Raw genomic sequence first — 144,179 nt, forward strand, 5'->3', positions numbered from 1 at the left:
TCTTTTTATTGTTTGCTCACATACTTTTTTGTAATTATGTTGGTTATAATACGCTTTGTGGTAAAAAAGTATGTAGATGTCTGAGAAAAGTATGTAAGTACTGTAATATTCCAGCCAAATGCTATAATTGAACAAGTGATTCTGAAATGTTTATTAGTCTGCTGCTATAACAGAGTTCACTCCTTTAGGGAGGCCAGCCTCAGTATTTTGGAATCTGCCCACAGTGCCTTGCTCCCTACTCAAGTACTGTACTTACATACAGTTTTAAGGTACTTGCTAATACTTGTACTCCTCCACCACATTTCAGAGCCTCAAAACTGTCCCTAAATTCAGTTCTTACTGTCCACTGTGCAGCATGAAATCAAATTGTGGTTAAAAGGTGAATCACTGAGTGAATCTTTATTAAACATTGAAACAATATGAGTGTTTTTGACACAACAGTTATACCAGTTGCTATTTTGTTGTATTTCTGACATAACAGCTAGTTACCCCCAGAATTCTGGGAAGTGACGTATCCTGCTTGCTGATACTATAAATAACCAAAGGTGACACCAGATTAACTAAGACTGAAACCTGAATTATAACTTTAAAGTCCACCTCCAGTCATGTTACAATACAAAATGCTCTGCTCTTGTGTCTGATGTTTCTTTTTGCAAAATGAATTCAAATACCTTGTTAAATGGCTTACATATAGCTCTACACCTTACCTTCATTTAGTATTCAAGGATTCATGAATATACAAGTAGTCCCTCTTCACACACCCTATACTTCCCAACCCTCACCTTTACCCCTAAATAGCAGCACCTGGCTTCTCCTCTGTTTTGCTAGCTAATCACAGTAACTAGCTACATCCTGCTTCTCCTGTGGGCTTGGCATTGCTGTTAATGATATGTGTAGCACTACCCGCTCAATTAAAAGGATTGGTTCCTTAGGCTTTTGAGGTCATATACCCAACCTGAGTGAATCTGCTTTTTTGAGACTGCCCTTGCTCACTGCCGTTTCAAAGGAAGCAATGCTCAGACAGGCACTTATTTTGCTTTTGATATGTCTTGTAACACATAAGCAATACCGCATGGACATATGATCAAGATAAAACACATGATTTTCACTGGAGGGGGTGTTTAAAGGAGATGTCCACCACAGAGTCTTACAAGAGTACACAACCTTACAGTCTAATTACGCTCTCCAATTTATAATGTAATCTACAGTAAATGAACACATCCCTGCAGCCTCTCAAACCTAATAAGCCTGTAATTGTTCGTGGTCAACAACAAACCTGTAACCTGCCTGTAGCTGACATTATTAATTAACATGGTCTGCCTTTCAGTTTATGTTAGCTAGCAGATGGTGGCAGCGGAACATGGATGATTAACTCACCCAACTATTTTTAAAGTAAAAGCAAAGCATGCTAATCTAAACAAGATGGCATCCCTTAGCTACAAAGTTAGTAGAAAGCTAAAACAAAAAAGTAAAGATTGCTCACACTGTGTGTGCAACTTAAGTACAACTCGAGTCCAAGATGCAAACTCAAGTCCCTATCTGTTGGTTGAGATCAGGTCATTGTCCTGTTTCCAAAACTGATGGAAGCACATTGTTGTAACTGTACGTTGACGCAATAAGAGTTGTTTAAGGCCACAACTGTTACGGTGGGGGCAAGGGTTCAGTGTGACTTTCTGTTTTACTCGCCGCTATGAACTGCTGGTAAACAGGGCTGTGTAAGTGTGATGCAGAGTCACAGCATGCAAACATGGATAGAAACGACGATATAAACTTTATTTGATCATGAAACCTTGTGTTACTCTTCAATTCAAGCTTTATTGCCAACTTGCCAGAAATTAAAAACAAAATTGCTGTGACTACGTTCACTTTGATTTATTCAAAATCACAACATGATGTTTATATTGCAGGAAAACACTGCAGTGTGTGTGTGTGTTCATTTAGGTATGAACAGTGTGTGTGATTTGGTGGTTGTGCTGGGAATGTTTAGGGTTTTGACCTAAAATACCAAATCCTCTACACCTTCAAAAAAAGCAACATAGCCTGTGTTTAGCCATCACCATGGTGAAGGTGGCTCATTTAGATTGTATTAACGATACTGAAACAATTTGAATTAAATTGCAATAAAATTACAGACAATCAGAATCAAAATGATATGTGCATAGGCTCAGAAACGGGCACAGTAGCTCAGCCACTGACTGAAGACAGAGAAAGATGAGTCAGTAGGCCCAGTAATCAAGTAATTACTGTATGAATACCAGAATGACACCATTACACCAGTCCCTCCAGGATTTCACAGGCTTGTTTGGAGATTGTTGTGGCCTAAAATTCCTGATTTCATGGCAGCTTTTCTAAAAAAAAAAATTGTGACGCATGTTGAGATGTTTTTAGGCAATGAAATAGCAGGAGGCAGAGAAAAAAGTTGTGATTTCCTTTCTTTTTTCAAATAATTGATTTAAAATCAAAGGCAACTTGTTATGGTGAGAATAAATCCAAACATCCTGAGTACTCTATGTGACCTTGTCAAAAAGGATTACCGGATTCGGAAATTATTAATACAAAATTTCTAACAAAATTTGCTTCATTTGTAAATGAGGAAGTGCACCTTGTGGGTGTTCCACACATAGAACATTGGTAAAATATCAACATTTACGATGTTGCGTTCTTCAGTACCCACAATGAAATGTGCATGTATGACATTTGTGTGGGGAACTGATTGGTGGAACTCATGGTAAACTACAATGATTGGTCAAATTTTCAACAAAGTTGCAGTGATTGGATAAAATTGCAAGGTTGTACAGAATTCTCGGGGATTGGTTGAATTTGAGTTAATTGTTTGATCCCTGTAAGATTTTGTGGGCCTTTTATAGGATTGTTGCAGTCTAAAATATCTGATTTCATGGCAGCTTTTCTAAAAAAACTGCATTGCATGTTGCAATGTTTTTAGACATTTTTAGAAATGAAATTGCAGGAAAAATTGAAAATAGCAAAATGAAATTGTGATTTTTGGTATAATTAATTAAAAATCATAAGAAACTTGTTCCAGGGAGAAAAAAAACTGCACTACACTGTTCTGAGCGCTCCAACTAACCTTACCACTAAAATACGCATGTATGATGTTTGGATGGGGGACTGCTCTGTTTGGTGAAACTCATGGGAAGCTACAATGATTGGTCAGATTTGAAGAAAATTTGTGGAGTTTGGACAAAATTGCAAGGTTGCATGGAATTCACAGGGATTGGCTGACTTTGCATGGATCGTTGCGATAGCAACATCGCAACTTCCTGGAGGGACTGATTGTGGTGATCGCAACATTGCTACTTCTTGGAGGGACTGATTACACTGCCATTACATTTTTCCTCGTGCTGATCCCCTGAAGCAGCTGGCACACCCCACTTTGGGAAACCCTGACCTACACCAAAGCAGGAGTAGCAGCTCCAGGTCATTACATAGGGCTGTCCACATACTTTTGGTCATATATTGCGGTTTTCACATATTCCTTTGATTTCCATTGGCTGATTGTACATTTAAGTGAAAGTTTGTGCGTGTATGTGGTGTAGGTAGGAGGCCTATTGCTGTCTGTATTTTCTAAAAGAGCACCTCTGTTTATCGCTGATACACACAGTTCTCGTCAGATCCCCCATCTGCCCTGTTTGATTACACTCATTCTTCAGAGAGAGGGGAGGAGAGAGAGGGAGTAGTGCCTCTGAGTTTCCTCCGCCATTTCACACAACAAAATAAGATGTTTCATCACACAACGCTTCTCCACCAAACGAGCTGGGTGGGTTGGAAACTGAGAGAAAATTGCCTTTTGAATAATCCGCTTCTTGATTTTTTTTTTCTTTTTTCCTCCTGAAAGGTTTTCTGAAGGTTATTGTTGAGAATAATGCAGCTCCTGCCCCCCTGCAGATGACAATCATCTTTCCAATTTGTTTGAGATTAGGTCATATGGAAACAGCGCATCGTAAACACACAGGGTCGGCACGCCGGCGGTGGAGGATGGGGAGGGTGGCACCGTTTCCCCCTGTTCTGGGTGCATCCAGCCTTGATTGCCATGACACTGGCAGTGGAAGAAACCAGGGCAACAGACAAACAGAAATCCACAGATCTCTGTTACTAACTGGGAGAAAGAGAGAAGCCGACCCCCCACCCTCCTCCCGGAGCAGCATGACCAGATTGGATGTTTGATTTGCGGCTGGATCAGTAAACACACTTCGGCTTCAGCTGTTTCATTTGATTCAACGTAAATCATATCTGAACAAAAAAGGGAGTTCTTAGTGTTTGAAATACGACAGTATTGACATCAGCCCCACCATCTGAGAAGAACATTAATATTTCTCTTAGCACTACTACAGGCCCACTTTTATCAGTAAAACACTTCAAATAACACCGCAGTGCATGTTGGTCAGCTGTGGTGGTGTGCATGTCTGTGTGTGTGAGGTAGATTGCAGTAATTTTTCTTGCATGGTTGAACTGTTGGACTGAGGCCTGAATGGCATCTGGTAGAGGTTACCCTGCGACATCAAAAGAGAGATTCGTGAGACCCGGGAAGCTAACTGGCTGCAGAATCCTGCATCTCCGTGACCATCAGTCTCCTGCTCTGCATCCTGACTGCACCGAGGTTAATGACACACACATTCCTCAGCAACGATAACTTGCCTAATGCGTTCTCTGAATAGAAGATCAGTTGACTGGGTCAGATTAGTGCTGGAACACGTGTTTGAGATGCAACTACACAATCAATAGGGTGCTAATTGTGTGTCTCAGGGACACTGAAATCTTTTGCTATCTGGAATGTCAATAATCAACTGGGTTAGCTCGTGACTCTGCATCAAATGCCTTTTCCTTACGGAAGAGACATAATACATCAAGTTTAAAAATATAGATTAGCCTGCTTAGACAAACTAATACATTTAATCTGCTGTGGAGTATATTAAATATTAGAAAGTATGGTGTATGGTACCATATGCCAGCAGTTTGAACAAAACCTAAATTCTAAGGGCCCTCTGCCAACCAAACTAAATTATATCACTGTATCCTGATTGAACTGAAGTAGCATAACATTTTTTGAAAATATCTAAAATCTTAAAGGAGAAATCTATAATATATTTACTGTAATATAATACTGTAAAATGACAATGATGTGTCATCAGAGATCAAGGTAACATGTTTAGTTGAAATATATGCATCACTTGACATGAACACTACAGCCACAGTGTCTTGCTTTGAAATTTTAATTCCAGACTGGAATAAATGTTTTGTATGTCCATTTCATATTAATTAGAATTCAAATTAGTGCCAGTTTTTTGCTGAATGAGTAAGTGTCTGTTCATGAGTCATGACAATTCATTAATAATCTTGTAAAAGGTGTAGATGCTTATAATTGTTAAATTTAACAAACTTTTATTGGAGTTTGGAAGGCAACCACTTAACTCACTGTCCACTCAGTGTATTTTCAGAGCAGTGGGCTTTTGCTTTCAGGATAACAGGTTTAACATTGATAGACAACTTGTAATTATAAACAGCTGATCAATATACAGTGGAGGACTTGTCATTGGTTGTTATTGTCAGTTTAGAAGGTTGCAGAGCTCCTGCAGAGATCCTGCAGCCTGCCCATCTCTGCCAGGTCTGGGGAGGAGGGGGCAGGGTGGGACAACTTGCTTCAGCTAAATAATTGTTTATTAAACAGGATTACAACCTATTTAATATACCATCTATGGCTTCAATTCCATATTTGGACTTCAGTACTCACTGTCTCATGCACAGTGCCTACATATTGTTCCTTTGATTTCATAGGTTGAAAATGGCTCAGAACACCAGACACTACACTACATTTTAAATCACCCTGAACTTTGCAGGGCCAATGCTTAGGTGGAGTTGACCATTTGGGACTGATATATATCATGAAATTTACATAAAAAAGCAGGTTAACGCCCTCTAATCAGACTCCCTGCTCTTGAGAGGGAATTTGTGAAACAATGATCATTTTCAAATAGATTCTGATTAAGACTCATCAGTCACAGGAGTTTGCACTATTTTTTGCAAAGCCTCGATATTGTATTTTTCAGTTTTGGTACAATGGTTTGGACTGTGCCGTTGATGGCTCTAGAAGCTCAACTGAACTTCTTTCCCTTGATGATGATGCCAACAAAAGGGCTACAGCTATATACAGATGCTCACCTGCAGACAAGCATACACATGGGCCTCTCAGCCTCTCTGAGCTGCTAATGTTAGCTCACATAGCTAAAATACATATTCTATGCAGACACATTTAAAAGAGAGTCTTCACATGGCTGGTGAGCCTTAACTACCAGTTCTGTATGGCTGTTTCTGCTACACTAACTGGTGGTCAGAGTCTCCTTAACACCTGTGTCACACAGTACAAGGTAACGCCCCCTTAAATGATTGTTCTGTGCATCCAATGCCCTCTTAGCCCTTGTGCACTTTAAAGTATTTTTTTTTTTTAAATATTCCATAAGTAAAGTTAGGCTCAGATCTGGAGTTGTAGTTACCATTCAAGTGTTTCCATCATACTGAGCATTAATCTACTTCAAGTTGCACATTTGATGTGAAACATGGAAGAGGCCATGGAAGATGAGTCGCTCCCTCTGTAGATATTAAAAGGCTCATTCTAAGGAAAATGAAAACACAATGACTCTTAATTTTCTTACACACTGGACTTTTAATATTAGTCATGTAGAAATACTGGTCTACTGTGAGTGGCTGAACTTTTAATCATTGCAATAAAGTAACTAAAAAAAAGTTCAGGTATTGGAAAGTAAAAGAACATCTTTTCATCCTCAAGGGACCATGAATGTCCTCAGCAAATTTCACATAAATTTAGCAATTAGTTTTGAAAATGACTTTTCATGGACAAGTGTTGGTGGAACAGAGGGGTCAAGGCATCACCAGATTTAGAAGGACACACTCTGTCATCTATATTAAATGATATATTAATATATTATAGTTGGCATTGAATCTCTTTGCACCTCAGTCGGGGATGTCACAGCAGCTGTGTTGACTTTGACAGTTGATGGAGAGCAGCTGCTTTGACAGCCATGACTGAGGTGTAGCAGCAGCTGCATTCCCAATACCACATCTGTTATCTTTGATTATGTTTATAAAGTTAAAGAACACAGTATGTGATTAGTTTAGTACCCTGTCTGTTGTAGATGGGGTTTGGGAAGGCTCAAAATCTGATCAAGGCCCCTTTGACTGTCCCTGAGTAGTGTCAAAGTGGCTCTAGTTTTAATGGAGGACAGATTATCAGCACAGATGGAACATCTAGATAATTATTGGTAAGATCATTCTTTAACATCAACCTCAGAGATCCTCGACTTTGGTACAAACAGTCATTATCCAAATAATTATACTGTAATTTGATGTTTGTCTTTTCTTTTTATAGATCAAATGTCATCATGTGTTTTGGCTACCAGCGTGTGATTGGTGAATCAGTAATGGTGACCTGAGTGTTTTTGATTTGTTGCTGAGGGCTGACTAATCATTTGCAGGGTTGTACTCACTTGGGTAGTACATTCAAATCAGACCAAAAATACAAAAGTCCATTATCCCTGCAATAAAGAGCTAATGACCCAACAACGGGAATATATTTGCCAGGGCACCCATCTCCTTGAAAGGGCCAAAGGATAAGGAGTCATTAAAGCAGTGTTATCTGGTCCAGATAGCATTGGCATGTCTGTAAAGATCATTATTTTTGCCCCTGGAGCCGTTTGGCAAAGGAGAGCAGGGCTAACTGCACACCCAGTGCTAACTCCAGGGTCAGCTGTAACACAGGGATGAAGACGCTAACGATACGCAGCCTGGCAGCTAATGCTTTTTCTAAATGCTCTTAATGACTGCAGACTCTATTGTGGGAGACTCTGGATCGCTGTTTTTCTTTGTGCTTCGTCAGCTCACTGTAGCTGAAAGGGACATGGCAGAGTTGTTGCTTTTTCATTTTCTTTAGTTTTATCAGGGTTTCTTCTGCTTTGATGTATTTTTTTAACCCTCTTTTTGGGTACAGGGATGGAGTGCACATCATGCTGAAGGCCCCTGTGAGCTGTGAGCGGCTGATATTGTAATAAAGACCCTTAAATAAAACACAGTCTTGCAGTGTGTGCCTCCCAGTTCAGCCTCCCCTTTGGTAAAACTGAGTGTTTATGTGAAGGACTACTCACCATTTCAGACAGATCCAGGGAGCCAGAGGAGGCTCACTTCAGCTCACACGCAACTAACTTTCTCAAGTCTGCTGCTTGTAGACAGAGGAAATGTTCAAGTGCTTCACTCCATCCATTCACATAGTATTGTGCATTTGTATTTATTTATTTATTTTGTTTACAGAAAACAATATTTTTAGTGGTCTAAGTCCCTCTTTTCCCTGAAGACTTATTGATTTAGCATCCATAGCTAGCTTATGGAGTCTCAAGAAGACAACCCACTGTCAAAATTTAGAGGCAAAAAGACACCAAGCCATATATGTAGGCTATTATCCACATTTTAGTTGATGAAACATTAATACTTTCTTTTTTAATTTGGTGTATGGACTACATATTTTTACAGCTGGCAAATGTAAGAATCACTTTACACTGTAAAAAAGCTGAGACAACTCAAAATTTCAAGGCAACGTACTGCAAGAGATTTTATGTTTTGATATGAACTCTAAAAAGTTTGTCTTTAGTTGAGATAATTTACTATTCTTCTTTAGATAATCTTGAATCTTTAGGTTTTAGACACTGACACTTGATCACTGTCAGCTTTGAACATGATTTGTCATTATTTTGGAAATTTGAAAATTAAATGGTTGTAATTGAAAATGTTACAATTTTAACCATTATTCACTTTCACTTGAATGAATTTCCTCTGTAAATTTTGTAATACAATATTTGGGGGTTTCTGAAACTCTAAGATTTAAGTTTATCTAAAGTAGAAAATATCACAGAGGTTACAATAAATAATACAATCTATTTCTACAACAATAAGTCTGCTCAGTTTCTCACTTACACCAGTGAAAATGCCCAAAGTCATGGTCAGGATTTCACTTGATAGAGGTGATGTGATGGCTTTTAAGTCAGTCGCTCTTCCTCTTTTTTCAGACTCCAGAGCTGCGCTGCAGAGTAAAACGCAGCAGCATCTGTCTTGTCTTTTCACTGCAAGTCTACATTGATATTCAGGGAATTATTACTTCAAAATGTAACAGCAGTATGATTGTTACATTTAGTTCCTGGATCACATGCAGGCTGAACCATGAGGGTTGATCCGTACGGACCACTGACCAACAACAATCTGTTCCACCCCTAATTAGTTTATAATCGTTTTTCTCGTGAAAATACTACAACTTGCATTTCATTGTGCAGTCCTGTGTTGTAGAATGAACCCTGAACCTATATCTGGGTAAATGGTTGTGTATTCTTCTCCTAGTCTGACAACAGACACTCATGTTTGCTTAGGCTTGTTAAAAAATCATCACCTTCATTCATTTGCATATATTGTAGTGGTGCACACAGCCATCACATTGTGTTGCATTATCCCTGTGACACCAGACAACATGGCAGTAATTATGCCACATTATCAGCATCAGGATTCAGGGGTTAACATCTGACTCCATAATAACACATGACACATGCTTGCCATTAGTGAGAATTCTCCCTATGGTTGCCACACTTTCTTTTAATTTGCCTCGGCTGTAATCTCCATCTACTCACAGTGTTTTCATCTACTAAAGGACTTTCAACAGCTTGAACCTAATCAAAGAGTTTCTCCCTCTCTACTTTGTGTCTCTGGATAAGGAAATTCAATTAGCTTAATTGGCCTGGATATTATGCTCTGTAATGTGATGTAAGCATTGGTGTCGACAAACTTCACAGGGCACTTTGGAAGCACCTCACTAATTAGAGCAATAACTTTAATCCAAATGTTTTACCTCGACATTCCAGATGATTCTAAATTGAAATCCAGGTAATTAGAAGAAACAATCCACAAGGAGGAAGCTGGCACCCCCTCCTGAAAGCTGCTCATGGCAACGTATAAATGAAGCGTTCGTTTTTCTCTTGTTCCATGTTTGACACATGACAGTACCAAAATAGTAAATTCACTTTTTTTCCTCTGACAAGATGAAAGCCTATTGTGTTTTCAGAGCTGAACAAAAGATGGATTTGAAAAATGCGTGAAGATCTCATTTGAATAGAAATTTCAACCCTGCAACCAGGGCTGCTCACTCTGAGGTTTTTCTAAGCTCACTTTCATCGGAACAAAACTGAAAAGGGCATTTTACAAGCACCAGAGACAACAAACTGAGGAAATGATTGCACTTTAGATCAATCATATATCATAGGCTGCAACATGCTCTGCTGGTTAGGGTAATGGACAGGGAACAGGCTCTTTCTGGTGGCTGGTTTGCATCTAATGCTGTGCCCTTGAGCTAGATACTTAACCTTAGTTGCTTGAGCAAACACAGAGACTTATAAATGGATATGTAAAGTATGAAGGTGTAAACTTTCCTCAGATATTAATCTGAGTCTGACAGCTGTTGACATTAGAGTGGAGAGAAAAGACAGCACACTCACTGGTAACACAATAAAACTGTATTACATTTGTGCTTAAAATTATTACAATTACAGTATTTACAAGCGTTGTCCTAAAAATAAACATCTCATGCTGGATGACACATAAAAAGAAATCATTGTACAATAGCAAGCAAAAATGAATATTTCTTTTATGTACACCCACAATTTACAAATTAAAGAAGTTTTTTTTTTCTTTTCCAGCTAAGAAATGTTGCTGAGCGTTGTTGCACACGCTCAGATGCTGATATTTAATACTGAAAGATTCAAAGGTTTGTCTTCTCAGCAGAAAAGGACGTAACTCCTCTGCAGCATGGAGACGCTGTGACCGAGATGATCGGGTCCTCAGGTGCCCGATTTGCTGCCGAGTGCAGTTTACTGAACCAAAAGCTGTGTTGAAAAATTGCACAGCCATCCTCAACATATAAGCCAAACGGTGATCGACAAATCATCGCTTGGTTTCAAGTATCAGCATGTCAAACTATGCCAAATCTTGGACAACAGGTGATGCACTGAATGCTTATCAAATAAATAGTGTACAAAAAAGTAACCAACCCCCACCATCCCAACTGATCCCCACACCCCCAAAACCACTACAACAACCTGCCTCCACGAGCATTTCCCCACATGTCAGTTTGTGAAAGAGAGCTTCTAATAAATAGAAAGACCATCTCCAGCAAAAAAGCCACCTTTCACAAGAACGAGGCTGGAATCACAGTCCAAACTTGGGCTGCCCAACCACCAACGGAATGCATTTCAGGAATGGAACTGACTCATCACCTCATGAAACCAGTCTCGCAGTTTGTCTACAGGCAAAAAGTCTGGTCCATAATGATTAGGAGCTGCTTGGACTGATTTTTTTGGCCACTTGGGGTCAGTAGTACAAGCTGAAAACATAACAGCTGACATATCAAAGCTGCTGCCCAATGTGCTAGGAAACAACTGTAACTTTGGGCGGATGCAGAGCAACATTAGCATGTATTTAGAGTTGTGTTTGTGATAAATGGACTCTCTCTTTAGCTCTGGCATATTGCTGCCATGCAGAAAAAGAAAAATGGATCAGTACATTATTTAAATTTTGAAGTCATGGGAAACATTTCATTTCATAATAGTAAGTTATCATGTCATAACAATATAAGTTATCACATTATAACGTGAAATGTTTTGTGTTATAACAATAAGTTAACATGTTTTAAAATATATAGGTTACGCTTGTATAATGTCAAACATTTTATATTATAACAATAATGTAACAATAAGTTACACACTGTAAAAATATAAATAATGGTGTTATGATGTAAACGGTTTTATGTTATAACTAAGTTTTTATGTCATTGCATTATAAGTTACATGTTATAATGTGAAACGTTTAACATTACAACAATAAGTTATCACAGTATAACAATTTCAGTCATGGACTTAAAGTTATAACAATAAAGTTATAACAATTAGTCATCATGTTATAACAATAAAATGATCATGTTTGAACAATATAAGTTATGATGTGAAATATTTAATGTTATAAAAATAAGTATACAATATAAGTTATAGAGTTAGAATGTCAAATGTTTAATCTTAAAACAGCAAGTTATCATGTAATAACAATAGGTATGGTGTTATAATGAGAAATGTTTACTGTTATAACAACAATGTTTTAACAATAAGTTATCACATTTTAACAATATAAGTTATCAAGTCAAAACATCAAATGTTTTATGTCAAAACAATAACTTATCATGTTATAACATAAAATGTTTCACATTATATAACAAGTTTGTTTTATTATTCATGTTGCAATGTGATACTGATTCATTTTTCTTCTTCTGGTGTGGCAGCAATACAGTGCTGTAGGTTTGCTCCTGAGAATAATGTGCAGCTCTTTGGCTGCTAAATATTTTCTTCAGCAACTAGGTGCTAACTGTGACTGTTTTTAGATGTTGACCAGGCAGGTGATGAAAAGGCTCCGAGCTGAAAGTCAGGTGATGATTCCTCATCACTATCAGAAATGACATTGAAGCATTTTATCCATTGTTCATTTAAAGACAAATAATGATTAGTGCAGCTTTAATGTGTTCGACAGGTGCTGACTTTGTCCAGAGAAAGTTCATTGACATTCAAAACAGCCAATCAGCCTTTACTTGTCAGTTCTGAAATGGTGCTACCAGACCATTTCAGACCTGTGACACTGGTCTTCAAGGGTCAACAGCACAGTGGCTCAATGACCTTCTAGCGACAGAGTCCAGCATCAAATATATTTATTTGATGACTGTGTGAGAGGGTTCATCCAGCCAGAGAAAAGCACTGATTATTTTAAACTCTGCTTCTTTGCCCTTCAGAAAATGTAGCTGAATGCTGATTAAGATAGGATGGACCAGACCAAGCTTAGAGAGTCTGCAAGACTGAGGTCCTCAACCTGAAGAGGGACCCATATACACACACATACACACACACACGCTCACACACAGCGACAAATCAGTCAGCGTGATTTTTGCTGCTCTTCAGTTTACATTCACTGTGTTTTGAATCTGATATTATACAATAAAAAGGTCTTTATCTCAAAATGACATTGATTGACAATACCTCAGTGTGTTTTAGATTCAAGTAGAAGCTGTTAGACTGTGCAGTCAGGTGGGAAACACTGTCGGTCCTCGTCAGATAACATGAGACAAGATTGCTTTTGGGCGTGTTAATTTTTTTGTGTTCCAACGGTCAGGATGAGCTGTTGGTGAGAGATTGCTCTGAGGCAGGCGTTTGTTGGCCGGGAGGAACGAGGCAGCATCTGTAAGTCACAAACAAAGAAATGGACAAACTTTTTTTTTTTTTTTTTGGAGTCTGTTGTAGGCTTCCGGGGGCCTTTTCCCTGCCACACTGGCGTCTCTATGGCTATTCTGTACAGCAGTGTGTCCCCTCCCCTCCCAGGGAGGCTTGCTTAGTTATGTACATGTGGGGGTCAAGAGCTGGACAGGAGGCAATAGTGCTTTTTGTTGTGTGATTACAAGCTCTCCCTCAGTCTGTCTCTTTCTCCCACTCCTCCTCTTCTTCTTCCTCCTCCTCCTCCTCCTTGTTGGGCTACGAGGGTCAGCGGACCTGGGGAGCGTAGCCCTCCTTCATCAGCCCCTCCTCGTAGTCTGTCTGGCACAGGATCATGTTATTCTTCAGGAAAAACTTGTCTCCCACACAAAACCTGCAGCGCAAAAAGAGACAGAGGAGGGGAGGGGTTTACATAAAGCATCAAAGCAACAATCTCATCATTAGTACTGAGCTGTAGGCTAGCCAGCCTAGCCAGCTGCAGTGCTAGCTTCTTGACTACAGTGCAAAATCTCTACTTTAGCCCCCGCCCCCTCCTGCAGACGAGAAGTTCTCCTCTAGGAAACAGTCAACTCAATTACAAGAGGGGATGAGGGATATGCAGGGGGGAAGGGGGGATATGTAGGGGTTGGGGGTTAGTTTGAGTAGAGGGGGGCTCTGATAGATATGAATGGAATTATCTCTCTTTCAGGCAGGGGTTCCTTTCCACCTGCAGCTGTTACAGAAACCCCCACCGACCTCAGCAGCCCCGCCCTGCTCCAGCCAAGGGGGGCCACAGTTACGCTTGACCTTTTAGCGCAGCGCCAAGTGGAGATTATGTTGAACGCGTAAGGGCAGTAACTCTCGCTGTATTGTCCTGAGGGCCGCTTATCTCCCTCAATGTGCAGGTTGGACAAGGTCGGCAAGCAGCAGTGCCAGTGTTTACTAGGGGGAGGTGGAGCTGGGGTGGGGGGGATGGGGACAGTGAGCCTTGCCTCCTTTGACTTCCCTGGATGTTAAGACTGCTGAGTTGAGTGCTGGGAGCTGCACACAGCGGATGGAGCTCAGGAGGCACCTGACGAGCTCGGGCTGTTTGCAGCATTTATTCAGGGCTGCAGGGCAGATCCACAGCATGATTTGTTCCGTCCATTTGGGACCAATTAGCAGGATTCAAATACACCGTAGGTATTGGCACAAAATACCAAAAAATGTGAGATTGGTGTGTTTGTGGAAATAAAGCCAAATGTTCTGAGGAGGAGCTGTAGATGAGATGGGCATTCTAGTCTGTCAGTCACCCATACAGTACAATCAGCAGGTGACTCCAGGCTGATCTCAGGTATGCCATCCTGCAACCTTCCTACTCCTAACAGGGAATGAATGAACTGCACTTGATGACTCTTCCTAAGCTTCGTCCAAGGAAACGTAAAGGGATAGTTCACCCGAAAATGACTGTTCAGTCACTATCTACTCACCCTCATGCTGACTGACGGTTAACTGAAAAAAAAAAACACAAAATGCCTCCATACTGCTTGTCTGGCATAATCCAAGTCTCTTAAAGTCCCAACATGCCATTTGCACACTATCACACCACACACACCCAGTTCAGACAGTGTGCATGTGCACGTGAACATGGCTCCAAGCTAAGGATCAACAGTGAAGATTCAGGATAAAAACATGGTGTAAATAACATTTATTTAGTCAGCTTGGCATGTTGGGTCTTTAGGAGACGTTATTTTTTTACATTTGAAAACTGGTCATCATTCACTTCCATTGTTTGGGAGATTCTGTGACAATATTTTCCTGTGAAACACCAGCAGTGTTTTGTGAACTACAAAAAAAAAAACAAAAAAACATTTTTAGGTGAACTAGAGCATCATATCAGGAAAAAATAATCCCCAGGCCACATTAGAGACAGTAAAGGATTTATTATAATTACAAACAAACACAGACATGGACAGCTTTGGACACCACAGACACTCACTAGTTTTGTATATACTACTTTCTGGAGTCTGCTTCAAGGCCATGTTCCTCACATGTGCAGTAGATTGATGTCTGTAGTGGCACATCTGCACAGTTGCAACAAATTGGGAGGTATGCAGACGTCCACAAAGAGCCTGTACGTACACCATCTGATGATGAAATTCACATCACACGGACCCTTGAGCACCCATGACCGTGGAAAGTATAATACCATCTTAAGGCAGACTTTGTACATAAAATCAGCTTCATGTAGCTAGTGATTTTTAAAAGCTGAATATTATCACAGTCACAGCTGACAAATAGGAACTTATGTGATTTCTCCCAAAATCCTCTTTACACCCCCCACCAGCCTCTCACCTTAGAATTATGCCATGATCAAAATTTAATCTATAGATTCATGTACATGGATACAAATTTTCCATGGTTTTCAAGCTAATGTGTATCTGTCATCCTTGTAATAATAACATTCAATTAAAGTTTGTTTGTACAGTGCTAAATCATAAAAATGATGCATTCCTCAAATAGAGCTGTTTTTTTGGATACCCAGTTGTTGCCACCAAGAGCAAGCACTGAGGAAAAACTTCAAGCAGATCCAGGCTCTTTACTGAGGGTGGTGGCCATCTTTTGGAACCAGAGAGATATCTGGATTAGACCTTCAAAATAAAGCTTGAACTTTTCAGTTGTCAAAATTTGGTTAGAACAGCGGTTCCCAAACATTTTCTCACATACCTCCCACTTCAGAAGCTGAAAGAAATGTTCATTCATTCATTTAACCTTTATTTTACTTTGGAAATACATGGAGGTAGGGTCCTCATTTACAATGTAGCCGAGTAAAAAAATAAAATAAAAGCTCCTAGACACAGAAAACACCAAAGAGAAACTACATAAAAGTGACAGCAGGAAGTAAAAAGCAATGAAATCCACAAAAAAAATTTAAAAATAAATAAAAATGTCAAAAATAAGCAGTCAAAAAGTTCCTCATTATGAAAAGTTCCTCACTATGTGTTCATAATGAACTTGCATTGTCCACTAAAACACTAGAGGGCTTTTAATTTGAAATGCATTCAGGAAGTGTTGAATTTGTATGAACAACATAAAGCAGTAAGTTTACCAGGGCAAACTGGAGTGGATCATACTAAAGTCATCAATACTAAATATTGTAGTAATGGCCCACATTTCCCATCATGCCTGGACTGAGTAGTCTGGTAAGTTTGTTGTTTTATGTTCCAAAACACAAATGTTACATTTCGTTGGTCACTAATCATATGCAGCTAATCTCCATTCACGTGATCGGCTCAGTGATTAAGCAGAGCTGTGTTTCATGTCCTGGTGTCTCCTGCTCTCATAAAAATGTCCCAGAATCTATTAGTGTCTGTCTTTACTGACACCAAGCCCACTCCCACTTTAACATAATCTGCATTTGTTTTTCACACCCTCTTCCTACCCACTGTCATGTGTCTCTTTCTCTTCCTCCTCCTCCTCCTCTCACAGCTCTTATCCCTGCCCTCCACTTATTTCACACAGCCAAATTGTTTCTGCTCGGTTAAATGTCAACAGCATATGTGACATCTGTGCACCAATTATGATGAGGATATTGCACCAGACCCATCACAGGCGTGTCCAATAAAGGACCTTGTGCTGCCCTAGTATTTGCACTTTCTTAAAAATAATTGCAGCGTATATCTTCTGTATAGCTCTCCCAATTAGATAATACTGATATATTGGTACACTGCTGCTGGACCTTCAATAAGAATTTGAATATCAGCTGTTTGTGTTGGTCACTGCTGAGACAATAAATAAAAACACAATTTTATTTGCTTCAGTCTATAAAACCTGCAGTGACGCCTGATTCATCCTGATTGGATGAGCTGATCATCAACTTTAAACTTAAAGGCATAGTTCATCCAAAAATGAAAATTCAGTCATTATCTACTCACCCTCATGCTGACTGAAGGTTGGGTTTATTTTGTAAATCTACAAAACACTGCTGGAGTTTCACAGGAAAACAGTCATGTCTCTCTCTCTCTATTCCAACTCCAGTGTTGCAGAATTTTCCAGACAATGGAAGCAAATGGTGACCATTTTTCAAATTTAACAGCCAGACAAAAAAAAAACAAAAAAAAAAACAAAAACAAAAACAAAAAAATGCCTCCATGCTGTCCATCTGGTGTAATCCAAGTCTCCTAAAGTACTGACATGCCGTTTGCACCAGACAAGCAGTATGGAGGTATTTTATGTATTTATTATGTTGTTTTTTTATGTATGAAAACTGGTCACAGTTTACTTCCACTGTTTGGGAGATTAAAATACAGTTGATTTGAGCTTCTAGGTGTTGTTGCACCATGAGCCTCAACATATATAAATTATGTGCAGCCTAATAATCCAGACTACCATTTTATTCCATTTCATGTAGTTATACGTTAGATTTTTTCTTTGGAAGGAAAACTTATTTTGTTTTGATGTTCCCTAAAGACTCATTAGCAGCTAACATTTTTGTCCAACGTCATCTTCACTTAAATGGTAACTCTAGTATTTTTCAACCTGGACCCTATTTTTTCCATGTTTCTGTGTCTGAGTGACTAATGGGGACAACAATTTTTGAAACTGGTCCAGCATTGAGGGAGAGCGCTGCAGCCGGCACTGAGCTGCAATGTAATCCTTATGGGCCACTACAAACCGTCAAAGTGCATCCACTAAAAATGCTTGTTTTGTCACTGACAGGCTCAGATTGTTATTATAAGTGTCTGACAGCATTATGGAAAGGATCCCTGCAGAGAAAGAGCGTTTTTAAGGAGCAAGATCCTTTTGGTTTAAGCAGAAACAGCTGTTTTATTGCTTTCGCCAAACTCACTAGACTCCCTCTACAGAAAAAGCTATTTTATTATCATCATCTTCATTCAAACTCAACAGAAACTAAATAAAACTCACCACAAAGTAGGTTGGTAGAACAGTAGAAAGATGAGGCAAGATGTTTTTGGTGACTTTCTGAGTGAGGGAATCTGGTTAGTTTGGTAAGAGCAATAAAACAGCTGTTTACAGTTAGCCAACTAGGATCTTACTCTGTAGTCACACAATTACAATAACTACCTAAGCCTGTCAGTGGCCAAACCCAGCACTGTGCACAGCAGCATGTAAGGAATATCTTGCAGTTCAATTTTACATCTGATTGCTGCAGCACTCTCTCTCAGTACTGGACACATTTCTCCACATTTTCCTTGCTCTGGCAACATTTTTACTCCCAACTTCTTAAAGAATCTAAGATACAGGCAGTAATACAGAGGTCTGGAACCAGGCTGGCAAGCTAAAATGCTCCTTCACTTCTTAACAGACACTGTTCCAAATTGTAATACATCTTGATTCTGAAGCATGATGGCAGTACCAGTAGTGCACCAGTAGTGCATTTTTGCCCTGTGACCCTTTTGACCAGTCATTCCCAAAGACTGGGTTGGGACCCCCAGGTCAGTCACAGGGTCTTCTTTTTTCAGGCTATGGACCCATTAGTTGATAGAGACGTGGAGCAGGGACGCTCTACTACATATAATTCATTGAATATTTTCAGGTCTCCTCTCATTTGTGCTGTCAGTCAGCAGCAGTTGTAGCATGGCTAACATTACCTGCATTAGCCTCACCCTCTGCATTTTTGTTGGTGGTTTCTGAGGTGGAGGGAATGTATGACACATGGAGGAAAGTATCCAGATGGTCTTCTCTCAGCCATACCATGCTGCTCCAAATCTGAGATTGGTGTTCAGTTAGGTTGCATTTGCTTTCATTATTCTCTACCTATTTACTCCTGCTTTGTTTTGTCAACCGTCTCTACCTATAACTTGCGTGAGCTCATCTCAGGAGGTAGCTACAGCTCAACCTTCATTAAAGGTCTCTGTTAACATCTCATCTGTTATTACAAGTATAGTATCTTTATAGTTGTATTCATGTTATGGTGTGGTTTCTAAACTTACATTCAGTTGGTGCTGCTGCTGTTGTCTTCCTTTCCTGCTGCACTGCCTTCACTTTCTTCCCTCCATCTTCCTTCCTTTACTTAGAGGTGACTGTGACTAATGAGTCTTCAGAGACCTCTTGTTGTAGGAGGAAGAGAAAGAATGGCTTCTACAGGCACACACTTAAAAGATGTATTGCGATGCCAGCAATTTGCCTCGGAGGCCCGTGTTAACTAGAGTATTCACTTTCCACTCAAATGAAGAAACAGCGAGATTGTCAAAGAGAGAAAATAGTCTCAACTGCACCAAATCTAATTACTGTTAGGATGCATACAGGTTCACAAACACTTGGCCCTATGACACTGATGCTTAATTGTAACAGCGTGTTGTAAATCTTCTCTGGCAGATTGCTGCTGGGCAATCAGACAGCAGCAGCACAAGGACACGCTGAAAATGAGTTTTTCTTTGGGGAACACAATGTAGAGAATATAATTTCACATCTGGATAGGAGGAGATTGACATTTTTTATTTATTTTGTCTTCATCTTTAGTGTGAAATGTCCACTGAGGCTGTGTTTTAAAACGCTCCTGTCCTTTATATTTTTACTTTCTCTATCTATGATGCTCAGAGCTCACAGATGTAGGATTCTGTACTGAAAAATCAATTGTTAATCAAACAACGTGGCCTCACATGGAGCAAACCATCATATTAGTTGTGCTGGACTATCCAAATTTAATATGACCCTGCTGTGGCAGAATATGAACCTCACAAGTGGAATGTATCATTGACCTGAAATGATGGTACAAATTAGGGATGATAACAATTAATCGATTATCAGTTAATCAGTCGTAAAAATTTGATTAGCCATGTAAATATGATCTAGCTGAAATATGTTTTGTAGGCTACGCTCTTGAAAATAAGGTTCTCCTAAGGGTTTTTCCTGAAGGACTGTGGTTCTACCAGAACAATTTGCTTCTGAAGAAGCCTTTTTGGAAGAAAGAGTTCCATTAAGAACTCTTTTCGTCCAAAGAAAGAAGAGTTCTTCAAGGATTGTTGAAATCCTTAAAGAACTCTTTCATCAAGGGTTCTTTGTAGCATAATATAAAATGATTCTTGGTAGAACCCCTTGAGTGTGTTCTAGTTAAAACCCTTAGAAAGGCTGAGAGGCTCTGGAAAGAATCTTTAGACAGAGTTCTAGTTGGAACCATTGCACCATGAAAGGGTTCTGTGCAGAACTCACAGGGGGTTCTAGGTGAAACCTTTTACAGACGGTTCTAGGTATAAGCCTTAATGTCGGGTTCTATGTAGCACCTTTATTTCTAAGGGTGTATGTAATGCTTTTTAAAGATTTTCTAAGTATGATTTATCGATTATTTGATCATTAATTTTTACCAATGATCAAATTATTATTTAATTATTGTAAAAATAGGCAATCATGACTTATCTTAAGTACATTAGAAACAGAATTTTTTTCAGAATTTGTTTTCTTAAAACTATACAAAATTCAAAATCAAAGCTAATTTTCAGTAATTTAGTGACTTTAATGAGTTGATTTAACTCTCTATAGTACAGTCATTCAACTCCTCATTTCAAGTCAAAAGACTTCAAGTTAGAAGAACACGTTTATACATGTTTATACACAGATCACACAATTCACGCTCAGAAAACACTAAACACTAAACATTTTTCAGTTTAATTAACTTGAATAAAGAACTTCTCTCTTTACGTTCCTTCTTGATTTACAGTAACAAGAACTTTACACTGTTGAAAATGTATGAAGTGGCTATTGTTTGAAACACTATTCTATCATCTCCATCACTGGAGAAAAACTGACATTTATGTGTATAAAATGTGTCATTTTACTTTAAATTGTGATGTTTTTTCCTCCTCCAACAGTGCAGGATTAGGTAGTTAAATTGTGTTCTCTCGTAGGCTGGCTGCACAGGCTCTGAGTTCTCAACACCAATCATACACAAAGTGACAACTGTGTCCCTTATTGGCTATTAGGCCCCTGTCTAACAAGCCTAACTCATGACATACAAGGCACCAGTGGCTGAGCTAAGCTGCGCTGAACCCAAGTGGTGTCAGTCTCTCCTTCCAAAGCTCCAGTGTGGAGCATCCTCCCTTATCAGCACTGACCTTCCCCTGCACTGTCACCCATCCTGCTCCCCTCTACTCTAACCTTCCTCCAGCCTCCCTAGACTGTGGCCTCCAGCTCATCAGGGGGAAATTGGGCCAGCACTGGCTAGATGATGAGGCTGGACGACAGCCCCATCGATTAGCTGTCCCCCAGGGCTGATCTGTGGCTAACTGCTTGCTGGATGGAGTCTCATATCTTCGTTCTTATTCCCCAACACCCCCACCCTTCACCATCGCCCCCTCTCTTCTCAGAAGCAGCCCCACATCCCTTTGGCACTAAGACCACGGTGGTACTTCTTTTCCCCAGCTCAGCCCAGGTAGGGAAAATAACAGGTCTGGCTGGTGGGAAGGTCACGATGGTAGATTTATGTCCAGTTTAACAGAGTAAGGCCACATTGGGTGCAGACATGAGCAATCAGACCCAATGTAGGATCCTATATTTTCACTGATAGACCAGGGACAGGAGCTATTCACTCCCCTCAGCTTGATACCATTTCAAAGTCATGCACAGAGCAGAGAAAGAAAGGAAAAAAGGCTTTTGCTCTCTGGCAGTTACACAAGTAAGATAACTGCTCAGGCTTTCCCATTTATATTATTCCTTCAGCTTTCAATGCTTTCAAAGATTGCCGCCAATTTGATGGTGATGATGACAAAGAAGAAGAAAGCGGCCGCAGGTCATGATCGCAGTGACATGTCCACTCTCAGCTAACCGGCTCGTCTCTGTCTCTGCCCTGTAGTAACTGGCCTATAACTTAAGGAAGGTCCTTAGTAGCTGAGCATGGCAATGACCATTAGAGTCCTGCAGTGAGTCCCTGATGAAATCAGAATAATCACTGGCCGTCCTTGCTCTGTGAGATACAGTAGCTACAAAACAACTGATGGTGTGGACTGATGCATGAGTGAGTACATGTGTTTGTGATGGGGGTGGCTGTATGTTCATACTTGATTGTAGCAATTCAACCTTCAAACGCCAACATGGGCTGTGGCTGACCTGCAGGAGCGACGGATAATTACACTGCATGACCCCTGCTGACCTCACCATCGCCTGCTCTGTTTATCAGATTTCACATTTGACGATGTTCCACAGAGAAATCTCCGGGCCATTTGTGAGATGGATTAGATTGCTTTATTGAAGTACCCGTGGGGGGGAGGGGGTCAATGGGGGCTTTCATGTTTGTTTGAGGTTGGGAAACGAGAGGGGACAGAGCCGGTGTAGATGAACAAGGCGGCAGATCAGTATGCCAGACAAAGACCAGGAGCCCATTTCCAGGCAAGACGCTGAGAAACTATTCAGGGAATCTTAAGTGAGATCTCCTGATAGATCTCAGGCTGCCGCTGAGAAAATTTGTAAAAGGTCATTCTATTAATCTGGATATAAATGTTGAGAAACCCACTTAGACGAGACTTATTCAGTAATGTTGTGGTCATCCCTGAGAATGTGTTAAACCTGCTCCGCATCCCAAATCTTCTAAAACAGACATCCATTCATTCAGGCACAAATCAGGTTAAAGGCTCATTTATGTCCTTCCTTCTGATGTAACCAACCATAACCAACCACTCTGCACATACGTCCATATGTTCTTTATGTTTCTATGAATGATATGCAATACATCCACTAGAGTGGTGTTTTCAAAATTTTTGTGTCCAAGGCACGTAGACAAGCCAAAACCTGAAGGCACACCCGTATTCATATCCATGCAAGGTAGCCTCTATAACCAACCTAACCATCAGAGGCAACAAGTAGCCTACTTGCCAATCAGAGGTAGAGCTTCTTGAGTGCAAGTGTAAAAAAATAATAATAATAATAATAAAAAAAATAAATAAATAAATAATAATAACAACTGGGAACAGGAGTGGTAAAACTGGGGTTCGCTTTTATGGAAAGCTTTATAAGAAATTTTTTACAAAGTAGTAAATTTGAATCATTCATAACTTTTTGAATAGCTGTGTATTGCAATAATAACAATGTATATAGTTGCCACTACGGGTGCAACGGATCACACAATTCACGGTTTGGATCATATCACAGTTTTGGTCACGGATCAGATCATTTTTCAAATCAGCAAAAAAAAAAAAAAAGAGGTGGGATTAGGCTTAAATTATCCTAAAACTACACTTGGCTTTGATCTCTTTCTCTTTCTGTAGTCATCATCATAGTACTGTATATACTAAAGCACATATAATAGAAAATTACACACTATACAACATACACTACTATACTCTGTAGTCTGGCTCAATGTCCCACCCACAGCACTATCTGATTGGATAGAAGCCATGAGAAACAACAAACCAACACAGACACACTGTGTGACAGACCAGCAGATACAGAGCTGCTCTGGTGAGCAGAGAGGAGCTGTGTGTGTAGAAGTTCAGACAGCAGATATCACCAAAGCTTCCATAAACATCACAATCTTGTCATCTGTTTCTTTAATGATAGCAGGTCGAGATTAGTGACTGCTTCAGTTGTTCTTCACAGAGATGAGCTGCAGAGTTAAACACAGCAGCATCTGTTCTGTCTTTCACTGCAACTATGCATTGGGATTTTGAGTATCATTACTTATGTAAAAGTAACAGTGACAGTAAAACTGTATTTCACACTATGATGGTTACATGTAGTCCGCACACCACATGTGTACCAAACTGTGGGGAGTGATCCGTGCAGTACATGGAACAACTCCGATCCATTGCACCCCTATTGTGACAAAATCTAGGCCTGTGCGGCATACCGGTTCGTACCGAAAACAAGTCTTTATTTTCGTTATGATATTAATTTTTCATATACCGCCATACCATTGAATTGCCCAAACAACGTCCGGAATGTGCGCGACAGGAAAGTGTTTCAGCGGGGACCCATTTCACTGCTGCACACCAACACCACAGATGTGTTTCCTTGAGTGTGTGCACTAGGGATGTTCCTGGCGACTAATTTCCCTGCTGATTAAACGCAAAATGTAATTTGGACTAGTCTAACACTAAGAAAACGATGATAATATTAAACACTGTCCGAAAAAAATAGTGTGTTTATTAAGAGATGAGATGCACGCTACTTTGCGCTGTGCAATACAAGCTTTACACATTAATGTACAAAACATGACAACAACTCAATAAATGATTCACCTTTTCAGACAGAAGAGGGTCACAGTGTCTGCAGGGACAAGGACACAGAGCTAACGTTAGCTGCCAGCCTGACACACAGTGTGGCTAACGTTAGCTGCCAGCCTGACACACAGTGTGGCTAACGTTAGCAGTGCTAGCAGCAGCAGCAGCTCCGCTTGCAGGTTTTTGTCTGTGTATGTGCTTAATGTGGGCACATTTCTCCAGTTGAGTGAATATATATCTGCTTATTCTGTCACAGTCTACATTCTCTGAGTGGCGCACTAAAGGGCGCCACTCAGAGGCAAAAGTTACCCAGAAGAAGAAGAAGGGCCAATTTTTCTGACAACAACAAACATGGTGAGGCTGGAGGAACTTGTAATAATGAACCTCTTGAGAAAGGGGCAAAAGCAGAGGCAGTGTTGTAGATGGGTGGTGGTGCGTGCAGTCCTTAAATACATCGCAACATGTTGACAGAGATTTCTTTTCAATAACTAATTGATGACAAATGTCTTTTCCAATACTTTTGGATTTTTAAAACTTCTTCATCATGTTCTGTGGTCATGTCTTACTTTAACTATTGGCTACACTGCTACACTGCCCACCATGACCTCTGGATGTACTGCTTCATTTTATCTGTATCTGTAAGTTTTCAGAAAATGTGCACAAATACAGGTGACTACAGAGAACTGACACAAGGCAAGATTAAGCATAAATTAGCCATTCACGTCCACAATATTAATATTTTCACTGCTTTGCTTTAATGTCACATGGCCATTTCTGATGGGAAACCCCTGTTATATAAGCAAAATATTGCTCTCTTAAAAGCCACCAGATTCTAGTCAGTAATCAGTAACTCCAGCACACAGGAATTGCCGGTCTCCTGCTGCCTCAATCTTTTAGTTGGTGTTATTGTGTGACTTTGGTGTTCAGATGTTTGGATTCACCAAAGTCACACAGTAACACAAACAATCTAACAGGCCAAGGCAGTGACTTCTGTGCTCTGCAAGGTAAAATTGTTGATTTTGGTTAGGGTGTCCCATTGGTTTAGAAAGAGTGTTGGTTTCCCATTGGAGAAGGCTGGCAGCAAGGTAAAGTGGTGAAAACATTCTAAATATAGCACACACTTAAGCTGATATTGATTTTTTCAGGTTTACGTTTTGTTGCTGACCCTGCCCACAGCAGCACATCACTTAGCTTCAGCGCTGGTACTCCTCTCTGCATCTCTAAACTGGGGGCATGTCGACCACCAACACACTGACTATGGATAAGTGCCTCATACAACCTCACTTCAAAAAATATGAACTGTCCCTTTAACAGCCTGCTAGTGAGCTGACTTAATGTAGACTCATGTCTGCAGACACAATGAATGACAATAAAAATAATTTGTGCATCAGAGTTTTACTTCAAAACTGAACTATGTTGTAATAGTTTTTGGGGGGTAATGATTTCGGGTGACAATGATCCTTTAAAATTATACTCCTGCACAGGTAAAGTCATCTCTCCCCTAACAGTTCGCCCAATGCAAAGAAACAAAATGGAAAACAAAAGTCCAGGCTGAGGAACAGCTTCAATTAAAGCCAGTGCCACACCATAAATCTTGGCCAGGCCCCAGTGAAATTGTGATGGGCATCTGAATGTTGCTTGCAAGGCCACAGCGGACCGTGTGAAACACACTGACGTCGATTTTATTCAACAGTTCATCAACTGGCCTAATATAAAAAGAAAGATTTGCTCGCGCTTAAATGGGTTTTAATGTGGGAGAGCAGAGTTGGCCTGCCTGGGCCTGGCTGATGAAGATTAGCTGACTTCTTCCATTAGGAGAGGCTGTCTGGTGCAGCCAGCTGAAGTGGCAAGACAATAACCGAGTGCTAATTGTGTGTAACCAGGTCCTTTGCCTTTAGCATGCACAATGTGTCTGCCTTGTGTGTGTGTGTGTGAGAGAGAGAGAGAGAGAGAGAGAGAGAGAGAGAGAGATTGTGTGTATGTGTGTGTGGTTGCATGCGGGTGCTTGTGTCTATGTGTCAGCAACAAAGCTGAGTTTGGGAACAGAGATGAGAGAACTGCAGGAACCCAGCCAACACGTAACCTTCCTGACGTTCCCCTAAGGTTTTCTATTTGATAGTGTTGTAACCTTCAAAAAACCTTTGATAGCATTCTGGTTTGTTCATTAGCTCCAAGAATGTTCCCAAAAGTCTCCACACTATTCCATCATAGTAACATGATGACTGTCTGGGCACAGGAATCCTTTGAGGCTCTCCAGAATGTTCTTGTTACGCTCACGTAACATGACTGTACAGGAACATCTTACATATGTCAGGGCAGTCCGTTTCTCTCATCCAAAATATCAAATATGGCAGCTTGGTCATCTCTAATGTTACGTTCTGATGTGCCATTCACTCCGTCACTGACCAAGTTTCTATATTTGATGAGTCGCTGGTGAGAACATGTTGCCCTGGGTGTGCGTGGCCAAAAGCTTGAGTATTTTTTCAATAAAGAGTTGGTGTGAGTTCAGGTATCTCAGGGTCTTCTTCACAAGTGAGGGGACAGTGGAGTGTGAGATAGGCCAGAGAATCAGAGCAGTGGGAGTGGTATCAGTGGTGGCTCTTGCTTTACCGCCACCACTGTGATGGAAAATAGCTAAGCCCTTCATGTCACATGTACTTTTTCATTGAAACTGAGAGTGAGACTAAGGCCTTAAAAGTACTTACATTACTGGTTGTTGTATTAGCAACTTGGGCCACTTTCACAATTGTCTTTCAGTCTCAGAATCAGATTGTCAAATGTAAATTTTTAGGGTACTGGTCACATCAGACAATTATGGACAGGGGGATAAAATGTTCTAAATTATCCACACCCACTCCAACCCAAGCCTCATAAGGTGGTTCTAAACGCCTTATAGGGGCAATTCAGTATCGTTTTTTTAAATGTTCAACTTAAGTAGATGTGCTAATGTAACTTTAAGGTTAATCTAACTAAAGTATAAATTGTGCTATCAGTGATATAAGTCAGTAAATAAATTGTACTTGATCCCATTTAAGGGTCACTTTGCAAAGGCCCCTCCAGGCCATGGGGTGGGGTTATTCCCCCTGATATTGATCAGTCCAAGCAGGAAGTTTCAGAGAAAAATAAAATTATGCCATAATATCCCCCCTAACCCCAAATAATGTAAAGACTCAACATAATCTCTTTCAATCATTGCTTATAACCCACTTGAAATAGTCTGTATCTCCTTATTTTCTCATTATTTCTAATCATTTGATGCTTGGGACACTTTACTAGACTGACACCTTCGATGTTTGATGTCCCAGGAATGAAAGTCAACAGTCAACTATCTCTCTGGTATGTTTACGAACTGCTTGGACAAATCCTGCTAACTGTATCCTTACAGAAAGAAAAAAGAAAACTTATTATGAAACGGTCTTTATTGTTTCTAATTCTTCCTTTGTGTGTGTGTGGACAAAACATGAGAAAAACTTTTACAAACCACCATCACTAACTGGTGCGTTACTCTTGCAGGGCTGTTGTATTGAATTGCATTAAATTCTTCCGCTGGACATAATGGACCATAGAGGTTCAGTGAATGTGCTTCTGGAGTTTATTAAAGAAAGGTTTTTCTATCAAGTTCAATGCCTCCATTGCTCCCTGTCCTCTGTTGCTGTGGTGAGAACGATGCCCCCAGTCTCTGTCCACCTCCTGTCTGCAGGATACAGGTGGAGGCCCAATAATGAAGACTGATTGGAGGCATATGTATGGTCATGTGACTGCACCTGTAGCTCGAGGCTGACGCTGTACAATAGCAGTGCAGGATTATAATCACAGTGCTGGGTTCAGCAGGTGTCCCTGTAGCCCCAGATGTGTCTACTTAGTCACTGGTTAGAGTGATAAATCTCTGATCTGGGATCTTTCTTCAACTATCAGCCACACTTGGGATTCACTACACTCTGCACTTGCCTCCCTGACCAGCCATCTGCCTACATGCAGGTACGGGAGTGGAGCAGAAACGGGTCCAATCACTCACCTCTGATTGCAGAGCTGGCATGCGAAGCAGTCCAGGTGGTAGACATTCTCCTTGGCCCTCATGACCATCTCAAAGGCTGGAATTAGTTTGCTGCAAGCTGCGCAGTTCCCTGTTACACCAAACAACCTGAGCCACCCACCAACACAAACACAGACACACACAAGGAAGACACATGATGTTAGTCATTTCCCAAGCTTTAGTTCACAGAAGCGACTCTCTAGCTTTAGCCTCGCTTAGCTTTGCTTAGTTTAGCTTAACACACAGACTGGAAACAGAGAAACTGTTATCCTTGTCAGACTTGCAGGAGTCTCTTAATTTACATGACATAAAGTGACAACTTTATGTGACAACACTGCATAACAGTAAAATATTATTTATTATTTGTCTTTGTTATTTTTTATATGCATATCTAAGTCTTTATTATTCCATTTTTATTTACCTTTTTTTGTGTTTCAGATCTTTAGGTGTACAGGTGTAATTTCCCACCACTTTTTGCTGGGTGCTCCAATAACAATTGAACAAGCTTGGTACCCAGTGAAATCTTGGTCAACTCTCTATGTGACTTTCTATGTTGAAAAGGCAGCGGAATTTTGAAGATGGTTAAAATATGTTGCCGGGAACCTTTATAAAATACAGCATATGGTCATGTATTAAGTTAGGCAATGTTAGCAAAAAGCTGCAGATGTAACTAGCTAGCTATTGTTTAGATTAGCTTGCTAGTTAGCTAGCATTTTAAGATTGGCTTATTTAAGATGTCACTATATGTGGCTTTTACAGATTGCCCAGAAACATCTTTAACCATCCTCAAAATTATTTTTTCTTTCCTCAAAGTAGTAAATGGAAATAAGAAGTTGACCAGGGTGCAGCCAGGGCCAAACTTGCTCTACTGTTATTGGAGCACAGAGCAGAGAGGGGCGGGACATGTTATTTTGCTGTTATACATGCTCCCGTTAGCAGTGGGAAGCACCAGAGGCCCCACAAGATGATATTATCATGATACTTGAGCAACAATGCGCTATCATTGTGATTTTAAACAGTTTACAATATGATGAGTGTTGAAATAACAATAATTCCGATATATTGCAATTCATTTAATTTTTAAGTAAAAATGATGTGCCTGAAGGAAAACTTTGTCCACATCTTTTTTTTATCTAACAACATAAAGTTTGTTCATCTCATTTCAATCATTGACTGTGAGCTCTGCTGACCTCACCAGAAAAAAAAATCTAATGGACCGAAAAAGCAACAGATTTCATTATTCTAGTACCAAAAAGCTGAATTTGTATTTGCAATATTAATAATTTATACAATAAAAGCCAATCACACACAAGGCATTAGCTCATCAATACAGAATTGCATACTGGTGGGTGCTTACTATTATACAAAGGTTGGTAATTGCCTACCAAGGGTCCCATTAAATGGGTCATGAACTTATGGTTAGGAACATAATTTTTTTTGTTTGTTTTTTGTTTTTGTTTTTTTGTTTTACTTTTCACTAATTAATTATGTCTTTTAAAAAAAAAAAAAAAAAAAATCACTGCATTAAAATGGCATCAGACTACTTAATTCATAAGTGTCTCAGGGCCTTCCAACTAATTTGGACTATTCCATGATCTTACTGTGAATGATTCAGCAGACATGTATCATGTAATGTAAACAACCAACTTGGTGTGGTGTACAGACTGTTGAAAATGACTTAGACAATATCCTCCACAGCCACAGACTACAGAGAAGTTTCTTTCCTCATGCTGTTAGGTTCCTCAATTCATCTTCCACACTTCACCATAAGTAAAAGTTTATTTTTATGATTTATTATTTATTTAAGGATCAAAAATGGGGGAAAACAAGAGATATGGAGGGCCCCATGCCTGTGTTTGCCTTAGGGCCCCAATAAGACTAAAACCGCCCCTGATGCCTCACAAAATATTATGATAGTTTATTATGATAGTACACCGTATCAACTTTTTCCCCAATCCCATTTGTCCTTTGTCACCATTAGTTTTAAATAAAAACAATAAAAATACCTTTTATCCTGCCTTTTATCTTATATGCTTTGGAGGCACAAAAGTTTTCTTTTGGCAGGGACACTATGCCCCAATGGATGGGACATGGCTATTTTACATTATTTTGAGACCAGACTATGAAGGACATGAGCACAGTGCATTTGGTCTTTTAAACATTTCTGACTCCGCCCACCTCCTTGCATACCACTATATATTCTGGAAATGTACCAAATCAAAGTACAAGAGTACGCTTGCTTCTGTTGCTTCTTGGTGACTCTGAGATGAGAGTGACAGCTGTCAAACAGATTGTGGTAAACACACTAACATGAGCTGCTCAGACAGATAGGCTCTCTGAATCAGTCACTAAAATAGGTTGGACCAAGGCGGGCTCCAGGAGCACAGTAAAAAATAGCAGGGCCACAGCTTGTGCCATGGAAATAGATGGGACATGGGTAGCACTACTGCCCAGGGAGGACCCTATTATTTCTTGGCCTGCTCCGGGGACATTAATGTGAGTATTCATTAGGGATTCAGGGCTGCTACTACACAGCAACCTAGACCAGACTACCAAGGGAAAAAAATATCTGATAACGAAATCATATAACAAAATAACCTATTAGGCAGACTTCTTGAGGCACTTTTAGCCGTCGTTGTTAAAATGATAAAACGGCATGCCACTCTCAGAGTCTGTAAGAGATCGCAATCTGATAAATGATCTCAGGGCTTGGGATATGCAGGGTTGTTTATTAACCTTCAGAAAGTATGTTTCCCAGAGGCAAAGGAAGCAGATAGATTGTGCCCTCATGAATACCTACAGAATTAAGAGCCACTGTCAACACACCTTGAGACAATGAAGGATATCTCTTGTAACATGGGAGGTGGGTGAAAACAAAGAGGGCCAATTCCGCGGATTAGTGCTGACTTAATTAAAAGAATTATGCCTTCTCCTTTGAGCAATCTAAATTTAGATACATTTGTGGTATCTCTTGTCCTTTCTCTTTCCTGCACAAATGTGCATTGCCGGAAGGCCTTCACATGAAATAGATGAAATGATGATTTCTCTTCTTACAAAGCCAAGTAATTCATCTAAAAAAAACTTTCAAAAAAGGAAAAGGAATGATATATTTAGTGTGAGATAATGAACAGTGAGTGTTTGAGCATAGCAGCAGCACTTGTATGGCATCTTAAGAGTCACAATGTAGCCGCCTCTCACTGTGCAGGGGCGAGTGTCCTTGTCTTCCAGTAACCTGAATCATTTTCACATAGCATGCACTCAGGTCTCTGGATTATAAATGATGGAAGGTATTTGTGTCAAAAAGCAATGTTTTAAGCTTTCTGCCTGTCAGCTTGAATCAAAACGGTGTTCTGTTTCACTGTTTGCCATGTCTGTCCATGCTTTGCTCTCATCTCTGACAAATTTAAGGTGGCCTGCGCTGCTGAAAAGGACTGTCACACTATTTTGCTCAGAGAAATTCTGGGTGAAAGTCCTTGTATCTGTGAACATCTAGTGTTTGTGTCCGTCTCCTGTCTGGTAGGTGCTTGAATCCATAAATACCCCACCTCAATCTCTTCTGGTAGTTGTTCAGCCTTGGAGGTTTTCAGTTTTGTTCCTTCACTCTGTCTTTTCATTTACACACCTGCAGAACTCATTTCTGGTATCATTCAAGAATTCTCTTAATCTCCATCTGTCATCATGCCCCAGTGATAGAGTTCTTATTGCTGGTGATCTTAGCATTTATATGTCCTTCGTCTTTTACTATTGGTTTTATAAAGCACCTTGAGTCTTTTAATCTCACACAGTCAGTTACTGGTCCCACCCATATACAGTGTCACACCCGTGACCTCGTTCTCACATACGGTTTCTCTCTAGCCAACCTGAACCTACAAGATCTTCCTGTCTCTGATGACAAGGCTGTCATTTTTCAGTCCATCCACTTCCAAGCCCACTGCTTGCTTCCAATCCTGTTCTTTTAACCCAAATTCAGCTCAGCAATTCCACCAGGCCTTTTTAACCACCTTTAATCAGTCTGATTTACGGAGGAAGACCTAGTCTCTTGCTTTAATAACTGATGCAGAAATATTCTCTATATAACTCTATTAGACCAAATATATTGCCATTGATTGATGAGCAAATAAACGATCTTAAAAGACAATGTGGCTGATCTCCACGTCTCCTTGAAAAGCCTGATGACCATCTACCGGCTTACAATTTAGAACACTCAGAGGTTATACTTCTCTAATCTCATTCCCAGCCAGAGAATCAAATGGTTGGCACACTTCAAATCTACCAGTCTTAGACTTGTTTTAGAATTTTAAAACAATTTCAAAACCACCAGAAAAGGCTGTCTACTCTCAATTTGTTTTATGATTAGCAATAACATTTTTGAAGAATTTCAGTTTGGTTTCCGGACTCTTCACAGCACAGGTATTAAATGATTTGCTGCTCACTGCGGAACCCGTACACTGCTCAATTTTAATCCTCCTTGATCTTAGCTTGGCCTTTGATACAGCTGACCACTCAATTTTAATCAATCATCAAGAAGACTGGGCTGGCATTAGGGACTCAGCATGAGATTGGTTCCGCTCCGACCTCACTGACAGAAGTTTCTCACTGTTAATATTAGCTAAACCTGTTCTTCCGTGGCTGCTCTGTCCTGTGCCATCCCCCAAGGGTTAATGCTGGGGCCCTTACTTTTCTCATTTACGTTCTTTCCTTGGGTCATATTATTATTATCAACCCCGATGAGGGTGTTGAGTGTGTAACCAGAGATCTTTAACTGGGACCGTCCTGTCAGTTCCCAAGTCCCACTTTGTCACAAAAGGTGACCTGCCTTTTGCAATAAAAGCCCCTCTAATAGCTTCGCCTGTTAACAGTGATACTGTGTGTAGTTTTTCATCAGGACTATCTCAGTCTCCTGAGCCGAAAGTTACAGTAAGTAAGCACATCCATTAAACTGAATTTCTTACAGAGATAGTTGTATTAGTCAATGTTATTGCCCTGAGAAATATAGGCCTTTAGTAGATACCAACATTCTACCATCTCAAGCTGAGTTATTGAAAAAGAGAAATTCTGATTTTGAGAATATTTTCCAGCCATTGATTTTCCTTACTAAGGAAATGGAAACTATGTGAAAACCCACTCAATAAGATCGAATTGAATTTTAAAGAAAAGTCCAAAGACCCTCAGGATTCCCAAACACAACATCCAAACTTCTGGCTGCTTCTCATCCACTTGTTTGCTGCATAATTCATCCTGTACCTTCCTGTGCTGTTTTAACCACTGCTTTAAAACATTTAACACCTCCTCCAAACCAGTCCTGCCTGTTGGGAACAATGCATACATCGCCTCCTCAAATCAAACAATCTTTTGATCGTCTCTGACAAGCTGAGCTAAAGAAGTGGAGTGGCTGATAACAGCCTTCAGAGATTTTACCCACACTGCATCTGTGGCAGCACCAGCATCCAGCCGGCCGGCCTCGCTTCGGCTCTTGTGTGGCAAACACTCTTCAAACAGGCAGTGCACAGGAAGCCCCAGCTCACCCTGCGGGGAGGGAAGATGGATGGAGCGTACCTGCCACTCGTCTTTCGCCGCTCCGCCAGTTTGATGCCACAGACGCTAATGGCTCTCAGGGGAGGAGGCAAATTAAGCGTGGTTTGGTTATAATGAATTCAACGGCACAGGCTCCAACACAATCAGAGGATGGCGGTTTAGAGCCTTGTGTGCGAGACACAGGGCCTGGGACTCAGCGCTTTCACTCTGTATTATAATGTGTAATAAATACATACATTTCTAATGCTTCTCTCTCAGGCTGACAACGGTAGAGCTGTCTGCAATATCCAGAAAGCTGCTAACTGTTGGTCTACTGACAAAAAGAAAACAGACTAACATATGTAGAATAGCGGGCCTGACATACACTTCATATCCATGGCTGACAAGATAGCATGTATATTTAAAGAGGTTGAAGATACAACATGAAATTAAAATTCATGCTTTGCTCAAATCTGAATTTGAAAGAGAATGGAGGCAGTCAGTGGCCAATACCTTGTTTCAGTCAAAAGGCATTCACTGTGCATTACAGCTGGGTACGGCTCAGTGGTACCTATTTGATGAGAGAAAAACAGACACCAATTAAATTATTCCACAAGGCTTTAGCCCAGTGGACCCCAAAACCCAATCTGAGTGTGCAGGCCCCCGCCCCCTTCAGAGAATGGAGGAGTGGTGTCATGCCAATGCTTTTCCTCAGCTTTGTCAAGCTAAATCCAAAATAACCCCCCCCCCCCTTTACTGGGGTGTAGAAGCATTATCCTGCAATATATACACTGAGACACAGATAGTGCTCAGATGCAAACATGTCTGATGGTGCAGTTACTTGAATATCTTTGCAATTTGATGTTATAATATCAATATTTCATATTTCAGACATCATACTGTTACAGCTTTAAAGAGTCAGTCAGTAGTCGATCACACTGGACAGAAAGCTGCTGCTGCAGCGCTCCAAAACGTTCCAATCATGACTCAATCAGTGACAGAAAAACTGATATCTTCCCATTCACAGCTGACAGAAGACATGCACGCCATGATTAGCCAGGACAAAGTGCTGCTAAATGATTTTAATTTAACTTTTTTATTATTCAAATAAAACACTGTTGCGTGGTGTACAGCTTTTTTCATTGTGGTTGCCACATACTAACTTTGAGTTGGGTCGTAACACACCAAATATGTATTCATGGTTTTGCCACACACCAAAAGGAGGTAAGACACTGTGAAAATAACTTTTTTTTTTTTTTTTACTTTTAGCAATAACTGCCTTAAACTTGACTGAATTTGAAAAGACAAGTTGAGGTGATTTTGTAATAATTGGAAAAAAAACAACCTTTTACAGACAAATACATTTTATATTAATTCAGTTGTACTTGAGAAAACATGATCAATAAGTTTAAGATATTAAGTTGAACCAAAAACTGATGGACATTACAAACAAATTTGATCTACTTTTACGTTTTCTGAGTCAGTCAGTCAGTTCTTCATTTTACACAAAGAACTGCTGCATCTGTTCCTGTTGGAGACACTTTGTTCCTGCATCAGCACAAAGACAATAATGTAAAGCTGCTCCTAATGTATTTTTTGTCATTTTAAGTGTAAGGTGGTTGGAACTGAATTTAAAACTAACCTTCATCATTTACAATTGGTTCACTCGTGTTTATAGTTCTGAAGTGTTCTGAAAGTAAATACTTGAAATTTTTAAGTTTAATTAACTTTAAATAAATAAAATGTGTAAAGTTAATGATAAAAGATTAATTGATTCCACTTGTGCTGTTACATTATGGAGCCTAAAAGCAATATCCAAAACCTGAAGCAGAGAGGACTGTCTGTATGAACTGACGTTGCTAAAAAAAAACAGGCTTCTTGGCACAACACAACATATTCTCAGCATTATAGACACAGCTACAAAAAATGGTACTACTCAGATTTTAATTTTGACCTTCTTGACCTTCTTGCAGAACTTCTTGCAGTTTTAATGGGAACTATTTCGTACCGAACAATTCTTCCAATCAGAATTGTTCAGTGTGTTGTGTGGATGATGATGTGCAGAGTGACAGGGACAGCACAGGGTGTCTGGAGAGAGATGTTGTGGGTGAAGGTTTGAAATGTTATTTTTAATGATATGTTATGTTCATTGTATTGAGGTCAGAGGCGGGGACTCAAGTCTTAAGGCACAAATTTGAGGGCTTGGGATTTGCACTGATAAGACTTGACTTTGACTCGATACTCATAATTTAAGATTTGAATTAGACTTGAGACACGTGACTCAAGATGTTTGTTCTGCACCAGGGTTCTTCTGACATCTTCAACACCAGCCCAAACAAACTGCATTAACAGGGCAAATGCACCAAGGTTCATTTTAACAGGTTAGGTGTGAAGACATCCTTAGAGAAAGATTAACCAAAGCCCAAACAGACAAAACCAAAACCATCTGCATGGACAGGTAATGATAGGGAGAAAATATGTTTTTTTTTAAAATGAAGGAAAAATGGGGAGTGCTGCACAGGGTCAAAAAAGTAGTATTGGCAATGCAAAAGATGAAAACATCAGGTGCTCCTCAGGGATAGGTCCAAAAATGAGATGAAAATAGAACAAACTCTGACTGTCCACCTTATTGACAATAAAAATGTATATTAATTTATGGATATGCCAATGTGTTTTAATGGATTGATTGGGTGGGTAAAAAGTATAATCCAATGCAATCCTTTAGCCTAAACTATGATATAAATTTCTAAGCTATGCTTTGCACAACATGCAAAGTGTATCCAATAACAGCTATGTATACATTAAAGGTGTTATTAACAGCTTACTTGTTTAAGATAGAGAAAAATGACTGAGGGTTGGGTTTATGTTGTTAGTCTGCAAAACACTGTTAATTTATCTACAGAGTTAAATAGGAAAACAATGCTGCAGAATCTTCTAAACAATGGAAGTGAATGGTGACCAGTTTTCAAACATAAACATAAAAATAACAGAATAAAAACATAAAATGCCACCATACTGTTTATCTGGTGTAATCCAAACTAAATCCAACCTTCAATCATATGAGTAGATAATGACTGAATTTTCATTTTTGAGTGAACTATCCCTTTAAAACAAGTTGTTGAATACTGCCTACTGTGCAAACTTTGGTCAAGAGGATCAATCAACTTGTCCATCATTCACCTGACTGGGTATCCAGCTCCATCAAGGGCAACAAATTAAGCTTTTTTGGGGTTAATCCATTTTGGGGGGGGGGGGGGCAGGACTGATAGGACCAGTGCCTCTGGTCTCTTGAAATTCCAGTAGCGGCTTTGCTCTCCTCTTCCCTCCCCCCAGCCCCCATCTCTTCTATCCCTCCCACCACCTCAATTGCTCCAGCCTCGGCATGCATTCATCAGCTGCCGGATTAGAATTTGTTTCCTCACAAACCATTGATCATCGGCCTATTACTAGGCAAATGACAGTTAATTACCCACTACATTAACCACCGGGACCCGGGGACCGACTCCCTGTGCCATCAGTCAACATGATGAATGTGGCAAGTTCAGTAATGCACGGCCGTTCCCTCGTCCGCCTGCCACGCTGAGAACAACCTCTGGATCTCACTTCCAGGCACCCAGAGAAAATCTATGGCAATCTGCATAATTACAGGCTCAGGGTTAATAACAGACAAATGATTTGTTGCATCTCAACATAGGCTTTTTAATGGGACTGCGCTTTGTCCATTTGATGATCCACCCTGAATGGAGCCACGCTGGTGTCCCGCTCTGAATTTAATCACACTGAGGAGAAGCAAAGTTTGGCTGTGCAACCAAGAGTCTGTCATAAAAGTCTGTCATAATTGATACGGTTTACCCATCGATGAAGAAAATCTTGCAGCAGAACAGAAACAGGAAGGTGGGGCTGCAGAAAGCCGAGGTGTTGATGTGAAGTGTGTGAGTCGGGAGAGGCGAGGCGGTTAGAGGTGGCAGATGTAATCAGACCCGTAGATTCCTCAATTTTGTCCCCCCCTGCGTGTGTGATTGTCAGTGATTAAACAACTCTAGGGGCAAAATTATTTCAATTACCACAGGCATGACCTGGGAATTGTCCCTGGGATAAGATTTTCCTCCTTGAGTGCCCCGACTTGCCTGGCTGCCGGCTCTATCAGTTCTCATCTGCACCTGGACTCTGATATCCTAATGATGAATTATGGCCTGCTTTCTGAGAGACTGCCGACCATAGAGAGGAACATTCCCCTGAACTGTCAGCCTGAAGAGCAGCCGCAGAGTGCTACCTAATTAGCTTCTATAGAAACTCCTCGAAAAGGTTGAAAAACACTCAGCATTCAACATCACACATCTCTGAAACTGTGAAGAAGAGATAAATTACTGCTGACAGACACGTCCTACGTTATTGCCATCAAATATTAGCTTTATCCAAAGTGAGTGGATCCACATATCTTTTGAAATTTTTCAAAAGCAAATCCTACCCTAACCCATTAAGACATTATCTTTAAATTTAGCCCCTTGTCCCAAATGGACTCACACCTAAAATCACATCGTTCCTCTGTCCTTAAACAACTCTTTAAAAAAAAAACTCCAAACAAAGTAAGCAGGAAATGGCTTTGAGCACAGTTTTTTGGCCGTGCTGTGTTTGGGTGCATTTTGAAGAGGGTGTAATGAAAGATTTTGAGCCCTGCAGGAGCCAGATGTGCAGTTCGATAGGCAGATCCCCACGCCAACCCACCTGCAATCCCAAGCTGGGTGCCAGGCTGTGGCACACTAGCCCTGCAATTATCTGCACCAAACATGCACAGTCCCACGAGTCATTGCTCTTCACAGCTAATTTAGCTAATCTCAACTGGAGGGGATGGTCCAAAAAATAATGTGTCCAGACGACTGAACTGAAGCATTTTAGTTTAAATCAAAATACCAGTTTTGTGTCCCGAGTGGAGACAAAATGGTGGCCCTGTTGTTCCAGCAAAGTGAGACAAAAGGAAAATGTATGAATGTATTTTAAAAAGGAAAGAATTTTGCAGGTTGCCACACTGGAATCAAGAAATATGCTTTTATAAAATACCGAAAGCGAATATAACCAGTGCACAATCTGCCTGTTTAAAGAGTATGACACAGAGAGAATTTAACACTTTTCATGTGGATGTCCAGTCTGTGTTGATGGTAAATGTAGTCAGTTAGTGCAGTAAATTCCTCAGTGCTGCTGTATTGACCAAGAAAGCTGAGTGGTTCTGCTGCTGGAGCCAAGCTGGCAGTGCCTACATGTACCAGCATGCAATGCTTGTGAGCCTCAGATGACCATGTCCATGTTGATGTGTATCACCACCAGCTTAAAAAAACAAATTCAATGGGCAGCAAACAAATGATGAATTCTTTTTTCAAATGAATTGTGTTAATCTAACCACCAGTATAAGTGATTTTAAAAAAAAAAGTTAATTTTTTTCAGTGTAGGGTTATAAACTGAAAAAAAGAATTTTATTTTTTTCAAATCCAGTTAACAAATGAATTTAACACAGTTGCTCTGAAATTTACGTTTGTGTTACTTCTGTGTGTTAAATGAAATATTTTTAACCTGGTCCAATAATTCTCTTTTACTGTATAGATTTTACTTTGTTGGCCAGAACAAAGCATTAGGTGACAAAATTACTCACCTAGCATGTCCCATGGCTAAACAGAGGAGGAGTCCAGAAATCCAAGCTGAATTAGCCTGTAGTTCTTCCTTAACAACAACATCACTGTGACATCACTGTGACATAACTGGATGCAGGACAAACAACAGATTTAGCAGCAGAAGAAATCACCTTTCTGTCAATAAATGTCAGTAAATGTCATTTACCATCAAAATCGACTGGAAATCCACTTGGAAAGTAGTGAATTTTCCCTTTAAATGGAGGCGTTCTATATCCAGTACTCAACAAATTCTATGAAAGAACTACAGACCAACAACAGTTTGCCTTCACAAAGTGAAGTTCAATTTCTTAGAACAGCTGAACAAGTTTTTAGTGACCAAATCCTCTCTGTTCACTCTGTTGAAGATTTAACTTCTGCTTCACTTGAGCGACAAACTAACCTCCCTGTAAAACAGTCAGAAAACAGCTTTACCACAACTTTTCCATCTGTGCTGGTGAATCCAAGATTGTGTCCTTACGTGACCTCTCCGATGGTTAGATTTCAGATTGTCACTTTTTTTGGCAATTTTTTAGAGAAGCTGCCATGAAACCAGGCATTTTAGGGCACAACAATCACAAAAAAGGCTGTGAAATCCTGGAGGGACTGAATTACTTTAGCTGGTAACAAATGACTGAAGTTTTTTCAAATCAAGTTAGAATTATTGATTTGAAAAACTGAATCCACTCACTGAATTAATTTTTTAAATTTGTCTTTTCCTGTTTTTTTCCCCTTCTGTTTTTCTGTAATTCATTAAAAATTCATCAGCGTAGTTTTTGGGATTAGTTAGCCATGTTCATTAATGGTAGAGCTGTTTTGGTTATTAGAAATGACAAGATTACTAAGAGCTTTGCTTAATAGTTTTCTCCCCAAATCATACAGGCTATACTTCAAATGCAGGCTAAATGATATTGGCCTCTCTTTTTTCCATCAAATGACATCCCCCTGTGCTTTTGGGAAACAAAACAAAGGCGGCCCACTTTTGACCTCTCCTTAAGGAAATGTGACCCCTCTCATCAGGACAATTAAGCGCTGGATGGAAACAGACCCTCCAGTATGTGTGACCCTCCTTCAGACTCAATCACTCGTGATTACCGGCGCCCAGTTTGACCTCTTAGCATTTTCAGATTACATGTGAAAAGCCCAATTTAATTACAGGAACTTCAGAACACACGCATTTGCAAGCTCGGGCATTATTGGCGAGGTAATTGCTAGACGTGTGAAGTGAATTGTGGTGTTGGGAGGTTAATGGCAGCCAAGCTTTCCTAAACACAACATAACAATTATAGGGTGCTTTCAGAGCTTTTAACATCTATGTGCCATCTCATTAAACTGCACACTGAGGTGGAGGCTGCACACACATCTCTTTCTATCATATTTTCTGCCATTTGAACCTTGAAGAGACACAGAAAAATACAACAAATGATTTAGAATTTGTAAAAACAAGTGATGCATTCACAACGTTTCGCTGACTACACTATAGTGGAAGAACATAACGGTCAAATCAAAGGTTCAGTCCGGTTCACTTTCAACAATTAAAATGTTTTTTCTCAGAAACATCTTTGAAATACAGTGTAGCTGAACAATTCCTCTGCTGAACAAGCAAAGCTGAAGCATGTCACTGCACCTCCCAATCAGCATCTGGAAGATGTGGGCATGACACACGGCCCATCAGGTGAAATACAGCTGATTGACACTTTGTTGAAACACTGACATAGATAGGAATATTATAAATATTCCCACCGCTTCCTCCAAGCCAACTATCACAAGCTGTCAGCAGCAATATCTTTTCATATTCATTGCATTTTCTAATTGTATTACCTGCTACATATCAGAGGAAATCTCTGAACAATCTGCCGTCAAAAAAGGTCAACATTTTCTCCTCACACTCATTCTTTGATAAATACTGTGGATTATTCTCTCCTTCAAGGAAACTGGTGGAAATTGTATTAATTATTATTTCAGTTGTTACATAACTACTAATAAGTGTGTTAAAAGGCATTTCATGTAGGATTTTAAAAAAGGAGAGTTTTCAATAGAATTTACTGACTGGGTTCATGATATTTTCTGCATTTATATTGACACAGAGATGAACACGTAGACCCAAATTAATGACTATTATAATTGTTGATTATGTCTCAGTTTTTCATGCAATGAGAATTGTTCAGCTGCCAGAAGCCGAGGTGATTTCTTTAAAAGGGTAGTTCACCCAAAAATGAAAATTCAGTCATTATCTACTCATGCCGACTGAAGGTCAGTGTTGCAGAATCTCCCAAACAATGGAAGTGAATGGTGACCGGTTTTCAAACGTAAAAAAAACCCCAACAGAATAAAAACATAAAATGCCTCCACATTGCTTGTCCGGTGTAATCCAAGTTTCCTAAACATGCCAAGTTGACTAAAAAATGTTATTAACACCATGAAGATTTTTAGCCTGAATCTTCACTGTAGATCCTTAGCTTGGAGCCACATTCACATGCACACTGTCTGAACTGGGTGTGTGTGGTGGCACGGTGTGCAAATGGCATGTTGGGGTTTAGGAGACTTGGATTATACCAGACAAGCAGAATGGAGGTATTTTATTTATTTATTTATTTATTTTTCAGTTGTTTTTAACATTTGAAAACTGGTCACTATTCACTTTAATTGTTTGGGAGATTCTGCAACACTGATTTCCTGTGAAACTCCAGCTCTTTAGTGTTTTTGGGTAAACTATCCCTTTAAATAGCTTTCTTGTACAGACATTTCAAACTGTTTTAAAACTTCAAACTTGTTGTTAAAATAAAAGGTGATGTATCACAGTGGTAAACATACTCCTGTCCCAACATGCTGCAGATCAAAGTATATTTAGAAATAAACTATGAATTTTATAAGTTTGAACATTAAATATCTTGTCCTTGTGCTGTATTCAATTGAACATAGGTTAAAAAGGATTTGCAAATCATTGCATTATGTTGTTAATTATGTTTCACGCACTGCGTCCCAACTTTTTTGGAATTGGGGTTGTACGTTGTAGGTATTACTAAGAATTCCTCTACTAACTTGATTCACTTGCATCTTTTTATAATAATTATTTTATATTATCTGTCGTACATGATGAAAAAATGAAATAAAATGCAGCAGTAGTTGTTTTCCAGCACTGAGTAGCATCTACAGGAGGGCTGCAACTACTGATTATATTCATTTTCATCATTCAGTCTAAACAACAAACCAAAAAACATCTAAATCATCTTTTCTCTCATCTAGATTAGAGAGACTGAACAGTGAGAGGACGATTTTGAGACAAAGTTTATGGATAAATCAAGTCTGTTTGAGTGGAAATGATGTCCTTGATTGAAATACATTTAGACACTGATACAGCCACATCATATATATGCTAAATATTCATATTACTAAGTATCAAAAGCATCTGTGCTTTATGATTGGTTACATCTGGGTATCACAGTGAGGCATTATGTACAGGAACATCTACATTTCCGCAGGTACAATGGCTCTTTTTTTGTTCAAAAAACATGGCAATAAGGCAAAAAACGTGTGAAAATGAAGCCAAGCAAGCTGTGGAACAAAGAAGACCTTGATAATGAATGGCCCGAGTGCAGCCAATTAAATTAATGAGAGCCTACAAAAGCCTCAGGTCTGGCCAAACCCAAATATGAAAAAGCATTTAAGTGTGAGCAGCTTTCTATAGCGCTGATGGAGTGCAACTTTTAACTGTTTGTGTTAGCAGCAGCTGGAGCAAGAAAGCATGACTAAACTGTCATTAAGACCACTTGTCCTGTCACACCACAAGGACAAATGTGCTGAGTGTCAATGAAGGTACTAACATGAGTTTTTAAAGGCTGATACCAGTGTCAGTATTTCTTCATTCACTGGTCTTTTTTAAATAATTGAGTCTGCCATCAAATTCCCACACAAATCTGAGTGACAAAAAATATAAAATATAACTATTAGAAAACCTTGTTCAAAATACAACTCACATCGCTGTTTAGACCACTTGTTCCTTAAGTCTGGGTGAGGACCCACAGGTGGGTCACAGGAGATTTTATTTGGCCCATTTTATTTGGGAAGAAATTCAGCAAATTTCAGATTTCAAATGTGTATACTGTTTTACTGATGAGAGCCTGTTAATTGTGCTTATTTTGTCTCATTTATGAAGCAGGCTAAAATGTCCTGTATTTTTTCCCGAACAGCTGAAATAAAAATAATAAGATGGCCTGTTGATTTACCGTAAATACATTTATTTGTCATTTATGAAGTATTTAAAATGTGTATCACTTCAATAATGCACCGCTGCTATTAGAGATGTCTGCTTTCTATCCATTATAGAAAGTAGACATCTCTACAGTGATATCTCAAAAACTCTGCAACTCACACCAAAATAATCTAGAATAGATGGATGAAAAACACTACAGATAAGAAGAAAAACAGATATTTTTGATTTTTGGGTGAACTGTCTCTTTAACTCAACATTCACTTCAAAGTCTTCAATAGCAATAGTACTCTCTCTGAATTTATCTGAGTGCATTTTGACTCTAAAGTGGCTTTACAACTGTAAAATATGTTTACTACATCATTATTGTCTATCTGATTTTAGGTGATCACTTACCTTTGCTATTTGTTCATTTGTTATTTTCTTTCTCCTTCCTTGACATTCAGTGGTTGTACTTTTTAAAAAGTGTCTTCATTTTTGATGCTAAGTGATTAATGCAGTTTATAATTTTGTCTGTATTCACATATTCTGTAATGTCCAACACTCACGTCAGTGCTGTTTATTTTATTTTTAATCCTCTGAGGAGCTTCTTCAAAATGTGAAAATCTGAAAAATCCAAGAAATGTAACAATACGTCTGCAACATCTAATCAAATGATGAAATGATGAGAGAATGAAGCCGGGTTGTTATTTTGTGTTGTGATGCCAGCTGGTAGGATGATTTCTGTGTGTGTGTGTGTGTGTGTGTGTGTGTGTGTGTGTGTGTGTGTGTGTGCACGCACTGGAAAGGCCTGCCTCTCCCACCCATTGATCAGGCCTTCTTAATGCAGTGGAGGTGGCTGAGAAATCACCAGACTGACACATGGACGCCGCTCTGACAGCACGGCTGCAGATCGCTTTGATTGCCTCTTTAGCATTTCACAGATTAAAAGCGTATGGAAAACTGGTGGAAGGTGCAATCAATGCAGCAGCGGTGGCAGCGGCGGCCCCTCTGCAGTCACTACTGTGTCCTCCAGCCGCTCAGCACCATGTACACAGACACACATCACATATACAAGAGGCAGACGTGACCTCAGCAGCACATTGATTCTTTTATAACCCTAAAACCAATTATAGATCAGATGCCTTCTCAATAATGAGTCTTTGTATGGATTCTTTCAGTTTTAGGCTCTCCTGATATGATGCCTTAAAAACAATTTAAGCTAATACTGTTTTCAGGTTTTACACCAAAATTGGTATATGTATATATATATGCAGGTTTAAATGCAGCAAAACTCACTAAAAATAGGCAATCGACCCTTTTTGACCCGTTTGCTTTTCTGTTTTTTGACTGATGTGCACAGGAAAGTCGATAATCACTTCATGTCTGTGCAGGAGAGCAGAGAGAAAGAGGTTTTAGTGTGTTTAGTGTGTGTTCAGCTCTCAGTACTTCTGTAGCTCTGCTATTTAATGTTCACTTTCAGCTGATGGGAATCATTCCAAGTTACTTCTGATGAAAACCTGACATTTCCTGATTTTGCTGTTTCATAATAAAAGCTTTTAGGCATTAAAAAAACAGGGGACTTTTATTGTGAAAAATTCATAGGAAATTAGAACTGTTTCACAGCCGCTCGACTCGTGTCATATTTCCATCCCCACTGATCAGAGTTGGAGCTGATAAATACTTCTGACTACTGCAGAGTCATGTGTCCCGGGACTGAATGCCACTGCCCTGAAAATACACCGTCTAGAGTTCAGTGACTGCCTGCCTTGCTGTCTGCCAAAAATCCATTAACATATTGCTCAATTTAACCATTATAAACTTCTCCGTCTTCTAAAGATTATTGATTATTTCTTAAGACTTGTTTACAGACACTAACTCATTCAGCAAACATTCAGCATTAATTAATTAATATGAAACAGGCAGACAAAAACTTTTTTTCAGAGGAGAACATGCTGGCTGAAGCATTCTTGACAGAAAAGATAGTATTTGAACTTGGCATGTTTCTTTCATCTCTCATGATATATCATGGCCATTCTATGATTTGGTAAACATAGTAAATATATTACATGTTTCTCCTTTAAGTGTTAGAATGTACAGTTGGCAGTATATAGCTCTTGCATCCTCCAGCACAGACAGCGAGATGCAGGGCTGGATGTGCCAACACTGTCAGGTAACTTAATGAAGGTGTTAATTCCGTTGCTGAGTGACTTGTTTGTCGATGTGCCCTGGCCAAGGGCAAAGCAGTGTGTAGCATTAGCATTCTTCTCTTTCTTTTGGTTTCCTCATGAATAAATCAGGCTGTTAAAATTGCCGCATTTACATCTCATTTTACAGAAGCGTAGCACAGCGACTACAACTGGCTCGGCTTGGTTACGCAAGCCAGCCTCTCCCCTTCCTCATTGTGGCGTGTGTTATCACAGAGATTCAGGTCTGAGGCGTCACAAAGCATCACACTCCTCCATTCTGAGCACTGTGGTTATCATGAAGAAGAGCACAACATCAAAAACATCATGTTATGTTGGCAGAGCTTCTGTACTATAAAAACAACAAGAGCCCGATAAGACTTCTGACAAAAGCATTCTATCATCGCATGTTCTCACCAAGTCTTGACCAGCGGTGATCACTGAAGAGATCTGGCTGCCGTGCGACCTGTGAGGCAGCGGCTGGATCAGGGCTGGGAGGACGGCGGGAGGGGGGCACAACAGTGTCTGGCAGTTCCGCTAGGCCGCCCACTAATTGAGAAGTCGCTCAGGGGTTCAGCGCAGGCCTCACAGCTCTGCCTATACCATCCAAATAACGCCTGTAAGTGGGGCTGACACCAACCAATCAGCATTTTGAAATCCTGTTTTCCACAGTGCTGCCCCTGCCCCCCCGCCCCTCCACCCCTCACTGTTCTAACAGCTGCAGCCAGCTCCCTTCTCCATGTCCTCCTCTCCTGCACCCCCACTTCATCTCCATAAAGGCCTCATTAACCAGGGGTGGCACAGAAGGCCTGGCTGAAGCCCACCACGTCCACACACACCGTCACATCCACACACACTGTCACAATAATTGGTGGTGATCTGAGCTGACTGACTGTAACACATGCAGACGTGCTGTTTGACTCCTCTCATACTTCCATTAACAACATGAGGTGACCTCTTTAAGGTGGGACACCACCTCCGCCACCCGCGGCTGCAACACCACTGCTGAGATGGACAATGTCCACGCTGTTTCAGCCAAATATGGATGAGCACATTTTTCTGTCAAAGGCTGGGTTCGCTGGTGAAAGTATCCAGGTGAGTTTTAGGTAAGAGTAGCAACATCACAATATAAAAACAAAATTTACAAAGTTTTATTCAAAGGATAAATCTTGGTTTTCTTACTTTTCATTTCTTTCAGCAGTAGTAAGACTGTACACACACTCCAATACACAAGTTGACAGCTGTCAGAGAACACATATAAACATGAGCAGTCAGGAGATCAGTGGGATGAATCAGACAGTTTTTTCAAACAGGTTCCCACATAAGACTGCTCATGTTCTTGTCCCATCAGCTGTGGTGGAAAGAGTACTGAAATTCTGTACTCAAGTACAAGTACTATTACCTACCTAAAATATTATAGTCAGTTACAAGTAAAAGCACTCGTGTTAGAAAAATATTTAGTTAAAAGTACAAAGTATCCATCTGAAAAACTACTCAGGGTATTAGTTATGATTTAAGTGTTTAGTGCATTATCAATATCAGCTATTCAATGAAGGGGGTATTTTATTTGTCTTTGATATAAAATGTTGTGCATTTTCCTTAAACAATAGTTGGAAATGTTAACAATTAATTAAACATTAATCATTTATAAGATACAAAACACATTCTTGTTATTTTTCTCATTTTCTTTTTTTCTGTTTCTGTTTTTTTTCTCATTAAAGTTTAAGTTTAAATGTCAAATGAAGTGCAACTTCTAGACTATTGATTAAATATCCATGAAGTTCCATCAAGTTATCTCAGGTCACTTTTCATATAAAGCAGGTCTAGAATGTACTCTTTATAATAACATCTACAGAGACCCACAGTTCCCACCAAGAGCAAGCACTGAGGTGACAGCGGCAAGGAAAAACAGAGCCAGACTCTGTGGTGTACAGCCATCTGCTTTTTAAACAGAAATCCTGCAGTGCTGCTATACAGAATGACACTAGCTCTGCTTGCCAGTGTCCCACACATTATATGAAGTTGTGCAATGTATTGTTGTGAAGTTTGTTGACTGCAGTGCTCTTAATAATTGTTGCAATTATTATTACTGTATCGTTTGTACTGTTAGTACTGGCTAAAGCTAACTCACAATTGCGCTGTGCATGACAGTGTGGTTGAACTAGGAAGTGAGACGAAAAAAGAAAGTGAGAGGACTAGTAATATACTGTTGATTAAAAGTTGTCTTTTGAGTCTCATTAGACCAGTTGTACATACAGTGCTGCCCTATACTGTCCTGTACTGTCCTGTACTGTCCTGTAAAATCCTGCATGTTGCTTTGGTGTCTATGTGTAAAATACCACATAATGTGTTGTCATCAAGCATGGAGACATTCATCTTTGTTTTCTGTCTTTTTGTACTGGAACACAATCTACTGGTGTGGCATCAGTCCCACCTCCAACTTCTCATGTTTGAGATTAATGGAATGCAGCGTATACTAGTCTTGTTGAAAATATTTATATTTCAATATATTTCAATACTGAATATCTGAAATGCTTCCAATACTCTTTTTTGTAGTATCAGTACTCCACTACCAGGTGCACATTCCTACTCTCTTTTTCGTGAGTTTTACGAGTTGAAACACACCGCTGCAGTGCCCACACAGTCACTTCTCCTCTCACTTACTGAAAGCTATCTTTAAATTAAAATTGAAAATGTCCTCAATGCAGAGTTTTTTTCATTTTTTCCCAGGGGTATCAAATATCACTTTTTTAAAGCTCACATATCAAAATGAGAATTTCCTGTATTGTGACAACACTACCGTAAACTAATAAACAAAAACATCTGTCCTGCTGGCTCTCCCATTTTACACAAATGTCAGCTTGGCTCAGTCAGTACTTTCGCTGCCAGCTTAATGGCAGAAAAACAATGCACCCCCCACTTCATGTTCATGTGATTTATACAGAACACTGACGTGGAATAACGACACAACAGGGACTATTTGGACAGACAACCACTGACTCACCTTCACACCTACATGTGAATGTAACCTGCATGTTTTTGGACTTGCAGAAAACTGGAACACCTACAGAAAATCCACGCAGACACAGGGAGAATCCAGAAAAATACACTGAAGTGACAGTGCTGACCACACATCATATTTTATTATATTAAAAGGGCTCATGTGAATTTTCTGTGGTCTTCACTGCTATAAATTGACATGCACTCTCTTTTCTGTCTCTGGACATGTTCAGAGTTCAGACTGATCCAAGTCCTGTTGAGACTTGAGCGCACAGCGATTGCTGGAACATCTGGGTGAGATAGGGGGAGAGACGGAGCTCGCAGGCCACAATCACTGCACTCTCTGAACCTGAAGCCCCGAGCCTCACTGTCCTCAGCCCATCCCACACCAGTGCCCACCCTGCTATCTGAGCTGCTCTCTGAGCTGCTGTCAGCCCTGCAGCTACACTGAGCTCTGCAAACACATGCACAGGTTAAAGATCACACTGGAGGGGGAGTGTTTGACTAACAGGTGCTCTGTCTCTGTATTTGTCCTCAACCTCTGTATCTCTGCCTCCTCTGCACCATCTTCTCACTCCATCCTCTCATCATCAGGCAGAAATCCAAACACTGGTCGGTCTTCATCGTCTCCAGCAAACCACATTAATCGTGCATGGCCACATTTGATCCTGTTTGCCACAAAACATCTGCTCTTCTCACTTGGAGCAGTTCAGCATCAATAGTTAAAACAAGAGAGGAGTGCAAGTTCACGGGGGAGACGTTCATCTTCCCCCTCGTGCATCAGACAGGTTCCACCTCCACCTCGCTCAACTTTCCAGAGGTGAGGGGAGTTTTTTTTTTTTTTCGACTGATTGTATACAGGCTAAGAACTGTGGATGATTCCCAAATACACACCCTGAAACAAAACAAAACCAGTGTGTGCCAAAGCCTGTGGGTCTGCGGAGGGGAGGGGGGGGTCTGCATATCACTGTGTGTCAAACAGCAGGGCTGTTATCATGCTCTCACATGCCTGCAGAAGAGAAGTGGCAGCCAAATATGTGGTGGCGCTGCAGCCAGCGGTGTGTTCCAGGCGAGGCATGGGGCCCGTGCTGCAGAACTGAGGCACTGATCACAAAGGGCCCTTCACAAACTTGCATGCACGCGCACACACACGCAAACACACACACACACACACACACACACACACACACACACACACACACACACTAAACATCACAACAAATCACAACACACAGGGACTGATGCTACAAGCTGCAGAGATCAACAGTGATCCAACTAAACAATAATTCCTTCATTTTCTTTCACAGGATCAGATTATGATGAACCGCATGAATGACTGATACTGATTGATGTGCTCTTTCTTTCTTTTTTTTTTTTAAATAATTCATTAATCTTTGCAAAACCAAAACTATTGTGAAGTCAAGATCAGGCCTGCATCACTGAAACTATGATTATGATAGTGTTAATGGGAATGATCATCTCTGTATTACAGTTTACATTTGTTTGCATCTATTACAAAGAAACATGTTGTTTTACACTAGAGAACAAAATTTTTAACCAGAACACACACACACACACACACACACACACACACACACACACACACACACACACACACACACACACACACACACACGTGTCATAATAAACTGAATGTTTGGATTTTAGACTGATAAACTGAGACATAAAGACATCACATGGACATTGACATTGACATTTTTCAGTATTTTCTGACATTTTATATATGTTGCAGCCCTGAATTAAACATGACAATAATAGTCTTTGTTGATATTTGGTAACTGCTCATAAATAAAATAATTTGTACAGGGGCAGGTAAAAATTAAAGGGAAATTTTTGACCCATCTCCCAAGAGAAAAAAAGCATTAATGTTGAACCCTGTATTATCATGTGTATATTATCATGATATAAATATTTCCATATTTATTTTAAATATATATTATAATATGTAACATATTGGCAATACATGTATATCACAGAATATACCTAACCCAAATACAAATACTTCTACACATTACAAATATTTGCTCTCTGTACATTTTATACAAACCACTGATTGAACTCAACTAATCTCTCCACATTCCTGATATGTTTGCACACCATGTACATCACATTATCTCTATCTTGTATGTAATAAACTGATTAAAATGTGATTCTCATTCTGCTGAATAAATAAATGAATAAATAAATAAACAAATAAATAAATACAATTTAAAAAGTTAATTAATTAGAGTGTTGTTGGCTAGAAAAAAAATCTTCAAGGGATGTGGAGATATGGGGTGCCTCATTTTTTGTAAAATCCTGGCTACAGTGAAAGCGTTTCCAAATGCTTAAAGGGATAGTTCAGATTATTTGAAGCGAGGTTGTAATAGGGAATGTTACCTTAGATGTGAAAAGTGTCTCTACAGGCTGTTTACCTCTCACTACTCACCAAGCTCAGTGCACTCGGCTCTGGCTGAGTGGGTGAGTACTGTGCTGCTGGATGAGAGCGCATGTAGAGCAGCTCTCACTTTGCAGACTATTACATTAGCATGAAGGACAAAACACCAGGAACATTTTCTTTCAAGAGTAAAACCACCATTTCATACAATGATACACTGAAACTAGCAAATGCAGAAAACATCTGTGATACTGCCACAAAGTGAAGAAATTCTGAAGTTATTTAAAAGGGAAACTGAGGGGGAAACCAGGGTTCAGGAGGTTAACCATGGCTACAGACAAAACACAGTCACTTAAAATACACTTTCCGTTAACGATTTTAACTAAAGCCTTAACATTTTGTTTCTTCTCTATCAAAGAACTTCCCGCACAGCAGATTAAAAACGGGCAATACTCGAGACCCAAACCTCTCCTTAATCCTCAAATCCTTGTGGATCATTGCCTAAGAGGAAAAGGGAGGAGGGTGAGCCATTAATATATGCATGGAAATGACCTGCGGCACTCCCCATAAAGAGGGGGCAACAAAGGTCAACTAGCCTCCAAACTGCACTAGGGTTTAATTAAAAAGACAAAGAAGAGCATAATTTCGGAGTGGACAGGCACGATAACTGTTCGGTGAGAAGGGGAGTTGGGCTCGCGCTCTTTCAGCAGGCCCGTGTTCCCCTTCCCATAAGGCATAGCGCCATCTTCCCATCCCTTTGATGTCAATATAGACCATTTATTAGGGCCATAAAGGTTAATCTGGAAGGAGAGAGGATATCAAATAGTTGGGATGAGGAGAGGAGTCCACATGAGCCACCACTGAGGAAGCGTGTTAAATTTAGCCTGAGTCCAGTCAGCAGGTAATGGAGTTACCAACATCAACTTCTACACTGTTTGAAAATTAAATGAAAACCTTGAAAGAAATTTAATGCTGACACTCCGGCGGCCATGACCAGAGTGGGGCACGCTGGGTTTCAGACATTTAAAAGGCTTGATTTGCTTGAATGAATTTAACGCAATATGAGTCAATATTCATTACAAAGACGTCTGCCTGGTCAGAGGGGGTTCATGACTGGGCCGGTCACATGATTTCCAATATTACAAAGTATCAGGAGATGATGGATGTGTTCAATTGCACAAAGTAACTGACTCAATGAATTTTTCATTACCCTGGTTGATATGTTTGGGACACTGAATTAGATAAGCCCACTGATGAAACACAGGGCTGAGGCTGTGCATCAACCAGCCCTCAGGGCCGGACGGGACATACAGCAACACAGTCAAAGGATCTCAGTAGATCTCAGTAGTATTATGATCAGGTTTGGTGGATTGTACACTGTACGCTGTCCATGTGTACAGTTAGGCATGACCTACACTGTAATGACTGATGGGAAACTATGATTTGGAAAAAAATAGCTAGTTGCGATTATTTTGATTGATACTACAATTGCGATATGATTTGCAATAATAGAGGTAATGATAATTTTTACATCGTTGGTCTTATTTTGATTGAAAAACATGTTAAAATGACTGTGGTGTGATTTTTTTGCAGGAATCTGTACCAAATGCAGGACAGGACATCTCTGCCTCACCACACTCATTCATTCATTTATAAGTTTTTGATACATTTTGCGTTTAACAAATATTGCATCTCCTGCAATTTAAAAATTACAGGAAGCCATACTGCGATTTCAATAAAGTTTCGATTAATTGTGCAGCCCTAACTGTAACACAGACTTTCTGAGAAATAGTGACCCATCAGACTCATGTCAACACTTACAAAATAAGATTCATTTTCTTGTTTCTACAGAAATGAAAATGGTGAACAAAAATGCATATAAAGAATGTTTTATCTATTACCACTTCCGGTCAATTTTTGTTGTCTTATGCATTCTCATGAATTAAATGTCAATATGACAACTTTGCCCACTACATTTGGTGCCCAGGATGTATTAGCAGTGTGCAGAATGCTGCTTATAGAAAGCAAGTGGAAAAAGACGCCTCTCACTGCAAAAATTATGCCATGTGATTAGGGTAATATTTTTTAGTGATGACTGGATCTTCAGGCACTTGAAAAAAACAGTGTAAGCGAACTGCAAATATTTTGTTTCCTTACTTGGAGAACAAAGTGGTGGAGTGCTGTTCCAGTGTGCTCCAGATTTAGTGTTTTTAGAAAGGCAGCGGGTTCCTCTCCATCACAGACTGAAGTCTATACAGACTACAAACACACTGAACAATTTAGAAGAAATTTATAAGAAAATGAATTGTTGTTTATGTTGATCTAATGTTATCAGATGTATTTTCTTGTTGGGCAGGCAGCTGCTGCCCCTCTTCCTGTGCAGGTGCTGGCATTAAATCTTTTACCATACAGTACAGAGTATTGGGCCATGCAGACCTACTCTCACTTCTGGTTGTAACTGATAGAAATGATGCACAAAAATACAAAAAATAAGACCCACATTAAACAGGGATTATCCTTTAAAGATCAAGACAATCAAGACTGCTAGCCTAGATTTATGATGGAAAAGTATGTGTTTAGGACCAGAATCAAAAAACATAATAAACATAATAAAAAAGGGTACATCAGCAGTAGAGGAGAGCAGGGTAACATGAGCCACTGTGTAAGTTGAACCACCTCATGTACATTGGCAATGATTGATTATTTGTGTCATGTGACCATAAATTAACATGACAAGAGCCTTTCATGTCATCATGTGTGTGATGGGAGCAGACATACTGTCAAACTTACCCAGGCTTCCATCCACATCAAACTGTAGAGAAAGTGTGTCAGCTGTGAACTAGAATAAAAAAGCTCTCAGTAGATGCTGGATTACATTATATGACTGTCAAACTAATCTGTGACCAAGTCACACAAATTTTACAGTGATAGTTTTTGAAATATATGTTACACAAATCATCTTCTGCAACTCCATTCTTGTTTTATTGTCAGCTATACTGTCTTCCATTTGTTGGAATTCTACATTCTAATTCAAGTAAAACTGTTTAAGGTGTTTTAAGACAGAAGTCAAAGGAAATATTTATTTGTGCAACATTGAAATGCAACATATACACTGAAAGTGCAAAAGCATACTACTGCCACACCAGAAAAAGAAAAATGGATTAGTATCAAGTTATATCTTGTAACTTTATTACTATTATAAGATGTTTCACAGTATAAAAAATATATATCTTCATGTTTTTGCAACATACAACATGCATTTATGTTCATTTGCCTCTTTGCACAGATTTCATATGAACTTGTACTAGATGTAATACATGGCTCATCTCACCCAACTTGCTCCCCCTCTTTTAGTTACAACTAGGGCTGAACAATTTTGAAGAAATATCTAATTGCAATTATTTTGACTGATATTGCAGTTGTGATATGATTTGTGATATTAGAGGAAAGGATCATTTTCATTGGAAAAACACGTAAAAATGATCAAGGTGTGTGTAGAGAATGATGCGTTGGCCAGGATGTCTCTGCAGCACCACAATATTTAATTTAAACAGGGATTTTGACATACATTTCCTGCAATTTTAAAATTGCAATAGCCCATATTGCGCTTTTGATCAAATTTCCATGAACTGTTCAGCCTTAATTACAACACAGATGTCTGTAATTATGTAGTGGGATGGTTAAGTGAGAAGATGTGAACCAAGTGACACCTCTGCTGAAGCTGTGAGAGCTCAAACCTTAGAGAAAAACCAATACTACAACAAAAACAACAACAACAACAGGCACAAAGTGATGCACAACCCACTTCACTGCTGAACTACAGCAAACACCACGCTCAGCTGGTCTGAGCTCACCACTCAGTAGCAGAAACAATTTGTGATAGTTAGTATGTTTAGTCACACAGAGTGTGACACAACACCTAATCCCTGCACAATCACAACTACAATGTTGGGAAGCAAACAGAGATGGTGCTGCAGTTCTTCATTAAGCAGATTAACATGTGATGCTATGGTGTGACTTTTAGCAATGCACACATAATATTATGTTGCTGGATGACTAAACTGCTAGGAAACTGCTTGATGTCTTGTCTGAAAGCTATGAAGATTTGTAAGAATGACAATGTTATCCACAAAAGTACTAATAAATATGACACAGTGATGTGATACTTGATCCATTTATAATTACAATAAATTCTAAAACTGTGACATTGAATTAAACTTTTTCTAAATGCTGTTAAGCTGTTGTCAGAGAAACACTGGACTACATAACACGTAGACACACCCAATCTGGAAAGTAGCCATGCCGAAAAATTAATGTCTATGTAAAGACAATTCAGACTTTTTCTTCTCAACACATCGTTCATGTTTGAAAATAATGAAAAGACTGAGAACTATGTCGTACTGAATTGTGGAGTTTTAAACTGTGTTCCGTGTTCAGGATTTTTTGGGCAGTCCTGAAACATGACTTGGAGATGTAATGGAGCCAAAGTCCCCAACACCACAAGAGCCCAACAAACCAACACACAGCGCCGCCACATCCTCCCCAACACTTGGCCAGGAATGTACCTACAGCTACTCCCTCAGTCCAAATCAGGCGGCAGGTACTGCTCACTTCAGCTCCAACAACCTGATGCTGAATAAAAAAAATACTATCCTGTCACTGTACTGACACGAGCAGAGAAAACTGCTCTTTTTTTCCCTGATTTTGAGACATAATTTTATTTTAATTATTCAAATCTGTCTGGGTGGTTAACAGGCCAGTGCGATTTAATAAAAACGTCTTAGCAATCTGACTGAAACTGTGATTACAATATGTGTGTGTATTCGTGGAAATGAGCGATTTTGCATTACAATTATCATGTTCACTGAAAAAAAATATTAAAATCATGATGTTGTGATATTTACTGAGGTCTGAACCAAACAGACATGTTTTCTTTCATCTGGAGAACATCTGAAGATTTTTAGGCCAGGTCATCCCTGCAGCAAAGATGTTAAGGAAGTCATGTAACTTGTGTATGTTACTTCACATACTTGCTCAAGTAACATACTTATTTGAACCTAAACCACGATCTTTTCTTTAAGTACTCTTTTTGTTTCCTGCACCTACCAAAATGTTTTTGTGCCTTTATATTGAACATCTTCCTGCACACTGCATATTTATGATTGCAAACTCGACCACAGAGCTGCACATGCAAACCTGACACTAAAGGGTTTGATAGTTAGAAGTGACCTAGCTGCCATATTTTATGAGTTGAATCATATGTGGACAAGGCATGTTTTGTGCTCACAGGACTGTTCATTCATTACCTACAGCATGTGGTTACATCACTCCTGTGGGTATGTGCCAAGCTGTATTATCAGTGGTAGAAAATACAAGCCCAAAAAGGTTTCTTGGAGAGGATCAGCTGCCATTCTCAGGGATCTAAGAGTTAACAGAATAAATAATGTAGGAGTTTTCCTCCTCCGACAATCTTTGAGATCATCCCTCTCACTGTAACAGCCTGAACCATCAGACTCTCCTCTCGCTCATCGTGTAGGAGGAATCGCTGCAGCAGGACACATCTCAGCTCCTTTCAAATCCCCAAAACAAACAGCAGAAAGTCATGCAGCAATTTCAGACCTTTATATACAGGCGTGGAAATATTATGCTATAGTGCTGATAGCAGCATGGGAAGAATTACCCCAATCACCCCCCATTCTAGTCCTCAGCACAGATCAGATCGAATCATAACATAGACCACACTCTGAACCTTGACCTCACCAAAACCAATTTCATTTGGAGAGATGGAGGGGTGAATTATGGATCTGTGATGCATGCAAACTGAGTGAGGCCTAAAGAAAGCTAATGAAAAGGTTAGAGGGAGGAAAGTGCAGTCACATATTTTCCTCTGTCAAAAGAAATATCTACAAGAAACAGGAACATGTGGGATTCAGACACACTCATGAGAAAATGTTGTAAAGCAATTTCAAGGTGCAACATACTGTCCTGCTTTGAATCAGAAACAAGAAATCCATGTTGCCATGTGATTACATAGAGCTGGGTAACATGCTTGCAAACTAGGGTTGTTCTGATACCAATACCAGTAATGGAAAATGCCTCAGATACCACCTAAAATGCTGATATCTGTGTCTGCAAATATGCAAGTCTATGCACTGATTTGATACACATAATTTATTAAAGCTATAATATAAAACATTTCAGCATTAAAATATCTAAAAAAAATACTAGACCTATATTATACATTTTATTGAGTGATTTGTCTCTGAGTCATAAGAAATAGATTTTCATTGACAATGGTGGTTGACAATGAATCCAATTATTGCACACTACTTCATAACATCATCAAACTACATCTGTTGTTACTTAATGTGAGAGACACTGCTAGCAGCAGTTCATTTAACACCAAAGCACCAAACTCTACTTTTTCTCAGCAGCACCCCGTATGGCATTTTTTGTTGAAGTCATGTTTTCTGCCTTCACAACAGTAACAGCAGTCAGCAGTGGAGCAGTACCTCCAGTAGTCGTGGGTGTCACTGTAGCTAATAGTTCAATTGAAACATTACCACAGGACATAACAAAGTTTTGGTATTGGTCAATCAGTGAAAACACATGTAGTGTTGTATTTAATGTGACACAGACCACAAGATGTACATTATTACAACTTCCTCCACACTGTAAAAACAAACAAAAAGGGGCAACAGGCTGTAACAGCTTTTTGAGTTTTGAGCCCAACTCAGATTCTTAAATTTCAAAACGTTTTACGAGTTACTGATGTTTTGTAGTGATAATTCACTTCTCACTGCTTTTCAAGATAAACATAAAGCTATGAATTTTAGAAACTCAAAACATTGTTATTAAAAAATATTAAGTAAATTAACTGAAGTGCAAATAAATGTTAAAATATTTTCAACTGAAACTATTTACTTTTTCAGGCACTAAAAAGAAAAATCAGGTTTGCAGCTCCCTGTGACAAGTTTAGTTTAGTTTTTAGTTTTAGATTCAGTGTTATCTTAAAGTAGACAATCTATACTAAAGATTATTGGTCTGCAAAACTTTTTAAAGTTTATTTCAAAACTTTCAAAATGTAAAAGATGCATGGAAGTATGTGGGCAGTGATGGTTATATCATTTGAAACAACCATATCTATTTCCCTATGTTTAAAGGGATAGTTCACCAAAAAAAGGAACATTTAGTCATTAGCTACTCTGTGAGGTCAGATTTAGTTTTTTAGTCCACAAAACACTGTGTTGAAAAAACAGTGTTGCAGAATCTCCCAAACAGTGGAAGTGAAAGGTGACCAGTTTTCAAATGTAAAAAAAACATTGGAATAAAAACATAAAATGCCTTCATACTGCTCTTCTGGGATAATGCAAGTCTGCTGAAGACTCGACATGCCAAGCTGACAATAAAAATGGTATTTACACCATGTTTTTAGCCTGAATCTTCACTCTAGATCTTTAGCTTGGAGCCAGGTTCATGTGCACTTTGTCTGATTACACCAGACAAGCAGTATGGAGGCATTTTATGTTTTTCTATCAAGTTGTTTTTTATATTTGAAAAGTGGCCACCATTCACTCCATTGTTTGGGAGATTCTGCAGTGCTCTTTTCCTGTGAAACTCCAGCAGTGTTTTGTGGACTAACAAAATAATCCGACCTTCAACTGGCACGAGGGTGAGTAGATAATGACTGAATTTTCACTTTTGGGTGAACTATCCCTTTAAGGGGGATCAGCTTGGTACTGGGTATAGTTCAGCTACTAGAACTGGTACAAGGAAGGAAAAAATGGTATTGAAACATCTCTATTTCAAACCTTAATCACACCCACTGTATTTTCACCCAAACTACACTGTTGTGCTGCACGGCTAAATGGCTATAAACCCCCATGAATCCCACTAACTAGAAATGTCCCATAATTTGACTGCTGATTAGCATTTCTCCCTTTTTCTTGTGGTTTCCTCCCGGTGGCTCTGCACTCGGTAGCCGTTTGAATTTAACACTGCCATCAGAAGTTTATGGACAAAGCGGGGGTGCAGAGAAAGAGACGGAGAGAGAAAAGGTGTTGAAAGTTATAGCCTCGACCTATTCATATTCTAATACCTTCAGCTCAGTGGTAAAGGTATGCTTAAAAGCGCCAGGTGGTGACATCTTAATTTTTCACGGCCGAAAAATGTGGCTGCGCGGCTCTCCTCTCTCTCCCCTATGCATTATTCTTGTTTTAAGCAGCGCGTCTCCTCAGGGGGAAGGGGGGTATTGTTTTACAACACACCCAGCTGCGGCCTACTTGCCTCGCCCGGGGTTCTTTTCAAGGAGTTGTCTTGGGTGACCCCTCTCTCTGGCAGTTATTAATAATAACACGTGCCGGGGAATAGTTCACCTTGTAGCGCTGAGGCCTCCTCGCCGCTGCATGTATGTCTAGCCTCATACAGAGGAGTCTCCAGGGGAGAGAAAGGAGAGGGGTGAGACGGTTGGAGGAGAGCAGTGTGTGTGTGCATGTTTTGGGGGGTGTATAGCCATAGGAAGCCAGAGGGAGAAACACACAAAAGACATCAAACAAAGTTTCCCCCTTGTATGTAATTAGAATCAGGTAATCATCTATGTCCCCTCTAAAGTGATGGAGAGCCTGATTAGCAGCATCAAAGAAGGCCAAGAGGGCTAAGACTTAAGAGGGAGATGGAGAGGTGTGTGTGTGTGAGTGTTTGAGAAAGATGAAGGAATAAGAAGGTAAAGTGGCAAGGCTGACAGACTGAGTGCTGCATTCTCCACCTATAAGTCCCATTAAAAGCTCGAGCAGGAGAGGCCCTTTGTGCATGCTGAGTGCTCTATTGTAATAACAAGCAGCAGAGACAGGATTCAATCTGGGGTCTGAATGAACCGACGCATTCCAGGCAAATTCTCCCCCTCAAGTGCTCAAGGGATTCAAAAAAAAAAAAAAAAATGAAGGCTGCTTCTTTTATAGGCCTCGAAAAATGATTTTGTCCTGAGAGGAATCTTTGAGTTAAAGATGAAGACCTCTGCATGCCAGTTTGAAAACTTTACCTTGGGATAAGATTGTTCCATTAGCATATTCAAATTAATAATACTGACTTAAATACATGGAAAATACTAGAATGCCCAGATCGATCAGCCACTGATTAATAAACTGCGGATTGTGAAAACCGATTGATAACGCAAAACTTGAGAGTCGGTGTGACTGTCACATGCTGCCCCAAAGTAGCTTCACCCACAGTTTTATTTGTATATCAATTACTCACCCTGAGTTGCCTTGAATTCCTAAACATCTCAACATGTTTCAAATTAAAAGCCCTCTTGCATTTCAGTGGACAAAACCCCTTCTTAACAAGACTTTTATTGTGAAACACTTGCAGCAACATGTTGTGGAAAACTCAGTGATTAATAAAATTTGGTATTACCAGTGTGGTAAATATCAAACATATAATACTGCTGTACCTGCTGCTATAACAAAACAAAAAAACAATCGGTATTGGCCAACATGGCCGTTCCCAAACATAAGAATGCCACGGCCCAATCTGAAATCTGAAAATCTTTTGCAGCCGACCTAAACCCTTTATCCCAACTCTGATCAACACATGAGACTAATCATACCAATGATGAGATATAAGATACGTTCAGTGTTAATGTGACTGCTCACCAAATACCTGACAAACCAGATCACATAATGTGAATCCCATTGTTTTATTAATTCTTTTAAAAGTAATAATGGTCATTACAAACTTTAAAACTTCAAACTTAAACTTAAAAACCTTTTATTTTATTTTTTTCACGACCTCAGGGATATGGCCCACACTTTGGGAATAACTGATTTGGATGATCAGCAAACAAATGTGATCTAGACATCCCTAGAACAATACATTTAGTCTGTCAGTGTGACTTGACTTTAAACAGAATGCCGTTCTGTTGCAGTTGCTGTCACGCCAAAGAAAAACAGAAATGTGGCGAGGCACAAGGACAGAGTAAGTAATGATGATGGCATTCACCGGCACAGCAGGCACTGTAACCTTTTAGAGTACCACATCCTTCAGAAAAAACAAAACCCTCCCCTCTCTCCTCCAAAAAAGAAGGTAAAAACAACTCCAGCACAGGTGCAGTCATGGGAGAGAAAGACAGAAACATTATCTTTGATGTCACACACTTGCTGAAGTTGACCTTGCCGCCGTTAAACAGTGCAGTGAAGACGACGCATCAAGCTAAATGTCTCCTTCAGCCAACTCAATTAATCAGTTCTCCTTGATTTACAGACAAATATTCCTGACACTTCAGCTACTGCTGTTTCATTCTTGGTTTCTTCAATTTTGTACCAATAAGTGCTTAATTACATCTGTTACAGCTATCTTTTCTAAGTCAAGGTTGTACTTTTACTTCCTGTATTTGAACAGTAGTGCTTGTGTCCAGTGTCAATTCCAGTCTAGAGACAATTTTTTCATCTCATGCGTGTTTTGTCTTGTAATTTTGCACTGTAGTCTAGGAAACCCTTATTTTCTTATCTTATTTCACAGTGTCTTTTCCATAAAACAACCAAACATCCTCATTTCAGATGTGTAGTTTCATACATTAATGTTAAATATGTGGTTTTGAGACAGTTTGAACTCAAAACAGTCTTGTCTCAGTTATCTCAACTTAAATGGTCCAGATTTTTTAAGTGGTCAGATTCATAGCATACCAGTGAGTATACTGACACACTCCTCTAATCATATAAAAGAAGTATGGTACTAAGTTGTGACAGGATGGTACTGTGGTGAAAACCTGGTTCCACCAGCTCACCATGACTGTGGACTGTCGGCAGGAGCTCATTCTTTCTCCAGCTCTGGATTTTGAGCCAAACCCTGACAAACAAATAGTCCCATATGGAAAAAAAAAACATAGAAAGAACTTGTTCAGTAAATGTTTGTTTTAAATGCCTTGTATGTCTTATACAGCTTACATGTCTCATACTCTGATTCAACTGGCTGCTTTTGCATTTTCTTCATGCAACATAATTACAAGAATTAAGTATGAATCAAGTAAATAATCTGTATGTTGTTTATAAGGAAGGTGCCTCACAAATTCTGTTTTCTGTGTGTAGTTTTTAATTAAACATTTAAAAATATCTGTCATAAAGGCATATTTTTCTATAGATCTTATGTATAAAAAGATGCTCATTTTGTTTTTTTTGTCTGTCTCATATATGTGATATCTTTCATGTCTTGTAAGGTTTCAGCTTCAGTAGTTCTGTCTGGTCATATATTATCATATATTGTATATGCCATATATTTTACTTACTTTACTTTACTTTAAGTTTACAAGTTTCATATAAAAGATATAAATATTTCAACAATTATCTATGCATCTATATCTTTTCCATACGGGGTCCTGTCCTACACTGGGCCAGTTACGAAATGTAATGCAATGCGACGTAATGCAATGCGACATAATGTAACGCAATGCCACGTAATGCAATGCGACATAATGCAACGCAATGTAACGCAACGCAACACAACGTAATACAATGTGACGTAATGTAATGCGACGTAATGCAACGCCATGTAATGCAATGCGACGTAACACAACGTAACACAATGCACCGTAACGCAAGACAACGTAACCCCGAATTTACACTGAGCGCAGCTGCGCCGCGGTTTTGCTCTGTCATGCACGCGACTTCGTTTCAGAAGCGTTTCAGCAGCGGAGCGTTTTGCCCATCTGATTATGTTTACTTGCTCTGATTTTGTTGATTAAGTCCTCTTTCCTTGCTCTTTGTGCTTCTACCATGGATAAGCAGGCTACGTCGTTAAATTGTTTATTTTCTGTCTGTCTTTATGATTGCGAGTCTGCACGGGGTCTTTTATTTTGAAAATCAACCAGACTCTCCCCTGTTTTCCGTGCCTGACTTCCTGCCCGTTCGACCAGCTCTGTGCCACTTGACGCGCCATCCGTCGAAAATAGACTTGCTGTGTATTTTCCGCGGAGCGGAGCGCCGAGCCGAGCCGCTTCTGGGATGCTGCTGAGATGCGCCACGGCGCTTCTAGTGTAAATTGCAACATTGACTAGAGTGGGAGCTATTTCTCTGCGTGCCGCGGTGCATTTACACTGAGCGCTGCGCTCAGTGTAAATTCGGGGTAACACAACGCACCGTAACGCAAGACAACGTAACACAACGCACCGTAACGCAACACTGCGTAACGCAATGCGACGTAATGCAACGTGACATAATGCAACACTGTGTAATGTAACATAACATCACGTCATGTTGTGTTGCATTATGTTGCATAAAACTTGAAATAAGTCAATTTGACTTTTGGGTTTCCCACAGGACATGAACCTCGCTTTCCTGAGTGAAAATCCTTTGTTTGTTTGACCATCTGGACTCTTTACTACGTCACCTGACTTGCTCTATTGCTCCATTATAATTGCCACAGCCACTAGAGGTCATGTCCTAAATGTAGATATGGATCATGTGCAGATGACTTTTGCCCGTTTTTCATGTGAGGACCCTTGAATAAAACACATGGTGATGGGACGTGAACTTCAGGCAACTGTATAAAAGTGGGACACGCTAGAAACATTAAAAGTAAGACAACTATATGCTTTAGAGTGATGTAAAGTTCTGACTAAAAGAGGTACAAAACTTCTCCAGTAATGCTCTCTAAGCAGATTCGCTGCAGCTAGAGTGGAGCAGCTGAAGAAAAGTGCGCCGTGGTGTTACTGACCAGCGGCCGGGATGAGGATGTCCTTGTGCCCTTCAGTGTTAGTTGGGAGAACAGCTGAACATCTGCGCTAGTCATTAGAGGAAGAGGAGCTGGCCTGAATCTTTCAGCCTGCAGAGAATCAGGGAGGAGAGAGCTGATGACAAACTACACCCAGCTTCCTGCACATCTCCCAGGAGCACGCCTATCGTCAAGTGAGCACGATGTTATGCAGTGGCAACTCTGAAATCACAGCCTTTCAGCTCTTTGTGGAGCTGTTTACTGTCCATGGATGCCTTCATAATGAGTGAACTGGCTGGGAGAGCAAGCAGCTCTGTGGGATGAGGCTGGCTGTAATCTGGGGTGAACTAAGCTGTATCTTTAGCCTGATATTCACGCTGAATGGCCTTTAATTACCATCCATTATTCAGCCTGACACTGACTGCTCTGTTGCTCTGTCTCTTTTGTGGGGGGAGATTTTATTTTTCATAACCAATCACTATTGAGTGATGTATAAGCTACATTAGACACTATACAGTAAGACACTCGTCCTGTAGGACTAACAGGAGCCTGTGAAAGGCATGTTTCAGTCCCTCATAGTGGACTGTTCACTCTGGATTCATGTCAGTTACAAGCGGCTCTGAGAATGATACAGTCCTGCTGTCCTTCAACATGTTCAGCACACTGCTGTTAACACTAGAACTACGAAAGCATTCAATTTAACTGTTTTTCATGTTTGCAATTTAATATTTTTGTCAAAATAAAACCTGTATGTAGGACCCTGACCTTGTAAATTTGATTCCAACAGGTATTTTATTAAAATTACAAAAGAGAAAAGAGTTTCTACCTTGAATCGCCATAGTGATCATATTGACTGTATCATTTCATTCCTACTGTTGCCTTGCAACTTTTTTTTCTAGCTGTGTTTTTACTCTCCTGCAAAGCTAAAACCTAGTTTTAGCTTTAGCTTTAATATCAGAAATAAATGCCAGGTAGGAGAATGAGTGCCACATGGGCTTTAGCTTCAGCTGAGCCTGATGGAGAAGCAGGTTCATATCCTATTACATCTGAATGCTGCGTAGCATTTTCTTTTTGTATGTCTATTTATCTGGTATATCTGCAACAAATACACCAATATTAAGATAAGATAAGATAAAATAAACTTTATTGATCCCACACCAGGGAAATTCACATGACAGCAGCTCAAATAGTAGTAGCAGTAGTAGGTAGAAAAGGGAGTGAGTAACAATAGAATACTCATCTCTTGAAATAAAGATAAAATAGAAAAAATATACATCACAGAAAAAACTATAGATAACTATATATAACTGTAGATACAGTATATACATATATATGTAACTACAATAACTACATATATGTGGTTATTGAAAAAGGATTGCTGTAATTGTTTCCAAATCTCGCAACATTTTTTTTTTTATTATCAGACTAACTACATTCTCTGTACAACTTGAGATTTGTGCCTGAACACAATGGCACCCGATTGTTATTATTACTATTGTTGTTATTATTATTAGAGGATTTTTTATTTTTTAGGGTGATGACATCATAAGATATGATGGCAGACAAAACATCAATAGAAGCTTAAAATGTAAATATGACATGACGAAGATGACATTTAGTACAACCTAGTACAGGCAGTCAGAATGACTGCTGTGGCCATTGTAGTAGTGACAGAACTCAAGAAGTTAAATATGCTGGGGGGTTTTTTGTCTCATGTTATGTGTTGTAGTTGTATCAGTTTGGAACATAACGACAGACAGAGCAGTAGTGAGTTCTGCTGCAGGAGAACCTCCTACATTTTCACATGTATTTATACATCGCCCACTTATTCTGCTGTGATCATTCTGTATCTGCTATCAATTCAGTTAAACCACAGCTGCTGTTCTTCATGAAGGTGCAAACCACAAAGGTTTTCCAGACATTTTTCAAGTCCACATGGAGTCAGTGGTGAAAAGTAACTAAGTACATTTACTCAAGTACTGTAGTCAAGTAATTCTGAGGTACTTCTACTTCTACTTTCTGTTTTTGCTCCTTTCTGCTTCTACTCTCCAAAATTTCAGGGACGAGTATTGTACTTTTTACTCCACTGTATTTATCTGAGAGCTTTAGTTACTATTTACTTTACAAATCAATATTTTACACACAACACATGAAGAACTTTTAAAACATGATGCAAAAAATTAAACTAGAAATTGAGCTTGAATATATATGTGTGTGTGTGTGTGTGTGTGTGTGTGTGTGTGTGTGTGTGTGTGTGTAAAGATAAATTACATAATATTATAAATACATTTTTTGTTTTGTTATATCTTTTTTTAATTTATATGTATCATCCTACATGTCTTGTAAGGTTTTGATATATTATTTGTAAGACGTAAGTGTCACAAATAGTTGCACAACTCATATCAGTTTGATATTACATTGTAAATATAAACTATTTGTTTTAACTTGAAAAAGCTGCTGTCCAGGTTGCCTTAAAATTTGAAGTTGACCGAATTAGAAACTTTATTTGGGGTAATTTTGTAATGACAAAACAAACACTTTTCTTGTCAGATTACCTTGATTCTAGCTTAAGATGTTAGGTTGAACCAACAACTCTTCGCACTGATAAACATTACAAACAAATGTGATTTTCTCTTACAATTTCTCAGTTTGAAGAGACAGTGCTTCACTTTAAACACGTTAAAATGTTCCCTGTGAATTGATTACATGTTAATTGTAAGGGGATGACTGAATTTAATACTTATATGTACTCATGTAATTCTCATCACGTGATTTCTTCAAACTATGAAAAGGAGGGTCTCAGGGGAGTTAAACAAAGCATGCTGGGAAGTCTGCTAATATGCAGATCATGTTTCTTTAGAAATTTAATTTAATGAGTTGATTGAACTCTGTACAGTTCATTCATTCAAGTCATCATTTCAAGATAAAAAAGAAATTCATAGAGAAGTACTCAAATTTACAAATTCATAAACAATAAATACACAATAAATACTGGAAAATTTAAGTTGAACTTGAATAAATTAAACTTGTATATCTACATTAAGTTAATTAAAAAAGATTAGTTGATTCTTGTATGATTTTTTTTTACAGTGTAGACATACTAAGGATACTGTATCTGGTTTGAGTTTCAGAAAACCTACAAAGTTTCATATAACACAAATTTTTTAAGGATCTTGTATCTGGTTTGACTGTCATATACTACTTAAAATTTTCAGATAAAACATTTAAACATTTAATATAATGTATCTGTTTCTTTTCTATGTGGGTTTGGTGTGATTAAACACAAACTACACAGCCTAGTGGTCAAATTCACACTAAATTAGTTTTTGATCTCAGCTTGAATGCTTGTTAGGCCTGATTAACATGGGAAATATTAAAAATACACTCACAAAGGAAATGTTACATAAATAAGGGAAATAATAAACAACTTGAGAACATTATGACACATTTATGTTTATGTTGCTTTAAGCTCATAGTGAAAGTGCTTGAGTGAATTAACTAAATGAGACGAAGGAAGTTAAGAGATAGAGCCATCAATCAGTGCAGTATTCAGAATGTGGATCGTGGCCTTAAACAGTTGACTTGACTGTGTGTGTGAGCTCTGCAAACTATATTTTGCCACTTTGTGAGTAATCACACAGTGAACAGTCGTCTTTATTAAAGGTGTGACACATGTTCATAAGGAAAAATGTATCTAAATGAGATTTGTGAATAGAAACCATGAGCTTCAGACAGTCTGAGCCTTTTCTCTTCACTCGCCGCCGCTCCCCGGAGATAAAGCTTGACTTGATGTCACAGTCACGTCTGATGCCGACATGCAAACTGACAATGCGTCATAAGCCCGATGCGAGATGAAAAAAAGATACATTTTTCATTTACATTTACATATGTGGTTATACAAGGTGGTGGTGGACTACAAAGTTGATTCTGAAGGAGGAAAAAATGGAAGTTATTACAGTGAACCATGCTCTACATGTTGGTTATCTCTCACTGATAGCCAGCTTTCCAAAACGTTAATAAATCCAGCCATGTTGACGGCTCTGTGAGTTTGCTTGCATTTACAATCTTAGTAAAACCACTGTAGAGGAAAATTGAAGTTGGATTAAAAAAATGAATGAATAGATAGATAAATAAATAAGTGTTCTCCTGGTGCTGTCTTTAAAATGGATGCCTAGAATTTACAGTTTTCCATTAACTGATGCCCAACAGCTTTTTCACGCCTGCACCCGGCCTTGGAGCCGACGTCTGTGTGTGTGTGTGTGTGTGTGTGTGTGTGTGTGTGTGTGTGTGTGTGTGTGTGTGTCTGTGTGCGGTGGCACTCAGCAGGCCGCGGTGCCGCAGTCTTCATTTTCTCAGCGTTTTTTAACTTAAATGTGTCAGTCTGTCTGCTCTCCTCCCTCCTCTGGGCTTTCAAACATTATCGCTCGCTACTATGAAAATCACACATCAGCATAAACAGTGGCGTCGCCGCGCTATTACCAGTATCATCAATGGAGGCTTTGGTTTCAAAGGGATCATTTGTTGATAAAATGTTCTCGCTGCATTTCTCCATATTCACAGAGAGCAAAGCACAAATCAAGCTCCAGGAGATAATACCTGTAATTATGTTTGCAGTTGCAGGTTTACACACACACACACACACACACACTGTACATCACATTTGATCACACAGGGACTGCTGAAGCTTTAAGTTTTTTCTCCACATATTTGTTTTTTTTTTAACTCAGTTTTTTTTTCTTGCGATAGAGGATTATTATTTCTCTGCTGGTGGGATCACATCGCTCATGGTTGTAGACCCCTGAAGAATTCTATTAACCCTGGTTATGTCAGGCCTAATAACATGCCACCCTGCTAAGAAGAAAAGGATTGACTTGGAGGATGGGGGTGGGGGTGTGTAATGAAGGCCCAAATAATTTACTTTTAAAGCCGGTGGAATATAAAAATGCACTAAATGTGAAGTCATCCTTATTTTCGCTCTGCTGTGGCTAACCTGTGCTGACAGACTCAGATAAACATGAGTAGAAATCATATATGTGAGCTTGCTTTTTGAGTCAGGGAGTGTGTGTTGGTGTGTGTGTGTAAAATTGTATTGCTTTGTGATGTTGCAGCCATTGATTGGCTCGGTGATGGAGCCTGGCTTTCTTTGTTGCTCTGCAGATCAGATGTGGAGTGCTGCGGTTTGCTATATTTGCCATTCATTAGCTGGCATTGAGGAGATGTCAGGGCGCATTCGCGGGCAGGCCACTCGCGTGATAGCAAGCGTCAAATCAATTCAGTCACCTTGAACTTTGAAGATGAAAGAATAACATGTTGGAATTGGTCTCCCTCTTACCCTGCACGCCTGTTCAGAAACACTCGCCTGGCCTCGCTGCTGCTGCTGCTGCTGTATGCAGCCGTGTTGGCAAACAATGTCCACATCTACTGACTCACTGACGGCATTTTCAGCTTCTGCTCTGAAGCCGTGCAGCCGCCACAAAAGACCCGTGGACACCAAGCAGCAGATGGACAAACACTTTCCAGTGGTCCTGGTGCTCAGCTTTAGGTGTGGATGTATTTACATGACACATCACATTGTAAGATCACATGCAGGGCATACTCGCCAACTCTCCCAATTTTTCCAGGAGACTCGGATCACAGTTCTGCTCAGCCAAATTTTCACTGTTTTTCCTTTATCGCGACCTGTTTCTGACACTGTATATGACTCTGACAGTCTGCTGTTTCTACTGGGACACCAAACCACACGTCCTATGGAGAGGTACATTATAAAGGAAAAGCTCGTGCATTTTACAAAATTGTCTTTTAGAGACAGGGGCAAACAAATTAATGAATGAAACTGTATTATTTCCTGGGAATTAAAAGTAAACTTAAGTATTCAACATCAAAATGCCGCTGTGGAGATATGCAACACATTTTAAATTAATCACCAACTATTTTGATAATCAATTTGAGCAAAAAGAAAGGTTCTCTGATTTCAGCTTCTTAAATGAGAATATTTTCTGGTTTCTTTACTCCTCTCTGACAGTAAACTGAATATCTTTGAGTTGTGGACAAAACAAGACATTTGAGGACGTCATCTTGGACTCTGATCAACATTTTCTGACATTTTATGGACCAATTGACTAATTAATTATCCAGAAAATGATCGACAGATTGACTGATAATACAAATTAATTAATAAATAATTAATCAATTAATCAAGAAAGTAATCAACATTGACATTAATCGAAAATGAAATGAATCATTAGTTGCAGCCCTGTTACAGTGTACTTATTATTTTGTTGTTTTTATTCTTTCAAAGCCACCAGAATGTAGAAAACAACGTCTCTGAAACTCAAATGTTTTGGTAAACCAGTGCATTGCATGCAACTAAAGATGTAAAAAAAAAAACATGGATTCATTTGCTCATTATTTTCATAATGAATTGTTCGGTCTATAAAATTAAAAATTCAAAAAATAATCACAATCACAGTTTCTCAGAGCCCAAAGTGACATCTTCAAATGTCTTCTTATTTCCAAACAAAGATCCAAACCCCAAAGACTTAAGATTTATTTATTTAAGACAAGCAGCCAGTCCTCACATTTAAGAAGATGCAACGAGACAATGATTGACGTTTGTTCTTGAAAATGACTTTAACACATGATATGCCGATAAGGGTCTCTCAAAATAAAAAAATAACTAAAGACGTAGTTTAAAGAAATTGTGAAGTAGCGTGGAATCATGGGAGTTACCAATGAAAATCTATCTGATGTGACTCAGGCAGAAATATGGTTCACAGACGAGGTAATGTGTTAAACTTTTCTATTTAATCCTCCTTCTTCACTCTCTGACATGTTGGACATATTCCATGTTTTTATGGCAGTTATAGCAACTAACAAGAGAAGTATAATATAATACTGTATCAATAAGCATTAGATTACATGAGGATGTGAAAATATGCAGTATTAACACGGACCTTGTTGTTAAGAGTCACTTCAAACCCAGGTTGTGGCTTTGGGCCCCCTGACCTCTTGGGCCTCAGGGCCAATGCCTGGCAGGTCCATTCCTGCATCATACAGAGAGTGCCTGAGTTCTTCTCTTTTCTGCTTCCCACCCAGTACAGTTTTAGTTAGACAGCCTACATTTCACCCCTGCCTGCACTTATTAGAAGCAGTTTGGGGTTCAGTGTTTTGCTCAAGGACACGTCAACATGTGGACAGATTGGAGTCAGGTATCAATCCTTGTGATTAGTGGATGAGCGAATGTTTTTTCATGTTTTCAGCCATGTTTTTTTTCTGTATGAAAATGTGAAAGTACATAAAAACAGGTAGATGAAAACTAAAAGAATGATGTTCCACCAGCACCTGACTGACTGCACACTCAGCTGGTGTGAGTGTCAAGGCTGAGACTGTGAGGCTCAGGACCTGTTGGTTATTCCTCTCAGTCTGCTGCACCTAACAGGGACTCTCATCAGCACTGTGTGCTGGGGCCTGCAGGAGACACGCAGGACACACACACTCACAGTCTGACATCCCAGAATGCTGTGCTGCAGGCAGCAACAAAGACAGGAGGAAGTCAGAGACGTGGACATCAGCGGGAAATTCCCCTGAAAGGTTCCCTGGATATGTGAAACATGTTTTAATGTTCTTTTTTCATGAGCCTATATACACTGTAAAAATAAATGATTTGTTTCAACTTAAAGAAGTTGGTGGCTGCCATCAGATTTTTAAGTTGACTTGAATATGAAAAGACAAGTTAAAGTAATTTTGTAATGATTCAAAACAAATAAAGTTTTTTAGTCAAATATTAGTCAGATATTACTTTATGTTGAGTAAGTTGAACCAACAACTGTTCAGTTACACTGACAAACATTACAAATTTAATTTCCTTTGACATTTTCAGTTTGAAAAGTTCTTCATTTCACACAAAATGCTTAAGTGTAAAGTCTCCCGCTCATGATCAGTGGTAAAAAAATTGCACTGGCTGCATTTAAACTATTAAATTAAAACAATTTTAAATGATTTGAACTTTGACCTTGTTTGCTGCTGACCTTTCAAAGCGCAGCCAGTGACATAACACTGTATGTGATGACGTAGCATTAAGCAACCACAGATGTCTGGAAGTGACACAAGCAGAGGAGAGAGATACTGATGGTGTTGGGAACTCCAGACCCACGAAACATCTCATGAGTGTGATCATTTTAACATTTGCAAAACATGCACAATGAAGAAACAATGCGTACAAATCTCCCAAGAGTTTTACAAATCAAGGGTTCCCTTCTAGGACACTATGAGGGAAAGCGATGGCGGAAAATAGTTTCAGAGATCTGGGAATCCTATAGGTGACAAATGTAGCTAAATCCAATGCAAAAGGTAGCTTAGCCATTTGTATATCAGTCAGATATGGCATATAGCGCTGTGCTTTGCTTCACAGTGCCCTACCTCATAGTGAGCCCAGGACAAATTTAAACCATGTTAAGTCTGTTTAAGAGGGTAGAGACTGAATTCAAAACTAACCTGCATCATTTTTCGCAGCATTATTGTAAAAAGAAGAAAACATGACTTATCTGAAAATGTATCAGAAACCCACAGCAAGTTTCCATCATATATGTTTTCTTCAGACTATAAATAAGAAGCTTTCAGCAGAGGTTTAACGCTCAAACAATGCAATGCATGCTGGGAGGTCTGCTAATATGTTTCTTTTGAAATGTGATTTAATGAGTTGACTGAACTCAACTCAAGTCAAAGGACATCAAGTTAGAAGAAGTCATGTTTATAATTATATTAATGTGTTCTGAAACTAAATAAGTTTAATTCACTTGAATAAATAAAACTTGTACATTTACATTAAGTTAATGTGAAAAGATTAGCTGATTCCTATATGTTTTTTTTACAGCATATGTAATTAATTAATAAAGAATAAAGGAACTAAATTCATAAAAAAAAAAACATGCAAAATGCTATTTTTTAACACTATGACTGAATGCCCTGTAATTGATATTTTTCAAAAATATTACAGACTGAGCCTCAATTACAGTGGAAAGATGTAACAATTCAAAAACAGCTGTATTTGCAGGAGGGAAAAATCTAAAGTGATGGTAATGTATCAGTTGTAATACCGTACAAGAATACTATGACCTGTCATCCCTCTGTGATTTTAATAAAGACACGCATGTCGCTGTTGAAACTGCACTGGTGTCTACTATCTGTCCTCTCAGAAATCAAGTTGTGAATGTCTTCTCCAGCTGAATGAAGGTGCAGCAGAAATCATGTCAGTGGAAAGCTTTACATGTGTTCAGATTCATTCAGTATGTAAACACCTTTTAAGCCGGCGGCTGTTTGTCTCTCAGCAGGCCTCAGTACAACTATCACAACGCTGACAGCTCGGAGGAGAAAAAATGATCTTATACTCACAGACGGAAAAAAATCTCGTGATAAAAATACTCATTGTGCTCTAAAATACAGTAAAATAATCTGTCAGTGAGGAGGGAAGAGAAATAAGCACCTTTTCTGAAAGGCTCGGTTAGTATTTTTTGGCCATATAAACTGAAGGTAAACTCACATGTATTATATATATTATAAATGAGTTTTTATAGATGCAAAAGCAGCATTTGGGTCTGTTGAAAGATGATTATTTAAAGCTTCTATATATGAGATTTTGAACATTAATATGACAGCAAACAGCCATTTGCTATGTAAAGAGTGGTGTAAAGCTCGGAGCTCGTTTTTCTTTTCTTGATGTAAAATCATACAGGAATTTCATGGAATTTTCAATTTTCAACTCAATATAAGTTTTATTCACTCAAATTAATTAAACCCAAAATTTCTAGTATCACCTCAGAACTTATAAACATGAGTTCTTGAAGTATTTTGACTTGAAAGGATATGAATCAGTCAACTCTTTAAATTAATTTTCTAAAGAAACATGATCAGCATATTAGTGGACTTCCCAGGATGCATTGTGTGCGAGTTAACTCTCGAGAGCCTTCTTTTTTTGGTTTGATGAAATAAAGGATTTTTTTTTTTTTTTTGCAATGTTTGACTTCAGAGTTGTTGGTTCAACTTAATATCTTAAGCTTATTGAACATGGTTTCTCAAGTTCAATTAAATTAATATCAACTTTATTGGCAAGAAAAGTTTATTTGTTTTGAATCATAACACAATTACCTCAACCTGTGTTCTTAAATTCAGTCAACTTAAAATTTTCAGGCAGTCTGGACACTAACCTCTTAAAGTTAAAACACATTTTTACATGATAGATAACTGTTACGGATCATGCCACATATCTTCAGATTGTGCCTGTACAACCTGACTATATTTACTTTCTGCTAACTGATAACGACACTGATAACCTTTAATACCAGACTACAGAACACACTGTACTCCTGCAAATTAAAAAGATCTTAACTTCCTTTCCTGTGAATCAAAATAGTGATACATCCTGTTCCAGCCAATAAACAGGTGAATGAACTCTATTCCACCAAATCAGTTCAATTCAGTTCAAGTAAATCAAAGACAAAATACAAATAAAAGCCGCGACTTTACTCCAAGAAACAGAAAGAAAGCAGGTTACTCAGCTCTTTAAATAACAGTGCCAAAGCAGAGTTTCTGACTGTATGTTGGGCTCAGACCACAAAGTGAGGAGTCACCTCATGTGTACATGGGTCACATGACACTTCTAACACTGATGTAATGATATGTATTTAAAAATATCTGGACCTGCATCAATCCAGATAATCTGGTCACTATGAAATGCTGCTGCTCCTGTTTGAACCGACTGGACAAGCAACATATCCATAGTGCTTTACTGGCTGGAATGTTTCCTTGCATTTTTCTGCATCAAGCTTGGTTCAGGTTTTTTTTTTTTACTGCTATTTGTTGTGAATCTTTTGAGAATAATTCACATTTCTGATGTGAACCTTGACCTGTATGGAGTCAGAAAGGTTAGTGACATGCCTCAAGAAAAAGTTACTTTGAGTAAAAGTTTGCTGTTGCACTTATCAATTTTCTCCTTTCTGTTTTATTACGTATGATTCTGTTTTAAGCTCGAGTTGCTGCCAGTTTCAAAACCCTGTTTATATTATTGTTCTTTAATGGGCTACAATATTTTAAAGTTGGATTTTTCAAAATAAATCAAAATTCTACATGTATAAAATCCATTAAAAATATTAAGTCTAACTAGTCATAGCACTATTCAAACAGTGCTGGTTAAAAAGGTGCATAACAACCTAAGTGAAGACTGTTATAGTGATATTTTCTTTTTAAAAAGACAAAAAATATGATAAATAACTCAGAAAAAAATGGAAATAGTGAACAAATGCCATACCATAATTTATATGTCAAAGGTGTCACTGCCTAACCGCTGAGTTAAGACAAATTTTAAGCCTTAAAACAAAGTCAGACCTCCCAAAAAATACATCTGTGCTCCATTCCACAAAATAAAGAGGAGCTGAGCCTGAACTCTAAATGTGCGTGAAGTGGATTTTTGTCTAACATTCGTGTACACACTGTGAGCAGAGCCGGTCAGCACTGTTTGTTGAACGTCACATGGATGTGGGCTGTGTTTCTTACCGTAGGTAGTCTCTCCGGCACAGGATGAGGTTGGCTTTGGTGTAGAGCGTGGAGCCCACCTCGCCCAACCTGCAGTCGCAGCAGGCACACTTGAGGCAGTCCTCGTGCCAGTACTTATCGAGGGCCTTCAGCAGGTAGCGGTCCTTGATCTTCCGGTTGCAGCCGGCACAGCCTTTTGGCTTGGTGTCCGGCTGGACGGAGAGCATTTGTATACCTGCACAGATACAGACACAACATAGACACACTTAAACACTGACTCAGGAGGTGGCACATGTTTTCTTAATAGTGACGTCCTCATAGTGAAAGAAGGAAACACACAAATTCGGAGATGAGAAGAATCAGGGAGTGTGATGCATTAAAAGTTCAATTTAACATGTATAGTATTTTTAAAGTTTAGTTAAGTTGAAAAGAAAAGCACAGATAAATCTCAGCTGAATTGTTAAGGTGAGCTGAGATACAGTTTTCATTGTGATCCTCGATCTGTACAAAGGAGAGGTGCTTTAAGTACAATATTTGTGAATTTGACAAAAAATAACACTAAAAGTAAATAAGACACACGTGAATTTCCTTTATTTCTAATTGTCAGAAAACAGATTTTATCCTGAACTGCTACACAGCAAATTAGGTGTCAATACTACATGCAGGCTATTGACATTTCTATTGCCATGCTAAGAGTGAAAATCTTTTTCCACTCATATTGTATGAACAAAAATATGAATTAAGATCTTAAACTGCAGGTTTGAATCAATGTTACATGAGGAGTGTACAGAGCTGTCTCCCAATGCCACACTAAACAATCCTCAGGAGGTTTTGAGTCAGTAGTGTGTTCACACTGGAAAAGATTCAAAATCAAGTGAACTCAAAGTCAGTAAGCAGGCTGTCCCTGCACGCTGTACAAGGAGCTGCAAAAAAATATACCAAATCTGTAAGTGATAAGACAGCTTGTGGAAGATGTGAGGAAACAAATAAAAATGTGCTTTTTTAGCTGGCAGAGTTCAGCTGTGCCTTAATTCAAAAGTTTGAGTTTGTAGTGTGTTGACACTTGTGACAAAATGTCACAAAATTAAGTGTACCAAAAGTATGGGGCTACACTCATTTTGTGCATTAAAAATTAATTGTACTGAAAAAGACACACTGTATAAGGAGCCTCAAAAATACAACTGTGTTAATTTATAACAGCTCAGCTGTGTTTCAATCCAAGACTATGAGTTTGTGGTGTGTTTATATTTGTAATGAAATGTAACAAAATTGAGTGCACTAAAAATCCAGTGCACTACAGTGTATTTAATATAAGTGTAGACCCACCCCATTTTTTAGAGTAATAAAAAATGTCAGCATGCAAACTGGACATGCCTTACTTATTACCCATATATCTGTCCATACAGCTACATGTCTCCATATATCTATGTAAGTGAATGGTGTATATAGTGTATATATAATCAGTCTGTAGTCTTGAGTGTATAGTTTTAACAAATTTAGTACTTTATGTTTTATATTCCTCAATTCTAAAAACAGGTCCAAGGGCTTATTCAAGGCCTCAGTTCAGATCAGTGTAAAAAAAAAACTAAAAAAAAAATCTAACCTTTTCTTTTTAACTTAAATATTAATTATTAATTTATTCAAGTAAATTAAACTTAAAATTTCTGATATTTTTGGTTATAATACTTCTTATAAAAATGAATTATTCTAACTTGAAGTCTTTTGACTTGAATGCATGTACTGTACAGAGTTCAATCAACTCATTAAATAAAGTTTCTAAAGAAACAGACATCCCAGCATGCATTGTTTGAGAATTAAAACTCTCCTCAGACCCTTTTTATATATATATATATATATATATAAACAAAACATATATGATGAAAACTTGCTGTCTGTCTTCAATAGACTTTTAGAAAAGTTATGGTCAACTGTATTCATGATAATGAAAACACTGTGAACCATGAAATACAACTTTATTTGACTAAGTGTATTTGTTTTGAATCATTACAAAATTACCTCAACTTGTCTTTTCACATTTAGTCAACTTAGAATTTAAAGCAGTCGAACATTAACTTTAACAAAATAACTAAGTTATACTGACAGACTATTTTTATAGCAAAGTGTTCAGTGACTTCTTCTGTACCGGCACTGTGTACAGTTTGTTAATAAAAAAAAAGAAAAAAAAAAAAGGAATGTTTTTTTTCTTTTTGCCGTTGTATGAAAAAGCATTGAGTATCATTTTTCTTATATATACATATATATATATATATATATATATATATATATATATATATATATGCAGTGTGGCTTTGGACACAGTCCAGGTCCCTGTTGATATGGTAACGGTAAATGTAAATATTTCTAACTGTGAGAACACACACCAATGTGAGCTTCAATCCAAGTCCATAAAAAAGGAAGACGTCCTCTGCAGTAAAGTGTTTAATACTCACTGAAAAACAAAGAGTATAGCAGGTGATTTCCCTGATTAGCACATTACTGAGGATGAGGAGGAAGAAAGTAACACACACTCACTGCACCCCACCTTGTATAGAAAACAGTGTGAGGAGACCCCTGCAGTGATGATGCCTTAACTTGAATTTTTGACCTATATTTTATCATATTTGGTGTTTTTTCACCCTTACTTGAGTAGAAAAAAAACATTCATTGTATTGGTATGGAAAATGATACTAATAAATAATGTAACAACAATAACATTAAGTATTATTTAAACCATTGTTGCCCATCCTGGGGGTCCCGGCCCTTACTGGGAGTAGCACAAGCTTCTTGTGGGGTCAAAAAGCCTTCTTGATTTTGAGGGGTGCAAGAGAGAAACATTTTCTGAAATATATACAGTAGGCATATATCTCAGCATTTCATTCATTTCTGTGAAGAAAACCAAATTGTTATTTTTAAGAAACCATGTGATAGAGCATTCTAGTTATGCGCGTGGTACTGCCAGTGAATGAGATGTAAATGTGTTAGTAACTGAGTTGGGATATATACGAATTTTGATGACTGCTTTGGAGAAATCATTTAATATCAGTCCACACAATATCCCACTGCTCACCATTGTGACCAACCATAAAACCCACTTTTTAGAATGGTTACTAATGACACCAGATTTGGATATTTTCATGTATTGAAAAAATTGGGGATTAAATGTTTTCAATATATAAAAGAGAAATTTAAAGAAGATCTCACAGGTTAAGGGCACAGTGAGAATCTGAACAGAACCTTCACAGTGATCTGCATTAGAAGAAAACACTGAATTTGTATTTGTTTTTGTTTTGTTTTTTTCTTTTATTAAAAAGACAATTAAGCATGCATGATTGTTAGAAATGAAATCACATGATACAGACAGAGGTTTGTATAGAAAGTTCCAAAAAATATCTGGAAAATTCACTCAAACCACTTGTTTTACACAAACTTTAATTTCTGGTTCAGTGTTTGTGTTAATGTGCAGTTTATCACTTGCTCTGCTCTGTTATTGTTGTGCAAAACGAATTATCCATAAAATATGTCACTCAGTGAGACATGATAGAAAAGGGTCTCTTAAAGAAAAGGGTAACAGCTGTGAGTACAGGGATGTGAACCAGCACTGGACTGACTGACAAAGAAGTGAATGTAGGCTGTTTATTGGTCAGACTGGGCTCTGACCAGTAAGACCATTACAATCAACAGTAACAGCAGTCCTGTTTAAGTGTTGTGAGCCCACACAGACACAAAGCCACAGTTTCACATTTCTTCCTGGACACTTTTTTTTTCTCTTTTCTCCACGTTGACCTCCTCTGTGTTTAAAGGGGCGTGGCTACAGACGAGCAGCTTTGCAGCGGCAGTATTGTTTGGCCTGAGCTGACTGAGCTCGAGCCTTTGTTGGCCCACTGGGGGAGAGGAGGAGGACGGGGGGGGGGGGGGGGCGGGGGGGGGGCGACAATGTGGCCTCGCACCGGGCTGGAATTAGTATTCTCCTACCATTCCCTGAGGAGAGTCACACCCCCACCCGCTCCCCTTTGTCCCCCATTCACCACACACACACACACACACACACACACACACACACACACACACACACACACACACGCTCAATAATTCTTCAGGCAGTGTTTCCCAACCTTTTTACTTAAAGGACCCCTTTTCTATCACTGAATAAACTGACTAATTGACATATTTTATGGATATATTTCATATTATGTGCAATCTATAACGATAACAGAACAGAACAACTGATAAACTGCACTATTACCCCAAATAGTGACATTTGTGTAAAATGAGCAATTTGGGTGAATTTTGAGCAGGTTATTTTCTGTTTTTAGGAACCTTTGATACAGTTCTGCCCGTATTATGTATTTTTATTTTCAACAATCATACATACTAAATAGGCTTTTAGGTCAGCATTTTCTTCTCATGTTTTTATTGGCTCTTTGGTTGTCTGAACTACAGCACGGCTGTTTATCAGGCAGTGAAGGCTCTCTGTGTTAAGGTCTTCACTGTGCCCTTATCCTGTCAGATTTTCTTTTACTTTATCTTTAAAATATCAATTTCATTTCGTTTTCTTTACAGAAATGAATGACATGCTGAGATATAGGTCTATGGTAGATATAATAATTTTTAAAAAGTTTTTTCTCACACCCCTTCAAATCAAGAAGGCCTCGTGACCCCACATGAAGCTTTGGCAACCCCCAGTAAGGGTCAGGACCCCCAGGTTGAGAACCGATAGCATCTGGTATAGTTTTATACTGATATTTTTAGCATTGTCGCTCAAAGACATCAACAGGCAAATTTATTTATTACATTTTTACTAATCGGCCATAGTCTTATTAGGAAAACACACATTTTTCCTAACATTTTAAAATGTTTTTTCTTCCTTTTTAAAAGAGAGTGGTTCCATTAATTTCACTACAGTAAACACAGGCTACAAGAACTTGACAGCTGTTCAATCTCAGAGAAAATCATGTCATCTATTATATTTGTGCGTGAAGGCAGTTGTGAGTGTTGGAGTTGTCATGATACCAGAATTTTATAATAACACTTGTATTTAAAAAGAAAAGATGCTTGATACCTCTTCCAATACCACTACGAAAAGAAAAAAGTCCTTGGCACACAAAATAGGAGAATTCTTTCAGCGCTGGTAGAGAAGAAGCGGTGAAGACTGTCTGGTTTTGCTGCAAGCTAAATTTTAGGCCGGATAATAAAGACTGAACTGAACTGAGGTCTGAATGAGATCTTTTTTAAATAGCTTTAGTACTTTGAATACTAAAAGTAATAGATATGGTATCATTTTAAACACATACTACTCAAAAATCATTGCGGTATCGACACTTGATAACCTCAGGAGGTGCAGACTGATTTGAAAAGGCTTTACTGACCACATGATGTACACTGTCTACCTCAAGCATGTTTTAAGTTTGATTTTTCATGCTGGAAATTAATAAACTAGTGGCTACCTTGAAAACTGAGTACAAGTAAGACTGTTTTATGTTTTTATACCAAGTTCCAGTATTCAATATTCACATTTAAGAAGCTGGAAGCAAAATTTTGCCTTTTTTCTCAAAATAACTGATTGATCAGTGATAAAAAAAAAATAGTTCTGATCAATTAATCAATTAATTGTTACAGTTCTGGGTGTTACTGTGCTATAAACAACGAAAATATTTTTAAGATAGCATTCTACAGAAGACAGACAAATTCAAGGAAAACAAAAGTTTCATGTTTTAAAATGTGTCACCTGTAAGTACACTTTGCCTCCTGTATAACATGACTGAGCCAATATCAGACCAATTTCATTACAATAACTGTTCACTCACTCAGCTATTTATTGTGGAAGTAATGCAGTTGTAATCTCAGGCAGGTTTCAAGTTTCTGCAAGTTGTCATATAATTGTTTTAAATGAATAAACTAATGGATACTTTACAATTAAGTTTTTAAACTAAGTTTCGGTGAAAAAAACAGATGTACTGGTTGTATTAAATTAGCTTAAAATATGCAAAACACTGGTATGACCATTTAAATAAATAAATCTGTCACAATCATTTTCCTACAAATTCAAGCACTTTTCAAGAATTTTTAAGGTGCATTTTCAAACTTTTACAGCACAGATAGTAATTGTGAATTACAAAGTTATTTACATCTACTCAAAATGATTATTTTTGCTAAAATCATGTTTCATGATAGAATTCAACAGTCTGTTAGTAAACCCATCCTGTACAACCAGGCAGGTTTTATTTCTTTGTGTAAAAAGTGAAGTGTTCAGTCACATACTATTATTCAATATATAATGAAAGTGATACAGTTGTAATTTCAGGCAGGTTTCAAGTTTTTGAAAGTTGCATTATAATGTTTTACATAAATAAATTAGTGGCTGCTTTTCAGTTAAGTAGGAAAAATATGTTTTATGTTTTTAAGGTTTCAGCGGGGAAAACAGATGCATGCGTTTATTAAATTAGCTTAAAATATGCAAAACACAGGTATGGCCCTGTAAATGAATAAATCTGTCACAATCGTTTTTGCTCACACATTATATTCAGAAAAAGTGAACTACTCACTCAGGGTCTATTATTCATTATATCATGAAAGTAATGCAGTTGCGATTTCAAGCAGTTTCAAGCACTTTATCCAAAATTCAAGCACTTTTCAAACCTTGACAACACATTTGAAAGATTTGCAATCCCCGTGTGAAGCCTGTACTAGTTGGAGGTGATTTGCAGAGTGAGTATCAAACAGGTTGCAAAGCTGTGAGCAGCTCAGCTCGTTTGTTCCAGAGCGTTGGGGCTGTTGATTTGTTAATTGGCTGGATTTAGAGAGGGAGCGGGGCGCACTGCTGCTCGGCCGGCTGCTCTCCTCTCCTCTCTCCTCCTCTCCGCTGCTCCTGTTCAGCAGCACTGATCCGTCCAGCCTCGTTAACACTACAAAGTCCCCGCTGCTCATTACCAAACCAAAGGACGGAAGAGTTTCGACTCCCCTTTCACTGTGCAATCAACTCGGGAAAGAAGAAGGAGAGGAGCGAGGCAGGAATTTGACCACCTCGCTCTTCCGATTGAAGGGGGAGGGGGGCGGGTGCCGAACAAAAGCTTAATTTTCCATAATGGCAGGGAAATCACAGCTGCTCGGGGCTCTAATGATATCTGTTTAGCCTGCGCGCTGGCTCGTATCCTCCCCGTCCTCCTCTCCTCTCCTCCGCTGCTGCCGCCGCGCGTCCCCGGACACATGTATCATCATCTCGGCTGGAGGACGGAGGATGGAGGGAGGATGATGGAGGGATGGAGAGGAGGATAGCCTGCTATTTGAGTCCCAGCTGTTCGGTAACAAGATGCTGACATTTCACCCTATCAGTTTAATTACTGTTGCCATGGCAGCAGAGTGCTGGGAAAGGCCAGTAACGGATTTAACGCAGAGAGCGAATTTGCGAAGCAGAGGCACATAACAGCGGCTGAACATCGGTGTATATATGAGCTGCCTGATCACTACCACCACACCACAGTCATCTCTAACGTCTCAATCACAGCTTATCGCTCTAATAACACATCCTGGAGGAGACGTGGACGCAGCGCCGGGCTCGACGCGTCGCCGCTGGATAACAACACACACATGAGACGTGCCCTTCATACAAAGTAAACATCTTACCGAAACTTTTCTCCCTTTTCTGCATTTGTTGAAGCGCTGAAGCAGCCGAAGCAGCACCATGCAAGCCGGAGCCGCCTGGTCCGGAGCGGAGAGCAGCTGCAGTGTGAGGGATCAGGCTTTGTTACAGAGAGGGGAAACAATCCAGCACGGCGACCACAGACGAATGAAAAGAAGAAGGAAGGAAGGAAGAGGGGAGCAGAGCACAGGCGGAGGAGCAGGAGGAGCAGCAGCGAGCTGTTCGGCCGTCACGCAGCGTGTGAGCACGTTTAGAACGAGCGGAGGTGTCTGAGCAGGCGGAGAATGACAGGACGACAAAGAGCTGCTTCCCTCCGCTCCGCACAGCACACACCATCTGATCCTACTGGCCACCGCTCACACACACACACACACACACACACACACACACACACACACACAGCGGCTCCTGCTGCACGCGGCTGCGCTCAGCAGCGCTTTGACGCGCGACACAGACCGCCCTCACCCGCACCCCCATCAGCACCATCAAAACTGTTTCACTCACACATTAAAACCTGAGGACGCTGAAATCTGAATTCATTCTCCTCTGTTTTAATGATTAACCATGTTTACACCTAAACACCAGCAAAAATTGTTGATCCTAAACGCCACCCATTTACCATCCAAACTGTTTCCTTTATTTCACAGCCGAAACTATCCTAAAATCTGGATACATTTCTTGTTTTAATGATAAAATGAAAGCCTGAGGACAAAACACCAGCAAATATTTTTGTTCCAGAACGAAAATATAGTCACACATCTGGTCCCCGCCTCACTCACCTTTCTCTACAAGTTTACGCAGAAGCCCGAACTCCTCCAGCAGCGGATTGGAACAGATCCCCTCTGCGCACTGAAACTTCACCAAACTGACATCGCGCTTCTTCAGGATGGAAATAATGAGCTCCACATGGATCACAGCGACCAGTGTGTGGGATTCTACCCAGCTACAGGTGTTCCTCCGCCCGCCGTGGAGGGAGCATGCAGAGGGAGTGTGCGGTGCTCAGGCCGGCGTCCCTTCCCGCGCATCAGCGGCTGAATGTGTTAGGAGACGAAGGGGAGTGAAGCTTTATTATCTCCGAACCCCCAAGTCCCTCACTGGTGAGACATTACACCGCCACGATAAGGTCATTCACTTATTACCAGCCGCTCCGCTACAACGGAGGGCATGCATCACGTGCGCGTCCCCGGAACGCCCACTTTTCCCAACGTCCTTCAATCTTGGAGCCGCGGGAGCGTGCACAAAGACGCACGGCGCTCAGTACATGATAGAGACCAAGACAGGTGGGTTTGTTTGTGAGCAGGTTGATGCTCAGGACGTGTTGTGAGCGGTGTTTCTCTGATTGGAGGCGGACATAATGCTGCTTTCAAGGGCACATTAACTGCACGGAAAAAACACCATTCCCCCTGACATCTGAGCTTCACAGATGAAATGGATAAAGTTTAACAACAGCAGTGTGAGGTTAAACTGAGGGATTTTAAGGCAAACACCAAAACAGCAGCTTTACAAGAACTACATGAGAACTGGAGGCTGACAGATATATCAGACAGCCGATATTATCGGCCCAGTATTGTCCTAACACAGCCGTATCAGTCTAAATGTTGTTTGATATTTTTTATAGAGCATATGCAAATTGTTGTTTATTTATTTATTTATTTTAATGCAGCATTTCATGTATCTTTGATCCTTTTTCTTAATTAATTCCAATAAGCCAATAATTAAAAAAATAATCTCTCTAATATCAGTATCAGCATCAGGAGATGAGAACCCATATCATGACGTGACTTAAATCATGAAATGATTTATGAAAAGTCATACCTATATTACTCTATATTGCTCGATTTACACGTTGTCCGACATGTGCTGATATGCAAGTTTTCTTTTACAGAATGATGTGATGCAGATTCTTTTTTATCACGAATTTGACTGACTCATACAGTCATTGCTATGGTTTAATGTGTAAAATTTAACTACTCAGACAGGACTGAGCCAGACAAATACATCAGTCATTTCATCTAATCAGAATTATATCAGTCTACATCACAAGTGGTGCAAAAATGCCGGACATATGCCAGTTTGAAATCTTTTTTTACAGAACACATTGCAAATTGTTTTTATTTATTAATTTTCTCAGCAAAATTTTATGTAAATTTGATCAGTTTTCTTAAAACCACAATATGCAACTTCTCCCACCAAAGATATCTCATCAAATAGATAACAACACTTGTAGTCTGATGATGTTGTGAAGTATTGTGGGATCATGGGAGTTGTGTTCTTCACTGTTTAACCACCACCGTAGTTGATGAAAATCTATCTGACAAGACTCAGACAGAAGCCATGTTCACAGACTGGTGATGTATGGAGGTTTATTCATGTTATCACATATCTGACATGTCCTGTGTTTTCCTGGACATTATAACAACTGATGCCTAGTAGGACACACACTTTTTCTGGAATAAATTCTCTGAGATAATGTAAGTGCACAAATCAACAAAATATATAACGTGTTTCTAGATGTTTTAATGCAGAATTGTTACATATTACAGCTTTACTTCAAGCTGTGGGAACGTAACTCAAATGTGTATCCATTTTTCATCATTTTTATTATTTGTCATATTGGTCGCCTTTTATGTTTGTCTGTGGGTTTTACAAATATTTAACCAATGACAGGTATGAAAAAGACTAACTCTGATGAATCACTGTTCAATTATATTAAAAACTGCTTTATGTAACTTCCTGAAAAGCTACAATTTGCACATTTAAGCTTTCCATCTGACAGAGACAGTATATATCATCACACAAGTGTTCAATGAGCATAACAAAATCAACCTTTTTTTACTCCCTAACATCATTATCAGCCCCACAGAATGCAATATCAGTCGTCCCCACTTACAACAATTAGTCAGTCAACCATGTACTTTTGGTTGCTATGGTGTTTTTTCAGCCAGTTCAGTGACAAACTAATTTGAGAAAATAATTATAGAGTGCAAACAAAATGGAAGTAAATCTTATGGACAACAAAATAAATCACTGATCCCTCTTTCTCTGCTTGCTCTTCATCCAGGAGCTCACATTCATGTGGCCTGTGAGATCTCCACTGAACATCACCTCTCCACACACTTTATTACATCATTCCTGTCATTTAAAGACCAACTTATTATTTGTCTTGTCATCAATTACTCAGCTAACATATAACATTCCCACAACATTAAACCTCTCACAACCTTTTGAGAACACTGTGCAAATGTTTTTGTTAAACACAACATCTCAAATGCTCTAATGACAAGATGAAGTCATGTTTTTGGGGGGTAATTTTAGTAACATTGGCATGAGGTTCCCTGCTTGTAATGTTTTAGATAACCCTCCCACAGCATTCTCAGAATGTTGTGCAATTTTTTGCTTTTTTTTTTTTTTCAACGTAAAGTTCCCAAATCAAGTTCCCTTCCCATTTCCCAGAACATTGTGGGAACATAATTGCAGTGTTAGTTTTCTGTCTGTTTTAACATCTAATACTCTTGAAACTTTCAAGAAACCTTCACGGAATGTTACATGTCGTAACTTTTACGTTAACTTTACAGTAGTAAAACTTCCTCTTGAAACATGTAAGTAATGTTAAGGGAACATTCAACAAATGCTCCCAGAACGTTCAGGGAATTAGCCAGAATGTTAGTTTTACATCAGAAAAACTTGTTCCTGTAAAGAGGAATGTTCATGTAACCTTCCTGAAATAGCTGAGTAACCTTTTACAGGAAAAAACTGACGTTTTTAAAATCTAGGGAACGTTAATAGGCACCTAACTCTCCCAAAACAATCTGGGAATGCAACAAGAACGCAGATTTCAGTTGTTTTAACATCTAGGTAAGGTTGGGTAGGAGCCTTCAATAAACGTTACAGTAACCAAAAACAAATGTTCCCAGAACGTTTAGGGAACCACATTTTGCTAGCTGGGTATCACCCCTGTCTGGACTGGACAAGGCCATGATGAGGCCCACATGTTGGGGCTCAGTGCCCCCACACAGACACACCACACAGTGTTCCAACACGCAGCCTGACAAGTCTAAGTTATTCCCTTAAATATTCTGCTAGAGGGAAGGGAGGGAGGGAGGGGGGAGGCTGTGGGAGGAGGAGACACAAGTCAATAGTTGGCATGCGGCTCCAGCCTAAAATGCAGCGATAATGAGATGGGTCATAAAATGCTCGGCGCGCCGTTATGAGTGATGAGCTGCATTAAAGCTGACAGGGTATTACCTGCCAGTAATTAGCTTTTGTCATGGATTGAATTATTTCAAGGCGGCCTATCTCGGTAATCATGCAATTTGCTGCTGCAGAGTGTGTGTGTAGTCGGTGTGTGTGAGGCTGCCGGTGCCCTTCTACCCTCCCTTCACTCACTGCGTTCCGCCACTTATTCACCCATCCTCCCTGTGAACGGATGGAAGATGGAGACAGGAGGCGGCGGTGGAGGTGGAGGATGGAGAAGACCGTCACACGGTCTCTTCATCCGTGTAGCCGTCATACATGGGCACACGGACGAGGGAGAGGCTCGCTACGTCTGTACCTGACTGACCTCAACAATCCGCCCCGAAATGAGGCGGGGATCTGTACCAACCAAATCCGACATCCTCGCACCGGCGGCGGCTTCGTGTAACCAGCAGACCTCTCTGTTAATGGAGGATCGAGCCCGTCGCTGGATGCTGCCTCTGTTTATGTTCGACTTTTTTGTTTTGTTTTTGTTTTTACGCACGGCCGTCGCTTGGCGCAAAGCATTAAACACATGCACCTACCTTGAAGAAGAGCCAGGAAAGCCCAAAACAAAAGCTCTGGTCGCTGCAGCGCTGTCTGTCCTCTCTGTCCTCTTGTCTTTGAATCAAAGTGTCCACAACTTTCTCAGCGCGTCTTCATCTCCAGCTCGCCTGCAGAAAACTTTGAGTTGGAGAACAGTCGCGTCTCTGCCCAAGTTGTTTCGGATGCGAGATCGCCTTAAACTCAGCTCCCCCGACGTCCTGGAGGTCCACAGGTTCTGTCTCCCCCTGTCTGTCTCTGTCTCCGTGTGTGTCTCTGGTTCTCTGGCAGGGAAAAGCGGCGGAGAGTCTCGGCTCCTCTCCTATTTAAGCCCCTCCACCAGGTCCCCAGTCAGCAGCACACTCCAGCTCATCCAAGAAGCTGACAAGCACCGTTAGGGAAGGCAGCGCATGTTGCTCTAATGGACCTCATTAAGCTCTACTTACAGATGTTCTCTTAACATAATTGATCTGCAGCGAGTTGAGAGGACGGCAACCTATTCCCCAGCCCCCAATTATGGCCCGGTAATTAGATCCCCAACCTCCAGTTCTCCACATTCACCCTTCTAACATTCCGAAATATCAAAGTATCTCTTTCTCTCAAAGCGACCGCCCCCCACCTCCCCACCCACCTCCCTCCACCACCTCACCTCCATGTCTCCTCCCTCCTCCCCCTCCCACCCACAAGACACTATTGACAGTCAGATCTGCTAACCTTTGTAGTGTAGCCAGACTTAGCAGTGCACTCACTCCAATTGACAGAGCTCACTCACTCCTCTATTCCTCCTCTCTGTCTCCTTGCCTTTTTCTCTCCGCTGGGAGACGGAGACAGAGACGGAGTGAGTGGCACAGATGGAGAAAGAGAAGAGAAAAAAGTAAGTTAGCACTTTCCATAAAGGCTTGTAATGATAATATCTGTCAAGGGATAATCTTTTTTTTTCCATAGTGTCTTTTATCTTAAATAATTCCTCTGATGGCAACTTTGAGCAGAGAGGGGAGAGGAGGGGGGTTACTAGGAACCGGTGAGGAGTGATTGTGCAGCTTTTATAATGTCAATCAGTGCCACTCCTATCACCCATCTAATTAGCTGGAGTGCTAAAACAGAAAGCACTTGGGGAGATGGTAATGTCACGCTTTTGCACTTTAAAAAGGAGCCAATTTCACACTGATGTATAAAAACTGTTTGTGATGGGGTGTAATCAGGTGTTTTCTGAGCAAGTGCTGTTGGATAAAATGTTCTTGCAGCTTTATGTTGTCACAGATGTGCTGCACATCATCTTTCTGGATGTCTGGATACATGACCCAGATTGAAATGTTCCTCCATCTGTGTGTGTGTTTTCCACAACAGCACACATAAGCATGTGAGAGTGTAGCACTTGTACGAGGCCTGCAGCTCATGACTGGAGGACAGATATCTTCAAGTGTGTTGGTGACAGTACATCATTACATGCATCCTTTGTATTAGGAAGCACATGCAGGTGTTTAAAGGGACTCTGGTCTGTAGTGCTATTTAGTCATCTAAATGAGTCTTTCCCAAACCTTTTTTGTGGGGGCCCACTTTTTAAAAATGACAAACCATCATGACACAAATCAAAATACATATGTCCGTGCACTCCACCTGTTTTCACATGTTTGGACCTATTTTTCAATTTCTGATCAATCTGGCAATAGTTTTTCCACTAATCAATTAGTTGTTTGGTCCATAAAATGTCAGAAAATAATTAAAATCAAGTAATTAATCCTGTCAAAATCTTGTCAATTGAAAAAGAGGTCCAAACGTGAAAACGGGTGGAGTGCACAGATGTACGTCGTGTGATCCACCTAGTGATCTATCTGGCAATAATTTTTCCAATAATCGATTAGCTGCTGTCAGAGTGGTAGTGGGAAGCAGCGTTGACCACAGTGGTGCCCTCTGGGAAGAGATACAGAAGTATCTGCTGCCGTACCACCAGACTACAGAGCAGCTTCGTCCCTCAGAGTGTAAGACTCTTCAACTCATTCTCAGCACTCATGAAAAATACTTTTATTTTTCTGACTTATTATATATTCACCCATTTACTGTATGTAATATTTTCTTGTTTTTGTGAGTAGCACAAAGGGAACTACAACCAGTATCTTGTTATTCAAGCCTCTGTAATAAAATATTAAATAAATGAACCCTGTAACCTTGAAAACCAGTATAAATGCAGTATAAATGTGCCTGGTGAAGTACAGATAACATGCAGCTTCATTCTCACAACTGAACGTGGTGTCCTATTTTAAAAAAAAATAAAGCCAATTTTTGTTGGGTTTTTTTTCGAATATTTAAAGTGAAGAAATATGCTTTATGTTTTATGCACTATTATTTTGCTATGGTCAGTTATGTTCAGCAGCTCCTCTAAACTTTAAGCTGAGGTGAACATGTCAGGACACTGAAGTCAGAAAACACATGTAGTTGCCATACATTTCATATTTGAACCACAATAACATCTACAAGCATCTAAAGAGAATCACTTTTTTTTTTTAACAGAAATGATTTTAAAAGGTATCTTACAATGATATTTCCACATTACCCATTCACATTGTATCAGAGTCAGACAATAGAATCAGGACTCGTTCATTTGTTAATGGTATTTCTGATTTCAATGCTTCTATCATCTGGAGGTCATTTCTTATTTCTCCAACTGTCATGTCAATAACATGAGAATGAAGCCTCTCCTGAAATATTTGAGTACTTTGTAAGTATAATGAATACTAAATTCCTTTACTTTTATTGATATTCTTAGTTATCCTGTGAGTTCATCCTACATTCTTATGGCTTGAAAGGTGCACAATACCTAAACATAGAAAAAAATATGATTTTAGATGAATTTGGAGGTCCAGACCTGTGTGTACCAAGGGAAAATAACACTGTTACTTTCTGGCACTAAATCTAACCAATAACTACAACTGGCTGAACAATTTTGAAAGAATATCTAATTGTGATTATTTTTGACTGACTGTGAGTGCGATATGATTTGCAATCCTTGAGGTAAGAGGTAAGATTGATTTACATCATTATTCTTATTTTAATAGAAAAATCATTAGAATTACAGAGCAGGACATCTCTGCCTTGCAACATTGATTAGTTTAGAAGTTTTCTGACACATTTTCCCTAAAATAGATATTGCACTTCCTGCAGTTTGAAAATTGCAGAAAGCCATATTCCACTTTCAGGAAAAATTTCAATCAATTGTGCAGCCCTAATGTTTTGGGGAAGTAGTAAATGGAGATGCTCATGGAAAGTTTGTCAAAATTCAACACATGTATTGCACTAGTAAGTATGTTTTATTACTTTCGCCACTGCTTTTCACATGACAACAGTGAGATAACAGTGTAAATACATAACCTGTAGCCTCTGTGTGTGTATTTTTTTCCATACTTAGCATTTTTTTTGTGTTTTTTTGTTCTGCATCACCCAGAAGATAGCTGGTTCTGTCTGATCTATAGCAGAGGTTCCCAAACTTTTTCAGCTTGAGACTCAAAAGAGAAATTTATTGTTTCAGGATGACCCAAAACTTATAAAAATACATCATGATTCCAGAACATCTGTATTTTTTAAGTACTGATACAGAACACAACAAACCATTAATTTGAAAATGAAATGTATCTATTTCATTATAAAAGGACATCTCAGCAGTAATCAGATTTGTAGAATGTGATATTCAGGTTCTCACCACCTCATAACTAACTTGCCCAGTCCTCTGAAAAAGTAGAGGGCTCTTAATCTGAAAAGGATAAAGGAAGTGTTGAGTTTGTATTAACAGTGTATTGCAGCAACTTTAAACAGTGAAAACAGGAGTTGATCAAAACAAAGTTTTGAACTAAAATATTATCATGACAGCCCACATTTCCTACCATGCATGAACTGAGTAGCTTGTCAAGTGAGCTGTTTTATGTTTAAGAGTGCAAATATTACTTTTTGTCAGTGTTTCACATGGTGGTTTATGATGGTAGCCTAATTCTCATTTTTGTGCTGGTTTATAGTTTTAACCATTAGTAAAGTGACTGTTATATTTATTGACACCAGTTGTGTTTTACTGTGTTTAAACATTCTTGTGCCCTGTGTTCAATGCCAATTAAGGGTTAATATCACCAAGAACTGTTTTTTTTGTCTCATTCCATGCTGACTGTCACTATTTGAGGAAATACAGAATGCATTTTACTTTGCCAACTGGTGACCCAATAAAAATGTGTGTGGCCTATCTTGGGTTATGACCTTAGTGGTGTAAGGTATCTATGATGGGCCTCAGTGCACAGTAGTTACTAGTTATGAAGGGCTACAGTTACAGCTACAGTTTATGTACCATCTTGTCACCTGATCAAATAGAGACTTGACACTGGACAACAACAACATACATGCCCAGAAATCATCATTGCATGTCTGTATATGACAAAGTCCAAGATGACGTCCTCAGATGTTTTGTCCACAACTCAGATATTCATTTTACTGTCAGAGAGGAGTAAAGAAACCAGAAAATATTCATATTTAAGAAGATGAAGTCAGAGAATTTGGATATTTGTTCTTAAAAAATATATTTAAATAGTTGGCAATTAATTTGATGATCAATTAATAATCAATTACTTGTTTAATCATTGCAGATCTAATATATAGCAAATGGCACAATTTTCTTTTACTACAGGCACATTTCTGAGGTGGCAGTTGTAATCACTGGTAAGGGCCTGTTTCCTGTCCAGCACGTTATTGGATTGCCCACTCCTTCTATGCCCCCTACCCCAGTGCAACAGACTGCACTGCCTATTTGCACCTCTGTGCGACCCTACATTTGGGAAATGCTGATGTATATTATTACACTATGCGTTTCCTGTAAGTTTTCTTTGTTGGCTATTCATCTTTTCTACCCAGGTCATTTTAATCTAATTTATCCCAACATCCTCCAAATGTCAAAGACATGACTCGTAGGAATTTCCAGAGAAACCCCTCACAGACAGCAGGTGTTTTAAACAGCTGATGTGACGGTTTTTCGTGACTTGGCTGTAGGTTGAGAGAATACAGAATATTGAAATCATGCTGTCACGATTACCAGATGTGAGTGTTTGTCCCATCAGATCTGTGTCCTTCTCAGAGACTCTTCTCACTGAGGACGTTGACATTTACTAGAGGACACTCCAGTCCCTCACTGCTATCATTCTTCTCCTATAGTAGTGTCCTCATAGGCCATCCAGGGGCTTAAGGATTGGATACTACACTCTGGTCCTCCAGCCCCTCACTCTCTGTCTCTCTGTCACACACACACACACACACACACACACACACACACACACACACACACACACACACACACACACACACACACACTTCTCCCCCAGGGGGATAAGCCAGGGGACTGTCTACACTAACGACCAGCAAAGCCTCTCCTTAAAGACACACTCAGTAATTGCTGCCAGTATACGACCTTCAAGTGGGGTCAAGGGATACGTAATTTTAATGACAACTTTTCCTCTCCCCCGCAGGCCAATTTTGTCTTTTGGCAGAAAGAGAAGTGGCAGAACTAAGTTCCAGAGCCATCTCTCCTCAAAAAGTCTGGAGAATCACCTTCGGTAATAGGTCAGAAGGGAGCCCTCCAAATCTAAAGAATAGCTGGGCCAAAGAGTATTGACCCTTCTTATTACTCCACTGAGAGTTAATGGAGATTACTTAATTCAAGCGCCTATTCATTTAGTCAGAATATAAAACGAGAACAGTAGCAGTCAAAGAGCTGGGACTATGGTAATAGGCTGTCTCATTCTCTGTGACTCTGAACAGGAAATAAAAGACAGTGGCCAGTGGCAAGTGGAAGATGGAAACAGCAATCAGAGAAAGCTCCAGCTTTACCTTTTGGAAACACTCAACATTCACATAAAATTTGTGTTATTTCATTGAAAAAGATCAGTAAAAATTTAACATTGTGAATCAAAGACAATATCTTATAAAATCAATCGCGGACAAGTTTATCTCCATCTAAATGAAATGACTTCAATCAAATACTTGAGAAGTATTCTGTTGTTGAGGTTGTTCTATTGACTATGTTCACTGATTCAGAGAAATAAGTCACTCTAACTTTCCTATATACACTGATCAACCACAGAGTTAAAACCCCTGAAAGGTAAAGTGATTAACATTGATCATTTTACTACAATGGCACATGTCAAGGGGTGGGATATATTAGGCAGCAAATGAACAGTCAGTTGTTGTAGTTGATGTGTTGGTAGCAGGAAAAATGGGCAGCATGAGGATCTGAGCGACTCTGACAAGGGCCAGATGGTGACGGCTGGATGACGGGGTCAGAGCAGAAGCGACAGGTCTTGTGGGGTGTTCTCAGTATGCGGTGCTCAGTACCAAACAAATGTAGTCCAATGAAGGAAATCCAGTGACCTGACAACAAGTTCCACTTAAACACAGGCCTTTTCCTGCCATGACACACAATGACGACAGTTTGGGAATCCCATGCAGAGTTATTGTTGTTGTGAAAACACGCAGGCATCATAGCTTCAGCGGCTAACGTTAGCTTTTGGATAGAGAAGCACTATCCACTATACGCAGCCTCTGGGTTTATAGTCTTTCCAATTACGTTTCTTCACACTCTCATACTTAACATATGTACGACAAACTGAGACTGTCCCTCTGTACTTTGCTTTATTTTATTTTTCTTTTCTTTATTTTTAAATTTCATATATTATTATTTAATTATCCTTTAAATTGACAAATGTGATATGTGTAGTTTGTGGCACAATTCAAACAGGATGAAAAAAAAAAATCATGTATCTCTCGCTACTGACTACATTTCATATTTTTAGGAAGCAGAAGCAGTGTGACTTAGGCACTCAATCATTGAAGTGTTCTCCATTAAAACAAATGACAGTTTTGGAATCATGTAGTGCAATCCTCAAAGAAAACAGACCGCATGTTATCTGCAAAATATAATATGAAGACAGCAGTTCAGCTATCCTGCTAAGAGCACATGATGACTCCTTTGACATGAATTAATTTTTCCAAATGGATGGTCACCATGCTTGATTTTATTTGTAACCACAATAATCCAAACAATCACCATCTGCAGTTAAATGAAAGTAAAATCTAATTGTGGTCTAGTTTAACTGCATGTTCTTTTCATTTTAAGGCTTATTTCAGTTGTAGAAATAATTGCTCACAATCTGGGAACTAAATTGATGCCTTTTTAATCTTAACATTGCAACATAAACATGATCCTAGGAATGATCCAAAAATAAATACAAACTCTTTTGTTTCTGGCCATACCACTATAAAAACTGAACCCAAACAATCTCTATCACATCATGATAAAAGCATGCAGTCCTGTCAGGATTTTCAGTAGAAAACAATATTTGTTTATTCTTCATGCTTGACAACAGAATAATGCATCCATAAGCACTTAAACAGACACTGTTCAAATTATTTTTCTTATCAGAGATTTCCATAAAGGTCTACGTTTATTCTGGCCCGTAGGCAGTGCTGAAGCACCCTCTGCATTGCCCTTCCTACACCTATGCCGCGGAGTGCGCATAAAAGTTGTATCCTTTGGATTTTTCTGGAAAAAAGATCCACAGGCTGTTACAAGCAACTGAGAATGTCAGAGTCTCACATTTTAAGTTACATTACAATCTGTTCACACTGATATAAAAGTGATATTACAATACATGATACATGTAAATTGCTTCATATAGTACCTTTAAGACCATGGTATTGGTTTCTTCTGATTTGAAAAGAAAAAATATTTCCTTATCAATACTACCTTTATTATTATTTTTTTTCAGTTATTTCCATCTGTGGTAATCATGTGATAATTTGTAGTCCACCTGCTCACTCTTGTAAACAATACAACAACAATATCTTAGATTGCATTATAAATGATGGTATATCTTTATAGTGAAATGAATAAGTTTGATATCAGGTAGGCTACAAGATGATGTTAATGTTAAAAAGTGACGTGTTGGATTATATTGGGTAAATCTCTAGTCAACATGAAAAAAATGGATATTCTAATCCCTACATCCTCACAAACAGCTAAAATGCATTTTGCTGCATTTCAAATGTAAAATTCAGGGACTTATCGATCAGCATAACACAATAACAATTTTTTTCTTTGGACCTCTGAGTAATGAATGCAAATCAAAGCTATGTACATACTATTGAATTAGAGTGTACCTGTAAAATGACTGGAGTTGAATCTTGTGAATATGTAATGGAGAAACAGACCTAACAAGGTCAAGACATCAGACTACTGTAGCTGCAGGAAAAAAAAAAGGCCTGGATCAAAATCTGCTCAGGAACTATTGAAGAATAAATATGAGAAATGCTTGAAATGGAATGAAACATGTTGACACAGTGTGCTTTTAATGAACAAGGTTTGTGTCTGTGTTGGTATTTTATTACTCTCAGAACCAGACATGTTTCTGTGAAGCCAGCAGGTATCATGGGGCACATATCATTTAATAAATTGTTCTGTTAAATCAATAAACACAATACACAGCATTAACATTTTTGGCAGAAATGGAGTATAATACTCATAACATGTTTTCATTAGTGTATAATAATGAATGAAAATAAGAATTGCTGTATCTTAGAATGGGCCAAACAGGGAGCGGCTTCTCATCCATGGAGGCCACCATGTTGCACCACCATGTTTGTCCAGTATGACTCTGTGTTTTGTAGGGGTTTCACAGCCACTGTAACCTCTCCTACACACTTGGAAGGGTGAGGTGAGCGCTAGTAGATGCCACTAGTGCTACACACTTCTTTCAGTACTCTTTTAGACTAAAATCAGTCTGCTGGATTCTGAACGGACCAATATGAGACTAGAAAATAAGGATGGGGTGGATAAATATGGCTAAAACTCTTACAGACTTTTGAGCTCAAAGACTGAACGAATGGCACGAAAATGCAAACCGTTCTGAATTTCAATGTACCTGACTGTTCACATTAACAGCTACATGATTTTCCAAATAAATTATTAAGTTCATTAAGCCAAAGGAAAAAATATAGAATCAGCATCAGGTGATTATAAGATTATGGTGTATTTTTAACCTCCCAAGAAACAGAGGGCAAACAAAAGCAAATACAATTAAAAGGACCAAGCCTGTAGATGTTTTGGCGGGTGGCAGTAAAGCTCCACCTGGCTTTAGTTGCCCTACAGAGAAGAAGATGCTGCAATCATATCACATCATATCCAAATTAAGACTGACGAGACGAGACTGGTCAATTTAACTGAAACCATGAGAAAAAAAAAACAACCAGCAGACATGAGTGACACACACAATGATGTGTCACTGCAGCAATGGCAGCACTGCAAAGAGGTTGCTGGTCTATATCTCGTTCAATTGCTGGAGACATTAGAGGATGTAAGACTCAGGTCTCATTTGTAGTCCCTTTTATTCTTGGTGCCTACGACATTGATCCATAAACATTGATATACTTGTATGTATGGAAATGACATCCATGCTCCATACACATGTTTAATGTCATTACACATGTCAGCACACACACATGTTAAGACAGCTCTCTCTGTCTGCACCTCACACTAACATACAAACCCACTGAGTACATATGGTGAGCCTTTGAATAATATTTCTCCAGGCCTTTAATGATAACCTTGAACAATGCAATGCTGGTAACTGCTACATAATATCTATCGATTCCATCCGCTGTGATTTCCTTGAGTAGCTTGGGCTGAAATTACTTGTGTGTTCAGAACTGAGCATTTCAAACAGACTGCTGTATACCTCAGCAGCAATCAATCAGCCTTAATCCAAAACCAATTTACTCCGCCTGAAGAGGAAAATATCTTTTAATCTCTTGCCGACAATCCCTGATTGCGGTGCCGAGCATCAGTTGACAGTCAAACTGTGCCGCTTAGAATGGGATGTTTATATTGGATTTGTGGTTGCCATTTTTACATACACATGAATGAATAGTCAATTTAATACCTGTGAGTACAGTTTTTCCCTCACTGATGATGGGATATTGCTTTCCCCGACATCTTTTCCAATATCATTTCCCATTCTATCCTCCAAGACATTGTAGCAAAAAAGAAACACACACACACACACACACACACACACACACACACACACACGCACAGAGCTAAATTATCTGTGTACAAATTGGAGAGAAAAATGCCAAAGTGTGCCAAGACACCATCTTTTCACCTTTTATCAAATCTGACTCTGGATTAAAGGTTTCAATATAAACAGAAATCTTTGAAATATTCATTGTACCCGTGACATTAAGCCATGTGTTGTACATAGAGATTGTTGATGTTGTAGCAGAGATGGTTACCTGACAATAGTCATACTGAAGCCATTATAGAGGGCATGTATGCGACATCCCAGTGTGCAGAAGTCACTGTGGCAAAAAGACGACTGAGGGGCAGCATTAGCGTTTAGTTTGAATGCCACGAAAACACAAAAAAGACATCCACAATGGGAAAGAGCTGTTGTGTGACTGACTGTACAAATAAATTCAACAAGAAATCGGAACAATCTTTTTTCAGATGGCTGAAAGCTAAAGAAAAGAGAAGCTAACGGATCACTGCCATTCACACAAACACTGAAACCTGGATTTGTGGTTGCCATTTTGTGTCAGCTACATTGGATTTTGGGGTAAAATGACATCTTATTTACTGTATTGATGTACTTTCATTTATATTTCATGTAACTGAACCTTGTGTTCTATAAACGTGCATCACATATTCTCACTCTGGACATAACGGAAAACATCAACACCGCTGTGTGCAAACATGTCTCTCCGATAATGTAATAAAATACCAAACTGTGTACAGACCTGCCAACGTACAGCCAGAATATCCTGGACCCATGGGTATATGTGTATATTATATTAACAAAATAAATATACATTTATGTGTATTGTGGTATTACATTATACATATGACATTATTATCATATATGTCTGACATCATCATTATTATTATAATATCTTATGCTATGCTACAATATTATATTATTAATATATTAAAACTAGTGCTATTGCTATTATTACTATTATTCCTGCTGCTATTATCATATATTTTTGCTATCTGTTTCTCTACATATATTATTATATATATTGCATTATTATGTAATGTTGTTGTTGTTGTTGTTGTTGTTAGTATTAGTAGTATCATTGTAGTCAGTATCACTCTGCTCTTGCACACCAGATTCATTCAGACTGTGTTCAAGGTCCATTGATCTCCAGTGCCTGCCTGTACCTTATTTATTTATCTATTTATTTATTTATGTATTTATTGAATGTACTTTTGCTGCTATGACAATTTAATTTCGTTCTGGGGATTAATGAAGCTGAGTTTATGTACAATCAGGAAAACTATCTTTATGCTTCAGTCATTCACAGCTCTCTCTGTTACTCTCTCTTTTGCTTATTCTCAATCAGCTGATAATGAGTGTTCAATGGTCAGTTAACTAACCAGACGTAGCCACTGTCTCTGTCAGCCAATCATGTCTTTACTGACCAACTTTAAAATCTGTTCTCCTCTCTGCTGTTGTCAGCTGTCAATTCGGTGTGGAACTGTTGCAGCATTCCCCGATCCCGTTCACCTCCGGTTCTTCAAATCCAGGGCCCAGGTTGAGCTCATCAGAAGCCAAGTCCTCATCACATCCAGATCGTCAGCCATCCTTTCACCACCATCACCAGTGTCTAGATTTACATTAATGGTGGCTTCATTTCCTCCTTATACATGATGATGTCATGATGGAGTCTAATCACCAAAGATTTGTGCATCTTTTCTCATCAGATCTTGCCTTGAAGCAACATCCAAGCATCTAGACTTTTATGTGCCATTTTTGCTTCATGTATTTTCCCTCACATCTACATCTAAAAAGTATAGAAATACATATACACAAACATCTGGAGACATGATTCCTGTCCACAAGTCAGGGTCCATGAACCACTGTGTTTTTGGTAAGTTGTAAGGGTCAGTTGAGTCCAACTGGCTTTAAAGTAATCAGATAATCATTCGTGTTACTCACAGTCTCGCAACTCCCCTGCTAAAGGCAGCCATGCTGCGGGATGCTTTGCCACTCAGTCAAACTGAGGGGACTTTAGTGCAACCTAACGGCTCGTTCCCAGCTTGTCAAATATATTTTGTTACCGTCCCTTGGTGACTTATACAAACACGCATAGTACCAACCATAGTAGCAACTGAAAGAGACACACTGGGCTTTGAAGTGACTTGAATGTAAACCCATCTGTGGCTGTCGACAAGGTATAAACTGTGGAAATAATGATGGAAGCCTTTTCTTGTGGAATTATTAATAATACATGTTTACATGTTTACCCCCAACTTTATTGTGACCCTTTTTTTGTAAGCTACTATACACATTTTGGACTTTTGGGTGTGTTGTACTGATGCTGTGACATTCACCAAATCACCTGCCTGTCAATGCAGCCGAGACGCTTTGCTACTGGGGAAATGCTCTAGCACAAGGGTGGGTTGTGACCCACAGATGGGTCTCAGGAGATTTTATTTTCTTCCCTCAAAAAATAAAACACTATGGAAGAAATTCTGCCTAAATGCACTTATTTTGCCTCATTTATGAAGGAGGCTAAAATGTCAAATTAAGGTAACTTACTTCAATAGATTTTTGAGTTTTGAACCCAACTCAAACTCTTAAAAAAGCTTTTCTAATAATGTTTTGTTGAGATTATTTACTTTTCTTCTTTAGATAAACTTGAATTTTTGAGTTTTAGAAACCCCTCAAATTGTATTTCAAAAATTGAGTAACGTGGTTGAGGTAAGTTGCTTTGAAGTTTTGAGTTATTTCAACTTTCTTCAGGTTTGCTTTCTTGGTGATAAAGATTTAGATGGCCTGTTAACTCAGCCTATATGCATTTATGTGTATATACATGCATCAAAATAATATGAGGTGATGTGGAAATTGGAGTAAAAATGGTCAAGAATGTTAAGTAATGCACAAATTAGCTCTCCCAAGATTTATTGATAAGGTCTGTTGTGAACTGGTTCACAATGATTTATCATTTTTAAAAAGCAGTTCCCCATGAAAAAAGTTTGGGAAACACTGCTCTGGCAGACAGGCAGTTGTCAGGGTGGTTACGGCACGGTAGTGTAATAGGGCCCTTAGTGGAAGACCTGCAGAGGCTCAGGGATGAAATTAGTTTGCCACTTCCAATGAATGAATAAATACATTTTAAAAAATGAATCAGTATAATTTTTTTTTATTAACAGTGAATGTTCTCCTAAGATGCAATAGTTAGCCATCAATTTAAGATGACAGACATGGTTTTTAGGAGTGAAAATAAAAATACAGTATTAAATCTTTCAAGACAAGTAACCAACTACAGTTGTTTTACAACTGAGCTTGGCATTAGCTCCGGCAGTAAGAACTCTGCAGCAAACTAGATCATCATCATGCAGTGATTTTCTCTATCTGCACAGCACTAATGAGAGGACAATAACAACAGTCACAAGCTCCTCTGGCTATAAACAATAACGTGTCAATCATTTGCTGTAGTACATTTTCCAGTACAGCGTCTCCGAGCCCCACAGTAACCAAACTAATTGAGGGCCATATGTAAGCAAGTAGTTCTTGCTTTAGAGTAGCACAGGGAGGGAGTCTAACAAATGAGCCCCCCTGGAGGGAAGCACAGCTGAGCCACGGTCAAGCAGAACACAGCCATGTATAAGAAGACAGAGCGAGCCAGGGACAGTGCACCCAGTGATTCCAGGAGACAAAACCGAGCTGTGTGTTTGGCATGGGGATGACACTTTGACTTGTGTTCAGAGTGCAACTGCTAGAGCTGCAGCAAAGAAAGCAATAATACCTGCTTAAGATGGGAAAAATGTCTATCTAAAGTAAAAACAACATGGCTATCTTTTAATATGAGACATAAAATGACACTGCTTCTTGGGAATGCAACTTGTTACAGTCAAATAATGAAAAGGTTTAGATGAAAGACAAAAAGACCTACTTTTGAGTTTTGTGTGTATACTTGCATACAGGGGTGGAAGTAACTCATTACAAATACTCAAATTACTGTAATTAAGTAGTGTTTTTGGGTACTTCTACTTTTATAAGTAGGTTTCCGAGTCTGTACTTTTACTTGTACTTAAGTATTCATCACAATATGTAATCTACTTACTTACTGTCATAACTGAGTATTGAGTACTAGTTGAAGGAATATCCAAACCTTTCATCTGTATTCTTGCAGCCAATCAAGTGATCTGATCACAAACGACCCAATGAGAACAATGACATACAAATGATATGCACACATGTGGAGTAAGAATATTAATGATTGATCACTAATCAATTAATTGCTGTTAAGAGTGTAACTAATTAAAAATGTCTTCATGGATATTTAATCAATAGTCTTGGCAGTAATTGTACCTCATCTGACAGTGTTTTGTCTGGCAGAGTCATTTGTTGAATAATGAAACTTAAATTTAGACTTAAAATTAGAAATAAATGACAAAAGAAATTAAAATGAGGAAAGAATCATGTGTTTTATATCTTATAAATTATTAATGATTAATCAGTTAATAGCATTTGCAGCTACTGGTTCAGAAAAATGCACAAAATTTGCAGCCCTAGTTTGGAGAGGTGACTGTGACATCAAAGGTTAAAAGTAACTAATACTCTGAGCAGTTTTTACAATGAATACTTACTTTTACTTAAGTATATTTTTTAACACCAGTACTTTTACTTGTAATTGAGTAATATTTTAGCAATGTAACAGTACTTGTACTTGAGTACAGATTTTAATTACTCTTTCCACCACTGCTTGTATATGTATATTAAGTATGTAAATAACTGTATATATTGCCTTATTTTATTTATTTTGTTTTATATTTATATTTATTTCCTATTCTATTCTGAATTATATTAATTATATTGCATGTTTGTGTATTGTATGATGGTAAATATACAATAAACTTGTACTTCACACTGTCATTTAATGTGCAGCTGTATTTTTAGCCAGTTAGTCTCTACAAATACAGTTGTATACCTCTACTATATTTAATATTTTCAGACTACAGTTAGTAATTGGTGCTTTTAATTTGTGGGTCTGAAGACTGATACCCTGTGTACAAATGATACTTTGGCCTGGTCAGGGATCAGCCCCTGTGGTCAATGAAAATCCACCAACCACAAATTCCATGGAAATCCAACCATCACCAGGGAGATTTTTGTATGATGATGAGTTCTGCACTAAAAGTCAGGAAATGACAAGAAAATGCAGAGTAACGTAGTGAAAAAATAGATACTAACACACTGCAGTGGCCAAACTGCAAACATATAAACTGACATCACCAGACTAGCACACAAAAGTGTAGTCTGGAAACTCTCAGTTCATTTGTGATTTCCAAGGACTGTTATCAATGCATGGAGACCAAAATGCCTCTGCAAGTAACTGAATAGACCTACAACCAATCAGAGCAACAAAATGTGTGACAATGTTTGGTTCAAAATGGCCATCTGAATTTTCTCTTATTACAGCTAAACAGTACACTTAAATAGGGGTCTGAAAACATTTGAGGCAAGACAGGGAATTCAGTAACAGAATCTTGATCCATATTTTATCAGCACTGCCAAGTTTGACAGTTCGATCTGAGTTTCAGGAGCCGGAGGTGTTGCGTTGAACCTGCTGAGTGGGTGCAGTTGGATAGACCTACAACAAATCACAGCGGTAAAACATGTAACATGTGACTTTTAAAATCTGGACTGGTGACACTCCTTTGTCAGTCTATGAGTAGAATCTGCCCGTAGGTCTAGACGTGTCTGCCAGAGCAAATGAAAAGATGAGCTTGCAGATTTGTCTGGGTCCTAGACTTGGAGACACACATTCCTGGCAGAATACTATGTAGTATGTATGTGCATTATGCAATACTGGGGCTTCAGACAGAATAAGGGCAGGTTAAAGATCTGGACTGGCTCTGGATACCAGTGGTTGGAGAAATGGAAAGACCACAGTGGTTATTCCTCTATTATCCAATTAAATGTTGCAGTATGGTTTCCTTTAATATTGATTCACAGAAGAGGTCAAAGGTGTTGAGTTCAACAATAGTTGATGTGAAAAGCAAGAAGTGTAACACCTATTGACTAGATGAATAATGAGCTGAACAGATGCCAATAGAGAGGGCAAGCAGTGTCCTCTATCCTAAACAGCCTGCACACCCTCGCTTTCTCTCTGTTTTTCAGCTCCAAGCTGAGGACTGGTTGATTAAGAGGAGGCTTGTGGGTGGCTGTTGTTTTACTCCCTATTGATCCTCGGAGCACAACTTTCCATCATGCAGAGAAGGCCAGGGCCAAAGACGACAGCTAATTAAGATGGCTAATCACTTCATTTCACAACGGCTGCAGGCTCTGTCACTCTTCTTTCCAGCACCTGTTGTTTGGTATCAGTGACATGATAAAAAAAAAAAAAAACAAGCTGCAAATTTCTTACATTACTGATGTGCAGTAACAGTGAGATCAGGTGGAAGGGCAGGTCTTTAAATGTGACGTTCCTTGAAAAAAATGGCCTCTGATAGAGCTTGCCTATCCTGACACAGGAGCCCACTAACCTACTGTATGCCAAAATAAAATACTCTAACTGGCCATGACACATGTTGATGCCTTGAAACAAAGCTTTGCATAGTTCATGTTCTATCAATATGCAGGTTATAGTTACAACAATTCAAAGTCCATGGCATAAAATTGATTTTTAACAGTTGAAATTTGCTATTTTTGAGAATGTACTGAAAATGTAGTTTGGCACAGAGGTGGAAATATAGTGTAGATCACAACAGAATGTGGATTGTTACACTGGCCACCTCAAATACATATCATGTCTCATTGTTTTAGCAAAGTCAGACTGACACACATTTTAAAAATGTTCAATTCGTCTCAAAATTAAAAGAATCATTAATTCTGAGATGATATGTTTACCCACGTGTAGCTCTGGTGATGGCAACACTGGCCTGTTGGTCAGTTTGAGAAACATCTCAACAAATGGATGGATTGGCGCAAAAGAAAAGAGACATTAATGGTGATGTAGATAACTAGATGATGTACCTTATTAACTTGGTTGAGCCTTTTTCATCTGGCTCCACCACAAGTTCAAAATTAAACACTTTCCTGCCTAAACTAAGATAATATGCAACATGTCAATATCAACATGTTAACAGTAGCACTGTGATCATAACATGTTGATATTTGCATTCAGCTCATTCAGCAACTGATATTGGACTTCCTTATCAACATAACCTAGTATATTAGGTTAGACCACCACACCTCCTCAACCCTCACTCTGAACAGTGAGTCCCACAGGGCTGTGTGCTGAGACTTCTCCTTGACGTCTTATGTCTGCTACATGGTTCCAATACTCTTATAAATTTTACAGATGACATGGTGGTTGGCCTCATCAACAACAATGACAGGTCTATGTACCGGGAGGAAGTCCAACACGGTGGTGCGACATGGTGCCCTAAACACAAAGAAGACCAAAGAGCTCATTGTGAATTTCAGATAGAGCAAAGGCACAACCCTGTTCATATCAGTGGGATAGCAGTTGAGTGTGATGCCAGCTTCATGTCTCTGGGTACCCAACCACTCCCTGAGGTCCTCTCTGAGACTCTCAACAACTTTGACCATGGCCAAGAAGATTAACCTCTACTATCGCACCATTAAGAGAAACCAAATTAACTGCATCGCAGTGTGGTATTGGAACTTCTCTGTCTCAAGCCAGAAAGCACTGCACTGTCTGGTGAAAATCACTGGTCATTGGTCCCTATCATTGAGGCTATCCAGCACAACCAGTGTTGGCTGTGGTTCGCCAGCATCATCGGAGACAACTCTTATCCCGGTCAGAGACTTTTGCCCTCTTCCCCTGTGGGAGAACTCTATAGGACTCCCTGTTCCAGGACCGGTGAGCTCAGGAATAGCTTCCCCTTAAGGTTCATGTGCACTAGGACTGTCTCTGCCTAGTCCTGCAGAGACTGGGGCTTTCTGAATGCAAGGTAGTTGCTTAAACGACGGGGAACACAGCTGCTTACAACCCAACACCCCTGACATTTTCTTTTTTTCAAGGACACACCTTACCAGAAACAAAGCTCACCCAGTGTCATCACACCATTATGAAGGGATGCACTAAAGAACTTGGACTGTTCAGCAGTGGAGGTTTTCTTTGTAAAAGCTCCACTTTCCCACTTTTAGCAACTAAAGTTCAGTTTCTTTGAGCAAAGCATTCAAAGACTGACTTGTGAGTGGAGTGTCTGTCTGACTGAACATTTGCACTATGACTGTCTCTGCCTCACTGACTACTGGCTCATACCTACTTACTGCTGCCACACCACTGTACATACACTTAACTGTACTAAATATACTGTATGTGTCTATACTGCGCCTAGCTTATCTATAGCGAATACATCTTATTCATATCATACCCCCTGCATTTTACTATGTATATAATGTCTCACTATCACTTTTATTACTCACACCTGCACAGTATCTTGTTGTTTGTCTGGTTTATATTGTATATATCTGTCACTACTCTTCATACTGTACAGTCCATCCTCAGTTCCAGGTTGTTAAATACTGATGTTTTGTCACACCCTGCGGTGAATATCATATAGATTGAACAAGGTACCCTTTGTACCCATTCCTCTTTCTACACAAACACAGGAGGCTGGGGTTGTGTCCTGTATGGCTCAAAATCAACATTAAATCAACAAAGTTTTAAATTACATAACATTAAATGTGCAAAGTGACTTGCGTCACGTGATTTATGTAAAATAGTTAAACCTAATCTAAACCCAGTCAAGTCGTTTGTTGCCTAAAACAAAGTAGTTCTGATGCCTAAACCTAAACAAGTAGTCTTGGTGCCTAAAACCAGGTAGTTTTGTTGCCTAGTTGCAAGCAGTTTTGGTGCCTAAAGCTAACCATGCCTAAATATAGAATGTAGTTGCCTAAAACCTTACCAAGTAGTTTTATTACCTAAAAGCAAATAGTTTTGGTGACTAAATATAACCAAGTAATTTTGATGCCTAAAACCAAGTAGTTTGGGTGCCTACACAAGAAGATGTCATGCCAAAACCAAGTGTTTTTGGTGCCAAAAACCAAACTGCTGCTGTTTCACAACGTTAACCACATGTTAAGGAGGCTTTCTGGCAGAAATGTCTCACACACAAAGTCTGTGCAGAGGGGTGTGACAAAGCAGTGCCATATTTGACAACCTGGGATGAGAATGTGTTGGTACATAACCCACCATATTCATTTCATTCTGTTCATAGTGTATATGTCAGTGTATCCATATGTAGAACTCATGGTTTGGCGTACATATGCATTACTCCACACTTTACTGCTTTTTGCAATTCTGTTAAGACTGTATTTCATTGTCTCACTACTTGTACTCTGTGGAAAAAGAACAAAGTTGAATCTAAGCTCATCTAAAATGAAGGCTTCACACAACAATCACACACAACCAGCATAATGCTGACCAGTTTTACAGTAAGTGTGTAATTATTCAAACTATATAGTATGATTCCCATCAAATCACTTAATCAAAAGCCTGTTAAAAAATTAGGAACACACAGAGATGCAAACAAATGTAATCACGCCATCGCACAGACAGGGGAACATGTAGACAAACAGACACAGTGGAAGTGTCACGGTGAGCATGGTCTCATCATTTTGTGGCCTCTGATGTCAGACCTGTGAGGGTTTGATGGGAATCCATTGTGTCGTCAAACTGCAAATTAGGCATGTAGTTCATGCTGCTTTGGGGTTCAAAGCCCCTCAGGACGGAGAGGGCTTTAACTGAGACGCAGCACACAACAGAGGAGAACATGGTTGATGTACAAGAAAACTCAAAGTCTTTACATCTCACTTCGTCTTCTTTTTATTTTTTTATTTTCACACAGAGCACCCGTCCTCCTCCTTCATGTTTTAATTGACTGCTCTCTCAAAGCGTCGGGGGACCCTGCACAACAGTCTGCTAATCCCCCTGTGATCATCACACCCCAACCCAGCCTCACAGGGACCGGCAAAACTTGGATCCTGTTCCACTATATCTGTATGGTGCTGGCAACAACCGCTTAGGAATACACTGCGAGACAAGAGCTTGTTATACAGTATGAATCCAGGAGGAAACGAGTCACCTCAGTCCTTTTCACAATCACTCTCTGTGAGCTATTGGATGCTGCTCTTTATGTCAAGTGGACTTATTCTGATTCTTCAAGAAAAGGGAGCAAAACATTACTCACCAGTGAAGGTAGCGTGTGTTTATGCATGGCAGGCACAAGATCACCACACACAGCTTTTCTTTTTTTTTTTCCACCAAAACAATATTGATAACAGGGAACTCCATCTGGAAAGCCGACCTCAGCCTCGATGTCGCTCCCATCATTTATTTGCTCCTCTGACCACTCTGAAAAGTGATTTGTGCACTGGGATAAACGCAGAGAGGAAACTGTTAGGGAATGATTTCCCATCTGGATTCAACCTGGATAAGGCAGCTACTTGTGTACACTGTAAAAAAAAAAATCATACAGGAATTTAGTGGAATCAACTCATCTTTTCTCATTAAAGTTATAATATGTAACATTTCTGCATTGAAATGTCTAAAATGCTACATACGTTGGAAATTTTGTTGAGACGTGGATTTACATTAACACAAATGTTTCCGACTATGTTTAAATATAGAGAAATCTAATTTATTCAGAGTAACAGTGCATTTCCCACCAGCTGCTAGTTTCTATGGAAAACATGGGATAGAGAAAGGAAGCTAATGGACGTGACTAAACGTAACTGAATAAAACTTCTCCTTGTCTGTGAATATAATTTCTGCCTGAGTTGTGTCAGATAGATTTTTATCATCAATAGTAGTGAAAAAAATTAGGAAAACAGCTCCCATGATTCAGCACTACGTCTTGACATCAGTAAACTACGTTATTTGGTATTGTTTATGGCAGAATTTACATATGCATTTAACTTAACATAAATATACAATTTATATTTATTCAAGTTAGGTAGGTCACAATTATAGCACAAGTGATGCCATAAGTTAATGTTGGTTATTAGTAAATAACTCTGACCCGTATATTTGTCTTCTGTTTATTTCAGAAACGGAGTGTTGTTGAACTTCTATAATGTACCATGTAAAGCTTCTCATTCTGCCAGTAAAAGAGCATAAACCTACCTGATGGCTGTGTGTTCTCTGACCGGAGCACTGTAGTGGTCAATATTCCAACTCACCAGTTTAGAGAGTCATTCCACAACACAGCTTATTGATCATGTTTTCTCAGAACATGTTAATATCAAATTTATTTGACAATAAATGTTTATTTGTCTTGAATCATTGATGAACTCATTAATTAACAATTAACACCCCTTTTGAAATTCAGTCAATTTAAAATTGTAAGGCAGCCCAGACACTAAGCTTTAAAAGTTAATACGAATAGTTTATTTTTACAGTGTACTGTTGACTGCATTACTGAAGCTGTGTGTGTGAGGCCACAATATTGCATCGCTCCTTCATTGTCTGCTGCAGGAGTGCCACTGCACCGCCCATCGACTGGGACAAAAAGTCTAAGAAAAGAGTGTGAGAAGTTGAGTTAAATCATGCCAAGTTGTACAACATTCAAACTTAGCGAGAGATTATAGCGGGAGTCACTTCACATCAGGCAGATCCACCAGGGAGCTAATAGAGACAGGAGAAACAGGAGGAGCTGTCTCTTCTCACTCTTATCCATCGGGGGGATTGATATGCTGAAAAAAAAAGGCAGGGAATCACAAAGGATAAGGCTGAGAGATCCAGGCTTTGCTACACATTGGGCCTGTCATCTTCTGTAGCCATTTTGATATTTTCCCCCATCTTAGGCTCCTTTCAGCTTGGCTAAGGGCTGTTTTCAAATGCACTCCACTGATCAGTCTGGGGGAGGATGAGCGAGGGAAGGTTTGGAAATCCAAAATAGTTGACTGATAAAAAGCAGAATTTGATATTTAATTTCCTCACATGTCAGGTGTCAGTTGTCAACACACTGTAGCTGTCTGTCTTTGAATGAGAATTTATTTTAGAGATACTGTGGGTGACACATCTAATAGGCATTTAGCTATCATTGTTGCTTTGACTGTGCTGCTGCTGCTGAAGTATACGTTGAGATGTTGGCACATTCTCCAAACTGGAAGAGACGGTGGGTTGGAAAGGCGGAGGGAAAGCACGATAATTGGACTCCTATGGATAGGAAAACTGCAGGATGTGGTGAATCTGAGCGATGAGCCTGGTGTCAGGATGTATTAAATGGAGCTAGGTCATCTGTAATTATGCCCCTGTTGCAAAGACAGAGACATATGATCATTGTGTCACAGTTTTTGGGACTTTTCAACCTCCATTTTGATATGAACACTTGGGCCACTGAAAGGAAGCCTGCTGCTGACTCAGGCCTACTTCTCTTTCATTTTTGAGATTGTTTTTGCACAATGAGAGATGATTCTGGTGGACTCAGGGTGGGGGTGGCGGGAGGCAGTCACCTCCCCTGATGCCCCCATGATTGAAGAAAACACAGCAAAAGTGCCCTCTTGGATGCCACTATGACAGATAAAACATGATAAATACCCTCTGTCCAATGTCCAAGACGACATGATATGGTGCCCTCCAAACTGCCCTTTCAATAGACAAAACATGAAAAAGTGCTCTGTTGAGGGTCCTGCTTGTGAAGAAACCAAATTCCAAATAAGTTTTCAAATGCACTCCACTGATCCTTCCAGTGGAGAAAACATGATAAAGTGCCCTGTTGAGTGCACTTCCAGCAGAGAAAACACAATTGAGTGCGCTTCTAGTAGAGAAAACATGAGTCCCTCTAGATTGGTCCAGTGTCCAACACAACATGATAGTGTGTGCTGTAGAACTGTCTTTTAGAGAACCCTTCCAGTGGAGAGAACATGATTGAGTGCCATTCTAGTGGAGAAAACATGATAGTGCCCTCTAGAGTGGTTCCATGTCCATCACAACATGATGAAGTGCCCTCTGGAGTAGGGTGAAAACATGGTATTATGCTTTGTAGAGTGCCCTACCAGTGGATAAAACATGATAAAGTGCCCTCTAGAATGCCCATCAAGTGGACAAAACATAATAGTGAATCATAGTTTCAGGCATGCTGGTGCCCCACCACATACAGCTTGTGCCCCCCTTGTGTTTTGCCCCCACCTCTCAGACAGCCTGAGTCCGCCACTGAGCTGATTGGTTGATTCCCTCTGACTGTGTATACACAGAGCGGGCAGATGGCTTTCCCCAGAGTCTTACCTTTTCTTTCTTTATTGTTGCAGCACAACTGCAAAGAAATGGGATGTCTTCAGATGCCCTTCAGTCATTCTCTAAAGCAAGGAGCAAATAATCTGTGCTGTCTGAGGGGAAACTTCACAGAAACAGTCGCCTTGGAATAATTGCTTCAAACAAATGAGCTCTTGAAGGTCCATTAGGCAAGTATTGTTCCCATCAAGCAGTGTGTGATACTGAGGGCTGCTCAGAGGGCCTGTGTGAGACAGATGGGGCCACGCTGTCCACATTTCAAATGAGAATTCAAACACTATCCAAGGCCTGTATGAGACACACTATTTGTTCATGTCACACGCACCGATGAATGACCCGCTGGATCGTCAAGAGACCGGACTGTGATTACAGAAAAAAACAGTCATAGTTTCAAGATAGAGAAGCTCGTAGAAACATTTTTTACAGCACATTCTTGTGCTACAACAAAGCTTATATATTTATATATGCATAATTTTATGCTGTTTCATACATTTTCATGAAACATGATTTTTGAAGGTTGTTATACACAATTAAAAAGTCAGTAATGTGATTCACCTTTTGAAAAGGTCATATGATTTTTCAATGCACATTTTCAATATGTAAAAATTGCCATTGACCGACTGCATGGCATACTGGAAATAGTAGACAACTACAAAAAACAAACAATAAAAGTCAAAAGGGACAATGAAAATTGATAATTATGTCAAATTTTATTTTGATCTAGAGAATATTATATATACAGTAAATGTGTTCTGTGACCTTTTCTATTTTATTTTAATAACCCTGCGTTTTTTCATTTTTCTTTCTTTGTCTTGATTCATTTAATGATGTTTTATGTTATAAGTGTTGCTGTACTTTATCTGTACATATTTGTGCATGTATGTGTGTAGACATTTCTATGTACTGTACTATGGTATTATTTGTGTTCAAAAAGACTAGTTTAAAATGCCCATCTTTAATGAGATATTCATGAAACATATTTAAGAAAGACTATTATACATATGTATGACATCTTATGCTCTACAGTTCTTCTGAGTTACAAGTTATTATGAATCATGCAACAATGCTTTAATGCCATGTACTACAATTATATAAAATAGAAACTCTGTTCAAATTCTAAAAAGTTTTAAGCTGTACACTGATTAATTCTGAGCTCATTATGATGAAATATACATTGTATTGTTAGTTATATAATGCATTACAGCCTGAATTCATATATTTGGTATTTCAGAACCAGCACTGACAAAGCTGTACATCAAGAACAGTCAGTTTTCATGTAAATATAATGCACTGTCATTTTCAGATGCTGGCAGAAGAATGATACCAATCATCATCAGCTTGCTCTAGTTATTACTTTACAAATATATTTAATTATCCAGTTTTTCCATATTGAATTGCAAATATCTTGGCAGGCAATATGGACATATATAGATCTATACCATTATCAGCTTATGAACTTTTCTTTCACAGAAGATATTGTGGATTGTTTGTATTTATTTATTTATTTATTTATTAGTTTTATAGGCATTATTCCCTAATATTGCAGTATTGGCCCCAAAAATCCAGTGTCAGGCAAATTAGAAATATATGTGAACTAAAAGAGATGCAAAGCCCTGGCTAAAGAAACAAAACAGATGAACTGAACAGTCAAACCCATGACTAATTTTTGGTTAAATGATGTTTTCAATAAACGGTGAGGATAATGGGTTTAAAAACAACTCAGTGATGTCAGATGCTGGTTGGGAAGCATGTCACTGAGCTTTCCTGTGTTTGATTTATACAAACTTTGACATAATTTATTCTTTTAATTTTCCAAATGTTTATGTTTGTATGCACATTTAAATACCTAGCAAAAATGAATGCATCATCTAAACAGGCTGCTGTGAAGCTCTGCACATCTATTGGAGTGTGTGAATGTGTGTGTTTTTATGTGTGTGTCACTGCCTCGAAGAGAGTCTGGGGGGAACAGCTGAGTGAGGGACTGAGTGGAATGAATATTTAGTTTTCAAGTTTTTGAATAGGTGGAACATTAGGAAGTAGAGTATAAAGGTTAAAAATAAGGACTACTTTGAGTTATTTTACTAGAGATCTCTATAAACTCCTCTCTTCTTCATAACATGCCAGCTTTGGTTCACAGCACAAGATAATTTTCTTTTTCATACATTTTAACACATTTCACGAATGAAAACATCATACATTTATTTATTTCTAAACTACATTTTCTTATTTCATTTGGTTAAGATTTATCATCATTTATTTTTCTGTGTGTGCATGTGTGTGTGTGTGTGTGTGCACGTATCCATGTGTGCTAATGATTTTGACCATTTTCTCTGGCGTTGTTAGGAGGGCGGCAGCTGGCAGCCCTGGCAGACTCCTCAGCTTCGATTATGTATCCTCTTTTATTCAATCATTGCATTGCTCTATAGTTGACATTTGGTCAATACTGCAATCTTGTGGTGATCAGAATATGCCAGACAGTCTCCTCCACAGAATTCCATTAGTTTTGTCTTCAGATTGATGCACTAAAACAAGATATTGAGTGAGAAACAACAATTTGATGAGTATTTCCTAATTTTATTCTGGCTCTTGAAGGATTCTCCTGAACACACAGTCAACAGTAAGGATGTTACAATATACTGAATATCGCAATAAAAAAATATCTAAATACCTCACTGGATTGTGATGATATCTACCATGATAGTACATGTATTTTATTTTATAAAAGGACTTCTACTGACTGCTGCCTTCATTTTGTTTTGCAGTTGCACAAACATAATTCAAATTCATTGAATCAGACAATTCATGCACACACATGTTTAGGTCATGGCTACTACTTTTATGTTATTTTATTTCAGAAGGAAAACAGAAGCACTTTGAGTTAAAAGGAAAAACACATTTTATACAAACATTCTGTCGATTCTAAAGGACCCTGTGGACAAAACTGGGATTGTTTCCAGTGTAATCACCACAAAATATGAAGTCAAAAATAATTTAAATGAAAGGATGTCATGCGTAATGGAGGCAGAGCAGTGTTTTTACCTGCTACACCTGCTCCATCTCTCTAATGTGCAGTGGTGGAAAGAGTACTGAAAATCAGTACTCAAGTACAAGTACTGTTACATTGCTAAAATAATGCTCCGTCAGACAAAACGATGTCAAATGAGATGCCAATTACCACCATGACTATTGACTAAATATCCATGAAGACATTTTTAATTGTTTAAATTCTTAAAGGGAATTAAATGATTAATGATTAACATCCTTACTCCAAATATGTGCTGCTTTGTTTTGCTTTTCATCCACATGTCCTGGTTTTCATTGGCCCATTTGTGATCAGATCATCTGATTGGCTACTAAAATGCAGATCAAAGGTTTGGCTATTAATTCAAATTGTACTCAGTACTCAATTATGATTTCAAAGGTAACTAAGTAGATTGCATCTTGTAATGCATACTTAAGTATGGGTAAAAGTACATACTTGAAAATCTACTCATTAAAGTACAAGTACCCCAGAAAACTACTTATTTAAAATAATTTGAGTATTTGTAATTAGTTATTTCCACCCCTGCTAACGTGTGGTTGCTTAGCAGCTGCATTTTCTGAGAGGATTTAAAGTAGGATGGACGATAGATGATCACCTTCACAGTGTGTTGAATTTTTCCAAGTGTTGTAATGCAGGTTTTAAAAGCGTATATTAACTGGTACTGAATCTAGACTCAAGTAAACTAGATTGTTTACCGACAGAATCATGGCTACACACCAATGTGATTGATTTACAATGTAAAAACAAGGTTGCTCTGCTACATCACATTGTATCTGGTATAATAAGGTATTAATTTCAATCACCTTTAAACAGATTGCATGTTGTGGTGTTGAGTTGAGCCTGAGGGCAAAGCTTTCGATTTACCAGGCCATCTACATTCTGACTGTAACCTATGGGCATGAGCTTTGATTGGAAGAATGAGATCATGAATAAAGGCAGTCAAAACGAGTTTCCTAGCTGTGCTCAGCCTTAGAGACAGGGTGAGGAGCTTGGACATCTGGAAGGAGCCTAGAGTAGAACTCTTGCTTGTTTGGATCGAAAGGAGCCAGCTGAGGTGGTCTGAGTATCTGATTAGGATACCTTCTAGACCACTTTCTTTGGAGGTGTTGTAGGCACATTCTATTGGAAGGAGACCCAGGGATAGACCCAGAACTTGCTGGAGGGATTATATATCCCACCTGGCCTGGGAACACCTCAGGATCCGCAAGGAGGAGAGGGACGTCTTAAGTACCCTACTCACCCTGCTGTCATCCATCCATCCAAATGATGGGTGGATGGAAAGGCACATAAGTGTAAGAAGATGCATTAGTGTTAAGAGTGAGAAAGTCTGTGTAGTGCAGAGGTCAGTGTTGGATGGACTCACACAGGAGACCAGGATTCAATTCCTTGTGGGCAAAATAGTCAAAGTTGATTGTTGTGTTGTAGAAGTAGTTATTTTAACTCAAACAATGATCTTTTTAAAAAATAACCAAGTAGTTCTGTTTATTAAACCTAACCAAGCTGCAACTAAAATTAAAAATTGCTCAGCAAGCTTTAATTTGCATATGATTGTGAAGGTCTTTGTGGGGAATTTACTGAAACGAGTGATTGATTTTTCTTGGTCTCTACAGTCTACAAAAGCACTGCTGCAATCAGCTGACCTGAGCAGCTCTGTTTTTATTGTGCTCATGTCAGTGAGCTGTTCTAAAGAGCTGCTTGTGTTTCTCAGCAGGCTGGGACATGTTGCTGGTTATTTTTTGACTTATTTAATAGTTAACTGCCTTCCGTCCTTTTTCTTTTCTGTGCGTTGCCTCATCTATTGCTCTGGAGACAGAATGCATGTCTCGATAGATCGCCACAATGTGAATATTTAAAGGAAACGGCATGAATAAATCAATGCCCTACAACTGGATGTACTTATCAGCAGCCAGAGCTTGTGACAGACAGCTGGATCAAACCCAAACAGCCTCTGGTTCAGATAGATCACACTTGACTGGGATTCAAATACTGGATGTTCTGCAGAAATCCTGACAGTGATATTAATTTCTACATTTTATAAGCTGTTTTATTAGCATTCAATCATTGCTCATATTTTTTCAGTACATGCTGAGCCTGGTATTTTTACTGATGAAAACATTACAAATACGCCATGGTGGCTGCAGAGATGCCTGGTCAAATTGTTACAATAACACAGCAAAAGAGTTCAGGCCTCCATGGCAACAGATTTTTGATATTTCTAATTATTTTATGTATGTCTGAGCATTGGATACACTCTAAACGGCTATGAAGTGTGTAATTATCTGAGTGCATCTCTAAAATCTGAATGGCATCCTCACACAGAACAGGAGTAATCAGATTCCTCTGGAATCACTTATTTAACTAACTAACAAAGCATCAGGGCAAGTTACAGAGAATCTAGCCTTAGATACAGAAACTAGGACCCAAGTTACACAAGAGCCATCAGCCAATCAGCAGCGGGGACACAGAGTACAGGAAGCAGAATTAAGTGACAAGTGCTAATGAGCAAACAGTGTGCAGTGACATGTGTGCCACCAGCTCAGATTTGCCATGGATTCACCACGAGGGAAGCCAACTAGTCTTACAATCAGCAACGAACCATGATCCACCAAATCCTTTCATCTGTTTGGCTGGCACTGCTCCGACCAGCCACCAATCAACTGTCAGAAATATCACGTGGAAATTATCTGGTCCTCGTGTGTGTGTGTGTGTGTTGAGAGGGACCCTCGTTCCATTTGAAAATGTGTGTGAAGCTGAAAAAACAAACAAAAATCATCACACACTAAAACTGTCAAAATCATTATGATATTTGATGAGTATAAACAAATAAACCCATGGCGATGACACAAAATAGATTATTGCCATTACAAAAATTATAAGTTTTTTCTGATCTGACACCAGTGTAGTTAATGTTTACTTGAGTTATGTTAACTAAAACTACTTGGTTAAGATCAAGAAAAAAAGCAGATGCAGGGTTATAAGAAAGAGATGTGCAACATGGAGTTGGGTTAAAAGTGATTTTATGTTTTTACATGTTAGTAAAAATGCAGCTCAAAATGAAAGAACTTTCTGTTTGACTGAGTTCAACATTGTTTTAATTCATCATCACCACTGAACCTTCATCACCATCATCAAGAACGGCAGTATAAACAGGGATTCAACTGGGAGAAACTCAACACAACACTTTTGTGTTCAGTGTATTCTTAGGCTCTGATCAGTCAGGTTGCACTGCACTGCCTGCAAAATGGACAAGCAGCGGACACAGTCTCTGAATGAGGGCAAATACTTTGCTGTATTTGTGTGTGAAACCCTCAGAAAGAGAAGAAGTTGCAGGCAAGCTATTAAGAGAGCTAATGTTAGCGTAACACAAACTAGGGCTGGGCAATATATCGATATCATATTAATATCATGCTATAAGACTTAATATTGTCTTAGGTTTTGGATGTCGATATATCATGATATGGCATACGTGTTGTCTTGTCCTGGTTTCAAAGGGTGAATTATAGTGATGTGATTCAATTTTCTGAACTTATCAGATCATTTGAGCTGTTCTAGTCTGACTTATTGAATATACTGTTGGTATAAGCCTGCCATTGGACGACTTGTTTCAGTTGGCACTGCAGCATCAGCTATCTGCATTTTCTGCAAGTTCCTGGGGCAGGGGCACTGTCGTGACATCCTGGGCTTAGCTCAGCCCAAGACTGGTGTGATTGGTTTACAGAAATACAAACAAGGCAGGGCATTTTTTTTCTCTATAACAAAATGATTGTATGTGGAACCACAGCTTTCTGCAGCGCTGAGTGCTGGAGGGAAAGTTGTAGCTATGCAAGACTAGAGCTATCTGCTTTTACCCATTTAGTCATCATATCCATATTACTGGTAGTCATTTATCAAAAATCTGATTGTGTTCATGTTTTTTGAAAGCATCATTTGTCATCTCTATAATATTGTTGCAATATCACAATATCCAGGTACAAGGTAAAGCATTTTTTCACTAGAGGCCATGATGATGAATTTACAGCTGTATATGCACTGCACATGGTGGTAAATTGTTGTTTATTTTAAAATTGTAATCCTACTAACAATCCTCGTTTTTACTAAATGTAACTGTAATCTGATTACATCTTTTATATCTGTAACATAAATGGAATACAGTCATTTTTTTTTGTATCCAGATAACACAATCCCATTACGTGTAATCTGATACTCTTCAAACGTGTGCATTAGTGAGGATTAGTGAGGCTGTTTCATGTTATGGCTGAGATGGCTGCAGTAAGATGAGCAGAAAAGTTGCGGACAAACTACAAAATGCAATCAAAGTCATATGAAAGAGAAAGCAAAGTAAAACTGTCCAAACATATATGTGCCTGTGTGCCGTCTGTGGATATAATAATGAAGGAACCTTAGTCTCCACAGCTATAGCCTCCCTCACAATCCCACAGTATCAATTGAGTCAATCAGAGCTTATTCCAGAGGCTGGGGTAGGACACCAGGACCTTATTTCCAGATAGAGGCTTGGCATTATCATTCATATTAAACAATAACCCAATGGCACTTATTTTCACAGAACAATATCAGCGGTCAATCAATAATGCATCCAAGGTTCAATTTGAAATTGATATTCTGCTTGCAGTTAATATCATGTGGGTGCTCAGCTACAGCTCTGTGTCTATGAAGGAATTACCTGGCTAAATAATCAAAGGCTATAGTGTGAGTGGCTGCTACACAGCAGATATTTATCTCCTGGGAGGACGGCTTAATATTGCAGGAAACATTAATATAAGAGGAGGATAAGCAAATACTTGTGGAGATAAGATGACTGCTATCAAGCAGCTAAACGATTTTCGACTACCACATGTCAATAATAGGAAAGCTTATGCATTTGTAAAAGTTCTGCTTTATTGCCGATTTACATAGAAATTGCCTTATTTTAGACTAAATAAGGACTTCTTTCATTCACTTATTATAGCTCTTTATCCAAGGTCTGGGGTAGGATATGGTATTGATTGAGAGTGTTTCTATGCTGGTGCACTGCACTGATAGAGCAATTTTCAACACTTAAGAATGGCCTTCCATTCTGTTGTTGCTTATCAGAAGGAGAAGTAACATTTACTCAAGTACTACACTTAAATGCAGTATTGAAGTATTTGTACTTGATTTTATCAAGTTTGTTTGGTGACACTATACTAGTCTCAGTGCATTCAGTCAATCTGTAAATGTATAGAGACTCTAACTGCATCATGACCAAAGGTTGCAGCATTTGTCCTTCAACATGACAACAGTCTTAAAACATTGTCTCCCCTTTTCCTAAAGTAAGTAGGAAATAGCATTATTCTTAAAGCAGGAGTAGGCAGTTTATATTTGGCTCTTTTTCTGGTGAGACTTTGACCAATCACAGCTCAGTAAGGTGTTGCTGAGTCTCATTTCTAAAATGTCAGTATGTGACAACATGGGAATGAGACTCAGCAATCTTTCCCCAGAATCACTTAAAGCACCTTTAACTTAAAATGTGTAAGGAATTACAGGGAAATTACCATGAAACATGTACATTAAACATGATATACATTTTTTTTTTTTTATATATCTTAAAATTAATATGGCACCTGCTGTATTCCATATTTATCTGTATGTGTTCATCTAAATTGTCTTTAATTTATTGTTCTGTTCATAGAAACTATTTAGAAAAGGGCAGGCACTTTCAAAAACACCAGGCAGGTGGATCTGTCATGTCTAACATGAGCTAACTTCAACCAGACAAACAATTCACCGAACCAAAGCCAAAGCCACCCAGAAGAAGAACAAAAACATATTTTCCATGTAGAAAAGCAGTGTTGTTATTTGCTCCTCTTTCAATGAACAAATACTCTCCAGTTCTCATATAACTGATGCTATCACAGTATCTATGCTAACCTCTTCAGGAGACATCGTTTAAGATGAGTCGCTTCCATGGTTGCTGCTTACTGTCAGTGCACCTAAAACCATGTCCCTCCAAGGATGCTGACTGGCTTGCACCACCTCTGGCACAGATACAAACACATAGTTTGGACCCTGGCAAGATGAATTCTTGCATGATCTCATGAATCAAGATGCCTTGCAATGTAAATAATGTCAAAACACTCATATTACACTGTATATCATAGATAATCTTGCAGAGGAAATCTGGTAAAAGTGATAGTTCACCCAAAAATGAAAGTTCAGTCACTATCTACTCATCCTCATACTGATTGAAAGTCAGGATTATTTTGTTAGTCCACAAAACACTGCTGGAGTTTCACAGGAAAACAGCACTGCAGAATCTCCCAAACAATGGAAGTGAATGGTGACCAGTTTTCAAACATAAAAAATAACTGAAAAAAACAAAACAAAACATGAAATGCCTCCATACTGGTTGTCTGGTGTAATCCAAGTGTCCTAAAGTCCTGACATGCCATTTGCACACCATCACACCACATACACCCAATTCAGACAGTGTGCATGTGCATGTGAACATGGCTCCAATCCAAAGATCTACAGTGAGGATTCAGGCTAAAAACATGGTGTAAATAACATTTTTCAAGTAGACTTGGATTACACCAGACGAGCAGTATGGAGGTATTTTATGTTTTAATTCTGTTTTCTTTTTACATTTGAAAACTCGTCTCCATTCACTTCCATTATTTGAAAGATCCAGCAATGCTGTTTTCCTGTGACGTTCCAGCAGTGTTTTGTGGACTAAAAAACTAAACTTCAATCAGCATGAGGATGAGTGATAATGGCTTAATTTAAGTTTTGGGTGAACTATCCCTTTAAGCCTGCAACCACAGCAGACTGCAGGTACACATGAGGCTCCTTTCAGACATGATGGATGGTGAATTTGGACCTTGAACAACTGAAGGTGTGGGAAATACCTGGACAAAGTCTCTCACATTATTTTCCCCTTGTAAAGGGTTATATGCAGAGCATTATGTTAGACACTATATAATACTTAGTCATAATCAAAAATAATTTTTAAAATAAACTTTCAGTGATGTACTCTTTGCTATACTTACATTACTGTAGTCAAATGGAGCAGTCATCAGTATTAGCGACAGATCCTGACCTCTGGGTCTGGACAAAGCCTTAGTCCAGCCGTTTAAGATAGCCTTTGAGTTTTTTTCTTTCTCTTATCCTTAAGTCTCCATACAGACACACAGCTGGTGGACTGTCACAGACAGGTGGCCATTGATTCAGTTTGGACTGAGCAAAAATAAGATGCAGAGTTTGGATGTTTCCCCAGTTGATAACATTAACAAGCAGAGGTTCACTGCTTCACCAGCATCCATCCTCTGTTCTTTCCTCATGTCATTCAGGATATACAGTTTGACCTGTAATGTCTGCTCAACGTGTAAAAAAGCCCCTCCGACACCACAGTGCTCGTACAGAATAAAAGCCAGTATTGTAATATGGTCCATCACAAGTCCATAAAGTAAATGAGTGGAATACTCGGTGGCAGGAGATATGTTATCCGTGTAAACAGTGAGGCTGGCGACATGCATGAAATGCAGCTGCCTCCACAGACCGCCACAAACGGTTATTGATGAAAACATAATGGTGGATTGTGCTCTCCCTCTGTGGCTCAGCGTTAGCACACAAAGACCATAAGAGTAATTATTATTTCAGGAGAACAAATATTACCCCTTGGGCTCCAATTATTTTCATGCATTGGCTCCTTCAGTGTCTGACTAGATTCTTTTTTTTAATGCTAAAAAAAGTGTTTTGCTTCCACCCTGTGTGTAAAAAAAACAAGCTGCTACGTGATGCATAATGAGGCTAGGTCATGGAGATGTGGACATGATGTACTTACTGTATCTGACTTCAAACAACTGAATGCATGAAGCAAGATGGGAGATAAAGAGTTCAACCGAACCACAGCTACATTAGTCTGTCTCTTAGTACTGTCCGAAACTTTACATCACAGGTTTCTAATGTGATATGTGAATAGTTTTTGCATCTGCATGTGTCTAATGTGCATATCATGATGTCTACTGACAGAAACTGTATTGGTGAACTTAGTGGTCAATTCAAGGTTATTGTGATTGGTGCTTCTGGACTCACTGCCATTTCTCCCAGGAATTCCATTTGTCACGACTTCCACCTGCAGCTTCAGTTGCCTGCCAACATGTGAGTTGCACAGAGTTTTGAACAAAAATCCATAATTCACAACAGGAAAAACTAAACAAATCGTTTTTTTTCTTTTTGGTATGTCCAGATTATATCCAAATAGATTTTAGGAAGCCTTGACAGCAAAAAAATTTAAAAAAAAAAAAGATTAAATGCGATATTTGCAAATTGGCTCTAGTCCGCATTTGGAGGTGGTTTGAGATGTGTTGTAGTCCGGACATTCTGGCTGCTTAAATCTGATTTTAACGTATTTTGGCTTTGTTCAGACTGCAGACAAACCAGATTTGTTTCTCAAATTAGATCTTTAAACGAGCAATATGTAGCCATTGCATGTGCAAATATGAGTGCAATGGTCAAATAGACTGTATATTCAATAGGTTGTAATCCTGTTTAATATACGATATATGGTTAAATTCCCCCTCCGCCCCTTCCCCCCAGCACACAGCAGAGACAGACAGGCTGCAGGAGCTCCGCAGGATTCCCACAAGTTTGTAAATTGAGAATAACAAGTGAGGATGAGTCCTCCACTGTAAATTGATCAGCTCTGCATAACTGTCAGTTGTATGTGAATGTAAAGTTAAGTGTGTTACCCTGCTCTGAAATAGAATGGGTGATGGATGATGAGTTAAGTGGCTGCCTGTCTCACTGCTTCCAAACTCCATTAACATTTTGCTCAATTTAACACTTATAAATATCTTTGCCTTCCACAAGATTATTAATGATTTCTTGTGAGTCGTAAACAAACTTTCAGTCATTCAGCAAAAATTCAGCATTAATTTGAACTCTAATTAATGTCAAACAGACATAAAACAGTTATTTAGGCCCAGAATAGAAATTTTAAATGAGACGCTGCGTGTGTAGTGTTCATATAATGTGAAGTAAGTATGACACATGATGCACCATGGTTATCTTTTGATTTATTACAGTAAATATATTCCAGATTTCTCCTTTCAGACAGCCTGTCCACAGAATTATTTGCCAACGATCAGACTGGATTTGGGTAACACATTATTAGTTTAGTTCAGAGTTATTTCACTGTTAACTGTATATGCTTTATAAACCATTTATTACCCATTTACAAAGTTTTAGAAACATCAGTTGCAACTTTAAAATAACTATTCCACATAATGTTTATAGACAACACTATCTCAGTCCCAGTCTGTGACATATGGAAGCTTGATCAGTGGCTCTGTGTTTCAAACTGTAGGGACTCTCGTGACAGTGACACATAAATGCACTAAAACCACTTGGGTTGGTTTAGGCAACACAACTACTTTGCTTAGGAAAATATCACAGTTTGGGTTAACATTAGTAACTTACATAAGTTAATGTACGTAACATAAGTTACACACATAAGTACATATGGTACTATGATGGTAAGTTTCAAAATTATAATTGTGATCCAAATAATGTTTTTAGATGGTTTAAAAATATCAGGTCTATCCCTATATGTGATGATTTCTTAAAGGTTTACAAGTCATCTAGTAATCATCATTAATATTGTTTGTTAACCTGACACAGCAGATGGTTTGTTCCACAGAACCAACTGGGAAGTCTTTAGAAGCAGTTTGGACAAAGGTAGTTACTTTCCAAACAACACTTAGCAGGTGATTGGATGAACCATCTGTCTATCATGTGTGACACGGGCTAACTTCAACCAATCAGATCAGTGCTTCTTGCTGTGGTCACACCAAAACCATGGTGCCATTAGTTCCTCCTTGGATGCTGATTGGCTGCACCACTTTTGGTGCAGACACAAATGGATAACTTGGAACCTGGATTCTTGCATGATCTCATGATGTCATGAATCCAGCTGTCTCGCATGCTAATAGTTTGTAACAGTGAATAAACTGTTAACTAAGTTTAAGTAATTATCAATGTACCATTTATTAATGGTTTTAATTATAAACGGTTACCCAGATTCATTAACTGCTACATGCTCCACTGTGTTCAACAGCTAGTCTCTAACTGTATGTGTCTGTTGTTTGGTGCTGGACACGTAGTGTACAGTGAATTTATCAGAGTTTTTTCATTGAAAACAGCTGCCTGCTGCAGAGTTGGTGATAATTCTCTGTTTGTTATTGTAATTGGTTGGTAAAATTGCAAAATAAATGTAATTGTTATCTGTCACAGTTGCAAATCAAAATGTTGGTAATTATGAAGGGCTTACATCCAAATATTTCCTTTTCAGTAAAATCATATATGTATAGCATGTGTAGTATTCCATCTGTTGCTTTGCATCTTAACATGTGCAGGAGTGCCTTCTATTGCCATACTTTAAAGATATTGTGGGTCAACAACATTGTTGTGACAAATTTGAGTGCAACACTGTTAAGAAAAGAACAGCTTGTCTTTGATTGGTTCTTTTGTTTGAATTTGCTCCACCTCTCATCTGACAATCAAATCGATGCACATTGCTCTAGACCATTCATTCCTAAATACAAGAATGCCATGGCCTATTTTGAAATCTGAAAACCTTCTGCAGCCTACTCAAACCTCTCCATCTTGCCTAGGCCCACCAATGATGGAGTATTCCATCAAGATATATTCCAGTTTTAATGTGATGGGTCACAAAATACAGAGTAACAGCTGTTAAACTAGATGAGATAAATGAAGAACAACATATAATTTAAATCCCATGGCTTTGTTGGTAATACTTCACTTTCCAGGTCCCACAATGTCATGGTAAATAGGTGCTAATTACAAAGTAATATATTTGAAATTTCTTAGAAATTACCCACAATTGTCATGGTTAAGTTTGTGATAATTAGCACATACTATTTTCATGTAGCTGGTGGTATTTACAAAGCAACATATTTGAAATTTCTCTGAATTTTCCCACAAATGACCCCCAGTTTTTATGGCAAGAACATAATAACTAAGAAATTTCAAATATATTACTTGGTAATTACCACCTATTTATCATGACATTGTGGGACCTAGAAATTAAAGCATTACTGCTTTGTTTTATTAGTTCTTAGTTCTAATTTCAAACTTAATTACAAAGTTTTAAATTAAAAACATTAAATGATTTTTAATGACCTCTCACGCCCCTCTGCAGTACCTTCATTGCCCACCAGGGGCTGTGCATCGCACTTTGGGAACCACTATTCAAAACATTATTTTATAAAGTAATCAAATGTAACAAGTTACATTACTTAAATGTAGAAATCTGTAACTTATGTTTTTAAATGTAATAAGTTTAACACTGTTAAATGATGTGTTGCTTTATTATATTGATATTTCAGTTAGCTAACTGATTTAGTATTATATGTTGTGCAATCAACTTGTTTTTTATATTGCCTCCCTCACTCCTCCATACATATCAGGCCATATTTATGCTGCAACAGCTAAATCAGTGACTGACCCATTTAATGGAAAATGACCGAATGCAGCGCACAAGACTGAAGCCAACTTTTGCTCCATGCAAAGACTGCTATCATCAAAGACAGAGTAAAGTTTATTCCAACTAATTGGCAGCAACATAAAAGGGAGATTGAGCAGCATTGGAAGACACAGAAAAACCTCCAAATCTTTTTTTTTTTTTTAATTTGTCTAACTGTTTTCTTTCATACAGCAAAAACAAAGCATTTGCTCGTTAATGATGAAAGAGCTCCATAACTCCCATGTTGATTGACGATCACTGAGATGTATGACACCTCTCAACTTGTCATAGAGGAGTTATTTGTACTCTGCTGCGATCCATTCTGTGAGGAAAGACCAGATGTCCCGTCTTAATTAGGCCGGCAGTGATGTTTTTAATGACTTCTAGCCCATTACAGGCGATGGAAGAGTTTTCAGATCTTCCTCCTGTCACTCCTGTGGGCCTGCTGCTCTTTGTCTCAGGCTTGAATGTGAGTTTTGACACATTTAAATCCTCCAAAGACAGTCGGGGAGAGAGAACGTGCACTTGTGTGTGTGTATGTCTGTGTCAGGCACGCACGCATAAATGAGAGTCAGAGACAAAGAGTTGTTGAATCTGTTGTCGAAGAATGAGAGCAACTTTCCCTAATGTGTTCTATGTTGTTCGTTTATCATGCACACTTCATTTATGGGAGTGTGGGCACGTATTGTAAAATATATTTAATTCATGGTATATAAAGTTGAAAAACTAGGCCATCGTAGTTGATGCAGGATCTGCTGTGTGTGCTCCTTAAATAATAGTGCAAAGGAAGGAAAAAAAAAAAAACGCCCTCCAAGGAATCCATGTAGTTCTCTCTCTAAGGTTTTGAGTCAGACAACACCTTCTCTTCCCTTTCTTCCCTCCCCCTTTGCTTCAGCTCTCTTTCTTCTGTTTGGTTATTCTGTAGTTCTGCTCCCCGACTTTTTTTTTCTCCCTTTTTTTTGGCAGCCAAGACACCATAATACTGTCAGGGAATGTCTCCCCTCTCATTCATTTTAACTGGATCATGGCTCAATAAATGCTCACAATGAAATAGCATAGCTCATTTTGGAGCTGCAGATCAAATATGAATATAGCCTATTTGCAGTGATATCCAGCTCTGTGATGTGTCAATGAGTAACATCTGCAGAGCCGTGTCGGAGGAGGCTGAGGTGAACAGATACGCCACCTTCCTGTTCTATCTGCAGCACATGAACCACCTCAAGGTAAAGATAGAAGTAAGTTTCTGAACAAATGTTATTGCTTGCTGTAATGAGGGTATAAAATGTTATTAATATTTTAGAACAAGCCCTATTTTTCATTTCTGAAACCCACTGTGGGGCTTCTTTTCAAAGGGTTTCAGTCAAAACCCAATGGGAGATTCAATTGACTTTAATCTTGCATTCGTTTGAAAATTTGAGCCCATTAGTTAACTTTGCCTTCTCTGTGCAGTTTTCATTGCATTTCAATGAAGCCGCTTTCCTGTGGTGTTAAAACACTAATAGTTGCTTCAAACAGCAAATGAGAGAGAGGGAATATGAGCATAAGAGAGAATAAGAGAGGAAGGAAAAAGGAGACAGAGGGAAAGGAGAAGATGGTTAAGACAAAATCAAAAAAGTCAAAAATATTATTGTGAAACATCTATATTTTCAATTTGAACATTCTATATATTAGACCTTGGGGGTTAGAGAAATCCAATACATGGCTGCAAGGTGCCGTCATCATATATTTATGTGCTGGAGTGAATCATCTGCAGATTGAGACACAACATTAGGTATGCTGTGCCACCTTTCATGCTCTGACAACATATCAGCTGCATCCACACAGCAAGGCTAATTGGGGAAACACATTACGAGTGCAGCACTGAGAGGTCAGAATGGCCATAATAAAATAAAGGAATAAGGCAGGGACCTGAATTATTCTCTTTGATGTCAGGTGGACCTCGGAAGTGAGACTCTCTAATTGCTACGGCTCTGTACCACTTCTCTCCTCTCTGCACACTTTCTGGACAGTGCTCACATGTCTCTCTTTCACCTGCTGTCACTGCAGTGGTGCACTTGAGCTGTTTGAGGGGCAGGGGCTGAGAAAATAAGAAGGGCACCAGTTATATGTCAGTCCCCCCAGGATTTCACTTTTCGATTTAGGTTTTCTAAGAAAAATGTGATGCATGTTGCACTGATTTTAGGTGTTTTTTTTTTTTCAAAGAAACTGTGGGAACAAGTCAAAATTGTACAAAAAGTTGTGATTTTTAAAAATTGTTTTTGTTGTTGTTGATTTTAAAAATTCAGTAAAAATCAAGGCAACTTGTTCCAGGGAAATTGAAACCATACTCTGTTCTGAGTGTCCTATCTAAACTTTCCGAAAAGGCTCAAAATGCAAAATTTCTAGCAAAATATGCTTTAAATGTAAATAAAACTGTTTACTCTGGGGGTATTCCACAAAGATGCAAAAGCAACACATAATTATTTAAAAAATTTAAAAAACAAAAACAAACAACAAAAAAAAAAAAAGAAAAAACACTGAGACATACATGTATGGTTTTATGTATCCTGTGAGGGCATCATAGAGGGCCCTTCACCATGTTTTCTCCACTGGCAGAGCAACCAGCAAGGCACTTTAAGATGTTTTGTCCACTGGAAAGGTACCCTGAGGGCACTTCACTATGTTTTGTCCACTATAACAGCACCCTAGAGGGCACTTTGTCATGTTTATCTACCACAGGGGAATCCAAGAGGGCACTTTTGCTGTATTATTTCTAACTTGGGAGTATCCAGGGGGGTAACTGCTCCCCCTACCCCCTCTGAGTCCACCCATGTGTCACTGTACTCAGCCTGAGTCAAACTTCAGAGCTGTACCCACCTAAGGGTAGCTCATCTCCACTCAGAATGATGGATGTGAATGGTCTTCATACAGTATATCCCCTTTAGACTTTAAGTTCCGAGCATCTCGGAAATTGCCTTTTTGTGGATTCATGAGCGAGGGCATTGAAAACCTCCCAGCAGTGCTTTCACCAAACATTTTTCAAAAGGTGTTTGTGTCACCAAGCTCATCTAGCTCTCCACTCAGCCAGCCTTTCCAACCAGCAGCTTCACCCAATCACAATAGGCAAGACACCCGTGGGGGTCACTGGATGGGACTGCATCTACTCTGTCCACTGCCTTTAGCCAAATGTCATTATGCTTCTCATCACAGGCTAAACAGCTCTCTTTTTCACCCAGAATCCCCATTAATGAAAAGTAGGTCAAGTGCAGCGCTCCAAAAGGAATGCCAAAATCTCCCACCCCTGCACTACCCCTACCAGCAGCCCGACCCCGTGGAAAAATGCACAGAGAAGAAACTCTCTCCAGCATTTGTCATGCTTTTCAGCCAGCTCTGGCTCACGTTAAATGTATGTACACATCAAAGGAAATGATGAGAATGGCTATTTCACAAGCACCCTCTGCATTGTTAGATTACTTAAATACCTCTCCTGCTGGTGAGCGAGGCTACGTTGAAGCAAAACGAGTCAACAGATCTCATGGAAATGCCAAAGTATCCCATGGATTTGATAGAATCACCGCCTGTGTCCTTGTGGGATCTCTACCTCAGTGCAGTCCCTCCTCAAATGAAAGCTCATGTTGTTGTTTCTGCTGCCTCGGTTTAATCAAGCAACCCCCACCCCCACACCCCCAGCATCATCACAAGCTACTGACACAATGCCTGACTAATCCTACGCCCAGCTTTGGGATATGGCACCCACACAGTCAAATGAGCAAACAAAGAAGCTTAAATCCTCTATACTGGATTAAGGAGGTATAGAAATAATGGTGGGCCATAGATACCCAGTCATGTGAGCAGGGCTGCTGTTGGATAACCCCAGGCACTCAGTCACACCAAGCCAAGTGTCTCAGACTGTCTGAGCCTGGCCTAGCTGAGCCCATCTGTCATGACCCCGGTCCTGGGCCTTTAACAGCATGACCATCATCAGTCTTGTCAATATGTGGCAACCTGAGACAGACGTCATTTTAAATAGACCTCACAATAGATGACATGAACAAGAACTCACTGGGCTGTTACCAGTCTGCTCCTGGAAAAACATGGACACTTTTGTGGAAATATTATCAAATTCCTTAAGAATAAACTGTCCACAAATACACAATCATAACAGGATCATCTGGGAAAACAGACCAATCAGCTTATTATGTGTTCATATAGACCCTTTTAGTGACTTCATGATTGTGTGGCAGTGTAAGCTGGAGGCAAAACAAAAGAAAAATAGGAGGCAAACACAAATCACCTAAGAGCACCAAGAGCCACCGCCATTGTTGCAGTGGCACATTTTGTCTATCACTCTCGGTGTGTGCTGGTTGAGTTTAGAAGGGATCCCCAAATTTGCAACACTCTTGTGAGATTTTTCATGTGAATCTTGTGGATCTGGGGTTCCCTTCTAGACAACAAGTCTGCTACTGCTTGCTGACAATGACAGATGGATAATTGGATTGACAACGTTAAACAGCAGCCCTCAGTAATTGATGAAGGTTCCTTTTAGGATGGTGATATGAATGTTCTGAAAATGTTACATAGTACTTAGATGTTGGATGTACCAACAGCCAGAGATGGGTAATGGAGAAGCTCACAAAACATCATGTTTAGTACCAGAAAAGGGGTCTAAAACAAAAAGAAGACCTGTACCAAACCCTGTGCTTACCAGTGGTATCTGGCAACCTGTGCTATGGGCAGGGCATGCTGCATATATCCATTTCCCTTGATTCCACTCATTATGCTAAGCTAAGCTAACCACATGCTAACTCAAGCTTGATGCTTAAAGTGGAGCTTCACTCTAAATTGGTTTGACATACGAAGTTAATGCAGATGATTTTTCCCCCAAGAACAGGCTACACACATATAACGTGACAATTAAGTTAAGAAAAATGTTTAGCATTGTATATAATGTTAAAAAAAAATACCCCCAAACATAAATGTATGTTTTTGATGCCCACAAAGATATTTCTTGTTTTAAATGAATGTAATAGAATTCCAGTATTTGCAATTTCTATCAAAAACATGCTTGGATCAAAAACATACTTGTTATATTTAGCTAATGTACTTTGTTTATATAAACTGTTGAAGCTGAATTTAATGTATTGCAATTATGAATGTTTGACAACTTGTGTCTCAACCATTTAATCATACACAGCAAGTGAGTTATAACTTACCTGAGGAGAGAAGCTACCAGATGCCACGCTGCTGTTGACTTGCCAGCAGCTGTTTGATGTAAACCCTCACACACTGCGCAGATGTATGTGATTGTATTAAAATTATATCTGCAAATCTGCACTAATGTGGGAAGGAGACACCTGATCGACTACAGATAATTCTACGTTGAAAAAATACATCTGTGAATGGAACCATCAGACAGGGAAGACTCAAAACACCCACACTCAAACACACAAATCACACATGAAGTTCACACATGACAAGCAGTGTGTAAATACAGGAAGAGCGCGCTCAAAGTTCAGTTCACAGAGACTAAAATGAACTAGTTCACGTTCATTTCTTACATTTTTTAATCTAATTTTGAATAGAACCTCCTACTACCAGAGATACTGAGTCTGTATGATGACGTTCTACTGAAAATTGAGTGATGTTCATGTTGTTGTATCAACTTAAATGGCCAGGATTATTTATATATATATATATATATATATATATATATATATATATATATATAGCTATGAACAATAATTTACAGTAATATGAGAATTTTCTATACTGTAGCAGACAGCAAAGTTGAACACCAACATGCTGTCTGTTCATGCACAACACTGACTATAACAACATCAATAAAAACTGCAAATACTTCTAAATACCATAAATATATTTGTGGATTTCCGTTATATTTATTTAATAAAAGAGGTGCGTTGGAGGGAGCTTGAAGAAAATCAGAAAAGACTCCCGCACCTGATGAAGGTTGTCCAGACCGAAATGTCGAATATTTAATAAATCAACAGAAAGCAAGACAGTGTGCGGGAGTCTTTTCTGATTTACTTCATGTGATTGGAAAATTGCAGAAAGCTATATTGCAATTTTGAAAAAAAATTCAATTAATTGTTCAGCTCTAGTTAACTTTATGAAACAGTCACAATTTGGGTAGTTTTAGGCACAAAACTGACTTGGGTAGGTTTAGGATAAGACCATGTTTGGGGTTACAAAAACTATGGTATGAAATGTATGTTATGTGACGTCACTAAAGTGATGAAAGTTGACTGACATATGTAACATAATGTACATTAAAACTTTTTAAAACAACTTGGTTTTACACAGGACATGAACCCTGGTCTCCTGGGTGACAGTCCTGTGTTTATTTGAACTGTCCATCCACCTGACCTCCCACATGGGGTGGACTTTGTTCGTCTTTATACTACATCAAAACTCTGGTCCATCTCATGCAGCTGTGGATGAGTTTACATTGAAATCAGTTGTGAGTGAAACTGGGCTCGTGTGTGCATCAGAAATACATCTTCTTTTTTTATGTTTTATGTACAACAATAACTTTTTGTGCACATTAAAAAGTCATTAATATCCCAAAATACATTTGTGACTCCTTCTGTGAGTGTTCACTAATATGGAGACCCCTCTGATTCCGCAGCCTCAGTTTGTGCCTTTTATATATAGTTAGCGTTAGCCAACCTGATAAGCGGCAGTGGATAAATGTTGTACATGAAAGAGATTTATTCCTCTTCAGTGGCAGTAAACACAACACATGGGCCCGCTGATGAAGCTTAACAAGATATTTAGGGCCGACAAACAACAATGTTAACCATGATAAACAGCAGGGCTATGGTTATATACTGGCACGCAGAGACACACACACACACACCAGAGCTTCTCACTGTAGAGCCCAGATACAACACAGGTCCAACCACAGTGACTCTCTCACAGAGCCATAAATAAGCTTCCAGTGACTGTCACAGCTTTGTATACCCATCCAGCAGAAGAACCAAGAGTCTGACAGTAACTTCTCATGGCTGTTTAGCTCTGACTACCAGCAGCCTGTTCTCACTCCAAACACATCAAATACAGCAGCCCCATGCTTCAAATCGTGATGGTGTCAAAAGCAGGGATGTTCCTGGCAACTAATTTCCCTGTCGATTAAACACAAAATTTTAATTGAGACTGTTCTGCTAGTCTAACAACAAGAAGGCACTCAGAAAGCAGTTAATATTGAGCACAATTTATTACCTGATAATATTAAACTTTGTCCAAAAAATACTCTGTATGTTAAGAGTCATTTGAAGCTGTTAATCACAGTCTGCCATTGCCAAATTGTATTTCAAATGCTGCTGAAATGCTTTGCGCAGTGCAATATGAATATTGCACATTAACCTACAATGCATGGCAACAACTCACCAAATGCTTCAATTTTTCAGATTGCAAAGAATCACAGTGTCTGCAGGCAAATGACATCAGCTTCTCAGAGCTGATGTTAGCTGCCAGCCTGACTCACTAACACTAACATTAGTAGTGCTAGCAGTAGCTTCTCTGCTTGCAGGTTAATGTCCATGTCTGTGCTGAATGTAGTTACACGTTGCTCTGGTTGAGTGGTTATATACCAGTTTATTCTGACATAACTACATTTAACCTTATTTTCTATGTCAAAGCACTGCCAAACCATGTTACTTTTATGAGCTGTCACCAGTACAGCTTGCTGACAAAAACATCCATGGTTGGGGGCAGCCATTTAGCTCAGTTGGTAGAGCGTCCGCCCCATGAATGGAGGCTGTCAGTCCACTGCAGCAGCCACTGGTGTCTACTGTTCAGCTGTCCTAAAGACAAAAACATCACTTAAAAAAAAACAAAAAAAAAACATCCATGGTTGTATGAGCCACTGAGCAAGAGGGGCTGCTATCTGATGGGGCCACAGCTCCAACCAGTGGCAAGCAGCTGCATAACACCTTAGACAAAACAGATAACTAGCACAGTGCATGAATAAACTATTGATAAAGAGTTTAAGCGACTAGTGTTTCTGGTGCCAACTAGCAAGAGTGGCTACCTTTAACCATGTCGTTTACCAATTGCTCACATCCCTAGTAGGAAGCATTTCTGTACATAATGTTTACAATGTTTACCATCTTAGTGCCACCAACATGTGCTACCAGTAAACTACGTACAGCTGAGGCTGATGGAAATGTCAGTTTTGTAGGCATTAGACACATTAAAGTTCCAGAGTGTGAGATTTAGGGGGATTTATTGGAAGAATATGGCAAAAATGGAATATAATACTCATAAGAATGTTTTCATTCCCCTGAAAAAATAAGAATTTTAACTTTATATCAACAAAGGAAGCTGCTTCTCCTCTTCAGAGGTCATGCTGCTCCACCATGTTTCTACAGTAGCTCAGAACAGACTAACCAAACATTGGCTCTAGATAAGGCCTATTCCATTGTCCATAAGTTTCATGACCACTGTAAGTTTTGCTACATGCTTGGAAGGGGAGGGTGAAGCAGGGTGCCTCCTGCAAGCCCATCGCTAGATGCCACCAAATCCTACACACTGCTCCTTTAATATTTTGACCTGATGATGGAAAAACCAGTGGGCCACCGTAGCGAATATATATTTTCATCCAGGGCTGCAACAATTAATTGATTATTAAAGTAATCATCAACTATGTTGATAATCAGTTAATCAATCTGAGTAATTTTCTAAGAAAAAAAGTACAAAATCTCTGCTTCTTAAATGTGAATATTATTTGATTTCTTTACTCCTTTTTCACAGTAAACTGTCTACCTTTGGGCTGTGAGTAAAACAAGACATTTGAGGACATCATCTTGAGCTTTGGGAAACCAACATTTTCAACATCTACTTTTTTTTTTTTTTTAACATTTTCTTACATTTTAAAAGCAAACAACTGTTATTCAGTTAATTGATAAAATAACTGATTGATTAATTGACTATGAAAATAATCATTAGTTGCAGGCCTGGTTTCATCTTCTAGCCACCATGAATATCTGTGCCAAATTCCACTATAATCCATCCAATAGTTGTGACATCTTATTAAAAAACAAAATGTGAACTCATGGTGGAGTTGGATGGAATGTCAGGGTATCACCAAAGTGAGTAGTGTTTCACAAAATGAACTATTCTGTTATATAAAAACATTCAAATTGAACCAGGAACCAGAGGCTCCTCCCATTTCAAAACTCTGTTGTTTAATTGGACCAGCTACCAGCCACTGGCTTCTGTAATCTATCAGAGGACTTTAGGCATGGTGACCCGACTCTTCTTATCTCCTACAGATCCAAACAGTTTGTGACATCAGTCTCATTTTCCTTGTTATAGAAGTGAGAAATGCTGCTGCTGTTATCACTATGGCATCACAGTTACTATCAGCATTTGTGTATTGTTAAAAACTATAGTTTGGCAATAATGGCAGCCGTATATATTGTTTAACAAAGTGGCTGATGAACAGACTGGTGAAAGGTAGTGAGCAGCCAGCACAACAAAATGTAGACTCTCCGATAGATTATGGAGCAGGTGGGATTTAATACTCGACTGGACTGTTCAAAGCAGGTGCTCTGGAGGGGTGTGCATATTCCTAACGGCATATGTGCTGGTGTGTGTGCTGCTTTGTGCCATGTGCATGTGTGTGTGTGTTTAAAGGCCGTATTTCTGTTTGTATTTGTGTGTGGTGGTGTGCGTATCTGTGTGTCAGTCGGTCTATGAGTGTTTAAAGGCTCAGTCATTGGACCCGAGGGAAACGAAAATGAAGGAAAAGGCACAGGGCAAAGTTGCAGCGTGGGAGTCTGTATCGAACCCGGGCCATCTACCCACGATCCCTGCTGCATCCAATTTCAGCACCAACGCTTCCTGTTAAACCCCATCAAACAGACACACGCCGGCACAAAGGAAAACCTCATCTCCACGGGAAACTAATCCGCCGGTGTGCGCTGTAAGCCTGTCAGGTTTTTTTTTTTTTTTTTTTTTTTTTTTTTTATTGAAAGAAGTCATCACTCATTTCGCCAAAGATTAAAAGTATGGCTAAATTGAGAAAATCCGCTTAGGAATTCTGAATTTAAATAGTGAGTTGGAGGGGCAGCTAGAAGAGATGCCAAGGCTTGTGGGGAGCACAGACAGGTATGGGAGGTGAGATAAATTGAAAATATACATATTTGTTTTTGTAGTTGGATTTCCCATAACCATCAGACTGTTTTTCATTTTTTAGTGAAAGCAGAGGGTGGAGGGGAGCAGGGAGCGGGAGGCCTCCCCGGCCTCACATGCTAGTTGTAGGAAATGAGAGAGCCTGAACTCCCAGGCAGCCTCCTGATTGGAGATCTCAGCCGCAGAGACATGCATGTGAAATGACTTCCTGTGACTTTAATTGCCTTGCTGTTGGCAACAAGGTGTTTTCAGCAGGGGAATGCCAATTGCTTACCAGCTTGGCCATGTAGGGCGGGTCAATACACATCTCTTTGATCTGCCACACACCCCAGCCTGGTTTGTGTGTGTTTACTGAGGGTCAGGACAGGAAGGCTCCGATCAGCAGCACAGGAGTCCATGTGTCAGTCCCACAGTGTCCAACAGCATCATCAAAATCCTAAATAACACCTATATTTTTGTATGTCAAGGCAGAGGTAGTGTGACATTGTTACAGAGCCCCAAAACTATAGGGTTTGGTACTAAAATGTGGTGCCATTCTGGCAGATTATGGTGCATCATTTCAGTGTCAACTGTGCCAACCTTACTCAGGATCTGAGGGAGTAACACAGTAGACTGCAGTTTATTACTCATTTCTCATCAGTGTTTGTGTCACCAAGGCCAGCCTTAGACATTGGGTGGCCCTAAACAAGATTTTGTTTGTGTCCCCAAACCACACCCAGCACAAGCATAAGAACACATCAGAGGAGGATGTGGAAGGCTGTGGTACCTCTGTTATGATCTCTGCATCTGCAATGTAACATCAGGGAGGGAGTAGATGCCCCTGGAGTTTCTCACGATGTTCCCTCAGCAGCAGCCATGTCAGCTGACGAGGCAGGTGGTCCTTGTGCAGTGGAGGTTGTTCCAAAATATTTCAGTAATGCCCTTGAAAAATATATAGAATCCAAGGACAGTACATAGGTATGTTAAATGTATCTGCCAATTAGTAACCACAGAAGTGCAATTTTATCCAAATATGCAGTTTATCTAAATATGTCCAATATATGATATGATATAGAAAAATAGACATTTTTACATAGGTAGAAAGCAAATGGTTAGCCAGTTAATATGGCATGTATTAAAATAATACATCAAAACACAAGTTTAGCATCGCAAGAGAACAACATTAGCTACTTAACAATCACAGATAGACTTTATAAATGATGCTTGCAGTCTTACTTAGATTAGCTTGCCAGGTTAAAAATACTGTGGCTATGTACAGTTTAATTTGTTCAAAATAAAAACATTATCTTAATAATCAAATAAACTAAATGACACTAGACATTAAAGTTTGATGAAGTCTGTCTTGTGCTTCTGGACAAAACCTTTAAATACACACATGAGTGCAGGACAGAGAACCAATAACATTTAGGAAAACTACAAAAGTAAAAAGATTTCCAATTTCCATTTGTCTTCTCTAACATTAACACTCATGAACATTTCATACTATTAATTAAATATTGAACCTACCTATGAGTCCATAAAAAGTCTCTCTCATTGAGCAGCTGTCTCTGTAACTGAAGAAGGAACACACTGTTGTGGAGGCAGCAGTGAACATATATAGTGACCAAGTCAAACCAAATAACACACAAAGTGAAAACAAGATAGACACCAACTACAACTAATACAAGGCAAAAACTAACTAAAGCCTGACCCCCCCTCTGACTTGGCAGCACATGGTTTGGTCTGATGAGCTGGCCTCTCAAATTTAAAAGGCCCAACCCCTCAGACACACCTTTGGCTCAACCAGGAAGTGAACCGCCCCCAACAGGCATAGTAGGTCAAAGACAAAGAAACACATGATTGATATAACAGAAAAAAAGCTTGTTTAACACCACAGTATGAGAATGTGGTCACTCCATTTAAAATGTGTGAGGATAAATCAAATTAACAAGATTCAGATCAAATAAGGTGTCATGTGAATTGTTTGGGTGTGTTTGACTGCAGATGACATTAACCTGTGCAGGTGAGTGTAAATGACTGTTAGCATGTGTGGCTGTTAGCATGTATAGCTGTTAGCATGTGTGGCTGTTAGCATGGCTGTTATATATGGCTGTTAGCATGTGTGGTTGTTAGCATGGCTGTTATGTATGGCTGTTAGCATGTGTGGCTGTTAGCATGGCTGTTATGTATGGCTGTTAGCATGTGTGGCTGTTAGCATGGCTGTTATGTATGGCTGTTAGCATGTGTGGCTGTTGGTATGTGTGGCTGTGGTCATCAAACATTTAACACTTTTTAAAGACACCACTAATACAGAGCTGCAAAATATTCTCTGCGTCTCCAACAGTGTACAGAAATGTTAACTTGTTCAAAGGGACATTCATCCCCATATTTTTTTCCTCTCATCTGTTTATCCATGTAGACTATTTTGTTGAGTTGCACAGTTTTGAAAATGACTGTCTTCTCTTTAGTATAATGGAAAAAATGTCACTCGAAAAAAAAAAAGTTTAACAGCAGTGTCTCTTCCTCCAGTTTCATATAGGTTTTCTCTCTGCAGTCATATCTACAGGTTTTGAGAGAGTTACTTTAAAAATGTATTTCAAGTTATTAATTATCTTTTTAAATGTAGTCAGTAACATAATCCAAGTATCATAATATGAAAGTAATGCAGTTTGATTACTTTATGTTACTTTTGGATTGCCTCAATAAAAAATATACTGAAATAGTTAAGCCTGCTGTTTAAATGGTGACAAAAGTCGTATCATATGTTCAGGCCTGGTTTGTTATCAACCATGTGAAGTTTCAGAGAGCTTCAACCATGTAAACTGAAGTTAATACAACTTCCTGTGCTTTGGTGAAACATAGAAGTTTGCCATGCTGTCATGCCAACACTATTCAACAATACATCACATTCTACACAATACAGCATTATCAAGGGCCTTTGGACCAGATTTGAGTTGGATATGGTCAACCTGCTAGGAGGAGCATGTCAGGGCCCATAATATCTCATTTCCTGTTGCCAGTATGTGGTGCTATGACTATGATTGAATACTGTCATGTAGATGTGTTGAGGGTGGGACTTTTATCAAACGTGAAGTTTGATTTAGATTGGATCATTTATACTAAACTTATAGCAATTTTGTATTTCATGGCAAGACATCAAAATTCAACATCACACCATGGCCACGCCCTTCAACGAGTGTTAAATCTTTTAGTAACTTTTGATCATGAACTAATCTAGATGGCACACACCACTTGGATGACCCCAGTAGGAGTGGAGGTGAGCGGAGATAAGAGCCATGCTAACCCAGCTTGGACTTAAGGCTGCTCCCACCTTAATGTGAGAGAACCCTAGCTACAGAACTGTGTTCAGTTGTGTGTTGAATTCATTCAAAACACATCTTTAATGCTTCTTGAATCTTAAGAAAAACTATTGCCACATTCATTCAATCAAATTGAAAACTGTCTTTCTCCACCCCAGACTGCCAATTCAACATTTTCTTTTGACGTGTGTAAAGCATTACCCACAATGCCGCTGCATGACCAGGCCTACATATTTGAGTTCTTAAAGTGAGCAAGTCAACCGATACCACTTTTTTTCAGACCGAGTGTAAGTACTTACATTTGGGTACTTTCCGATACTGAATCCCAAAACAAGTACTTTAAAATGCCATTAAAGTTCTTCCAACAACTTTAAAGACATGTTTTATTTTCATCAGATGCTCACTTTCTAAATGTAGCAAATCATTGTTGCTGTTTCATGTTACAAGTGTAACCACAGTTACCATACACATTACATTTTTGAGTTATTTATAGTAAGTTACTTTAGTGATTTTGTGTTCTATACTAAGCTGTGCAGTTTACTGTGTACATGATATATTTCAGTATAAAAATTTCACAACATGATTATAGACTTGCAGAATTAAGTTTACTGTTACAAAGGGTTTTACATACGATAATTATTTCATTATCATTTACAGCACTTTAACTTGTATTTTAATGACACATTTACATGTGTAGTATTTAAGTTTCTTCTTCATGTCCCTCTTATCTAAGAGCTAATTAGTTCCTACTTGTCATTGTTTAGGGGGGACAGGTATGAGTGTGGTACCATGTGCAACAGTTTTGTTGACCCCCTGTGAACCCCAAAGAGTGAAGTTGTGTGCCCTGTGCTGTCAGGCTGTTTTGGTGAAGATTAAGTACACAAAGAGAAGTTATAGCAGGTTATTACCAAGAACCAGAATCCAAATTAAAATAAAATATGAATAAATAAAGTAAAATAAAATAAAATAATGTAAACAGATATTTCTTCTACTGGAAGTTTCTTTTTCTTTTTTTTTAAAGTTGTGTTTTCAGGCCTTTCTTGCCTTTATTAGATAGGATAGCTGAAGAGCAGACAGGAAAGGGGGTTGAAGAGAGAGGGGATGACACGCAGGAAAGGGCCACAGGCAGGAGTCAAACCAGCAGCCGCTGCAGACAACTGACAGCCTCCATACATGAGGCGGATGCTCCACCAAATGAGTTAAACAGCCGCCCCCACTGGAAGTTTGTTGTTATTATTTGGGGGAAAATATCAAAAATTTAACGCTGTAACATAGTTTTAATTATTGCTTTTATCTCAGTGCATTTTTTGTAACCAAGTTTTTTTTATTATTATTAATTTTGGAGCTAACAATGCATATGAAAATGTCATAACAGAATTTGAATTCAAATAACTCATCTACTCAGTTCAGTAATCCCATAAACCTTCACATTGCTTTCAGTTCATTTATGATCATGAAATAAAGTAGAAGAACAAAAAATATAAATTAGTACAAATAAACTGTACATATTATTAGTCCCTCAAAGAAGTTGCAATGTTGCAATCAGAACAATTCATGCAAATTTCACCAATCCCCATGAATTCTGTGCAACCTCGCAATTTTGTCCAAACTGCAAATTTGAGCTACAATGATTGTAGCTTCCTGCAAATTCCACCAATCAGAGCAGTCCCTGGCACAAATATCATACATGAACATTTCAATGAACTGACTCAATGTTTTGTTTTATTATTTATAATTTGTTTGCATTTCAAATACTGAATAGAACAGATTTGTCATTGTTATTGACCATTGTTGTTCTGGACACTTTCATTTTATAATTTTGTGCTGATTTGACTGAGCTTGAGCTGTAAAAAGATCCCCTCTTTAGTGTCAACACACCCCTGGTCTACTTCTTCATTTACGGATAAAGTAGATTTGTATAATTTTTGTAATTCTGAGTCTTTTTGGTATTAAGGTTAGTTAATACACTCAGAACGGAATACAGTGTTATTCTCCTAGGAAGAACCTGCTGTCAATTTCTAATGTATTATGTTAGAAAAAAGAAACTTTCTTTTGCAATTTTCACTTGGCCCTGCAATTTCATTGCAAAAAATGTCTTAAAACATTGCAACATGCATTGCAAGTTTGTAGAAAAACTGCTGTGAAATCGGGCATTTTAGGCTGCAGCAACCCCCCCCCCCCCCCAAAAAAAAGAGCAGAAAAGAGCAGAAAAAAGAGGAAAAAAAGAAAAATGAACTAAAATAATAAAATTCTAAACCTGACTCTAGACTTCCATTGATCATAAATTTTATTTTGCACACTCTTCACCCCAACCCTCCCTAAATTCTCCCTGAATTCTTGGTTCTCTTAATCTGTAAAGTTATATTTGAGTTATTAAATTCCCGTCTACATTATTTTTTTTAAATCTATTTCTTTCATTTTAGAAATAATATTACAAGACATATGGAAATTAACATATACTGCATCATTTTATATTCACATTTTCCAACTTAACAGAACCATGGTGTATATATCTATATCTTGTGATAATTCACAGAACTTCATGGAAATTTAAAAAACTCTTAAACTAAATAACTAGATATAATAACGATAAACAGAGGAGAGAAAAATACACTCATGAATATTAACATTGACGTATATCTCACACACATGATGTTCATATTTGTAATTAGTTCACTGTAACTGTACAATCTACAACTTGTTGAAAACTGTGATTCCATTTTTTCCATTATAAGAGAGACAGCATCTGTGGCCTCAGCCTCCTGCTCCTGTATTCTTCCTATTGATTGTTCTAAAGAAAGTATGTAAGTGTATATCTAAGTGCATTGTTACAAAAGTATTTAATTTTAATATTCTAATATTTCTAACACACACAAATACACACACACACACACACACACACACAAAAGAATTGCATTGCCAATGAATATTGACTTAGAAACAACCCAAATTAATGTGACGTTCTGTATAGACCACGCCCAGTTCTGGTCTTTTATCTGAATACAGATATGGATAATGACATCTCAGCGCTCCTAAACAGCTGAACAGGAGTGTTTATGCGAGGCCTGAACTAAATAAGCTGAAACACCTATCACAATAGAGATGTTTCATATCAGTCAATACTGATAATTATTGATCATGTAGGTTATAACTGACAACATGTACTCCAAGGGGTGGAAGCGGCTGAGGTGATAAACAACACAAAATTTCTGAGCAAATGCCTCAAGTTTGTAATGATATTGTAAGGATGACTATTGGTTCTTTCACACAAAAAGAGATTTTTTGATCAGTAATCATTAATGTGGATATAATAAGTAAGTGGGTAATGACAAATAATAGAGCTAGAACAGTCTTGTGAGTTCAGAAAATGACTTTACTTTACTGTAGTGCAGCCTTTAAAACAAGGAAAAGATATCACTTATGCTATATGACAATATAATAATATCCAAAATCACTATACAACATAATATTGATATATTGCCCAGCCCTAGTTTATGCCAGCAGCTGGCCCTGGGCATCACCACCATCTTTCCCTACCCTTGCACCCAAGTAATTTTTCCTATAACCATGATGACAAAGGTTTCCTAACCTTATAGCTCCTAATCAATATCTTTTCTAAGCAATAATAAAGTGTATTTACTTTTATATTTTAATGAATCCACAAAATCAAGATAATGGATATTGTATCTCAGTAAACATAACATTCTGGACTACAAGCGCGTCTCCCTTTTTCTACATCTCTGGATGTGAGCGGTGCTTTCCAAACACACTGATATCACACCGTCTATGAGATATTTCATGCACTGGCCAGAGAGCCTGTGTCTTAGGTGATAATTATGTCAGCTCCCAGACCAAATGATGTATTATTTATTTTGCAGTAACTCGCTGCTCCCTCTCCCTCTAACTGCTGGCTGAGATGTGTGCCCCTGGAGTGGTCATTAATCTGATATCTGGCCGGCCTGGGCGCAGCCCCTATGATCCTGACCCAATCTCAGATCCTAATCCAAGGAGGAAGAGGGCTGCAGGCCAGGATTTGGAGGCCCCGGCTATCTCTCTCTCTATAATTGATAGGTTTTAGGCGATTATACGCTTCACGTGATTACGATCTATAACGATGTATTGATTGGATTGTACTGGGATCCAGCTGGGCTGTTTTTCAAACCAGAGACACCTACACCTCCTCTCCATCGTCCAGGATCTGGCTGCTGTACATTTTGGTTTGGAGCTATTTTGGACTTTGAAATAAGGAAGACAGGCACTGATACTGAGTGTGAAATATAAGATGCACACACACACACACACACACACACACACACACACACACACACACACACACTTACAAGAAGTTATTTTCTTGAACAGGGTTAGAACATTATATGAGGCTGATATTGGACTTTTATTCTCGGTGGTATTTGGGTGGGTCAGTATCTTCCAGCTCTGACAATAATGGAGGTTCCTTCTGGAGAAAGCAGACATGACAATGGGCTGATCTGTAGGTGATATTTGTGCTTCTAGATTAAGACCTGACATAATTTCGTAGATTTTTTTTTTCTCCAGAAATCCAAGTTACATATAAGTGCTTCAGTAATGGGTGGATGGAATCTGATTGACCAGGTTAATTGACAATGTTATTATTACTGTAAAGACAAAATACATTATGTGTATTATGTGAAGCCCATTGAGAAGACCTGCCATTATGTGGAAGGTAGAAGTTATTATTTGCTTTCTTCAATTGCCAACAGTCTCTAGACCACCTTCAGAAGGTTTTGTG

At 39.0% G+C, this 144,179-nt stretch overlaps 1 protein-coding gene across 3 annotated transcripts; it reads right to left on the minus strand.

Moving 5' to 3' along the window:
• Positions 1-13,348: 13,348 nt before the first annotated feature.
• Positions 13,349-88,674, minus strand: lmo3 (LIM domain only 3). Of its 3 annotated transcripts, none has more exons than XM_084710920.1 (4): positions 88,119-88,674; positions 75,726-75,939; positions 28,512-28,637; positions 13,349-13,740 (listed from the first exon to the last, which is right to left on the minus strand). In XM_084710920.1, exons 2-4 carry the CDS (start codon positions 75,929-75,931, stop codon positions 13,635-13,637), a joined length of 438 nt encoding a protein of 145 aa, XP_084567046.1. In that variant the 5' UTR covers positions 75,932-75,939; positions 88,119-88,674; the 3' UTR covers positions 13,349-13,634. The 3 variants fall into 3 exon arrangements, with proteins under 3 accessions (XP_084567046.1, XP_084567047.1, XP_084567044.1); XM_084710921.1 differs by lacking the exon at positions 88,119-88,674 and adding an exon at positions 84,120-84,541; XM_084710918.1 differs by lacking the exon at positions 88,119-88,674 and adding an exon at positions 83,325-83,716.
• Between the last annotated feature and the right edge of the window lie 55,505 nt (positions 88,675-144,179).

Source organism: Lutjanus erythropterus, chromosome 22, assembly GCF_056507025.1.
Source record: "Lutjanus erythropterus isolate fLutEry1 chromosome 22, fLutEry1.hap2, whole genome shotgun sequence".
In the NCBI taxonomy this organism is placed as follows: domain Eukaryota; kingdom Metazoa; phylum Chordata; class Actinopteri; order Lutjaniformes; family Lutjanidae; genus Lutjanus; species Lutjanus erythropterus.

What these genes read in the sequence shown, in the direction of transcription:
- lmo3 (XM_084710918.1), bottom strand. Translation starts at nt 83,349, where the DNA reads ATGCAGAAAAGGGAGAAAAGTTTCG. An exon ending in TGCCGGAGAGACTACCTACG is followed by an intron (nt 28,638 to 75,725) that starts GTAAGAAACACA and finishes TGGGTGGCTCAG; the next exon opens with GTTGTTTGGTGTAACAGGGA. An exon ending in TGCCAGCTCTGCAATCAGAG is followed by an intron (nt 13,741 to 28,511) that starts GTGAGTGATTGG and finishes TTTGCGCTGCAG; the next exon opens with GTTTTGTGTGGGAGACAAGT.